The sequence below is a fragment of the Chiloscyllium plagiosum genome, unplaced genomic scaffold (genome assembly GCF_037043375.1).
Source record: "Chiloscyllium plagiosum isolate Xiang-an unplaced genomic scaffold, Cpla_swu_hap1 HiC_scaffold_44, whole genome shotgun sequence".
Lineage (NCBI taxonomy): Eukaryota > Metazoa > Chordata > Chondrichthyes > Orectolobiformes > Hemiscylliidae > Chiloscyllium > Chiloscyllium plagiosum.
Window position 1 is genome coordinate 5,980,963 of NW_028270182.1, and position 124,064 is coordinate 6,105,026.

The window sequence follows — 124,064 nt, forward strand, 5'->3', positions numbered from 1 at the left end:
TATCTGGAAAGACACTGCTTGATTAGGGACAGCCAGCATGGATTTGTGAGGGGTAGGTCTTGCCTTACAAGTCTTATTGAATTCTTTGAGGAGGTGACCAAGCATGTGGATGAGGGTAGAGGAGTGGATGTAGTATACATGGATTTTAGTAAGGCATTTGATAAGGTTCCCCATGGTAGGCTTATGCGGAAAGTCAGGAGGCATGGGATAGTGGGAAATTTGGCCAATTGGATAGAAAACTGGCTAACCGGTCGAAGTCAGAGAGTGGTGGTAGATGGTAAATATTCAGCCTGGAGCCCAGTTATAAGTGGAGTTCCACAGGGATCAGTTCTGTGTCCTCTGCTGTTTGTAATTTTTATTAATGACTTGGAAGAGGGAGTCGAAGGGTGGGTCAGTAAATTTGCAGACGATACAAAGATTGGTGGAGTTGTGGATAGTGAGGAGGGCTGTTGTTGGCTGCAAAGGGACTTAGATTTGATGCAGAGCTGGGCTGAGGAGTGGCAGCTGGAGTTCAACCCTGTCAAGTGTGAGGTTGTCCATTTTGGAAAGACAAATAAGAATGCGGAATACAGGGTTAATGGTAGGGTTCTTAGTAAGGTGGAGGAGCAGAGGGATCTTGGGGTCTATGTTCATAGCTCTTTGAAAGTTGCCACTCAGGTGGATAGACCTTGTAAGAAGGCCTATGGTGTATTAGCTTTCATTAGCAGAGGGATTGAATTCAAGAGTCGTGAGGTGATGTTGCAGCTGTACAGGACCTTGGTAAGGCCACATTTGGGGTACTGTGTGCAGTTCTGGTCGCCTCACTTTAGGTAAGATGTGGAAGCTTTGGAGAGGATGCAGAGGAGATTTACCAGGATGTTGCCTGGAATGGAATTCAGTTAATTTCTCTGATCTAAAAATATCCACTTTGTCCTCCGCCTGTTCCTGTTTTTCTAAACCATCTGAGCAAACACAGTCTCTGACAAATGAATTTCAACTTCCTTCCCTTTATTCTTTGATTCTCTTCCTGCTACTACCTTTGGCTTTGTGACCTTGCTAACACACAGTCAGGAAAAATCCCTTCCTGTAATATTCCTTCCTGTAATACCTCCAGTTGTTTGTTTTTCCATTGGCTTTTCAATCACTCCAACCTGTGATCCAACTATATCAAGGATAGGTCGTACGAGGATAGGTTGAGAGTGCTAGGCCTTTTCTCATTGGAACGGCGAAGGATGAGGGGTGACTTGATAGAGGTTTATAAGATGATCAGGGAAATAGATAGAGTAGACAGTCAGAGACTTTTTCCCTGGGTACAACAGAGTGTTACAAGGGGACATAAATCTAAGGTGAAGGGTGGAAGGTATAGGGGTGATGTCAGGGGTAGGTTCTTTACCCAGAGAGTGGTGGGGGCATGGAATGCGCTGCCTGTGGGAGTGGCAGAGTCAGAATCATTGGTGACCTTTAAGCGGCAATTGGATAGGTACATGGATGGGTGCTTAAGCTAGGACAAATGTTCGGCACAACATCGTGGGCCGAAGGGCCTGTTCTGTGCTGTATTGTTCTATGTTCTATGTTCTATGTTCTATGTTCTATGTTCTCTGCTGTTATTAAACTGATGAATACATTCTAACTTCAAATAAAGTTGATCTTGTTAATGTTGATCTCGCCTGGTGCACGCCCTGTGCAGTGTAACTTGTATATCTCTGTCCAAGGTTTTTGATCGCCCTATGATCTGTATGATCTTGCTTACTATGATCTGCTTGTGCTGCTCGTAAACAAAACTTTTTACTGTACTTAGGGACACATGACAATATATCAAATCAAATCAAACCAAATGACCTCCTACTGGTAATTCATGTGCTACCCACAACAACTCCTTTCTATAACCCACCAATAATACAACTTGATGAACTGCTGCCCATTTCTCATCCACCTGAATATGTAGTGGTCTCCATTTCCTCATCAAGACACCATTTTTAAGATAGTAACATTCTGGGATTCACTCAGATTCTACTTCTGTGTATGCTTTTTAACGCAACTTTTTTTTTATCTTTCTGTTGTAATTCAGTTAATTTCTGTGATCTAAAAATATCCACTTTGTCCTCTGCCTGTTCCTGTTTTTCTAAACCATCTGAGCAAACACAGTCTCTGACAAATGAATTTCAACTTCCTTCCCTTTATTCTTTGATTCTCTTCCTGCTACTACCTTTGGCTTTGTGACCTTGCTAACACACAGTCAGGAAAAATCCCTTCCTGTAATATTCCTTCCTGTAATACCTCAGTTGTTTGTTTTTCCATTGGCTTTTCAATCACTCCAACCTGTGATCCAACTATATCAAGGATCAATTATATCCCTGGAGCCAAGAATTTCTCTATTACTCCTACCAACCCTTTCCACTGGACTCTCCAACCTCACTTTATATGATCGAACACGACTCTTCTTAGCATGAATTCCTCATATTACCACCTTTTCTGAATTACACATCTTCTCATCTCTCACCATCAAAGATTAACTTGCTCCCATGTCTCTTAAAATTTTAATTTCTTTACCCTCCTCCTGACATACGTGGGTAAATCTTACCCTCACAAGTAAATTGTTGAAAGATATCTGGCGGTTTCTTGTCAACTAACGCCTGACCAAGTTGTACATTCTAGTGCAGCTTTTTAGCTTCTACTGAGCTTTTCTTTATAATTTCAATCAAACTCACTGGCCTATCCTGTTTTCCCACATCTTTCGTTTTTGACTTCCTCATTACTCCCCATACACCTCCTCTGATAATGATGCAAATACCTCACTAGCTCTACCTAGTAACTTTGGTTGGATCAACAGTACCCACATGGTCACTGACCATTTCATTTGTTTAGACCCTTTCTCAAATGAAATGAAAAAGGCTTCAACATCCTTCTCATCAACTTAGGCAACACTTGGACATATTTAAACAGATCCCCACCAGACCTTTGGTTGTGATGGGTTGGTTCATCCTCACTGTCCTCCTCACCAAGCCTACCTTTTCCCTTCACCTCCACCCTTTTAAGTTGACTTTCCTCTCTAATTGCAAACATCCGAAGTGCAAACTTGCTCTCTTTCTATTTTTCTTCTCTCTCTTTCTCCCTTTCTTCTGCTAAGGTTATTCTTCCCTCTTTGTTTTCCTCTGCTGGAGTTGTTCTCTCTTTCTGCTTTTCCTCCATTTTCAGGAACGAAATTCAAACTGTTTCAGTTCCTTCTTCTGTTCAAGCTGCTTTATTTTCAATTGAATTTTAGCCATTTTCCACAGATTCCAATGGCATTCCAGGCAACTGCAAATGCTGCATGACTGCCAGAGCACATCCCCTTTTTCTCACAGATCCAGGTAACTCCAACTTCAGTATGTTTAGCAATTTGTAAAGCTTAGTCTTGCTCACTTCCTCTAAAGCTTCCGAAGTGACTTCTTCCACCTCCATGAAATTTTTCGTGACTGAAAGAGCCATTGTTACACAAGGCACACTCTGTTTCAACCACCTCTGAATGCAACACCTAAAATAAAAGATACCAACATTTACCACTCGCTGCCTTTGAATCCAACAATCTTAAACCCAACTTGGAATTAGAGATTTTGATCTCAAGAGCCCTCAATTTGTTATGGACCAGATAAAAAAACCCTCAAACTATTCAGAAGAAAGTCTGGACCCTAACTTTTTCTTATTTTAAAGGTAAATGTAAAGTGTTGAGTCCAGCAGCAGTTTGACTGGTCAAACTACCGGATTTAAAGCAAAACGTACTTTATTCATCTACTTTAATTAAAATACAACAAAAGAAAGAAGGAATAACAATTCTATTGGAAAACTTAACGGAACAATAGATACAGTAACTATTACTAATTAACTGGTCCAACAAGGCAACATCCTATAAACACACCCTTGGCAAAAGACAAGTTCAGAAAACAGATTGTCTCACATGCAGTTTTCCAGTCGAGGAGGAAAGAATATCAAAAGCTAATTCTAAGAGAGAGTGCAGCAGCCAGGAGAGATTCACTCCTTCCAACCCGACTGAGACCCCAGCAACAACTTCTCAAAGCTAAACTAAAGATCCTGGTGCTGTGGGAGTTTGGTCACACCCATTCAGGCTGCTTCTATTGTTTCAACTTAAAAGAAACACCCAAGGCTTCACAAGTCCTTTATCTTCTTATACAGTGCTCGCCATTTGTCCTCCAATCCCTGTCAAAAAGAAACCAAGACAAAACACACCTCTTAAAGCCACAGTATCATCACACAATGGATCAAATTCCAATTGACTATAAGAGACTGGAGGTAAAGACTGCTGTGTTTACACCACTGCTTTTTTTCTTCAAATGAATCATCTAAGCCCATAACTATAGTAAGGAATACAGGGGCTACTCAAAGTCTTTTGCTGGAGAAGGAAACAGTTCTTCCTCCAAAGGATCCAATGAAAGCCAATGTAAATGGGATAGTTGGAGATTATATTGCGTTTCCATTGTACAATGTCCATTTAGAGTGTGACTTATTGTCCAGGCTAGTAGTAGGGACTGTACAGAAGAAATTACCATGGACTGAGTTGATTTACTCCTGAGGAATAACTTAGTGGAACTGAAAGACACAGCTTTCTCCGATAATTATGGAAAATCGAGTTGAGGCTAAAGAGATGGAACAATTAAAACATCAGGTTCCAGATAATTTTTCATTGTGTAGTGACCAGCACAACAGCTAAACAAAGTTAATCACCAAAGGTCACATTAATATGTCAAACAAGTATTAGAGTAGCCCAAACTCTATTTAAGAATGAGGATAATTCAAAATAAATGTTTGGCTTCCTGAGGAGCATTGAGATACAGAGTAACTCCTGGAAAGTGGCAACACAAGTGGAGAACGTGATAAAGCAGGCGTACAGCATGCTTGCCTTAATCAGTCAGAGCATTGACTATAAAAGTTGGTAAGTCATGTTATAGCTGTATGTAACTTTAGTTGGTATTCCCAGCGCCCCTCCCCCAAACTCCCCTCCACCCACCTTTTATCTCAGCCCACTTGGTACACCAGCCTCATTCCTGAAGAAGGGCTTATGCCCGAAACGTCGATTCTCCTGCTCCTCGGATGCTGCCTGGCCTGCTGCGCTTTTCCAGCACCAGACCTTTCAACCTTGAGTCACAAGTGTCATGTATAGTTCTGGTCACTACACATCAGGAAGAACGTGGAGGCCTTGGACAGAATGCAAAAGAGGTTTACCAGGATGTTGCCTGGATTGAAGTGTATCAGCTACAAGGAGAGATTGGACAAACTTGGATTCTTTTCAACAGACCGTGGGATGGGTATTACTAGACTCTCAAAACAATGATTCAAACATATTTTCATAAATACCCACAGCATTGGAACAAAAGGATTAATTTTTTTATGATTTGATTCTCAGGATTCACCAAATGAATCTACTGGCTTTAATCTATTTGAAATGATTATTGGCTATGAAATTAGAGTTCCATTAAAATTGACTAGGAAGAAGTCCTTAAAACAAAAGATAAATCCTCATTGTTGGATTACATGTCCATTTTCCCAGAAAGAATTACAGGAGCATGTATGCTAGCACAAGAGCAGCGAGTGGTAATTGTCAATATACTCAATTCAAACTGGATTGGAGTTTGGTTTTTTGGGGTGGGGTATAATTAAACTGATTGGCCTAATTCAAATTTGTTTTTGTCTCCAGGCAACCAGCTACCCTAGCTGCTGGACCACATGTTACATTGTATCCTATTCAGAATACTTGGTGCTGTCGGATAGTTCTGCTCACCATTTCACTCTCTTAAAGGTACAGTACACCTACATCTTCATAACACCTCCCCCCTTAAGAAAAAAATGAACCAAGATAATGAAAAGATGGCTTCTTATTTCCTTCATTCTTTAAACACATTACCCTAACATTCTGATAACTTTAATCTAAATTCACCTTAACTTCTTCCCAAATACCCGTGTGTGTATATAAAATTTTAAATAAATACAAATCTCATCTAAATTCTATCAGTTAAATCTGCGATTACATTCTTCTGACCCGCAACATGCACAATTTTTCAGTTAAAAGTCTATGACATAAGACTCCAACGAAATAGTCTCATATTCTTGTCTTTAAAGCGTTCTAAGAATGTAAGCGGATCGTGATCCGTGTACACCACCGTCTCCGGCACATTGTTCATGACATACACATTAAAATGGTGTAAGGTCAGCACCAAACTCAACAGTTCCTTTTCAATTGTGCGATATTTCCTCTGGTAGATGTTGAACTTCTTTGAAAAGTAACCAACGGGCAGTTCAATCCTATCCTCATCCCCCTGTAGGCATACAGCTCCAACTCCAATGTCACTAGCATCGATGGCGACTTTAAAAGGTTTTGAAAAGTTTGGTGTAGCTAAAACTGGGTTGGTGGTTAATGTCGATTTCAAATGGTCGAATGCCTCCTGGCATAGTTCTGTCCACTGAAACTTTGTGTTCTTCCTCAGCATATCGGTCAACAGTGCCACTACACTGCTGAAGTTTGGAACAAACGTCCAATAGAATCCACTGAGTCCTAAAAATCAAAGCACCTCATTCTTTGAGGTTGGTCGTGGAAATTCCTCAATGGCCTTCGTCTTTTTCTTCCATCGGGTCAACCTTCCATTACCAATATTGTGTCCCAAGAACATCACCTCTGCTCTGACAAATTCCATTTTATTTTATTTACCAATTTTGCGTCTCGTAGTCTTTCAAAGAGCTCTGCCAACTGTACCATGTGATCTTTCCAGAACTTCCTAAAGATCACTACATCGTCCAAATAGACTGCAGTTTGTTAACCCAGCTACAACTCTGTTCGTGGGTATTTGGAATGCGGCTGGTCGTTCTTCATTCCAAAGGGCATCACTTTAAACTGATATATCCGGTTGGGGTTACAAATGCAGAAATTTCTTTCACCGACTCTGATAAAGGTACCTGCCAGTAACCACGCGTTAAGTCCAACTTGATGATGCAACTGGCTTGTTAGGCTTTCTCGATACTGTCCTCCAATCTCGGAATTGGATATGAGTCTGATTTTGTAACAACATTGACCTTCCGATAATCCATGCAGAATCGTTGAGTCCTGTCCAGTTTGGGAACTAAGACGATCGGTGAACTCCACTCACTCTGGCTTGGTTCCATGATGTTCTCGTCGAGCATGGCCTCCACCTCCATCTGGACCTGTCTGGCTTTGAAAGGATTAAGCTGACATGGGTGTTGTTTTATTGGGCAGAATTCCCTATGTCTATTTCACATACAATAGCATTAGTCCTCCCCATCTGATTCTTACATATGTCCTTATACTGCGGTAACAGATCTTTCAACTGCATTCTATGCTCCTGAGACAGATAGCTCACTAACCTATCCCACTCCTCAAGGACGTCTTCATTTTTTAATCTGTTTTGAAGCACATGAAAATCCACATAATCTGGATTTAATTCCTGACTCTGCAGGACAGTAACTAACACCTGTTTCTCCAGTTCATTCTCTCTCGTATAATACAGTTTCAACATGTTCACCTGACATACTCAATACTTTTTCTTTCTGTCTGGCACCTTTACGAGATAGTTCACCTGACTCAACTTTTTCTCAATTTGATAGGGACCACTAAACCTGGCTTTGAAGGGATCTCCTATCACTGGTAACAGTACTAACATGTCATCCCCTCAGGAAAATGGCTGAGTCTCAGAGCTTTTATCTGCCACCTGTTTCATTCTATACTGTGCCCTCTTGAGGTGCTGTTTAGCTAACTCACCTACTCAATTTAATCTCTCCACCTCCGATACATAATCTAAGTGTGAGATTTCAGACTTTGGTCGGTCAATTTTTCATTAGTTAATTTCAAAGGACATCTCACTTTGTGCTCGAATATTAACATGAAGAGAGTGAACTGAGTAGATTCATTTGGGGTATTTCTAATGGCAAACAATACGAATGGGATACCTTTATCCCAATCATTCAGGTAATCCGGATAGAATGCTCTCAACATGGTCTTCAAGGTCTGATGCCACCTTTCTAAAGTTCCTAGCATCAGTAGGGAGCCTTGCAGTAAAATATGACCTTTGGTCTGATTGAACCTCTCTAGCCAGCCCATACCGTGTGAAGAAAGCTACTAACTCCTCTATTACCCTTTTGCCTTGATGCTCCCTCATGGAATTGCATCCCAAAATCTGGTAGACACATCCATTATGGTTGCCAAGTACTGGTTCCCACTTTTAGTTCTCAGGAGGAAACCAAACAATCAATTATAACCTGCGTAAAAGGTCCTTCAAATGCAGGCATTGGTAACTACTCCCTGTGGCTTACCTACCATTTGACATGTATGACATGTATGACATGTAGACAGAGGTTAATCACATCCTTGTGCATTCCAGGTCAATAACAATGTTGTTGTACTTTTGCCTGAGTGTTTCGTACCCCTAGTGACCTCCTATCGGTAGTTCATGTGCTACCCGTAGCACCATGTGTCTGTATGTTACTGGCAACACAATCTGGTGCACTTCTCCTCTGCACAAACCTGCCATGGTCTCCATTTCATTTTAGGATTCTATCTTTCAGATAATAACCTTCTGGAATATTCTGCCTCCTTTTCAGAGTACGCATCCACTTATATATCTTTTATCATTTGGTCTTGCTGTTGCAAGTCTCTTTGACTTTCAAGATTTAACACTTCTGTCTGACCTTCTGCCTGTTCAGATTTTTCCTGCACCAAACAGGGGGTCCACTAAATGAACCTCAACTCCCTCATCTTTCTCTTTACTTTTCACTTTGTGCTGTGACTTATGATAGTGGAATCCGGTTACCACACAGTCTGGGAAAATACCAAAATATTTCGGTTTTAACTCCACAGTTTCTTGGGCTTCTCCACAACAAGGGTCCCACCTCGAGTCCTGCTAAATCATTCCCAAGAACAAACTGAACTCCTGGAACTGGTACTCTGTCAATCACTCCCACTGTAACATCCCCAGTATTGAGTTGGCCCTCCAACCTGATCTTACATAAGAGGATGCAAAGTTTTTTCCTTCTATCTCCCAAAGTACCGCACTCTCAGGTAACAGGTCAAAACCAGTGCATATTTGCTCATCCCTTACTATCAGTGACTGGTTAGATCCTGTATCTCTTAAAATTATAACTTCCTGTCCTTCTCCCCCTGTTTTTCCTGAGTAAACTTTACCCACAGAGGCAAATTCTTGGTAGAGATCAGGGAGTAACTCCATAACCAGCCCCTGCCTCGGTTGTGCACTCTCCTACAGCTCCTCGCCTCTTCTTGGGGTCTCCTTTACTACCTTCCCTAATGCCATTGGCTTAGCTTCTGTTACCACATTGGTGGCCATTAAAGAAAGGCACTGTGGGAAACAATGTGACTTTACATATCCCACTTTCTGGCCATGAAAACACCTTTTTCCAGTGCCCTTCTGAAACCACCAGCACTATAATTTTCTGGGTCCTGCTCCATTACAGTGAAAACACCAGAGGCCTTTCACCTCCTTTTCACCCAGCTGGGCTTCCTTCACATGTGGTAAATTCTTACCAGTGCTCTCTACTCTTTATTTCATAGTGTAGGATCGCCCCTTCTCCCAACTTCTATCCCTAACAGGACAAAATTCTGGTCAGAAGTTTGATGCACCAACATGTTTTCATCTGCCAGTTCTGCTGCCCTTCTCACTTCCTGAACTTTCTGTTCCTCCATATGAATTCTTGCCATCTCTGGGAGTGAGTTTTTAAACTCTTCCAGCAGAATAATCTCTCAAAACCTCATAGCTGTTATCTATTTTTAAAGCATGCACCCATCTATCAAAATGACGATGTATAATTCTTTCGAACTCAGCATAAGTCTGACCTGGTTCCTTCTTTGCGTTTCTGAACCGTTGTCTATATGCTTCTAGTACCAATTCATAAGCACTTAAAACAGCCTGTTTAATCTCTGCATAATCTCGTGACCCCTCATCTGACAGCACTGCAAATACCTCACTCGCTCTGCCTACCATTTTAGTATGAACTCATTACCCATAAATCCTCAGACCATTCCAGCTACCTAGCCAAGTTTCCAAATGAAGTAAAGAAGACTTCAACATCTTTCTTGTCAAAATATGGCAGAGTTTTGACATTTGTATAGATCAATACCTTCTCTTTTAATCTCCATCCTGTTAACAAGACTTGGCTGACTAAGTCACAACTTCAAGTTCAAATTCTCTCTCTTCTTACTCTGTTAAGAATCTTCTCTCTCTCGGTTTATCTTCTGACTCCATTTTCCTCCATTGTAATTTAGGTTTTTCTACCTCTATGCATTGGTCTGTTTCTCTGACACACCCAAGTGTTTGAGCAATTTCATTACAATTTCAGCTTTACTTTTGTCCTTGGTTAAACCCAAATCGAACTTCTTTGCTAATTCTAAAAGTATGGCCTTTCTCTTTCCTTCTAAACTTTCTTGGCAAATTGGAGAATCATCTTCAAATCCCTCTTTAGTAATTTTAAGAGCCATTTCTCTCACTTTTAATTTAATCAACCACAAGTCACCAAAAGTAAACAAATTGCCTCATCTACATTTTATTTAAAGATCTAGGACACTGACCTGCAAGTGTTCAAATCTGCTGGGATTTTTCATACCTCCAAATCTATTCAAGTTTGTCAAAACCAGTTCAAATCCAAGATACAAACTGTGGACAAAAGCACCCCTGACCCCTGACACCCCCCCCCCCCCTCCACACCACCAAATCATTCAAATCCCAGCGATGCGCCCCTAATCTCTTACAACAGAGGGTAAAACCCCCCTGCTAATTTAAACCTGTAACACGGGCAAGATTTATCCCATGCAGTAATCTGTGAAAAGTCAAGAGGCCAAGAACTATTTAAAGTGCAAATTAACAACTTTATTTCTTAAATTATAACAGAATTAACAATTATTTACAACTCCGTCTTCTAACCTCTCTTTTACTTTCCCTTCAATGATACTAATCTGAGAAAACCCCTAATTAAGATTCTGAAAAATTCAAATTTCAAAACCAGCCAGCTGTTGAATCTTCTATTTGCAGATTTGCTCTCCAGGTCGGTGTTGACGTTTTTTCTCTGTGCAAACTCCTTCTCTAGACAGAATTCTGATTAGCGGCCTACGTCTGTTGGTCTTTTGGCAGTTCTCCCCCAACTATTCAATTTTCCCCAATCTTCCTTTGCACTTATCCGTTCCACCCTCCTCTCCGACCCATCACCTTCATCTACCTATTGCCTTCCCAGCTGCCTTCCCCTCCCCCACTCCCATTTAGCTCTGTCTCCTTGAGCCACAAGCCTCATTCCTAATGAAGGGCTTATACTCAAAGCGTCAATTCTCTTGTCCCTTGGATGCTGCCTGACCTACTGTGCTTTCCCAGCGCCACACTCTTCAACTTTGGACAATTTGGTATGACAATAAATGCTGCCCTGGTCAGTAATGCCCACATCCCATAAATACTTTTCTTTTAAAAAACAAAGCAAATCAATTCCAGTGGTCAGTGTGTGCCTCAGGGGCATTTTGTAGTTTATTTGTTTTATAAGCCTCAGCCTTAAGTAATGCCTTTTAAAGCTTTCAGCAGCCACTGGGATTTCTAAGAGAGCGAGCTTTGGCCCCCAGCAGCAACCACCTCTACATTCCAAAAACATTTCCCATGGCTAGACTGTACCCAAAACTCCCAACACTGCACACCATACCCCAAGAAAGGGGCCATGATCCTATTTTTCAGCAGGGCATCGGCATTAAAGAAAAACTTTACTTCTAACTGTAGTGTAGGCAAATCCCAGGCTCAATCCCTCTGACCTGTGCTATACTCAGCCAAACCCTCTGCTCCAGACCACTAGGGTGAACAACCCTCCAGGCTAGGCCCGAAGTCTCCAATCATTAAAGGATAAATCCCCAGGATACAGCTGCCAGCAATCCAATGGAAAAACCAATCAATGAGTGTGAGAAAAACTTAACTTACAATTTGGTTATCTCTAAAACAAGTTAATTGGCACTCAATTCATCCAGGCAATTATTTATCAGACTCTAATGTCAATCCTTTAACAACATTGAGTGTCTTGTTCAAACTTTTTTTTGGACACTAAAGTAATGCTACTACTTTTCCATTTATTTCTCTTTTGTATCCAAGATTTGTACCTGGAATCTTGAACCTAAAATGGTGCCATTAAAGTCAGCCATTGTGAAAACATTTCTGTACTCCTCTACTTAAGTAGAGGTGACAAAAAAGGATATTCTATTCACCTATACAGTTTATAAAACACATTCTTTAACCTCCAATGGAGGTCTGCCAGCAAGTGTGCAAAATGTCTTCAAGCTGTTAAGAGGTCAACAGGTCTTTAGAAAAAAAAAAGCTGTTGCCTAATCCAATAACCTTGGGCAGCACATGGTTCACATTGAACTTCAAATGTGGAGTCAACTGTACTTTGCTTAACAAACAAAAAGTACAAAATTCCTGATTGGAAGTTTGTGATCAGAGTACAAACAGTAAAAGCGATAAACTGGTTGAGACAAATAGTGATCATTCAGGGATCAGTCTGGCTGGACAGCTAATTTGCTATGCTCAACGATGCCACCAGTATGGGTTGAATTCCTGTACCAGCTGAGATTACCATGAAGGTCCCTCCTTCCCAACTATGCCCGAGGTAAGGTGACCCTTAAGTCAAACCACCACCAGCCTTCCCTCTCAAGAGGGAGAGCAACCCTATAGTTGCCTGGGACTATAGCGGTTTTAACCTCCTTTACAGTAGACTAATCTCGAATGCTGGTAAAAACAATGACTGCAGATGCTGGAAACCAGATTCTGGATCAGTGGTGCTGGAAGAGCACAGCAGTTCAGGCAGCATCCGAGGACAGGCAAAATCGATGTTTCGGGCAAAAGCCCTTCATCAGGAATAAAGGCAGAGAGCCTGAAGTGTGGAGAGATAAGCTAGAGGAGGGTGGGAGTGGGGATAGAGTAGCATAGAGTACAATATGTCAGTGGGGGAGGAGATGAAGGTGATAGGTCAGGGAGGAGAGGGTGGAGTAGATAGGTGGAAAAGGAGCTGGGCAGGTCAGACAAGTCCGGACAAGTCAAGGGGACAGTGTTGAACTGGAGGTTAGAAACTAGGATGAGGTTGGGGAAGGGGAAATGAGAAAGCTGTCTTCCGCAAAGACCGTTCCCTCTGTGACTACCTGGTCAGGTCCATGCCCCCCTACGACCCACCCTCCCATCCTGGCACTTTCCCCTGCCACCGCAGGAACTGTAAAACCTGTGCCCACACCTCCTCCCTCACCTCTATCCAAGGCCCTAAAGGAGCCTTCCACATCCAAAGTTTTACCTGCAAATCCACTAACATCATTTATTGTATCCGTTGCTCCCAATGCGGTCTCCTATACATAGGGGAGACTGGGCGCCTCCTAGCAGAGCGCTTTAGGGAACATCCCAGAGACACCCGCACCAATCAACCAAACCGCCCCGTGGCCCAACATTTCAACTCCCCCTCCCACTCTGCCGAGGATATGGAGGTGCTGGGCCTCCTCCACCGCTGCTCCCTCACCACCAGACGCATGGAAGAAGAACGCCTCATCTTCCGCCTTGGAACACTTCAACCCCAGGGCATCAATGTGGACTTCAACAGCTTCCTCATTTCCCCTTCCCCACCTCATCCTAGTTTCTAACCTCCAGTTCAACACTGTCCCCTTGACTTGTCCGACCTGCCCAGCTCCTTTTCCACCTATCCACTCCACTCTCTCCTCCCTGCCCTATCACCTTCATCTCCTCCCCCACTGACCTATTGTACTCTATGCTACTCTATCCCCACTCCCACCCTCCCCTAGCTTATCTCTCCACGCTTCAGGCTCTCTGCCTTTATTCCTGATGAAGGGCTTTTGCCCGAAATGTCGATTTTGCCTGTCCTCGGATGCTGCCTGAATTGCTGTGCTCTTCCAGTACCACTGATCCAGAATCTCTAATGCTATCAGTTTCTCATAATCAAGACTCTTGAAACTGTCAAGTGTTCATAGATTTTTTAAAAAATAGAATGCATTTTATGTGCAATAGTAAGAACTTCAAACATTATTTTTGGAATTACTCTTTATTACAGTGAGATTCAACATTTGACAGTTATAGCATAATATTTGGTTGATCAAACTTTTGATAACTTTTAGTCAAGGCAAAGTATAGAAGTAGCATATTCAATCTAAAAAGGACTCTACTTTATTAGGCATTCTGTATAATCATGCCTCAAGTTCCATTTACAACCATATAGAATTTGCAGACAGATACATTGAGTGCTGAGGCCAAAGGCAACTCAACCTTATTTTACTTCCAACTTTCTCCTCAAGGTTAGCAGAGCAACTTTAAAATGATGTTTGTCAAACTTTGAGCTTAAGTGATCAAGCTTTTCATTTGTTGTTTCAAACAACATTCTTCCCAGGTGCTTTAAGGAGAGAACTTGCTTCATCCTTTGATTTGAATTGGCCAACCAGATTCAATGTAATGCTAATATTTCTTATCTAAATCTAAATCTCATTCCCATCCTATGTGAACCATGTCTGAAACTAATCACAATCTGTTTAAAAAAAAAACTTTCTGGGATTACAAGGATACATTTGGAAAAGTTACACTGAGACTTTATATGGGCAAGGTTCATGATGTCAATGGCACCAATTGGTTAGTTGACTTAAAAAGATAAACTTAGCAATTGTAGAGTGACAGATAAGGTTCACAATAACAGAAGGAATTATTAACTATTCTGATGTGTACATGGTGAACAACTACATGGCTTCTGCAAGGATAATATGAAAATTATGTAGGTTTTCATGGAGTAATGATAGCTTATTAGTCAATATAGAGAAGGATTCTGGTATAATTTGGGGATTAAAATTGTATAGGTTGTGCTTTGCAGAGCAAACAAACTACTAGCATAAAGTTATCAAAAGCTAGTGGACAGGTACAAAAGTAAATTTATAAAAGAATGTTGGCTTTTGTATTCCAGCCTTCCTAAGAATAGATGTTGTGTGACAGTCATACAAACCTTAGATTCCACTTAAAAAACTGTATTTGGTCTGGGACTTTGAATCTTAGGAAGGATAGATCAGTATTGATAGAGTACAGTCCAGAAAAAACACCTTTCTCCACAGATTTTTCTTCAAACATTCCCAGGTCAGGGGACAGCATGGATTAGAAAGTAAGCTTGTAAACTCTTCCTTTGGAGAAACTTCATAGTTTATGAATGAAGTGGCTCTCCTATCATTACTTTTCAGTATTAAGTGTGTGTTGAGGTTTTGTTTTTGAGCTGCTTTGAATCATTTTAAATACCCCAATTAAAAAAGGTGTTTTATTTGATGCATCAGATAGATCATTTAAACTAGGTATACTTCTGATTGTCTAAGTTATTAAAGCAAGATTACATTAGATGCCAGGAAATTGTTCAATGTAACAGGACACAGAACACTTTCACATGAGCTAACAAGCCAGTTGTAACATTTGATTTTGTAGTCCTTTTGGGTAAATCATGCACTGTTCTACCTTCAGGTAACCTTGCACAGACTGCAATTATTTCTAACTGCTCACTACACATGTATGTTTAGGAACTTATATTGAAATTGTAAGAATACACTCCAGCTTATCTGAAACAATTTATCTTATTTCATACTTTTAAACATTCCTCTGAAGTTCCAAAGAGTTGGTTGGATAATGTTAAAGATGGACTTGCACTAAACCATAAACACCATATGACAAGGGAACCACACAATGATACTGATATTTTTTTTTAAAAAAATTTGTACACTCCCTCTCCCCTAACACCCAAGTCCCTTCAAATCATACTGCAACTATGCAGTCTTTTGTTTCCACCTCCACTTCTCCACTAGCGGCTTTCTCCTTTCAGAAAGTTTCTTCATGTTATTTATGCTGAACTCTGTCAGTCGGAGCCATCTTGGAAACAGCCTTTCGAAGAAGAAATGCTACACAAACAAACAGTTTTAAAAAAAACTTAAAATCAGGATAAACAAACATCTGGTTCCAACACAATTATCACCCCTACTCCCTCCATTGACACAAACAATATACAGCACGCTCTACTTGTGAAAACAGCAGGTCGTCTTATGTTTCAAAGACTGGAGCATGTGCATGTGTGTGCGCGGGTGCAAGTGTCATTTTCCTTTCTTTTGACCCAGTAATCTGCTGGCCCAATTTTCTCACTGCCTCTCCAGATCACACATTTTTGCTTAGTGATTCCAGAGTACCTTGCATAAACTGGCCTTCCATGCTGAGGCACACTACTGCTATTAAAATAGCATTTACCTGTAGGGCATGGGACAAGCAGCCATTTGTCTTCTCTGTTAGTCCAACAGTATTCAGAGCTTCCTGGGCATAGTCATCAGCTCTTTTCACAAATAAATTGGTTTCTTGATCATGCGTCAAGTTGGTAGAGACCAAGAGAGGCAACACAGACTAAAAAAAAAGCAGTTGGTCTTAGCCATACATTTGAACATACAAATTAGGATTGTTGCATATTTTTTCCTTAATTCTGTTAAGATCACTTCAGATTTTTTTCCCCTCATTTATAATCTAAAAACTTGCTTCATCCTGATCTATCCTCCAGTTCTACAAAATTGGTTATCTCAGCATTCCTCCAATTTGGTCTCTTGTGCATCCTGAGATTTTCCTCACTCTTCAATCACTAGTCAAGTCTACCTCTTCTTCAAAAGAGGATAGCATAGTGGCTCAGTGGTCAGCACTGCTGCCTCACAGCAGCAGGGACCCAGGCTTTATTTCCCCTTCAGGCAACTGTCTGTGTGTAGTGTGCATATTCTCCCTGTGTCTGCATGGGTTTCTGCTGGTTTCATCCCACAGTCCAAAAATATGCAGGTTGGTGGATTAGTCTTGCTAGGTTGCCCATGGTGTCCAGGAACATACAGGCTAGGCAGGGTTATATAGGGTAGAGGGGTCTGTCTGGGTGTACCACTCTTCAGAGAATTGGTGTGGACTGGATAGGCTGACTGGCCTGCCTCCACACTGTAGGGATTCTACAAAGACATGCTTTAAGAATCTTCCTCTTTAAAGCAGCTTTTGGTCACCTGACAAAATAGTTCCTCCCAAATACTGCATTTGATAAAGTTCAAACAGAGTGCATTGGGATGTGTTATTATTAGGTGCTATATAAAAGATACATGGTGACATTTAATTCATGATCACATTAAAAATTTCAGCACCCAGTAACCTCATGAAGATATGATGTGCATTCGATCAAACATAAGTACCATTTGCAGTGTACATTACACACACATGGACTGGATGAAAAAGGGAAAATTTATATTCTTGGGACATTCCCAAACATTGACAAGTTATTTTGAAGAAAGAATCATTGCTAACCAAGCAAACATGTCACTGCCACAATATATATTCAATTCAATAGATGACCAGTTGATCTAATTTTGGTAGTATTACCCAAATGAAAACTCTTGGCCAGGCCAAGAAAAATTACCCACCTCCCTAAAGTGAGAAACTGAATAGACGATGAACCTCCAGTTTACCATGTCATCTGAAAGACAGAGCTCTGAGTGTTCGGAAATTGATTCACAGCAGCATTGTTACCTTTAGGGGCAGCTAAGAATTAGAATAAGTATTGGCCTAGGCAATGTGTTGCTGGAAAAGCGCAGCAGGTCAGGCAGCATCCAAGGAGCAGGAGAATCAACGTTTCGGACATGAGCACGGGCATGAGCCCTTCTTCAGGCATGAGGAAAGTGCTCATGCCCGAAACCTCGATTCTCCTGCTCCTTGGATGCTGCCTGACCTGCTGCGCTTTTCCAGCAACACATTTTCAGCTCTGATCTCCAGCATCTGCAGTCCTCACTTTCTCCTCCTAAAAAAAAAAAAGGTAATGGTGAGCTGCCCTTTGGAACTGCTGCAGCCCTGTGTAGATGCATTTTGAGGGATATTAGGAAGGAAGTTCCAAAATTTTGACCCCAGCAAAAAAAAAGGCAGAATGATGACGTTGTTCCAGATCATGATAGTGTGTGACTTGAAGATGTTGCAGGTGATGGTGTATTTGCTATCCTCATCCTTCTACTTTAGAGAGATCACAGGTTTGGAAGCTGCTGTTGAGGGAGGCTTGGTAGTTTATGTTTGGAAATTCAGAACAGAAATAGCTCAGAATCAACCCAACTGGTCTGTCAGTAGTCACGCTCTACAAAAGTTTCTTCCCAGCCAAATTCACCTAACCGTAACAGCACATCAACCTAATATGGACAGAGACTTTCCTCCTCTCAATTCAAGGTAGATACTAACTTAAGTCTAGTCAACCAGCTAGTTACACATCTCAAAGCCCATCATGGTCATTCCCTTGAACTCCTTTCCCCTTTCTGTCTGAAAGGGGCCAAAAACCCACAAGTATCAAGCTTGTGATACCAGACGCAAAGATGTTAACTGTCTCCACAGATGGTGCCAGACCTGCAGAATTTCTCTAACGGTTTGTTTCAGATTTCCATTTTACAGTATTTTGCTTTTATTCCCATAAATATCTAGCCCAATTTGTTATTTGCCATATGAGCCCTGGCAGATGCTATCACTAGGTTCTGGATTAGTGTGGTGCTGGAAAAGCACAGCAGTTCAGGTAGCTTCCGAGGACCAGGAAAATAGAGGTTTCGGGCAAAGGCCCTTCATCAGGAATAGAGCTAATTGTTTTTACCTAGATGCTATCACTAGACTATTGAGTGCCATAAATAAAGAACTTGCATTATAGGTTATAGCCTTGGTGAATTTAGGAAGTTTCAAAGTGCTTTATGGCCAACTGGAGTACTTTTGAAGGTGTAGCCCCTGATAATGAAAGGAAATATAGCCATCAATTTTCAGATAGCAAGTTCCCACAAACAGCAATAAGATAAATTACCAGATATCCTTGGTTACCAATAATGTTTGGGGGGTTAAGTATTGTCCAGAATACCAGGGAGAATTCCTCTGCTTTTTCCAAAGTAGTGATAAAAAAGTTGAGCAATGGAGGGCAGACTGTTCTAATTCTCACCTGGAAGAGACCATCTCAAGGACTACACTGGATTGTAGGCAAAATAAAGAATTCCAGTTCTTCAAAACTGAGCTCAAAACCACAACCTTCTAAATGTTCATGCAATGCCATCAGCTCAAAATAAATTAGGTAAAGCACCTCTGATATCATTGACTAACATCATTTGACCAAAGTGTCATCAACAACTTCTCATTAACTTTTCATAAATCAAGAGGATAAATGTGATTTCTACTATTCTCATCTTACCTTGTTGAAAAAAAAAAATCACATCACCAGTTTATAGTCCAAACAGGTGTATTTGAAAATACAAGCTACCTGATGAAGGAGCAGCACTTTGAAAGCTTGGAATCTCAAATAAACCTATTGGACTATAACCTGGTGTTGTGATTTTCAACTTAGTCCACCCCAGTACCTCCACATGATTTTTTTTTTTTTTAAACTCAATAATTTATTTTGTCATACCTGTACTATAATCCCGTTTGGCTTGTACTCTGCATTCAATGCTTGAGAAAAGAAGTCAACAAAGGCCTGTGAGAAAGAGAAATGAAATCACAGTCTGAAGCACCCATTTATCTAATTATCTATACTATGGTCCTGTGGCCCTCTTCGTCTGTTGTAAAGAACATTCAAGTCATACTAAGCTTTTAAAATCTTTGGTTTGTGTCCATCTTAAGAATGCCAGAGAGAGATTGTGCAAATTCACTGGAATCTGGAACAATGGACTTCAGTGAGAGAGACTGGAAGAGTCTGGATTATTCAGAGAACACAGAAGGATAAAGGCAGAATTTACTGAGGTATCAAGTTAAGACAGTAATCAAGGAAAAAAAAAATTGTTTACCCTGGCAGGCAGATTGATAACCAGGGGTAAAAGGACAGGTGTCAAGAAAGTCAGATGAGACAAAAATTAAATACAGGTTTGGAACCATGGGAGGGAGGTTGACTTCAAAAGAAAGTGAGTGACTTGGACAGGGAATTTTTTTTCAAAGCTATATATATAAAAAAACACAGGTGGACTAGGACAAATTGGAAAACTCTTTCAAGACCCAGCATTTGGATTGAATGGGCTTTATATATTCTTAAATTTTATGAGTCTAATTCAATGATATCTTTACTGAACAAAAACAATTGTAAATCACTGGCTTACAGCACACTTTCAAAGTGGGGAACATCCACTGAGCCACTAGAGTAGTCGGCCAGGCATCAGTTTCACATTTCATCCAAAGGACAGCACATTTTAATAATATACTCGTGTACCAGGACATCAGCCCACATTATTTTCTCCAGTCTCTGCAGCAAGAATCTATCAAGTAATTTTGTTACTCAGAAGGCAAAAGAACTTCCATCAGAGACAGTTAAAAGAATAAATATTACAAAATACCTTAGTAGCTGAATACATGGTGATAAGTGGATGTGGGTGAGCCCCAGCTTCTGAAGAAATGTTGATGATAATGCCTTTTTTCCTGTCAAGTTCAAAATACATAAAGATTAGACAGCTTAAGACTTAAGTTTTAAGACTCATGGTAGGACAGATTAGAGAGAAGAAAAGATTTGAGGTGAAATCAGTTAGGGTATAGACAGGAGATGGGGGTGGAGTTTAACCTTGCAGTCAAAGACGGTCTCCAAAAAGTGCAATACTCCTTTAATACTGCACTGGAAGTTTCAGCCAGCCCACTTTAGAGCTCACCACTGGGAAACATTGAATCCTGGGAAGAGATTTAAGGATGTTGCCAGGACTGGAAGAGTTTGAATTATAGGGAGAGTCTAAAAAGCCTGGGGAGATTTCCCCTGGAGCATTGGAGGCTATGGGATGACCTTGAGGTTTATAAAAGTCATGAGGGGCACAGGGTGAACAGCTAAAAAAGGTCTTTCCCCCCAGGGGTAGGGAGTCCAAAACTAGAGGGCAAAGGCTTACAATGAGAGAGGGAAAGATTTTAAAAAAGAACCTGAGGGGCTACTTTTTTGAAAAACTCAGGGGGTGGTGTGTATGGAATGAGTTGCCAGAGAAAGTGGTCGAAGCACGTATAATTACAAAATTTAAAAGGCATCTGGATGAATACATGAATAGGAAGAGTTTAGAGGAACATTGGTTTAGTTCCATTTGGCCAATTTAGGATGATGAGTTGGTCTGAAAAAGGTCTGTTTTGTGCTGTGTAACTATGACAAAGTGGTAGTGAGTGGAAACCATCCAAATGGTGTGCCAACATTTTCTGGCAATTAGAAATTCAAATCCTGGAATGCAAAAAATCAGAATTTTAACAAGTGGTTCAACTTGCTTTGATCTCATCACATGAAACTGATGTGATCAATTACAAGCATTAATACACATCAAATTGAACATCTCCACATCATCAAGCCCGTGATTACATTTTATAATGTAGCTTTGGAAGTAAAAAGCTGCTGCTATACCTTTTCAATAGTTGAGGCAAGACAATTTTCGTCATCTAGCAGAGGAGAATACAAATTGGAAATTACACACAGAAACGAGACATTACATTCTATGAACACCAACTTAACTTAACCAGTGCTACAATTGTTGAAAACCATGATTGCAAAATGGCCTCCTAGTGTTTATTTTATTATTTTGCTGTTCTAAGGTGACCTAAGAGAAAATAATTTAGGGAGGGAATTGCAGAACAGTGATGGGATGTAAGAAGAGCTAAAGATTACAGAGACAAGGAGGGACAAAGCCATAATGGGAATTATAGACAAGGAAAGAATAAAGTTAAGGCATTACTGGACTAGGCCAGGATGATCATAGAACAGCACAGACCCTTTGGCCCACGATGCTGTGCTAAGCATTTATCTTTATCCATAATCAACCTAACCTACATACCCCTCAAAGTTTGGGAGAAGATTTGTAGCTCGGGTGCTCGTTGTGGTTCTGTTCACCGAGCTGGGAATTTGTGTTGCAGACGTTTCGTCCCCTGTCTAGGTGACATCCTCAGTGCTTGGGAGCCTCCTGTGAAGCGCTTTTGTGATGCTTCCTCCAGCATTTAGTGATTTGTATCTGCCGCTTCAGGTTGTCAGTTCCAGCTGTCCGCTGCAGTGGCCGGTATATTGGGTCCAAGTCGATGTGATTATTGATTGATTGATTGATTGATTGATTGAATCGGTGGATGAGTGCCATGCCTCTCGGAATTCCCTGGCTGTGCTGTTTGGCTTGTCCTATAATAGTGTTGACCCAGTCGAACTCCTGTTGCTTGTCATCTGCGTGTGGCTACTAAGGATAGCTGGTCATGTTTCATGGCTAGTTGGTGTTCATGGATGCAGATAGTTAGCTGTCTTCCTGTTTGTCCTATGTAGTGTTTTGTGCAGTCCTTGCATGGGATTTTGTACACTACATTGGTTTTGCTCATGCTGGGTATCGGGTCGGTCGTTCTGGTGAGTTGTTGTCTGAGAGTGGCTGTTGGTTTGTGTGCTGTTAGGAGTCCTAGTGATAGCAGTAGTCTGGCTATCAGTTCAGAAATGCTCTTGATGTATGGTACTGTGGTTAGTCCTTTGGCTTGTGGCATTTCCTCATTCCATTGCCTTTCCCTTAGGCATCTGTTGATGAAATTGTGGAGGTATCTGCTTTTGGCGAATACATTGTAGAGGTGTTGTTCTTCCTCTTTTTGCAGTTCTGGTGTACTGCAGTGTGTTGTGGCCCTTTTGAACAGTGTCTTGATGCAACTTCTTTTGTGTGTTGGGGTGGTTGCTTTTATAGTTCAGGACTTGGTCTGTGTGTGTGGCTTTCCTGTATACCTTAGTGGTGAATTCTCCGTTTGGTGTTCTCTGTACCCTCACGTCTAGGAATGGGAGTTGGTTGTCCTTTTCTTCCTCTCTCGTGAATTGGATTCCTGAGAGAGTGTGGTGTTGATGATCCTGCGTGTGTTCTCTATTTCTGTGTTTTTAATGATTACAAAAAGGTGTCTACATATCTGACCTGGAATTTGGGTTGAATTTGTGGTAATTTACTGTTTATTCTAACCTTTGCATTACCGCTTCTGCTAAGAGTCCAAAGATGGGTGAGCCGTTGATTTGTTCATATATTTGGTTGTAGAGGCTGAAGTGTGTTGTGAGGCACAGGTCCAGTAGTTTGAGTATGCCGTCTTTGTTGATAGGTTCCCTGTCTTGTTGTCTGTTCTGTATGTCCAGCAGGTTGGCTATTGTTTCTCTGGCTAGGGTTTTGTCGATAGAGGTGAACAGTGCCGTTACCTCGAATGAGACCATAGTTTCTTCCTTGTCTTGTGTATATTTCTGATGATGTCCAAGAATTCCTGTGTTGATTGTATAGAGTGTCTGGATCCGCTGATCAGGTGTTTCAGTTTCTGCTGCAGTTCTTTAGCCAGTTTATGTGATGGTGTCCCTGGTAGTGATACTATGGGTCTGAGTGGGATGTCTGGTTTGTGCACTTTGGGTAGGCCATAGAATCGGAGGGTGCTGTTGCTTTCAGGTTTCATTCTCTGTAGGTCAAACTTGGTTATCTGTCAGTTTTTTTTTGTAGGTTCCTCAGTGTGTTATTTATCCTATTGGTGAGCTGTGGGGTGGGGTCAAACTCCCTCTTTTGGTAGGTGTTGGTATCTGCAAGTAGTTGTGCTTTTTGGATGTACGCTTTGTCCAGGATGACCGTCATTCTGCCTTTGTCTGCTGGTAGTATGATGTTCTTATTGTTTTAGCGCTTTTAGTGCTTCCCGCTCCTTGGTGTTGAGGTTAGGTGTTTGTCTTTTCCTTGTTATCAGGGGTACGATAATTTGTCTCACTTTGTTGTGTCTCTTCTGTCAGTCCATTGTTTGAGTGTGCATTCTAGTGCTGCTAGGAAGTCTGCTGTCTTGGTGTCCCTGTGGTTGTAGTGGAGTCCCTTGGCCAGTATTGTTCTTTCCGTGTCTGAGCTGTTTGTGGGAGAGGTTTCTAACCCAGGAGTATGTTATGGTGTCCTCTGTTATGTTAGTTTGGCCATTTTTTCTTAGTGCTGTTTTTTTTGAGCAAAACCAGTGTAGTGTACAAAATCCCATGCAAGGACTGCACAAAACACTACATAGGACAAACAGGAAAACAGCTAACAATCTGCATCCATGAACACCAACTAGCCACGAAACAACATGACCAGCTATCCTTAGTAGCCACACGCAGATGACAAGCAACAGGAGTTTGACTGGGACAACACTAATATTATAGGACAAGCCAAACAGCACAGCCAGGGAATTCCTAGAGGCATGGCACTCATCCACAGGTTCAATCAAATCAATCACATCGACTTGGACCCAATATACCGGCCATTGCAGCGGACAGCTGGAACTGACAACCGGAAGCGGCAGATTCAAACCACTACAAATGCCGGAGGAAACATCACAGAAGCGCTTCACAGGAGGCTCCCAAGCACTGAGGATGTCACCTAGACAGGGGACGAAACGTCTGCAACACAAACTCCCAGCTCGGTGAACAGAACCACAACTACATACCCCTCAATTTACTGCTGTCCATGTGCTTGTCCAGCAGTTACTTCAGTGTCCCTGACTCTACTATCACTGCTGGCAGTGTATTCCATGCACCCACTGCAGCGTAAAGAACTACCTCTGACATCTCCCCTATACCTTCCTCCAATCACCTTAAAATTAGGACCCCTTGTGACAGCCACTTCTGCCCTGGGGAAAGTCTCTAGCGATCTACTCTAAGCCTCTCATTACCTTGTACACCTTTATCAAGTCACCTCCCTTCCTTCTCTCCAGTGTGAAAAGCCCTAGCTCAACCTTTAAGAGAAGCCCTCCAATCCAGGCAGCATCCTGGTAAGTTTCCTCTGCACCCTCCCTAAAGCACCTACATCATTTGTATAATGAGGTGACCAGAACTGGACACTATTCCAAGTGTGGTCTAACCAGGGTTTTATAGATCTGCAGCAAAATCTCACTGCTCTTAAACTCAATCCCCCCTGTTAATGAAAGCCAAAAAACACTATACACTTTAACAGTATCAACTTGGGTGGCAACTTAAAAAGGGATCTAAGTGGACCCCAAGATCCCACTGTTCCTACACAGGATTCCTGCCAAGAATCCTGTCTTTAACACTGTATTCAGCATTCACATTTGATCTTCCAAAATGAATCACTTAACATTTATCCAGGTTGAACTCCACCTGCCACTTCTCAGCCCAGCTCTGCATCCTGTCAATGTCTTGTTGTAGCCCACAACAGCCCTCCACACGATCTACACCACCACCGACCTGTGTCATCAGCAAACTTACTAACCCACCCTTCCACTTCTTCATCCAAGTCGTTTATAAAAACTGCAAAGAGCAGAGACCCAAGAACAGATCCCTGTAGGACACCACTGGTCACTGATCTCCAGGCAGAATATTTTCCATCCACTACCACTCAGTCTTCTTTCAGCCAGCCAATTCTGTATCCAGACAGCCAAACTTCCCTGTATTTTCAATGGTTTATTCCTCCTAATAAGGTTTCTGTAGAGCAAGATTTGCACCGGGTATAACGTTACTAGGATTAGCCATTAGTTTAGGTGTACGTCTGTGTTTTTGGAGATGTAATTTGTTCCCTGTATCCCTTACCTACTAACTTTGAGTGAGCTTACCATGAAGAACCTTACCAAATGTCTCACTGAAACCCAGATACACCATATCCACTGCTTGACCTTTGTCAACTTGTCTCATCACATCCTCAAAGAACTCAATAAGGCTTGTGAGGCATGACCTACCTCAGAGCCATGCTGGCTATCAAACTGCTTTTCCAAATAGTCATAAATCCTATCCAATACCTTGCTTACCACAGACACAAGACTGGCTAGTCTAAAATTCCCAGGGATTTCCCTATTTACTTAGGTGAAGGGAGGGCCAACATTTGCCTCTTTCCAATCATCCAGTACTACTCCCATAGAGAGAGGTGCAAAGATCATCGCTAGAGGTGTGGCAATCTCATTCCTTGCTTTCCTTGGATATGTCTGGTCAGGCCCTGGAGGTTTATCTTTATGCTTCCAGAATTTACAGCACATCCACTTTCTTAATATCAATCTGTTCAAACCTATTAGCCTGATCCCTGGGAGTTCACTATTAAAAGGGTCCCTCTCTGGTGAATATAGGATGATAGCTGAATGAGGCTGGGATACAGACAGACAGTTTTAGATGAGTTCATGTTTACGAGACATAGAAGATGGTGTTGTTTATTGAAGTGGATACTGTCAACCTTGGCAAATGAAATATCCGGAGTGTGCAGCATATGCCTCTCCTGTCAATCATACGATCCTGGCAAGCACTGATGGCTGATAATTATCATCAGATCCCACAAATGTGAGTACATACAGATTCTTACTGAGGGAAAAAGGACATTAAGTCTGAAAAAAAAAGTCAAAAATGAAATTACAAGACTTTCAGCTTGGAATTGTCAGAGGGAACTAAATAAAGCCTGTGTGCCAGAGGAAGTATTGTGGTCACAATAGGAAATAGTCATCTTCCAAAGTAGCAGAGATATGATATTACCACTGCAGTGTGGGTCATGACTACTTACATCACTGCCACAGTTTCTAATTAGAAGCTCAATGCTGGAAGTTGCAACACATTAAGACTCGGCAGCATCAAGCTAAACTAAAATTGTGCCCTCCCACCTACACCCACTGAGAAGCAAATAGTAAGAAGAAAATTTGGAATACTACCTTCCCACAGTCACAGTCAGTCAGTTCAAAACTGTTTTGCCCTTATAAGTGATGCAAGTTGCTGGTTTTGAAAGTGCTGTTGGAGAAGCTATGTTGAGTTGCTCCAGTGCAACTATCTAGACAAAATAATTTTCAATTCTATTAGCACTGCTGAAATTACTGTATTTGATTCAATTTCACCTTCTAAAGGCAAAATAATGGAGGGGTTGAATAACTTCTTACATCCCTAAACCATGTTTAACAAAATACTCATCTATTTCCTTTTTTTGACAAGTGTACAATTTTACCATTAATTTGTGGGAGGCTATTTGAACAATCACTGGGTGCAATTATTCTAAAACTCTTGCATGTATTACTGGTAAATGGTGTTCTTCCAGTTTGTGCGAATTTGCATTTAGTTTCCTCTACTGTCTGAAGCTCAAATAAACCTAGATCATGTGCCCCTTCACTACACTGGAGTTGGGTAGTATTGGTTTTTTTCCAGAATTATTGGGGCAACTCGAGCTTGTGAAATACTCAGAACTAGTCCTCTGTCTCTTTCAGACAAATCTGACTCCAAAATAGGATTTGGAGAAGCTGGTGTTGAACTGGTGTGTACAAAGTTGAAAATCACAACACAAATTGCAAGCACAAATAAACCTGTTGGACTATAACCCGATGTTGTGATTTTTAACTTCAAAACAGGATACTACAACATTAATTGTATGACCATTTGCAGACAAACATAGGAATACTGCGTCTTTAATTAAACACAATGCATTTTAATATTTAAATACTTACCATCAGTACAGAGAGTACATTGCAGTTCATAATATCAAGAATTGCCTGAAAACCAAAAAAAAGTTAGAAATTTCTCCCCAGAAGCCACCTAATTGTACACAATTTGTTCTCCACTTTCACACAACTATATCTTTAAGCCACTTACTCTTGAAGTGCATTAAATGGGAACAAAGAGTGGTAGTTTCAAGGACAATCTGTATGCAGAAGTCAGGATGGTCGATCATTTAGTGGTGCAGCATTTTCCATAATGTTTACGAGACAGTGATTTGGAGCAGGGACCTTGGCTGAAATCCTAACCTTTGCTCTGACAAATTAGTGAAGGTCAAACTGATCTTAGCCTGAGTGAGCTGAAAATGTGTTGCTGGAAAAGTGCAGGTCAGGCAGCATCCAAGGAGCAAGAGAATCAACGTTTCAGGCAGGAGCCCTTCAGGAGAGCCCTTCTCCTGAAGGGCTCATGCCCGAAACGTCGATTCTCCTGCTCCTTGAATACTGCCTGACCTGCTGCACTTTTCCAGCAACACATTTTCAGCTCTGATCTCCAGCATCTGCAGTCCTCACTTTTTCCCCTTAGCCTGGGTGTTTCAAGCATCAGAATTGTAAATTAATTCCAATTCTTGATTCTCTCCTCCATATTTGGCAGGTTGCCCTCATTTAAAAATGGTACATCTCTTGTTTTTTTTTCAAAAAGCTCCAACTAGTCAATGCTGACTCTATATCCTAACCTAATCTAGTCCCATTTGCCAGCACTTGGCCAATATCCCTCCAAACCCATCCAGTTGCCTTTTAAAATGCTGTAATTGTACCAGCCTCCACCACTTCGTCTGGCAGCTCATTCCATTCACTCACCACTCTCTGCATGAGAAGGTTGCCCCTTCGGTCCCTTTTATATCTTTCCCCACTCACCTAAACTTGTAACCTCCAGTTCTGTTCTCCCCACCCAAAGGAAAAGACCTTGTCTATTTATCCTATCCATGCCCCCATGATTTTGTAAACCTCGATAAGGTCACCCCTCAGCCTCAGACCCTCCAAGGAAAACAGCCCAAGCCTATTCAACCTCTTCCTATAGCTCACATCTTCCCATTCTGGTAACATCCTTGTAAATCTTTTCTGAACCCTTTCAAATTTAACATCCTTCTGATAGGAAGGAGACTGGAATTGCACGCAATATTTCAAGAGTGGCCTAACAAGCATCCTGTACAGCTGCAACATGACCTCCCAACTCCTGTACTCAAATGTCCGGACCAATAAAAAGGAAAACATACCAAATGTCTTCACTATCCTATCTACTGCAGACTCACTTTCTAAGGAACTATGAACCTGTAATCCAAGGTCTCTGTTCAGCAACACTCCCCAGGACCTTATCATTAAGTGTCTAAGTCCTGCTAAGATTTGCTTTCCCAAAATGCAGCACCTCACATCTATCTAAATTAAACTCCACCTGCCACTCCTCAGCCCATTGGCCCATCTGGTCCAGATCCTGTTGTAATCGGAGGTAACCCTCTTCGCTGTCCACTACATCTCCAATTTTGGTGTCATCTGCAAACTTACTAATTGTACCTCTTATGCTTGCATCCAAATAATTTATGTAGATGACAAAGTAGAGGGTCCAGCACTGATCCTTATGGCACTCCAATGGTCACAGGCCTCCAGTCTGAAAAACAACCCTCCACCACCACCCTCTGTCTTCTACCTTTGAGCCAGTTCTGTATCCAAATGGCTAGTTCTCCCTGTATTCCATGAGATCTAACCTTGCTAATCAATCTCCCATGGGGAACCTTGTCAAACACCTTACTGAAGTCCATATAGATCACATATACCACTCTGCCATCAATCCTCTGTTACTTCTTCAAAAAATTCAATCAAGTTTGAGAGATGATTTCCCACGCACAAAGCCATGTTGACTATCCCTAATCAGTCCTTGCCTTTTCAAATACATGTACATCCTGTCCCTCAGGATTCCCAACAACTTGCCCACCACGGAGGTCAGGCTCACTGGTCTATAGTTCCCTAGCTGGCCTTTACCACCCTTCTTAAACAGTGACACCACGTTTGCCAACCTCCAGTCTTCTAGCACCTCACCTGTTACTATCGATGATACAAATATCTCAGCAAGAGGCTCAGCAATCACTTCGCTAGCTTCCCACAGAGTTCTCGGGTACACCTGATCAGGTCCTGGGGATTTATCCACCTTTATGCGTTTCAAGACATCCAGCACTTCCTCCTCTGTAATCTGGACATTTTGCAAGATGTCACCATCTATTTTCCTACAGTCTATCTTCCATATCCTTTTCCACAGTAAATACTGATGCAAAACACTCATTTAGTATCTCCCCCATTTTCTGAGGCTCCACACAAAGGCTGCCTTGCTGATCTTTGAGGGGCCCTATTCTCTCCCTAGTTACCCTTTTATCCTTAATATACTTGTAAAAACCCTTTGGATTCTCCTTAATTCTATTTGCCAAAGCTATCTCATGTCCCCTTTTTGCCCTCCTGATTTCCCTCTTAAGTATACTCCTACTTCCTTTATATTCTTCTAAGGATTCACTCGATCTATCCTGTCTATACCTGACATATGCTTCTTTCGTTTTCTTAACCAAACCCTCAATTTCTTTAGTCATCCAACATTCGATACCTACCAGCCTTCCCTTTCACCCTGACAGGAATATACTTTCTCTGGATTCTTGTTATCACATTTCTGAAGGCTTCCCAATTTCCAGCCATCCCTTTACCTGCGAACATCTGCCTCCAACCAGTATTCAAAAGTTCTTGCCCAATACCATCAAAATTGGCCTTTCTCCAATTTAGAACTTCAACTTTTAGATCTGCTCTATCCTTTTCCATCACTATTTTAAAACGAATAGAATTATGGTCACTGGCCCCAAAGTGCTCCCCCACTGACACCTCAGTCATCTGCCCTGCCTTATTTCCCAAGAGTAGGTCACGTTTTGCACCTTCTCTAGTAGGTACATCCACATACTGAATCAGAAAATTGTCTTGTACACACTTAAATTCCTCTCCATCTAAACCTTTAACACTATGGCAGTCCCAGTCTATGTTTGCAAAGTTAAAATCCCCTACCATAACTACCCTATTATTTCTTACAGACAGCCGAGATCTCCTTACAAGTTTGTTTCTCAATTTCCCTCCGACTACGGTGGGGTCTATAATACAATCCCAACAACATGATCATCCCTTTCTTATTTCTCAGTTCTACCCAAATAACATCCCTGGATGTATCCTCCCTCAGCACAGCTGTAATGCTATCCCTCATCAAAAATGCCACTCCCCCTCCTCTCTTGCCTCCCTTTCTATCCTTCCTGTAGGATTTGTATCCTGGAACATTAAGCTGCCAGTCCTGGCCATCCCCGAGCCATGTTTCCGTAATTGCTATGATATCCCAGTCCCATGTTCATCTGCCTTCCCTGTTAGGTCCCTTGTATTGAAATAAATGCAATTTAATTTATTATTCCTACCTTGTCCCTGCCTGCCCGACTCACTTCTGTTCTCAGCTGTACCTGTCTCAGATCGATCTCTTTCCTCACTATCTCCCTGGGTTCCACCACCTTACTAGTTTAAATCCTCCCAAGCGGTTCTAGCAAATTTCCCTGCCAGTTTTAGTCTCCTTCCAATTTAAGTGCAATCCGTCCTTCTTGTACAGGTCACTTCTACCCCAAAAGAGATTCCAATGCTCAAAAAATGTGAATCCTTCTCCCATACACCAGCTCCTCAGCCATGCATTCATCTGCTCTATCCTCCTATTCCTGCCCTCACTAGCTCGTAGCACTGGGAGCAATCCAGATATTACTACCCTCGAGGACCTCCTTTTTAAATTTCTGCCTAACTCTAATCTCCCTTCAGGATTTCAACCTTTTCCCTTCCAATGTGGACAATGACATCCTGCTGGCCCCTCTTCCCCGAGAGAGATTCTGCACCCTCAGATATCCTTGATCCTGGCACCAGGGAAACAACACACCATTCTGCTTTTTCTCTGCTGGCCACAGGAACGTCTGTCTGTACCTCAGACTACGGAATCCCCTAACACAATTGATCTCTTGGAAGCCGACATACCCCTCGTTGCATTAGAGCCAATCTCCTTACCAGAAACTTGGCTGTTCGTACTACGTTCCCCTGAGAATCCATCACCCCCTACATTTTCCAAAGCAGCATACCTGTTTGAAATGGGTATATCCACAAAAGACTCCTGCACTAGCTGCCTACCTCTCTTACCCTTCCTGGAGTTAACCCATCTGTGTGACTGTATCTGAGACTTTCCCCCCTTCCTATAACTGCCATCCACCACACACTGTTGCTGTTGCAAATTCCTCATCGCTTCTACCCGTCTCTCCAACCGACTCACTCGATCTGATAAGACTTGCATCCAACAGCATTTATGGCAGATATAATCTGCAGTAACCCTTAAACTCTCTTTAAACTCCCACAACTGACAAGTAATACACATCACTGCAAAGGCCGTTTTTGCTCCTTCACAATCTCCAGACCCAGAAAATAACACCGTCTTATTCCTCTACAAACACTGCCCCAGGTTAAAATATAAGCCATAGCTATTTAATTTAAGTTTAAATCGAGACTTACCTCCAAAAACAATCAAGAAAGAATCCACTATACCCATTACCGCAGCCTCTCTTGGACAGACTTAAAACAATGAACTTATCGGATTCTGGGCTGTGAACTTTGCCCAACAGTTCCTCCAAGATTAGTTCTGAATTTCACTGTTTGTTAATTTTCCCAGATGTTCTCTGATGTCCAGCGATACACAAATTCAAACAGCAAAGGCAGTAACTGTGCAGGTTCTCTCTCCCCCTCCTGCACTGTCCTCACCATGTGCTTCATTTGTCTGCTCTTCTCCCTTTTAAACTTCTGTTGTTTTGACTTTTTTTTGCCAAAGTTCCAAAACAATGCAACAGCATATAAAACAGGAATTGCTGTTCCTGGAATGCGAGGAAATCACCTCAAAAAAAAAAAAAGCAGCCCTTACAGCCAGAAATTTATCCTGTCCTCCATCTTGGATTACCCAGAACTTGCAAGTTGCTCTCCAAACCACTCACCATCCTGACTTGGTAATATAATCACTGTTCCTTCGGTGTCACTGAGTCAAAATCTGGAAATTCTCTAAGGTCAGCATGATCTTGTGGGAAATCATGTCTCATGAACTTGATTGAATTTTTTTGAAGTAGCAGCAAAGAGGATTGATGAGGGCAGAGCGGTAGACATGATCTACATGGACTTCAGCATAGTGCTCGACAAGGTTCCTCATGGTAGACTAGTGAGCAAGGTTAGATCTCACTGAATACAGGGAGAACTAGCCATTTGGATACAGAACTGGCTTGAAAGTAGAAGATAAGAGAGTGGTGATGGGGGAGCTGCCTTTCACACCCGGAATGGTGTGACCAGTGGTGTGCCACAAGGATCAGTGCTGGGTCCACTGCTTTTTGTCATTTATATAAATGATTTAGATGTGAGTTTAAGAGGTATAGTTAGTAAGTTTGCAGATGACGCCAAAATTGGAAGTGTAGTGGACAGTGAAGGAGGTCATTCCAGAACAACAGGATCTAGATCAGATGGGTCAATGGGCTGAGGAGTGGCAAGTGGAGTTTAATTTAGATAAACGCGAGGTGCTGCAGGACTTGTACACTTAATGGCAAGGTCCTGGGGGGTGTTGCTGAGCAAAGAAACCTTGGAGTGCAGGTTCATAGTTCCTTGAAAGCAGAGTCTCGGAGTTGATAGGATAGTGAAGGTGTTTAGTATGCTTTTCTTCATTGGTCAGAGCATTGGGTACAGGAGTTGGGAGATCGTGTTACAGCTGTACAGGACATTGGTTTGGCCACTTTTGGAATATTGTACAATTCTGGTCTTCCCTCCAAATCGGAAGGAGGTTGTAAACTCGCAGCTGCTTTTTATAACCATGCAGATAAGAGTCTCATTCCACTAACTGATTCCTGACAGTGAACTTTCCAACTGGATGACAGAAACCAGACCGCAAAAGGAGGATTAATGAGAAAAGGAGTGGGGGCTCTGAGGAAATGTACTATACCTTTTCGACATCTGGGACATCTAGAAAGTAACATGGAAGCACCTGGTAGGTTTTGCCAACATTGTTCACTAAAATAAAGAGATTTTAAAATATTACAATTTGAACTGAACTATATCAAAATATCAAGCTATGACCCCACTCTGCCAATTACTTGTATTATTTATTGTACCTAAACTAATATGATCACCTCCCTCTCAAATGTGGTGATGTAACACTAGCCACAAATCCTTTGCGCTATGATTAAATCTAACAGGCTTTGTGTTTTCTGATGAAGTTCTCCCATATTTTAAATAACACACACTAGAGCATTTACTTTAATGACCAGTTCCTTCAGTCTTGATATCTGTTACATTTCCTAATGAATCTGAACTAGAGGGAAGAAAGTACTAGTCACCCAGGATTCCAATGTTCAGATCCTTCAGCGCTGCTTCAATTGGTCCGTAGATCTCAGCGCCCTGATTAAAATCTGCCTGAACAATCTTTGTTTTCTTGCCATGCTGCTGTTCTGCAATTATCCAGAAAAAAGGAACATGTCATTTCACAGCTTCTAGAGTCACTCATACATCCAAACATAGATGACACAATCATGATTGCCAGAAGACACTCGCTCTGTGACCCAGCACCTGTCTCTACAGGCCCATACAGTGGGATTACTTTTACCGTGCTCTAGCAATTAAAATGTAACACATTATGTTACATTGCAACCTGTGGGAAACAATGATGCTTCTTACCTATTTCATCTGCCGTGGCTCTCAGCTTCTCCAACGACCGACTGATCAGCACCACATTGAGTCCTCTTCTTGCCAACTGGTAATCAGGGAAATAACTAGTTAATCCTGTGCCCAGATGATAGTTAGAAATGTCACAAATGCCAAGCTGAGCATCAATTGCACCAGAAGTATAATGACTGAGAACAGATTCTGCCATGATCAATGAAAACAAATAAGTCTCCAATAGCTCAACAGCTATTCCACTACCCCAGTGTGAAGAGCTCAGATACAGTTTCTGAAACATAGCATTTAGGGTATCACAGCGGTTCGGAGTATTTTTGGGAGATTTAAAGAACTCAGCCAGGCTTTCCAACTCTGAACAATCCTGATATCTCTCCAGAGTGATGACAGGAAAATTAAATTACCTGCTTAGACCCTCAAGCTGGGCCATCATGAATGACAGCCATTTGATAATTACTGAAGGATGACCAATATCACAACACCAGGTTATAGTCCAACAGGTATTTGTAAGCACTAGCTTTCAAAGCACTGCTCCTTCATCAGGATTTGCATTTCAAAGAACAAAACTTCTTTTAAATTACATTCTCAAGCTGGCTCAGAATTCTGTCTATGTCCCAATGATATGTCAAACTGACAAACCCTCTGCATAGTTTTACATGGATTCGTGTAGTTTGAGCAAAATAAAGTATAATTCTGCAAAAACAAATTCACCCCATAAGCTTCTACGTGCACACATGTAGGAGCAACAGATTGCCTGTGCATGAGAGTGTGTGCGTGTGATAGAGCGTGTAAACTTGGTTAGGCAGGTGTGTGCTGGGATATGTCTGTCAGTGAGAGTGCAGGGGGTGTATGTGTGCACATATGAGAGAGAGCTTGTATAGAAGGGATGGTTTGCATGGGTGAGTGTGTGTAGTTGTGTGAATTGTGCAATGGGGGTCACCTGTAGTGTGACATGAACCCAAGGTCCTCGCTGAGGCCATTCCTATGGGTACTTACCCCACACTCCAGATTCCTCAACCGTTCCAGAATCTTCCATCGGCCTCCGGAACCGCTCGGGTGCCATTAACCACGCGGCCGCTGCAGCAACCGCCGCAAACCATGACGTCACTTCTGCCCCCACCGACCATGCAGCCTCCGTGATCATCGTCCAGACAACCACCTCCACAATTGCCAGGAAGACCATCGCCGACAGATTCGCGCCCTCCGCAGGGTCCACAGCCACCGGGAACAACAGTTTCTGTCATCGCCGCATCCACTTCTGCCCCCAGTGAAGTCATTCACCTGCACAACCACGCCGCATGCATCTCCGCCCCCCCACTGCCAATCTCTGCCCCCCCCCCCGCCTAACCCCACTCCCACTCCCAGCTCCAGCCCCACACCAAGTCCTAGCTCCCAGCCCTCCGAATTTTCACCATTCCTCCAGACCTCCCCCTCGGAGGATGAAAGATCAGTCCTCAACAGAGGCCTCACCTTCATCCCCCTATGCTCCCAGATTAATGAGTTCAACACGGGGCGAGACATCGAACAATTCTTCCGCCGCCTTCGCCTCCGCGCCTACTTCTTCAACCAGGATTCTCGCCCACCCTCTGACGACCCCTTCTCCCACCTCCAACACACCCCGTGCTGGCCTCTTACCCACCCTCAATCTCTTCATAGCTAACTGCCGCCGCGACATTAACCGCCTCAACCTGTCCACCCCTCTTACCCACTCCAACCTCTCACCCTCGCAACAGACAGCCCTCCACTCCAACCTCACTATCAAACCAGCAGAGGCGCCGTGGTAATTTGGCAAACTGATCTTTACATTGCGGAGGCTAAAGACCAGCTCGTGGACACCTCCTCCTACTGCCCCCTTGACCATGACCACACCTCCAAACCATCATCTCCCAGACCATCCATAACCTCATCACCTCAGGGGATCTCCCATCCACCACCTCCAACCTCATCGTCCCACAATCCCACACCGCCCGTTTCTACCTCCTGCCCAAAATCCACAAACCTGACTGCCCCGGCCGACCCATTGTCTCAACTTGCTCCTGCTCCAGCGAACTCATCTCTGCATTCCTCGACACGGTCTTGTCCCCCTTAGTCCAAGAACTCCCTACCTACGTTCAGGATACCACCCACGCCCTCCGCGATTTTCACTTCCCCCGGCCCCCAATGCCTTATCTTCACCATGGACATCCAGTCCCTATACACCTCCATCCCGAAGGCCTCAAAGCCCTCCGCTTCTTCCTTTCCTGCCGTACCAACCAGTAACCTTCCACTGACACCCTCCTTCGACTGACTGAACTGGTCCTCACTCTGAACAACCCCTTTCCAATCCTCCCACTTCCGTCAAACCAAAGGAGTGTCCATGGGCACCCACCTGGGCCCCAGCTATGCCTGCCTCTTCGTCAGCTATGTGGAACAGTCCATCTTCCACAGCTACACTGGCACCACCCCCCACCTTTTCCTCCGCTACATCGATGACTGTATTGGTGCTACCTCATGCTCCCATGAGGAGGTTGAACAGTTCATCCACTTTACTAATACCTTCCACCCCGACCTCAAATTTACCTGGACCATCTCAGACTCCTCCCTCCCCTTCCTAGACCCCTCCATTTCTATCTCGGGCGACCGACTCAACACGGACATTTACTATAAACGGACTGACTCCCACAGCTACCTAGATTACACCTCCTCCCACCCTGCCTCATGTAAAAACGCCATCCCATATTCCCAATTCCTTTGCCTCTGCCGCATCTTTTCCCAGGAGGAAAAATTCCAATACTGAACAACCCAGATGGCCCCCTTCAAAGACCACAATTTCCCCTCAGACATGGTTGAAAATGCTCTCCATCGCATCTCCTCCACTTCCCACTCCTCCGCCCTTGAACCCCGCCCCTCCAATCACCACCAGGACAGAACCCCTCTGGTCCTCACCTACCACCCCACCAACCTCCAGATACATCGTATCATCCTTTGTCATTTCCGCCACCTCCAAACAGACCCCACCACCAAGGATACATTTCCCTCCCCCATCAGCGTTCCGGAAAGACCACTCCCTCGTCAGGTCCACACCCCCCCACCCCGCCAACCCAACCTCCACTCCCAGCACCTTCCCCTGCAACCGCAGGAAATGCAAAATTGGTGCCCACTCCTTCCCCCACCTCACTTCCATCCAAGACCCCAAGGGATCCTTCCATATCCATCACAATTCCACCTGCACCATCACACACATCATTTACTGCATCCGCTGCACCCAATGTGGCCTCCTCTACATTGGGGAGACAGGCCACCTACTTGCGGAATGTTTCAGAGAACACCCCTGGGATACCCGCACCAGCCAACCCAACTGCCCTGTGGCTCAACACTTCAACTCCCCTTCCCACTCCACCAAGGGCATGCAGGTCCTTGGCCTCCATCGCCAGACCATGCCAACACGACACCTGGAGGAAGAGCGCCTCATCTTCCACCTAGGAACCCTCCAACCACAAGGGATGAATGCAGATTTCTCCAGCTTCCTCATTTCCCCTCTCCCCACCTTCAGTCCCAACCCTCTGACTCAGCATCGCCTTCTTGACCTGCAATCTTCTTCCCGACCCCTCTCCGCCCCCCACCCCCTCTCCGGCCTATCACCCTCACCTTAACCTCCTTCCACCTATCGTATTCCTAACACCACTCCCCCAAGTCCCTCCTCCCTACCTTTTATCTTAGCCTGCTTGGCACACCCTCCTCATTCCTGAAGGGCTTATGCCCGAAACGTTGATTCTCCTCCTCCCTCGGATGCTGCCTGACCTGCTGCGCTTTTCCAGCAACACATTTTTCATTTCTATGGGTACCAAGCTTTACTATCAGCTTCTGGCTAGCCACTCTGCGTTGTTGCTTGACCCGAAGTCCGCCTTGGAGGATGGTCATCTGAAGGTCAGAGGCCGAATATCCCGGACCACTGAAGTGTTCCGTGGGAGGGAACACTCCTGCCTGGTGATTGTTGTGTGGTGTCCATTCATCCATTGTCATAGCATCTGCTCCAATTGATAAGTGGAGGTACAGAGAAGGTCCTGGCAAGGTGCACATCCTCACTTTCCCTGCACCTCCACTTCTCGCCTTTAAAACAACCACCAAATCTTAAACAGATCATGGTTCATAGCAAACTACCCAGCCTTCAGGACAACACCGTACACCATCACAGCTGCAAGATATGTCAGAGTATTGACATGGTTAACATCATTACATGTGGGGACACTTCCCATCATGTATATCGCAAGTACACATGTGACACAGCCAACGTGGTCTCTCTCATATGCTGCAAGTGAGGATGCCCTGAGGCATGGGACAGTGGCAGGACCAAGCAGATGCTACAACAGATGTATGGACGACAGTCACCAGGCAAGAGCGTTCCCTCCCAGTCAGGGAACACTTCAGTGGTCCGGGATATTCGGCCTCTGACCTTCAGATGACCATCCTCCAAGGCGGACTTCGGGACAAGTAACAACGCAGAGTGGCTGACCAGAAGCTGATAGTAAAGTTCGGTACCCATGAGAATGGCCTCAACCAGGAGATTGAGGTCATGTCACACTACAGGTGACCCCATTGTATGATTCACACACACCTATGCAGGCCCTCCCTCAATGTGCACTCAGCAACACATGCACCCTCTCACATACCCTACCACACTCACTTATCCAAGTTTACACACAATCACATGAACACTCAGTCACTCCTACATGCACATAAGCTTATGGGGTGGATTTGCTTTGCAGAATTACATTTTATTTTGCTCAAACTGCATGAATCAGTGTCGAACTCTTTAAAACTACAGAGGATTTTTCAGTCTGACATAGTATTGGGACACAGACAGACTACACACCTATTGTTTAAAAAGCTGAACTATCTTGAGAATGTAATTTTAAAGAAGTTCTGGGATTTACATATCAAAACAACAAACCAGCATACCCCATTATAAAAGATTGGAAGTTTTAATCTAAGAACGCTTACTGTATCACATCTATGACACTGGAGTCCTTTGGCTATAAAATTCTATAAGCTGATCCGAACTTCCATAACCACCTGATGGAGCAGCACTCCAAAAAAACTAGTGCTTCCAAATAAACCTGTTAGAGGATTACCTGGTGTTGAGAGATTTTTAACAAGGTCCACCCCAGTCCAACACTGCACCTCCAAGTAACGAACTACAAGGCATCCTTCTGTGCTACCCCATTCTTTAATATAGAAAGGCTTTCAGTAAGGCAGAGATCTGTATTACCTCATGAGCGTAAGCTTTTCCAATCCCAGCAGTTGCACCTGTCACAACTGGAAAAATTAAAGGATTAAAGATATTGATGTATAATAAGAGACATTGCAATACAAAAAGCTTTGACATTAAACAGGACCATTGTTTGAGGTATAGCTTTGTTGTAATATAAATTATTACAGGAGTAAAAAAAAAAGTGTGCTGTTTGCTTGGTCAAGGTACTGTCAAGAACAAACAACTATAAGCTTGAGCAATCTGATACATGGATTCCAGTGCTATCAGTGATATCAGGTATGCATTGCAATTAGTTTATTCAATCAAATAATAGGTTCCTTTGGTTGTTTTTAATAGACAGTACAGACCATGGGAGAAAAGGGAGGACTGCAGATGCTGGGGATCAGAGTCAAAGAGTGTGGCGCTGGAAAAGCACAGCCAATCAGGAAGCAGAGGAGCAGAAGAGTTAATATTTCAGGCATTAGCTCTTCATTACAGACCACACTGAACCAACCAGCCCAACACTGACTTTTTGAAATCTCGGCTATTTATCTTCGTTACTCTATACTATGTTAAAAATCCCACATTAAAAGACACTACTGGAGACCCCAAGACGAAGTATAGGTGCTGTTTAAGAATCAAAGAATTCCTATGGTGTGGAAGTAGGTCATTCAACCCATCCAGTCCACACTAACCCTCGAAAGAACAGCCCATCCACACTCACCTTCCCCCACCCTCCAACCTCCCCCTGTAACCCTGCATATCCCATGGCTAATCCATCTTGTGTGCACATCTCTAAACACCATGGCCATACTAAATTGCCTAATCCACCTAACCTGCAAATCTTTGGACTGTTGAAGGAAACTGGAGAACCCAGAGGAAACCCATGCAGACAGTGAGAATGTGTAAACTCCACACACAGTCAGTAGAATTGAATCTGGATCCCTGGAGCTGTGAGGCAGCAGTACTAACTACTGAGCCACCACGTCACCCTTTTTATATAAAAGGAGATGTCAGCAAAACAGTAATCAACATGACAAGCTGCCACAACAAGATAGATAATATGGTGGAGGGTTAATACCTGACCAGAACACTGATATGCATTCCTGTTTTTACTGGTAAAATGCAATGAAAGCTTTTAGCAGGTGAGGGGGGGGGGAAAGAGTGTGGGGCAGGGGAGGGGTGGTATAATTTTCATTTAGATTATAATTTAGATGTTGACTAATATTTACCAATATTTTCAAGAATAGTTTGGTGTTATAACAAACAAAATTTTGACTTCATTAAAAGCCAGGTGAAAGTCTCTTTACATGGAGACTGATACCAAAGAAGCAATTGGCCAGTCTGGTGACTTGAATCATAAACTCCATAATGATGATTGGTGACTGATGGTGTACTGGATCTGATTACCAGCATGTTCCTCCTGTCAGTCATAGCAAGATGCATAAAGTATGTTTTAAGCAATATTTCCTTGGTCTCCGACTTCAAAGAATGAAAAAATACCAAGTTTGGAGTTGATTTTGAAAACCCCTATGAAGCAACAGCAATTTGGACGTTTGCACAACTGACCACGTGACTGAGCTAAAGTTATGCAACATTGACAACAGCAACAACCTCCAGTGACCTGCAGAACTCTTTCATTCCCAGAGGCGTGTTTTTCATACTTATGCCATGTAGCACAGCACAGCTTTGCAATCAGGAATTAGAGAAAGCTCAAATACTCTAAGGATTATGTTCAGCACGACAGTTAGGAAAATTCCCTTGCTTTTCTTCAACCCTCAAGGTTCACACAAAAGGGGAGATAGTCTCAGTTTAACAGTCTCATCGGAGTGACAGCCTTTCAGTGATGTGCTACACTTAGATCAAGTCTTTGTTTCGAATCTCACTTAATACATCTTCAATGCAGAAGTAGTACGTTATGGCTTACTGCACTGGAAGATTCAAATACCTGCATTGAGAGCAATTTACCGATTTCAAGGGATGCCAGAGTAATGAATATAGCTCCTGCTTATAAAATTGTTATTTTTATTCTACAGCAGCCTCCCAAATAAGTTTAGGAATCAAATGAATCTTAAATAATGAATGGCTGGGAGTGGTGTAGTTGAGTCAGAGTGTTTATTAAATTCATACCACACATTCCAGCCCCATCTCAAAAGTCAGCTCAATTTCCATTGAGAAGCTCTTCCTTGGTACAGGTACACAATCTTTTATCCAAAACACTCAGGACCAGCTGGTTTTCAGAATTTTTCAAGTTTCAGAAGCAGCAACAGTTTGACAGTGAATCTTTTTAAAAACATTACCGAAAACCCAAACTCACCAAGGCCCCGATCACATCTGAGTGACATGCATTAAGTGAGATGGGTTAACTGCATACCAAACAACCTTGTTAATGAGAGATAACTTCACAAAAAAACAACTTTGGACTTCAGCTTTTCAGATAAAAGGTTGTAGTAGGTATGTGCATGGGTAGGTCATGAGGGTGGGCATCAACTACATATTAGCTCGGTGATGAACACACACACACACACACACTTCACATTGCTGGGTCCTGTGTAACAGTCACCACAAGTCCACAGTCACCACAAGTCCACAGCCAAGAAAGTATCAAGCAGCAGCAAAAAGGCATACAAGAAAATTTGATCAGAATACAAACCACAACCTTACCAGCCCATTCCCCATAGAGTGTTAGGTTTGTCCTCCAAAGTTTTGCCAAAATATAAACCCTGATACCAATTAGGAGCTCCCAGCTGTACTTAGTAAAATAATACAGACAAGTTACTGTGCCAATTAATGCCAGAATACTAGTCATCAGTTCATCTGTGAAAAACATGGTCAAAATAAGCTCTACGAAACTCAAAGCCTAAAGTCTTTTCTGGTATCTTTGGGTTTTTATACGAGGTGGACTGAGCTCCGCCTCCCCCCCCCCTCTTTGATCTAGTTGGGCATCTCAAAAGTGATTGACAGGCCAGTCCTACATTCAATTACTTGTTGAGTTACATTAATAGATTTCAGCTGTGAGCCAACTGCAGTTCAATTTGATATGCAGTCTTTGTACTTTACACACAAATATCTCATTTAACACGTGCTGTCCTTCCCCATTATGGAACTTACATTTCTTTGAACCAAAAACGTTTGAACGGACTTCAAAACAGTCTGTGTTTTGTGAGCCTTATCACTGATGCTTTTGTAATTAGTGAATTGAATCAAATTGATTGTCATGTGTACAGCGGCACAGTGAGAGGCTTTGTCTTGTAAGCAATACAGGCAGATCACCCTCTGTACTCACGGGTTCGAGTGGCTGTTGGAGGGAAGGGCGGTGGCTGCGAGGGTGACCAGGGTCGGGGACGTGCTGGGTGGCAGGGGTCTGGGCTGGATGCTGTTGTAGGACATAGCAAGCAGGGCAGCAGTAGATGCCTGGTTTGTGGCCATTCAATGCCTTAAAACAGCAGTGCTAGGATCCGACATGGTGCACCAGTTGGAGGATACTCAGGTGTGCGGTGGAATCCCGTCTGTGCTTACCCCTGCCCGGAAGGAATATTATATTGTCCCCAAGGTCCCATACTTCCCGCAGGGGCCTGTGCCCCACAACCTGAGCCGCTCCAGAGATTTAGTTTTGCCCCATTTCGGGACATAAAACGGCGGGCCCTGTATCGACTGCTGCTGCACACCGTCCACCTCATTTCCCTTATCCACTGTGCCGACATGCCTTGGCGTGCCCATTTGCCACCGAACAGTGGGGATCCCCAGTGGAGGGCTCTCTATGCAGGAGTCCTCCCCCTTTCTCTCGGGGATCTAGGGTGGAGGGTGCTGCATGCAGCAGTCCCTGCAACCGCAGATTGTGGTGGTTCATGGACTCCCAGCCCAACTGCTCGTTCTGCGGTGCTGTGGAGTCCGAGGACCACGTGTTTATGTAGGGTTTAGGTGCTTGTACTTTCTTTTTGATTTTCTCAAAAGCCTTCTCCCCTGCTTTTGGCTGCACGCTCCTGATCTTTGAAGATCCTGTGCGGAGGGGGGGAGGGTAGGTCAGAGGATCTCCTCCTGGGCCTGGCCAAACTGGCCATAAACAGGTCCAAGCAGCAAGCCATGGAGGGGGTCGTTAGGGCCGATTGCCTGTCCCTCTTCCGTAGCTACGTTCGAGCCTGGGTGTCCCTGAAGAAGGAGCATGCTGCGTCTACCAATTCCCTCGAGCTATTCAGGGAGAGGTGGGCACCACAGGGAGTGGAGTGCAGTATTTGCCATTCCAAGTCTATTTTGATTTAATCCCTGCCCTCCCCTTCACTGTTTGATGATGCAGCATTGCCCTTTGATGAGAAGGGCATTGCTTGTCACTGGCCATCTTGGTGTTCCTTTCTTCCTGCGGGGTGGTGGAAATTGAATAAAGATTTGTACACTTGTTGTCTTTCACTGTGCCCTATACCTGCACACACATCACATGAAATAAAAATAACCAGAGGAATCTCCTCAGTAAAAAAAAAGATAGATCACAGAGTCAAGTAGCATAGATAAGTAAATAATAGGTAAACAGAAAACACAGGTACAGGTGAATGTTAAGAGTTTGTGAGTCCATTCAGTATTCTAACAACAGTAGGGTAGAAACTGTTTTGAAACTGGCTGGTGCGTGTGTTCAGGCTAAAGATCTGGATCCCAAACGGGACCCCTCAGCTTCCGAGATCGGTCAAAAGAATTAATGGAATGTGGTATGTATAAAGCAAGGTTAGCAGTTTAATACAGTAAGGCAGCCTGACACAATGCTGTCCAGCAACACAGAATTTAAAGCTTTTGTGCTCCCTGGCGAAATTGCGGAATTACAATTGAACATTAAGCATATTTTATGTTTTTGAGAGACAGTACAGCTTTAATTACAAGAAAAGACCAATCAAATGTAGTATGGTGACATGATTGACAGCAGGCTAATCCAATGATATTCCCTGGGAGAGTTCTTAATTACAAGAAAAGTCCAATCAACTGTAATATGGTGACATGATTGACAGCAGGCTAATCCAATGATATTTTCTGGGAAAGGATTCTTGTTTTACATAAATCATCATCTTATGCTAGGAGCTCAAGGTTAGTTTGAATGGTCAATTAATGTGTCAGTATTCATTTCATGAAAACTCCATTGTTTGCCTGATCTTCTATTTCAGCTAATTCAGCAAAGCAGCAGTACAGGTTCACGAAGTCAAATCACAACTTGCAGCCGTTTTGTAGTGTTATTTTAAATTGAAAAGCTATTTTGTTGTTAATAAAAACCCGACATATATTTGTTGCTTCTGACAACAGCCAGGATTCAAAATTTGTACCTTCTCCCCGATAATGGAGGTTGTAGAAAAACATTGCCAGTGTGGGAATGATCTTTGAGAATGCTGGCGGCCTTCCCTTGGCAGCGGGCCTGGTAGATAGATTCTCTCGATGGGAGGTTGGCCTTTGTGATTGTCCGAGCCGAGTTCACCGCTCTCTGTACCGTCTCCGATCTTGAATGGTACAGTTGTCATACCAGGTAGTGATACATCCAGACAGAATGCTCTCGATGGCACACCTAAAAAAGTTGACAAGAGTATTCGCAGTCATGCCAAATTTTCTCAGCTGCCTGAGGAAAAAGAGATGTTGTTGGGCCTTTGTAACCAGTGCATCACATGAAGAGTCCAAGAAAGCTTGTTGTGGATGACACGCCCAAGAGCTTGACACTCTCCACTCGTTCCACCTCTCTGCTGTTAATGTGTAGGGAGGCATGAGTAACATCCCACCGAAACTCAATAATGAGTTCCTTGGATTGTCGGCATTGAGAGCTAGATTGTTCTCAGAGCACAATTTTTCCAGGTTGTCCACCTCCCGTCTGTAGTCTGTTTCATCAGCATCTAAGATTCAACTGACTATGGTGGTGTCATCAGCGAACTTGTAAATGCCATTAGTCTGTTATTTGGCGATGCAGTCAGGGTATACAGTGAGTACAGTAGGGGGCTAAGTACACACCCCTGGGGGGCTCCAGTGTTGAATGTTAGTGAGGATGAAATATTGTCCCCAATCTTCACTGACTGTGGCCTGTGGGTCAGGAACCTGAGGATCCAGTTGCAGAGAGTGGGGCTTAGTCCAAGATCACTAAGTTTAGTAATCGGTCTCGAGGGGACAATAGTGTTGAAGGCTGAACTATAGTCAATGAGTAGGATTCTTACATAGCTGTTCTTGGTGTCAAGATGTTCTAGGGAGGAGTACAGGGTAAATGATTTGGCATCTGATGTGGATCTGTTGGTCTGATGGGCAAATTGGAGTAGGTCAAGAGTAATGGGGAGGTTGTAGTTGATTTAGGGCGGCACGGTGGCCCAGTGGTTAGCACTGCTGCCTCACAGCGCCTGTAGACCCGGGTTCAATTCCCGACTCAGCCGACTGACTGTGTGGAGTTTGCACATTCTCCCCGTGTCTGCGTGGGTTTCCTCCGGGTGCTCCGGTTTCCTCCCACAGTCCAAAGATGTGCGGGTCAGGTGAATTGGCCATGCTAAATTGCCCGTAGTGTTAGGTTAAAGGGGTAGATGTAGGGGTATGGGTGGGTTGCACTTCGGCGGGTCGGTGTGGACTTGTTGGGCCGAAGGGCCTGTTTCCACACTGTAAGTAATCTAATCTAATCTAATCTAATGCCATGACCAGTCTTTCAAAGCACTTACATTTACAAATGACTATAATAAACTGAACAGCTACATCGAGGTGGGAGTGGTCTTTGATTATGTTGGCCGCTTTCCCCAGGGAGGAGGAAGGGTAGACAGAGTCAATGGAAGGAAAGCTGATTTTCATGATGGACTGAGCTGCGTTCATGGCTCTGTAATTTCTTATGGGCTTGGGAAGAGAAGTTGCCATATTAAGCTGTGATGCATCCTGATAGGGTGTTTCTATGCTGCATCAATAAAAATCGGAAAGAGTTATTGTGGACATGCTAAATTTCCTTAGCCTTCTGAGGAAGCAGAGGTATTGGTGTGCTTTCTTGACTGTAGCACAACATGGATGGATGAGGATAGATTATTGGTGATATTTACTCCTTAGAACTTGAAGCTCTCGACCACCTCCACCTCAGGACCGTTCATATAGTCAGGGGCATGTCCCCCACTCCGCTTCCTGAAATTGATGACCAGCTCCTTCATTTTGCTGATATTGAGAGAGATTGTTGTCATGCCATTAAGCTGACTATCTCTTTCCTGTATTCTGTCTCATCATTGTTTGAGATCCGACCCACCACGGCGGTGTCATCAGCAAATTTGTAATGGAGTCAGAGCTGAATTTGGCCACATAGTCGTGAGTGTGTAATCAGTATAGTAAAGAGCTGCGTACACAGCCTTGTGGGCATCGGTTTTGTGGAGGAGGTGTTGTTGTATATTTTTACTGATTGTGGTCTGATGGGGCAACAGAGTCCTAGGTCTCTGAGTTTGGCACTTAGTGAAGTAATAGCGGCAAGTCACTGTGATAATCAGTACCCGTGCACCACTCTGCAAAGTCTGCAAAAAAAAAGCATTATTACAATAATTTCTACAAGATTCAATGACTCAAGTCTTTATGGGTTTTTGCACTGGGTGAAGTCAACTCAGCCCCTGTTACTTGAGCTAATTGGACATCTCAAAGTGATTGACACTCACTTCTTCACTATGTGAGAATCTTGTAATGAAGGGTTCTTGGGTTGCAGTGGTGATATCCATGAGACAGAAGTTGGTTTCAAGATCCAGCTGTTTCAGAGGTTGTTTGGAAAATATAAAGAATCTTGTAATTAGATTGAGTAATCTTTGAGCTGAAAGCAGTTAAATTTGAATTGTGGTTTATCTACATTTTTCATTCAGCCTCCAGAATTAAATTTAATTTAGAACGCGCATAGAGAACACACTTCAATCAAGCTTAATATTTGTTGTAGCCATGATGTGGAAGTGCTGGTGTTGGGTTTGTTAAATACATCGCATCAGTTGAATGACACTTTGATCTTTTACTATAAATTCTGTGTCCTATGATCCTGCCCCACTTAGCAGTGCTCCAAAAGCTTGTACTTTCAAATAAACCTGTTGGACTATAACCTGGTGCTGTGTATTTTATTGTAGACAACTCTCCCTACCTCACTGATGATTTTTTAACCACTACATCTCTGAAAATGCTTTTAGCCTGGTGTACTCAATCTATGCTATTGAAGACACTGTAAAGTGTGATGGCCTCAGTTTTATTAAACAAGGGATTTGCTCTGCTACACATTGTAAATTGCATTATTTTGCATCCAAGATGATGCCACTTTTAAGTGAACATTTAAATGAATACGGGGTTACCTTAATATCATCAACCCAAATATTTTAGAATGGCACAATTAAAAATATCCAAATCATACAAAAGACATAAAGCAATTTAACAATGTTTTATCAGGACTCCTCTGTACATGAGCAGAAAATGGGCCATTCAGCTCCTGGAGCCATTCAACAAGATTATTGTTGATTTGGCCCAGGGTCCTCATCATCAACTCCCCAACATTTCAAAAATCTAGCTCCTCTTTGAATATTTTCAGCGATCTAGCCTCCACAACTCTCTGAGACAGAGAATTCCAGACAATCACTATCCCCTGGGGAAAAGAAAATCCTTTGCATCTCAGTTTTAAAAGTATTCCTTTACCCCATAACTTTGTCTCATAGTTCAAGAGTCCCTCACTTGTGGAAACATCTCAACATCCACCCTGTCGAGCCCTTAGAATCTTCTATGTTTCATAGCGTCATAGAGGTCTACAGTACAAAAACAGTCCCTTCATCCCAACTTGCCCATGCCGCCCAGTTTTCACAATTTAAATGAGTCCTGTTTGCCTGTGTTTGGTCCATATCTCTTCATTCCTATCCCGCCAATGTACCTATCCTAATGTTTCTTAAATGACAAAGTTGCACTCACTTCCACCACTACCTCTGGCAGCCTGTTCCAGACATTCACACCCCCCACCAACTCACCCACCCTCCCCCAACCCACCCACCCGTCCCCTCCCACCCACCACCCTGAGTGAAAAAATTGCCCATCTAGACCCTTTTGTATCTTTCTCCTGTCTCACCTTAAACCTACACCCCCTAGTTTGACAGTCTCCTACCATGGGGGGGGGGGGGGAAAGCTGTCCATTATCTACCTCTCATGATTTTGTATATCTCTAGAAGGTCACCCCTCAGTTTTTTTATGTTCCAGGACAAAAAGTCCCAGCCTATCCAACTTCTCCTTATAACTCCAATCTTCCAGCCCAGATAGCATCCTAGTAAATCTTTTCTGCACTCTTTCTAGTTTAATATTATCCTTTCTGTAGTATGGAAACCAGAACAGCATTCCAAATGTGGCTTCAACAACACATAGTACAGCTGCAACAAGACATCCCATTTCCTTTACTCAGTGCTCTGACCAATGAAAGCTAGCATGCCAAAAGCTTTCTTCACCGCCCTGTCTACCTCTGACTCCATTTTCAAAGAGCTAAGAACCCGTACCCCTAGATCTCTTTGATCTATAACACTTCCCAGGGCCCTGCCATTGACTATCTAACTCCTGTCCTAAGTCCAAGACCTGGCATTTATCTAAATTAAACTCCATTTGACATTCCTTAGCTCAGTTGATCAAGATCTTGCTGCATTTCCAGATAACTTTCTTCACTGTCCACTATCCAACTAATCTTGGTATCATCCGCATATTTACTAACAATAACTCTGTTATGGACCAGGCCAGACCACTCAAAACATTCTTAAGCAGGCAAGACCATAACTTTGCAATTTGTTTTGGTAAGTGTACAGTGAAAATTACCCGGAGATAGTTAGCAAGGTTGACTACCAGGTATTAAACAGACAAAGATTTATTCACAAACTTACACAATGAAGCACAAAGAACAGAATAAAGGACCATGACAGAATTCAGTCTATCCAAACTAGACTTAATTATGCTGTTCTGAATATACACAACAGTCCCAATAAGGAAACCTCCTTAAAAAACAGTAAAAAATGGAACAAATGCTTACAGGTTGCCATTCGAAGGGCAGAAGGAGAGAGAGAGTTTGTTTCCACACAGCTCACTGTTGAACTCCTAACTAGTTCTGAACTGCTTAGCTATAGAGCTGACCACTCCCCTTTCATTATACAGGTCACTTCTAAAACATGACCACTTTGGCCTGAAGTCTCATTTGTTTACATATAAACAAAAAGGCCTCTCAGTACTCTTTAATCTCTGCACCAAACCAGTCTAATTCGGAACAGGGAGATGTTTATGACCCCTCTGAAAAAATAGCCAAGGACACAGTCTCCTTGAGCCAAGGAACTGATTTTATAAAAAAAGGACCGGCTTTGTGACACCTCCCCCCTCAAAAAAATCAATACCAAAAGATGGCTTCATTTTTAAAACCCTTCAAAAACTCAGTTAGTAGTCTAAACACACATATACACTACACAAACTATAAACATGACCAACCACATGCAAAATCAGGCTGCGGTGCACCCATCACCGAATGCCTCTGTATCTCATTCAAGTCTTGATAATGCATTGGTAATCATTTTCGCGACCTGGCATATGCACAATTGTCAAATTGAATGGCTGCAACAAGCTCCATCTAAACAATCTGGCATTTTTGTCATTAAATTTTTCCACAAATGTCAATTGGTTATGATCAGTGCATATGATTGTCTCAGACGCATTGCTGGTGATATAGACACTGAAATATAATGCCAACACCAAATTCAAAGTCTCTTTCTCCACCGTTGAGAATTTTTGTTGATGAACATTCAATTTCCTGGAAAAATACCTGATGAGTCTTTCTATCAGGAGGAGCACTGCACCAACACCCACATCACTGGCATCGATAGCGACCTTGAAAGGCTTCATGTAATCCAGTGTGGCTAATACTGGGGCAGTGGTTAACACAGTTTTTAGGCTGTCAAATACCTTTTGACAGTCTGCTGTCCACTGAAACTTCTTGCCCTTTTTTAACAATTCGGTGAGTGGAGCAGCCACACTACTAAAGTTCAGCACATATTTTCGGTAAATTCTACTCAATCCCAGGAACGGTGTGGGAAATTTCCCAATTATTTTTGTTTTTGCATCCCATGGGGCCATTTGTCCATGTCCAATAACATGGCCCATGAAGGCAGCTTGGGCTTTGGCAAATTCATTTTTAGCTAGGTTTACCACCAAGCTTGCCTTCCAAAGACGATCAAACACATCTGATAAACGCTGTAAATGTTCCTTCCACAAGTGACTAAAAATCACCAGGTCACCACACAGTGTTCAAAGTTTGTGCAAAGATTTGTAGCTCGGGTGCTCGTTGTTGTGGTTCTGTTCGCCGAGCTGGAAGTTTTTGTTGCAAACGTTTCGTCCCCTGGCTAGGCGACATCATCAGTGCTTGGGAGCCTCCTGCGAAGCGCTTCTTTGATGTTTCCTCCGGTGTTTATAGTGGTCTGTCCCTGCCGCTTCCGGTTGTCAATTTCAGCTGTCCGCTGTAGTGGTTGGTATATTGGGTCCAGGTCGATGTGTTTGTTGATGGAGTTTGTGGATGAATGCCATGCCTCTAGGAATTCCCTGGCTGTTCTCTGTCTGGCTTGCCCTATGATAGTAGTGTTGTCCCAAATAGTGGGATGATGATGTCGCCTAGCCAGGGGACGAAACGTTTGCAACAAAAACTTCCAGCTCGGCGAACAGAACCACAACATTCACCACACAGTTGAGTAATCCAGCAATTACCTTATTAGTCAGTCTCTGAAATGTGGCTGGAATGTTTTTCATACCAAATGGAATGTCTTTGAACTGATATAGTCCATTTGGTGTTACAAGAGCTGAAATTGCCTTTGCTGTCTCTGACAGACGTACTTGCCAGTAGCCTCTAAGCAAGTCCAACTTAGAAATGTAAGTTGCTTGTCCCACTTTTTCGACACAGTCCTCCAACCATGGAATTGGATATGCATCAGTCTTTGTAATGGTGTTGACTTTGTGATAGTCCACGCATAAGCGTTGGGTACCATCTGTCTTTGGCACCATGACTCCTTTGTTCACCATGGTGAGTTCCAGTCACTGTAACTCAGTTCGATTATACCATCTTGGAGCATGCGCTCTATCTCCTTCTGAAACTGTGCCAACTTTAGAGAGTTATGCTTATAAGGATGTTGCTTAATTGGAACAATATCTCCTATATCTACATCATGCACAATTAGGTTAGTACTTTCCAGTTTATTTCCGCATATCTCCCCATGTGATAGTAATAACTGTTTCAGGTCATTTTGATTTTCTTGTGGAAGGTAACTCAATAATTTATCCCAATTTTTGGTAACTTCCTCATTGTTTAATTTGATTTGAGGAATGTCCAATTCATAATCCTCTGAACTTGGTTCTTCCTTCTGTGCTGTATTCATTAACACCTTCTCCTCTTGCTTTCCTTCCCTATTGTTAGCACGGATGTTGGTGTGTATTGGTCTGTCCGTTCCTGTTTGGTGGATGCCTGTCCTTTGTGTCAGGGTGGTTCCGTATCGATGGGTATGGGTGTGTTTCAGTCAGTCCCTTGATGTGATTAGGAGATGGGTTTCAATATTAATTAATTCCAGAGTTTTGGTCTATGAGTCATGGGTAGTGTTGGTCTAGTGTGGATTTGATCTGTCCTCTGTCTCCTATCTCCCGGTCACGTGGGCGGACCGGCAGCTGCTGAGTTCTGTGGGTTTAAAGCTGCGACTGCTGTTTAAAACACAAAATGAATTCTTATAGTTTCCTGATGTAGGCATAGTCCCATGGCCAAAAGCAGGGCGGCTCTGATGCCCACTTGCAGTCCCCCCTTTCGGCAAGGGGTTGGACACGTCCACACCCCCGGCTCCTCGCCTGGTACATTCCGCCGGCCGTCCTGCTGCAGTCATGGGGCCTTTGGATAGTCCCGGGAGAAGGTCACATTACCTCGAGCCCTGTGAGCTCATGGTGCCTGATCGCCCGCCAGGAGTCGATGGTGTGGAGCATGGTCTTCCTGGCCTTTCGTTTTTTGTGCTGGCGGCATGAATGACACGCCAGCAGGAGCCAGGCCAGAGCCAGCAGTAACTGTATGCCTACAATGGTGTGCGAGATGACTCGGATCCAGGGAAGGATGTTTACGTTCAGGCCCCAATCCCACACCCTCTGTGCCCACCCCTGGGACTGCAGAGCTGTGTCTGTTTCCTCCTCTAGGTCCTTTACATGAGACTGCAACTGGTGATACAATTTCACTGAGTGTCCTACCCGGTCCTAAGCTCCCGTAAGACCTCAGCCAAATGTGGGATGGGGGCTTGTTCAGGCTCCTGATAGTCCCTAAGGGTGTCCCTGAATTTATCAGTAGTTTGTATGGACTCGGCGTTCCGTCGTCGGACCTCTGAGATGTGAGCTTGCCCAACCGTGACTGCGCGCCTGAGGGTGAAGCAGAACTCGTGCTGGGGAATCGGGCACTGCAGTCCGTTATACCAAAATGAGGTTTCAAGAGTGGAGACACAATATTGTCCCCCCCCCACCATACCCCGCCCTAGTGAAGTGGGGACCCGTGGGTTCGATTTCAAGGGTGCAGCCCTGTGTCCGGTTGAACCCGCAGTCCTCTGTTTCACTCCTTCGTAAGGGGTGAGGGCAGATGGTAATTGCCCCCCGCTGCTTGCAGCCTGTAAGCGGCACCCCGTACACAGCGCCGTTTCGAGATATGGCTATGTGGTGAGCTAATCGATATTTGAGGGAAGCGTTTTCCCGTATGACTCCGATGTTCTCAATGTGAAACAGGGGAAATGGCCCCGACTCTGGGGTGACCACAGGGATCAGGAGGACAATCCCGACTCCTGTCGCCTCACTGACCTCAAAGTCGGGCATCACTGGGTATATTCTGGTCATACCCTTCGGAGTCCGGCTGTCGAGCGGCCCGGAGCGCCCCGCGAGTGAGGCCAGTTTGGCACTGTCGATCCAGTTGGGCACCTCCCCCCTTTGGACCTGGTCAAGATTATGCCGGATCTGGGCTACCATCCACAGGCCATACGCATGGCACAGCTGTCCCTCGTTGATATGGGCCGTGTTTTCTCTTTCCCGGTCTGTAAGGCGGTTAATGGTGTGGGCGTGTGTCTCCAGGACTGCAATGCCGTCGAGCTGGGTGTATGCTCCCTCTTCCCCCAGGCGTGCCTGGTCTGCCTGATTTGTGAGAGACCTCTGTAGCAGGTCCCTCATTACCCCTTTTAGTTGCTCAACCTTTTCGTTAAGGCCCTGGATGTCTAGGGAGTTTACTACGGATGTCCCCGTGTTGAGTCCTGTGAGAGCATCATTGACTATGTCCCGTCTGTATCGTTGTGTGTGCGTGTTATGTATATCATTTCGGTAGTGGGTTGCCCCCATGGCGTCTATGGCCCTCTCTATAATCTCCTTCCTCATCATGGCGTATAAGTTGCGTACCTGTGATGTGCAATAGTCCGGTACCCAGATGCCCGATATATTGACCAGCACAGGCACGCCCTCGTGTCGGACGTTGTCATAAAGGGTCTCTCCCTCATCCCACAATACCAGTCCCTCCGCGGGCCCCGGTCCCAGAGAGGGGCATGGCAATATCTCGGGAATTGTGGTCGGGGGCGGTGTGGTCGGGGCGGGTGGAAAGCACAAATACAAAGAGACTACCGCGGCATTAGTAGGCTCGTAATATCCGCATACAGACAAATCCCGTACAGTAAAGGCATCAAAGGCCGGGGCAGAGGAGAGATCCTCTGGCATGGCACACATTGTCCCGAACATGCAACCCCCAAGTCCATCGCCTCAGCATGTCGGAGGCAGGTCGGCCGCGGGTCGCGCTCCGATGTGCAGAATAAACAGAGTGTCTGTACGCCCGGGAGAACTTCCAGCCAGGCATTGTAGAACACGTCGATCACATCGGGCTTGTCCCTTGCAGGAATACAGATGGCGTCGGACGCGTTGAAGGCAACACCGTGGCGGTAGAAGTTGTCGTATATTTTGGGGAAGGAAGGCACTAGTCATAGGCAAAGAGGAGAGCAGGGAGGAGAGCGGTACACCGGTGAAGCATGATCTGTGGGAAGAGAGGGAGAGAGGCACCCTTACCAAGGGTGTAGGGTTAGTGTGTGTAGGAGCAGGTCTCCCTGGAACCGGTCCACCCGTTGCACTGTAAGGAGAAAGAGGGGCGGTTAGAGTCAGTATTCAGGAGTTCAACTATCGTGTGTCTAGTGTGTAAAATTATCTGGCCGGACATAGTGACCGGCTCACACACCTGGACCGCCCATGCGGCGCAATCCAGCGCCGCCACGCAGTGGTGCATGCCCTTCACGACCGGGGACTCCTTTGTGGAGTAGTAACCCACTGGTCTCATGAGGTCGCCTGAGGTTTGGGTGACAACAGCGCTGTAAAACCCCCCCTCGAGTCCGTAAAAGATGTGGAAGGGCTTCGGGGAGGCGCAGGGCCGGGGCGCTGAGGAGATGGGATTTTAACTTAGAGTAAGCGTCGTCCTGTTCGGGTCCCAATACCACCCTCTCCGCTCCCGGCCTGCCCCCCTTCACCAGCCCCTGAATGGGTTCGGCAATAGTGGTGAAATGTGCAATGAAGGGTCGGCAGTAGTTAAAAAACCCCAAGACACGGCGGATTCCCCTGACTGTGTCCGGCCGCGGCATGTCGGCGATGGCCGACTTGCGGTCGGCGGGTAAGGTCTTGCTCCCCTGGCTGATGTCGTGTCCCAGGTAGCGGACTTTAGCCAGTCCGACCTGGGTCTTTGTGGGGTTTATTTGGAATCCTGCCCGGCCGAGGGTCCACAGGACAGCGGCCAGGGCCCCCAGGTGTTGGCGCGCATCCGCGGACGCGATCAAAAGGTCATCTACATATTGTAGGAGGGTGCTCGAGAAGGGGGAGAGGTCGCACCCTCCAGGGTCCGGCTCATGACCCTGTGGAAAATGTTAGGGCTATTGTGGAAGCCCTGTGGCAGGCGGGTCCATGTGTACTGCCTGTCCTGCAGCATGAAGGCAAACTTGTCCTGTGAGTCACGGTGCAGGGGAATGGACTAAAAGCCATTTGCCACGTCCAGGACCATAAATATCCGATGTGAGGGTTCGAGGCCATTGAAGATGGTGGTCGGGCTGGCTACGATAGGGTGTTCTTTGGGGGTGACCCTATTGAGTGCCGTGTAGTCGATGGTGAGCCTGTAGCTGCCATCCGGCTTCCGGACTGGCCATATAGGGGAGTTGGTGGTGGACACCATGGGGCGCAGGACACCGTGCCAGGTGAGCTCGGCAACGATTGCCTCAGTGGCGCGCAGCGCCTCAGGTTTAGTCGGGTATTGTCGGTGTGGGGCGTGTACAGGCCTAGGTATCCGATCAGGAGGGGAGCGGACGAGGCCGCAGTCCTGCTTGCTCGTGGCCCACACCTCCGGGACTAGTTGGCAGACGGCACCGAAGGCACCATCCTTGCCCCAGTCCCGGGCGATGGGCACACTGGGTGCAACTGTAGCGACAGATTTGGTGGGCACCCATCTCCACCTCCTGGGAGGTCTTGTGAAGATCGCGGGATGTCCACAGGAGGCGACGGTGGAACGCGTCCACCACCGCCCCCAGCTCGCCCAGGAGGTCGATACCCATGATCGTCCCCTCCGAGTTTGGGCAAACCCAGAAATGTACGGGGAGTAAAATGTTGTCTACCTCTAAGAGGACAGCCTCGCTTCGGCGTGCAATAACCAAGCTCCCCCCAACTCCTTTAATGGAAATGGAGTGGTGGGTTGAGGGAAGGTCGAGGTTGGTGAGGGAGACCGACGCCCCCGTATCAATCAAAATCTTGCATCGGCAGCCCCCTAGCGATGCGGAAACCCAGATACGGGGGTTGGCTCCCGGGATGGGGGCCGACGCAACTCAGTCTTTGCCTCGAGCGAGCATCTGTAAAAGCTCGAGCAGCTGGCCCCGACTGACTTGATCCCAGTCGGGGGTGGTGGGTTTCGGCCCTGGGCTGCGGGTTTTGTGGGGTCCGGGGTCGCTGAAGACCCCTTGTCTGGGGCGTTCCTGGTCGTGGTGGCGTGAAGAGTGCGGCTGTGAGGGTGGCCGGCCCTCCTTCTGGCCCCAGGGACGTCGGAAAGAGAGCGGGCAGTGGGCTTTTCGGTGTCCCGGCTGTTTGCAGCGGAAGCAAACATCCCATTCGTCCGTCGAAGCTGCCGCAACGGCAGGCGCCGCTCGGCTGTCCATGGTCATGGCCCAGTTCTCAAGCTCCGCAAAGGTGACATAGGGCAGCAGGCCCGTCCGTAGGACTGCCTGGTGTGCGGGGCTCAGACCGTCTTTGTATAATTGAATGAATGCGGGGTTTTGCCTATCAGCGTCGGGAACCCCGCTGTGTGCTCGGAATGCCTCAAACTTGCGGACCCCATATTCCTGGGCGCACTCCCCAGGCTTCTCAGTGATACCCACAATCGCGTTCCAGTCGACCGGTGTATGGCCGAGCACCTCGCTGACATCAGCCTTGAAGTCGGCGAGGGCAACCTCCTGTTCGCGACGGCTGTCGCTGAGGTCAGCGCACCAGGACCCGGTCTGGTGCGCGGGCCGGAGCCTGGACCACAGGTTCTCCGGGAGTTTGGTCCGAACCAGGCCGGCCACGTCCCTATTGTGAAGGTTGTGGCAGATCTGCATTTCCCTAAGCCTCTGCCAGAATTCTGCGTTATTGTTCCTGGGGCGTCAGGGCGGGGAGCCTGTCCAGAAGTTTCATGGTGTCGCCCGGGGTCAGGGAGACGTAGGTCATCTTAAGGCGGGGGTTATGGGCAAGGGTCGTGGCCCGTCCTCTCTCCCCTCCCCTGGGGGTATATTCAACTTTTACCGGAGCTGCACAGGCATAGCCCGAGCACGATTCCCGGGGGCCCTGATTGTCCGTGAGCCCCTCCCAGTCCCAGGTGGGGGACGGCGGGGCGCTGGGTGCATTGGTTAAGGTCGGTAAAACCGTACGGGCAGCAAGCGCCTGGGCTTCTAGATGCTCCGTGGCCTGCTGCTTCTTGTCTTGGACATAAAGCTGAACCTTGCCGGCAAGCCTGACGTGTGCCTGTAGCACCAGGACGCAAGCTTTCTCGTACCTATCTTTCTTCAGGCGGGCCCACCACTCGCGCTGTACATCCAGCGGGTCAGCGGCTTCCCAGCCTGAGCGAAGCATAGCCTTAATAAGTGTCTTATTCTTGTCGGCTATAAAACGGGTAAGGGAACCCTCAGGCCCCCAATCTAGGTCTTCGGCCGCGCTCCCACCCATGGTAGGGGCGCAGTGGGTGTAACTTAACAGAAGCTAATTTAAAGTAAAGCTAGCAGGCGTGCTAAGGGATGTTGCTGGCACTGGCTTATTAATCTCCCAGTCGGGGAGCCCACTCCCTGTAAGTCAAACCCTAGCCCCGTGGGTCAACCTGGGAGGGGGGGGGGAATAGTTACAGATGGGGCGCGTGTCGATTCCTGAGCGCGCAACCCCGGGTTTCCGTGAGTCTCTCTCTCACCGCCTGACGTTCAGCGGTCATGTGTACCCCACAAGCACTGGGCGTGAACCAGGGGCCCGAGTGCAAGGGGGGGGGGCGTGAAGTCAGACCTAACCGCGCCTGATCCTACAGAGGCCAATACCTCGGGACCGCGAGGTCAATGGGCAGAGCGTATAACTGCCGGTTGGCCCAAAGGCCCCGCGTCTTGGGCTGGTTTGGAGGACTTCCCTTCTTGTAGCGCGCGTAGACCTCCCAGCCTCTACCGCGTACGCAAGGAAGGCGCTAAAACCAGGCTCAACGTACAATGGGGCCCCCTAACTCTCACTGCAGAGGTCAACCAGGAAGGCTTGTTTGGTCGGTTTTTAAACAGGGGGGGTCAATCTGTCAGGGTCTCGTACCTAAAGTCGTCGGTCCAAGGATAGTCCTTCAGTCACAGTAGCACATTGACAATAAATGACAATAATAATAATCACGCACACATTTACTAGTGTTCCGCGACCCCAATCGCCCACCCGCGAAGGATCACTCACACACACACACTTTTAAAGAGTACTCTACCGTTACACGACTGCCGGACTCGCTCTGTCCACAGGTTCAGATAACGGCCGGCAGTGAAGTCCCTTGCGGAGCACTGGGAGACTTTTACACGAGAAGTAAAAGAGTAAAGATACTCACCCAGTGCCGTCGCAGGGATCCAACAGCCGTCGTTAACCAGGACGAAGCCCCCAATTGTTAGCGCGGATTAAATGATATCAGTCCGAGCCCAGAGTGCGGTTCAACAATCGGTTTATTGCTACAGTAACACCGGCAGAGATCAACCGAGGTCCGAATCTCGTCTGCTCTCCTGTTCCCGCGCGCTGTTACATATTATATACTTTTAGTTGTCAGGATGTATGGAATTTGAGGATGAATGGAATGATCGTTCCCCATCATCACTGGAGTAGGTGCAAATAGTATGTTTCCTGCCATCCCAGGAGAGTTGCAGGGCACGCACAATAGGGTGCTAATTGGTTTATGTAAAACGGGTCCGGGTATTATCTGCTAGCACCCCCCTTTGTTCCCTTGGGGTATTGGTGTGTATTGGTCTGTCCGTTTCTGTCTGGTGGATGCCTGTCCTTTGTGTCAGGGTGGCTCCGTATCGATGGGTATGGGTGTGTTTCAGTCAGTCTCTTGATGTGATTAGGAGATGGGTTTCCATATTAATTAATTCCAGAGTTTTGGTCTATGAGTCATGGGTAGTGTTGGTCTAGTGTTGATTTGATCTGTCCTCTGTCTCCTATCTCCCGGTCACGTGGGCGGACCGGCAGCTGCTGAGTTCTGTGGGTTTAAAGCTGCGACTGCTGTTTAAAACACAAAATGAATTCTTATAGTTTCCTGATGTAGGCATAGTCCCGTGGCCAAAAGCAGGGCGGCTTTGATGCCCGCTTGCACTATCAAAATATCTTTTGAGCATATTCACATGACACACACAGTGAGATTTCTTCCTGCCTGGAGTCCTTGTCAAGTCATTCACCTCACTCACTATGATCAGGTCCACTAAACCTGGCTTTTAAAGGTTCACCTATTACTGGAAGTAACACCAATACCTTATTCCCAACTGCTTCCTGTTTCATTATATGCTGTGATATTTTAAATGTTGTCTAGCCATCTCCAGCTCTATTTAATAGTTCTCTAAAATTTGACACATATTTTAAATGGGTGGTCTCTGAATTCTGACTTATTAATTTTGCCTTAATCAAATTTAACAGTCCTCTTACTTCATGCCCAAACATTAATTCAAATGGACTGAATTTGGTTGATTTATTTGGTGTATCTCTGATCACAAAAAGTACAAACGGACCTCCCTTGTCCCAATCACCTGGATAATCCTGACCATGAGCCCTTAACTAAAGTAATCTCTCTAGTGCTCCCTGCAATTCTGGATTGTACGCAGTAGATTTGAATTGCTTCATTCCCACATTATCCATAACCTCCTTGAATAGTTTGGATGTGAAATTTGATCCTTGATCTGACTGGATCTCTATTGGTAGTCCATATCTAGTGAAAGATTTAAACAATTCTTCTATAATCCTTTTAGCTGTAATTTTGCGTAATGGGATTACCTCTGGATATCTAGTCGATACATCCATTATTGTTAATAAATACTTATTCCCACTTTTTGTTTGAAGTAGGGGACCTACACAATCAATCAAGATATTTGTGAAAGATTCCTCAAATGCTGGAATAAGTATTAAAGGTGCAGGTTTTATTACAGACTGGGGTTTTCCGATTAGTTAACATATACGATATGTCTGGCAAAATTCTACATCCTTGTGCAGTACAGGCCAGTAAAAATGTCTTTGTATCTTAGCCTGTGTTTTCCTCACCCCTAAATGACCTCCAAGTGGTAGCTCATGCACCACTCTCAGCACCTCCTTTCTATACCCTACTGGCAAAACAATTTGATGAATCTCTGCCCATTTCTTATCTGGTTGAATATATGATGGTCTCCATTTCCTCATTAAGGCATCATTCATTAAGTAATAGCACAAGGATGCATTCACTCTCCTTGTTGTAAATGCTTTTTGATGCAATTGTTTTAACTCATCTTTCTGGTGCACGATGTCAGGTCTGAGCACTGCCGTTTTAAGGCATCGAATGGCAGTGGCCTCAAAGCGGAAGCCTACCGCTGCCCTGCTCACTATATCCTGTGGCAGCGACCAGCCAAGACCATTGCTAACCACCACATCCCTGACCCTGGCCACCCTTACCGGGATGGCCCTCCCCTCCAATAGCCACTCAAACACGTGAGCATGGAGGTGTGGATTCCTGACCAATGGCTTCATGATGACAGCCGCTACTCCTGCTGGAGGGTAGGCATGATGCAACTCGATGATGTTCCAAACAGTGATCAGGTCCTGGTAAAAGACAGGCAGTGTCCTGAGAGCGACCTCCAGACCATCACGGTTGATCAACAGGAGCTGCGTGTCATGGTTGAGGTATCGCTGCAAGGCCTGAAGGCAGAAAATCACCACCTGGGTGTGAACACACACTAGCAACTGACTGCTCTCCTCAATAGGAAGACTCAGAACCTGTGCTGCGACCCAGCACGTTTTTTTGTCCCAGAAGAAGTGAACCAACATTCTCTGGATGTCAGCAACAAAACCAGGAGGAGGGACCAAAGGGACCAGCCGGTACCAAAATATGGCAGCAACCAGCTGGTTTATGACCGAACTCAGAGCAGTCCTGTCCAGCTGCCTAGGCGAGCCAAGACCTTGGCCTCCGGCTCCTGCCAGTTCATGGGACAGGATTCCTCAGCTGGGCTGAGGTAGACACCCAGATAGAGGAGATGGGTGGTACTCCAGCTGAACCCTCGTAACTCGTCCACTGGTGTGGGTAAATCATGTGGGCCATCACGGAAGCCAGACGAGAAGCCAACAGCCTGGCAAAAACTTTGCAGAAAGTGACCACTCCACGCCAAGAAAGGGACAACTCTTCGGTAGTAAGAAACTCCCCCAGGACCTGTGCATAGGCGCTTCCCAGAATGCCCTGAAAAACTCCACAGTCAGCGCATCCAGCCCAAGGGACTTGTGGTAAGAGCTGTGTGGTAAGAGTGAATTTGGGCCCTGATACCCTCTGGATCAGAGACAAGGGACCCATTGTTGGCCAGCAGCACAAGGAGCTGCTGACATTGTGCTGTGCCTTTTTTCTAGCAAGTAGAAGAAGGGGGAGCCGCAGTCCAGGTCCTGGAGGAGCCAGATCAGAGACCCAATGAGCTGCAGGTCTTGGAGTGCGGTGTTCTCTTCGTACACCCCCTTCAGGGCTGGTCCACATCGGGCTGACTGAGATGTGACTCCAGATCGAACACCACCTCCTCCAACTCCTCAATCCTTGATTTCCGTCTTTTTGTTCACCTCCTCGCATACGCCTGTCAGAAAGCGCGGACATGAGCCTTGCCCATGTCCCACCATAGCCTCAGGGAGGGGAAACTTCCCCGTTTCCTTCTCCAGTTGGCCCAGAACCAACAAAACAAGTCCCAGAACCGCTCATCCTCCAGCAGCAGGTTGTTAAAGTGGCAGTACGCGGACACGAGCCTCGGGGCTCGGTGTTGTCCTGGGGGAGGGGGTGTGGGTGCGGCGGCATCACCCGCGGCTGCTGGTGTGGGCTGGGGGGCAGTTCCTTATGTGCCCCACCTTACGGCACAGGTGACACGCACGCCGTCCAGAAGATGTGGTAGGCTGCGCCCTTGTGAAGGAGCTTAAAGGAGCCCTCTGCGACATCCTCCCGGGCCAGGGAAATAACACCTGGCGCTGGAAGGAGTAGATGTGTTTGAGGGTGGGGTCCTTCAGACCAAGCAGGAGCGGTTGGACATCCGAATGGATCTTCCCCAGTGTTTGAAGGTGGGGGAGAAAGAGCTCGTTGGCAATAAAGGGCGGGACATTAGAGATCACAACCCCCTGGGCCGTGATCTCCAATGGGTCAACAGGTAGGTATGTCCTGCCCACAATGAGCCCCTTCTCCACGGACAGATGGACCGCCTGCTCGGTCTTTACGAGAAACATGGCCTTCCCGTACATGCGGGCTGCAGCAACCATGGCCAGTGAGCTGACCAGACTAGCTACAGCCTTACTGCAGGCCTCGATAGTCATATTGGGATGGGGATAGGCCTTCACCCCCAGGCGTTTAGTCAGGTGCCTGAAGGAGGATATATTTGCAGCTAGGGTTTGAGCAGCCAAGCCTAAGGCAGTGGCTACCCCGGCATAGGTGCGGCTGGGGCCTGCTGTCTTGGGGCTCATCATGTTTTGGGTTTTAGATTGCCTGACAAAGGCTCAACTAGCATGACTTTGATCACCATGGGCAGCACAGCGGCACAGTGGTTAGCCTCACAGCGTCAGAGTCCCAGGTTCAATTCCCGCCTCAGGCGACTCTCTGTGTGGAGTTTGCACATTCCCCCCATGTCTGCATGGGTTTCCTCTGGGTGCTCCGGTTTCCTCCCACAGTCCAAAAATGTGCAGGTTAGGTGAATTGGCCATGCTAAAGTGTTAGGTGAAGGGGTAAATGTAGGGGAATGGGTCTGGGTGGGTTGCGCATCGGCGGGTCGGTGTGGACTTGCAGTAAACAATGAGGCAAGGATAGTAAAAAGGCATCCCTTGTGCAATGCCAGTTAACAAGGTTAAGAACATCCTTTGTATAATGCCAAATGGCTTATGTTTACTGTTGATGCTTGCTGATTGTAATGGTCACCCAATCAATATAGATGTTGCCTTATTTGGATGATGCTCGTGGTAAGTGGCTATGGTATTCCTTAAAAATCTGCTGTTTGAGAGAAAGACCGAGAACTCATGTCTCTGTGCTGATGGGAGATCGTTCTCTCTCTCTCTCTCTCTCTGTCTTTCTCCAGGGCCTAGAACAAAGGGGAAGAAGGTAGACCCATACTGTGCCTCTGAGCATTTGCTTCGACTAAAGTAGGGAAGTGATCGCAGTGCCCGTTGATGAGATATTTGTATCATTGGTAGTCACAGGTGAGGTGCTGGAAGACTGGAAGTTGGCTAACATAGTGCCACTATTTAAGAAAGGTGGTAAGGTAAAGCCAGGCAACTATAGACCGGTGAGCCTGACATCACAGTGGTGGGCAGGACCAGATGGACCAATGAGCTGAGAAGTGGCATATTGGGTTTAATTCAGATAAATGTGAGGTGCTGCATTTTTGGGAAAGCAAATCTTAGCAGGACTTATACACTTAATGGTAAGGTCCTAGGGAGTGTTGCTGAACAAAGAGACCTTGGAGTGCAGGTTCATAGCACCTTGAAAATGGAGTCGCATGTAGAAAGGATAGTGAAGAAGGCTTTTGGTATGCTTTCCTTTATTGGTCAGAGTATTGAGTACAGGAGTTGGGAGATCATGTTGCGGCTGTACAGGACATTGGTTAGGCCACTGTTGGAATATTGCGTGCAATTCTGGTCTCCTTCCTATCAGAAAGATGTGAAACTTGAAAAGGTTCAGAAAAGACTTACAAGGATGTTGCCAGGGTTAGAGGATTTGAGCTACGGGGAGAAGCTGAACAGGCTGGGCTGTTTTGCCCAGAGCGTTGGAGGCTGAGGAGTGACCTTATAGAGGTTTACAAAATTATGAGGGGCATGGATAGGATAAATAGACAATGTATTTTCCCTAGGGTCAGGGAGTCCAGAACTAGAGGGCATAGATTTAGGGTGAGAGGGAAAAGATATAAAAGAGACTTAAGGGGCAACGTTTTCACGCAGAGGGTGGTACGTGTATGGAATGAGCTGCCAGAGGATATGGTGGAGGCTGGTACAATTGCAACATTTAAGAGGCATTTGGATGGGTATAGGAAGGGTTTGGAGGGACATGGGCCGGGTGCTGGCAGGTGGGACTAGATTGGGTTGAGATATCTGGTCGGCATGGACAGGTTGGACCGAAAGGTCTGTTTCCATGCTGTACATCTCTATGACTCTAAGTTGTTGGAGGGAATCCTGAGGGAGAAGGACTGACTAGTGATAGTCAGCATGGCTTTGTACGTGGGAAATCATGTCGTACTCACTTGATTGAGTTTTTTGAAGTAACAAAGAGGATTGATGAGGGCAGAGCAGTGGACATGATCTATTTAGATTTCAGTTGAGGATCCAAAACTGAATACAGGCTGAGGTAGTTGTTGTCATGAACAACCGCGTAACAGATGTTCTTAATAACTTAGGTGGCAATAAAATGGCTTCTCAATGCAAATAACATGACAAAATGGCTTCATGGCTGCAAATTGACAATTCTGCTAAAAGCTGCATAAAATGGTTTTTAATTCTGCTATAGCTTCATAAGTGACTAACCACAGTCTGCTTCAATAGAGATTAGCAGACAATGCTCCCTTTACAGCATAGAAATAACTAGACTAGATAAGACATCACTGGCCATCCTAACTGACCTTCAGGTACAGGTGCAATGGCTCAGTTAGTGAGATAAGGGTGGCCTGAGTGTTGGAAAACAAAGTTGGTTTCCAGGAAATATCACTGGACCAAGTAACTGTCAAATAAAGCAATATTGTATATATTGATTGGTAATAGTCTGAATGTACTCTGCGATCATGGCCTGTATCCTTCTTTGTATCAAGCCATGTGTGCAGCTCCTCCGAGGAATATAGATGTGCACAACCTCTGTGTTTCTGGATACTCTGTACCCAACTGTATGAAGAAATAAATAATGAAGTGTTAAAGAACCAGACCGATTGTGAGTGCTTATTGGCCGATCATGGAACAGAGACCCCTCCCCCCCCCCCTCCAATTTGGTCAAGTTGGTATTGTCTAAATTGATTTCCAAATTATTCTGTGTAAGATGAAACACAGAAATATTGTGATATGTAACAAGACTATCAGGGTTTGAGAATGTCGAGAAGGTTGTGCAGAAATCATTAGTCTTGCTCATTGTCGGGTTGTTGATTAGTGACAGTTTTAAATTGAGATTATCTTCTCTGTTGTGTCTGTTTGGCTTGGCTTGTCTTGCTTTGTTGCTTTGTCTTGTTTGCTATGGTTTTGTTCTGTTTGTCTTGGTGTTTGTTCTTGGTTTATGAAGTATAGAAGGTGGTTGCTACTTTTGTCACGTTAAAGAAAGAAAAAAGCTGACCAGTGATACAATTCTCACACATTTGGTTAGGCTGCTATGTGCTACAGCCAGGGTTAATGAGGCTAAACTCCCTAACTTTGACTGTTCTGGAATTTGAGTGCCTCATTACCCTTAAATGTGAGACAGAGAGAGAGAGAGAGACAGAGACTCAGTGCTGATTCCCTGCAGCTGGCAGAACGTTTAACCCTTTAAGATTCGGTTTGAATGCACATTTGCTTGTTGGCGATTGAATGTTTGTGTTCTGTTCCCTGGAGCATGAGATCTGGGACTGTTTTGAATTTGATTTCCATTTGTCGCAGTATATCTGGGCCTCAGGTGCAGAATCATTCTATTCCACGATGAGAACAGGTCTCTTGTTCAATTTTAGTTATAATCTAAACCTAACATTGAGGAAAATCACTTCAGACTTTAACATTTGCTCATTGAGTGGAGGAATTGCATGAACCTTATTTAATTTAGTTAAATTTTGTAAATCTGGAAGTATAAAGATAGATTCAAAATATCCCATAGCAAGAGCATTGTTTCAGAAAATGATACGAGCAGATTTTTTTTCAGATTTGTTTGTTTCAACTTAATTTTAAGACAGCTGTGTTTCATTCGTGATTATGGTGTGCCAGTCATAGCTTTATTTTATAGGTAAAAACAATGAGTGCAGATGCTGGAAACCAGATTCTGGATCAGTGGTGCTGGAAGAGCACAGCAGTTCAGGCAGCATCCGAGGAGCAGTAAAATCGACGTTTCGGGCAAAAGCCCTTATCAATTCTCCTCCCTCAATGACAATTGAAGTTTCAATTCAACATAAGACCATAAGAAATAGGAGTGGAATTAAGGCCATTCAGTCCATCGAGTCCACTCCGCCATTCAATCATGGCTGATCGGTATTTCAACGCCACTTACCCACACTCTCCCCGTATCCCTTAATTCCTTGCGAGATTAAGAATTTATCAAGCTCTGCCTTGAAGACATTTAACATTCCAGTCTCCAATGTGCTCCGTGGCAATGAATTCCACAGGCCCACCACCCTCTGGCTGAAGAAATGTCTCTTAATTTCCATTCTAAATTGACCCCCTCTAATTCTAAGGCTGTGCCCACTGTCTCCCTGCCCAATGGAAACAATTTCCCAGTGTCCACCCTTTCTAAGCCATGCATTATCTTGTAAGTTTCTATTAGATCTCCCCTCGACCTTCTAAACTCTAACGAATACAATCCCAGGATCATCAGCCGTTCCTCGTATGTTAGGCCTACCATCTGTGCGAATCTCCCATGGACACGCTCCAGTGCTAGCATGTCCTTCTTGAGATGTGGGGCCCAAAACTGGACACAGTATTCTAAATGAGGCCTAACCAGAGCTTTATAAAGTCTCAGTAGCACATCTCCGCTTTTACATTCCAACCATCTTGAAATAAATGACAACATTATATTTGCTTTCTTAACCATGGATTCAACCTGCAAGTCAACCTTTAGAGAATCCTGGACTAGCACTCCCAGATGTCTGTGTACTTTGGCTTTATGAATTTTCTCACCCTTTATAAAATAGTCCATGCCTGTGTTCTTTTTTCCAAAGTGTAAGACCTCGCATTTGCTCACACTGAATTTCATAAGCCATTTCTTGAACCATTCTCCTAAACTGTCTAAATTTTTCTGTAGCCTCGCCACCTCCTCAGAATCACCTGCCTGTCTACCTAACTTCGTATCATCAGCGAACTTCGCCAGAATGCCCCCAGTCTCTCCATCAGATAATTTATATATAAAGTGAATAGCTGCGGCGCCAACACTAAACCCTGCGGGACACCAGTTGTCACCAGCTGCAAGTCCGAAAAAGAATGTTTCATACCAACTCTCTGCCTTCTGTTAGACAGCCAATCCTCAATCCATGCCAATAACTCATCTCGAACACCATGGGCCCTCACCTTACTCAGCTGCCTCCTGTGAGGCACCTTGTCAAAGGCCTTTTGGAAGTTTAGGTAGATGACATCCACCGAGTTTCCCTGGTCTAACTCTACCATATTATGTTGTTACCTCTTCAAAGAATTCTAACAGGTTTGTCAGGTCCATCCTCCCCTTACTAAATCCATGATGACTTGTTCTAATCCGCCCCTGCACTTCCAAGAATTTAGAAATCTCATCCTTAACAATGGATTCTAGAATTTTACCTATAACTGAGGTTAGGCTAATCGGCCTATAATTTTCCACGTATTATCTTGATCCTTTCTTGAACAAGGGGGTTACAACAGTGATTTTCCGATCATCTGGGACTTTCCCTGACTCCAGTGACTTTTGAAAGATTACAACCAATGCCTCTGCTATTTCTTCAGCCATCTCCCTCAGAACTCTAGAATATAGCCCATCCAGGCCAGGAGATTTATCAATTTTTAGACCTTTTAGCTTATCAAGTACTTTCTCCTTTGTAATGGCGACCATACTCAACTCTGCCCCTTGACTCTCCTTAATTGCTGGGATAATACTCATGTCTTCCACTGTGAAGACTGACACAAAAGTATTTATTAACTTCTTCAGCTATTTCCTTATCTCCCATCACCAGCCTTCCTGCATCAGTTTGGAGCGGCTCAATCTCTACTTGTGCCTCTCATTTGTTTATGTATTGAAAGAAACTTTTACTATCATTTCTAATATTACTGACTAGCTTACCTTCATATTTGATCCTCTCCTTCCTTATTTCTCTCTGTTATCCTCTGTTTGTTTTTGTAGTCTTCCCAATATTCTGATTTCTCAGTACTCTTGGCCACATTATTGGCTCTCTTTTTTTTCTGTGAAACTTTGTCAGCCATGGTTGTCTAATCCCATGCCCCTGGTCCTGACCACTGCTTGGAGGTCTGTACATAACTCCCATTATGGTTTTTTTTGCCTTTGTGGTTCCTCAACTCCACCCACATCATCTGATCCTATGTCATTTAATGCGATAGATTTAATTTCATTCTTAACTAGCAGGGCAACCTCGCCCCCTCTCCCTACCCCCGTCTTTTCGATAAATTGTAAAACCTTGGATGTTTAACTGCCAGTCCTGAACCCCCTGCAACCATGTCTCTGTGATGCCTACCACATCATAATCATTTACGATGATTTGTGCTGTTAATTCATCTACTTTGTTTTCAGGTAATGCTAATTTTCTTATCTTCATGATTTCCATCACCTCTACCTAAGTTATCCATCCTTTTTGCTTCATTCCTAGTGTGCCTTGAACTTAAACCCCGCACGTGCTAACCTGCTGCTTATTTTTCTACTTGACTCCACACTCCCTGTTGCTTTCCCTTTCCCCTGACTCACAAGTTTAAACATTTTCACGCAGAGGTGGTACATGTATGGAATGAGTTACCAGAGGAAGTAGTGGAGGCTAGTACAATTACAACATTTAAAAGACATCTGGATGGGTATATGAATAGGAAGGGTTTAAGAGAGATACGGGCCAGGTGCTGGCAGGTGGGACTAGATTAAGTTGGGATATCTGGTCAGCATGGACAAGTTGGACCAAAGGGTCTGTTTCTGTGCTATATAAAGTCCTAGTGACCATTCTATTTATCCTTTATATTGTGATAAATCATGCAACAAAATTAATATCCTATTGTTAATATCTGCGTTTTTGGATTCGGCTATTATTTGTGCATTAGAAGTTTTTTGTTACCATGTGAGTAGACAAGACATTTTAAAGCCCTGCAGTCACTTCATGGCCTGTAGCATTGTAAATGAGCAATGACTGGTCAGGACCGCTTAAGGAACCTAATCTAGGATTTACATTAAGGGACTAGGACAATGGATTTCAGAGTTGGAAACTGTATATATTTTACATTTTAAATATTGAATACTGAATAAATGAATTTCCAGTTTATATTGATGACTTTTGAAATGTCTTAGCCACTTGTTCAGTTCCTCCTCTGAAATACAGGTAATGATTATTTTATTTATTCTCTTTTTAATAATCAATTGTATTAGCACTGAATCACAAAATCAGAATTAATTGGCAGGATCGCTTGGCTTTATTCCTTTACACATTGTCTCATTGCCTCACAGTTAATTTGAAGTATGGTTGCATTAATTCGTTGCTAACTAAAGAAAGGAAAGATACCTTACTGGCCAGATGACGGTATTCTGCATGTGATTGGGGGATAGAGGTATGTATAGTAGATGGAACTCCCAAAAGCTGGGAGGTGTTCATAGCTGACTGTGAATGGATAGATGAAAGAATAAAAGGGACATGAGAAACAGTGTCAGGCCACTAAGGCTAAGGAAAATACAAACAGGGTTAAAGCAACAACGCTGTAAAATAAAGAACTTAGATTCTACTCGGAATCCCGAGCCTATGTCTGGCATACCGACCTTCTTTGAGGATGGGGATTTTATTCCTGGATATCAGTTGAGCCCCTGACATCTCCTGATTGTCCCCAGCACACACACACACACACACACACACCCTCCCCTTTCCTTCTTTTGAAAATGAAGCATCCAGTCTTCGAAGCCGATATCATGGGGATGAGTGGCCTGCGCCATCCTAAACCAGGGCCCATCCTGGGAACCAGAGTAATGTTGATGAAGCATGCCCCTGACCGCAAGAACAAACCAGCCCAGTTTGCTCAATACGTCCAAAGGACGATACAGATGTAAATGCAGTAAAATTCTGGGAGTAGCCCGAATACAAATGGCTTGTGTTGTAAGACTGAAATACGTGGCCATCTGTCTGACGGAAATGGTTTACAATTGAAAAAATAATCGAGAAGCTGAGTCACGTTTGTTTAACCCTGTGCTTTTGCAATGTTTTCCTTCTGGTGTCACTGACATGATCCAGACAAACAACATGAACTAGTCCAGGAATTTCCAGTTGCAAATGAGGTGAGCAGTGGTTTTCTATTGGGATGACCAGAACTAGACTGAACTACTATGCAAGTTACAGATAAAACTGATTATACCCAGCACCCTCATGATCCCCAATGTCATGTGCCAGCCCCGACAGGGTTGATTGGGACCAGGATACCCACTGGGGGTCGAAACTACCTCAGATGCCCACCCAGCGACCACTGCTGAGCAACGTTTTCCCGAGAGGACCCTTGAAATGGGGACAGGCAGGCCTCAGTATTACACCTTTGTGACTGGGAACAAGACAGCAAAATCCCCCAAGGACGAATGGCTGGCCCTTGCTTTAACTGTGGAAATATGGCCATTTGGGAGTGATGTGTCTTTAATGTTACCTTGGAGCTAATGCGGACAATCAACATGCTTGCGTCCTTGCAAAAGGAAAATCTGCTAATGTACACTGACTCACTGTTATACTTTTGGTGTGACCCACGATTATGGAGTCTTGTGGGAACATAGAGAATTTTTAACCCCCACAGGGTGGCATTATAGTAATGCTGTTTTGCCCAATCAATCTGGCAGTTATCAAGATGTTTGGGTCACGCTGAGGCAACTGATACGGTTTCCAAAGTAATGGGTAGGTGGAGTCTGCTGCCATGCAGGCAGCCTTACACCCCAAACTTCTGGTCACATTGGGCCTCCAGCAAAACCCAAGTAGAGACAATATGGGGACAGATTTGCCAGACCTGGGTAAGGTACAGAAATCACAGGAAAAGTCCCCTGCTGAAGAGCATAAACTATGGCCTCAAATAGGGTACTCCCTCGATACTCAAACCAAAATGTGGGTAACTTCTGCTGGACATGTTTGTGCTCCTTCTTTGCTGCTGCCTATTTTAGTTGATTATGTGTATTATTGTACACACTTGAGTAAGGAGGGAATGGTTAATACTCTATTACAATGGACATGCTGTTGGCTCCAACCTCGATGGGAGGGACCCTTCCAGGTTCTCCTCAACATCCCTACTGCTGATAAGTTCACCGGGCACCTCCCCCACCATTGCAAGGTCATCGGATGAGCCCCTCGCAAGGGGTGAGATGATGAAGATTGAACTAACCCTGATATGTGGATTCGTCATCATCGGCATTAATACTCAAGAAGGGACTATTTATCAGTGTGCTCCTGAACAACCAGAGGCTGCGTAACATTTATGCCGAAAAGTTGTCCTTGTGGGCCAAGAGACTGATTCCTTCGATGCATGAAACATTACCAAGAATGATTGTCGCAATGGTCAACTGCATCAAGAAGATTGGACAGTTCGTTTACAGGACAAGTCTCAATGGCTTTTACCTTGTCAAGGTGTTTTATGCCAGTTTGATTACAGTTGTGCTATGGGTGGCCCTGTAAGCCTTGCCTCTATTCAAAGAGGTCTAAATTGGCGTGCCGCAAAAGAGAAAAGGGGGAAATGTTATCTTTCACCAACAATCTGTTTCTTCAAAGTCACAATAAAATATTTGACTGGGATGAAGTGGTCTCTTAAGGCCTCACATCAGCGTTGGACTTCTTGACCCCCTTTCCCCCTCCCGAATCCCAATGACAGAGTATAACACTTCTAACGTGTTTACCAGACATAATGTTTCTTTTGACTATTACTTATCCCCACCTGCTTGGTGCTTATGGACTTCCTCTAATAAGTCTGGGGTAGCCTATCCAAATTGTTACAACAGTACAGGATAGGGGTGTGCTTACATAAATGTGACTAAGACCTTGGTCAAATGTATTAACCGCTACTACTCCCCTGTGGGGCCTTGCATCTCATGTGTATGCCTACGAGAGGAGTGTGTCCCGGTTATTACCAGTGTTTAGGCTCTTCGTGGTATGGGTAACAGCACCACCCACCTTCATCTTCCCAATTGTGGGATGGAATGAACTAGTCTGGGACAATAACAGCATCTCTTTGTCTTTTTATTGAACAGCTTTCACCCTAAGCACCCAGGGCGACCATACTTTGTAGCCATGGACTACCCATACATTCGGGGTAGTCACAAAGACAAGCCTGCTTCTTATTGGGAAGCCCCCTCCATCATCTATACTAAACCTGGTTACTATTTTTTCAGCCAAGGCAGAGTGACCAACTTCCTCGTTCTTGATGAAATAGGTACTCCCCGTGCTGTCGCTGTAGGGACAATTTTCCAGACTGCTGTTCCCTGTCCAACTACCTGGGAACGGGGTTGGGGTTTCCCTACCAAAACGTTCAGTTTCACCTGAATTCTGCACACATTGGAGAGATGCCAAGGCTTTGGGCAACAGTAAAGCCCAGTCTGTGGACTTGGCATTTCTTAGTGCTTTTTCCTGCAGGAATTATTAGCCACCCAAACTGAAATTATCTTACTTGCGGCCTCACCCTCTTGGACAACAAGAAGGCTGCAGCATTAGCAGGTGTTAAGGGTATGCTCTCAGAATTACGTCTATTTTCCCAGCAAAACCGGTACGTCCTCGACTACCAACTCGGCAAAGAGGGTGGGGTTCACGCCATAGTAAAGGGCAAGTGTATGATGGGGGTTACCGACCTCATCGAGAATATTACCAAGCATTTGGATAACATCCACACCTTCCTCAATCAAATGACAGAAGGCACTGGATTGAGAGATTGGGGTTTTGGCTCATTGTACAACGGTTGATAAATCTGGCAATGTATATTGGTATTATTTTAATTTGTCTCTTTGCTGGCATTGCTATTGTTAAATGTATCATTGCCAAGCTAATAACTTCTGTTGACAACAGTGGTTCCCCCCAGAAGATGCTTCTTCTCCATCCAAATGAAGGTGAGGAGGAGCGGTTGCCCACCCTTGCTTCCTCCTCTTTGGAGGAGGAAGTATGGCAGGCTCTAGTGTCCATTGGATTGGACTGATCTAATCTATGCCCTCCCATCCTATGGTGTGGTCATGGAATGACCGAACGGGGGAGTTGAGGATCTGAAATCTGAATACAGGCTGAGGTAACTAGTTGTTGTCAGGAACAACCACTTAACAAATGCTCTTAATAACTTAGGTGACAATAAAATGGCTTTTCAATACAAATAACGTGACAAAATGGCTTTATGGCTGCAAATTGACAATTCTGCTAAAAGCTGCATAAAATGGCTTTTAATTCTGCTCTAGCTTCATAATTGACTAACCACAGTCTGCTTCAATAGAGATTAGCAAACAATGCTCCCTTTACAGCAATGAAATAACTAGACTAGATAAGACATTACTGGCCATCCTAATTGACCTTCAAATGCAGATGTAATGGCTTGGTTAGTGAGATAAGGATGGCCTGAGTGTTGGAAAACAAAGTTGGTTTCCAGGAAATATCATTGGACCAAGTAGCTATCAAATAAAACAATATTGTATATATTGATTGGTAACTGAATGTACTTCGCGATCATGGCCTGTACCTTTCTTTAAAAGTATGAAAATGTCTTTGTTTTAAACCATGTGTGCAGCCCTTCCGAGGAATACAGATGTATACAAGCTCTGTGTTTCTGGATGCTCTGTAACCAGCCGTACGAACAAATAAAGAATGAAGTCTTAAAAAACCAGACCGATTGTGAGCTTTTATTGACCGAGCATGGAACAGAGAGAACCAACCCCCCTCCCCACTTCCCAGGGGTCCAGATCTTCACAGTAAGATATTCAGCAAGGTTGGATCTCATGAAATACGAGGAGAACTAGCCATATGGATACAGAGCTAGCTTGAAAGTAGAAGACAGAGGGTGGTGATGGAGGGTTGCTTTTCAGACTGGAGGCCTGTGACCAGTAGTGTACCACAAGAATCAGTGCTGGGTGCACTACGTTTTGTCATTTATATAAATCATTTGGATGTGAACATAGAAGGTATAGTTAGTAAGTTTGCAGATGACACCAAAATTGGAGATGTAGTGGACAGCAAAGAAGGTTACCTCAGAATACAATAGGATGTTGATTAGTTGGACCAATGGGCTGAGAAGTGGTAAATGGAATTTAATTTAGATAAATGCGAGGTGCTGCATTTTGGGAAAGCAAATCAGAGGAGGACTCAATGGTGACGTCCTGGGCAGTGTTGCTGAACAAAGAGACCTTGGAGTGCAGGTTCATAGTTCCTTGAAAGTAGAGTCGCAGGTTGATAGAAGAGTGAAGACGTTTGATATGCTTACCTTTACTGGTCAAAGCATTGAGTAAAGGAGTTGGGAGGTCATGTTGTGGCTATACAAAATATTGGTTGGGCCACTTTTGGAATATTGTGTGCAATTCTGGTCTCCTTCCTATTGGAAGGAGGTTGTGAAACATGAAAGGCTTCAGAAAAGAGTTACAAGGATGTTGTCTGGGTTGGAAGATTTGAGCTATAGGGAGAGGCTGAGTCGGCTGGGGCTATTTTCCCTGGAGCATCGGAGGCTGAGGGGTGACCTCATAGTGATTTATAAAATCATGAGAGGCATGGATAGGTGAATAGACAAGATCTTTTCCCTGGACAGCGAGAGTCCAGAACTAGAAGGCATGGTTTTTTGGTGAGAGGGGAAAGATATAAAAGGGACCTAAGGGGAACTTTTCCACAGAGAAGGTGGTGCGTGTTTGGAATGAGCTATCAGAGGAAGCGGTGGAGGCTGGTACAGTTACAGCATTTAAAAGGCAACCGAATAGGAAGGGTTTGGAGGGACATGGGCCAAGTGCTAGCAAATGGGACTAGATTAGGTTAGGATAGCTGGTCAGCATGGACGATTTGGACCAAAAGTCTGTTTCTGTGCTGTGCATCTCTATGACTGTAAGTCCACATCAACTCTCTGAAGAGTAAATCACCCCAGACCCATTCCCCAAACATATTACTCTACATTTACCCCTGATTAATGCACCTAACCGACACATCTCTAAACATTACAGACAATTTAACATGGCCATTTCACCCAACCTGCACATCCTTGGAATGTGGGACGAAACACACGCAGACATGGAGAGCATGTGCAAACTCCACACAGTCAGTTGCTCGAGTTTGGAACTGCATCTGTGAGGCAGCAGTGCTAACCATCGAACCACTGTGCCTCCTGTTAGCTGTGGTAACAGAGCGGCGACGATGATAAGCAAAGGGGCTGGGACTGGGTGGGATGTTCTTCAGAAGATTGCTGTGGGTTGATGAAGGGCTTTTGCCCGAAACATCAATTTTCCTGCTCCTCGGATGCTGCCTGACCTGCTGTGCTTTTCCAGCGCCACTCTTGATCTAGACTTCTTTCTGCACTGGAAGGACTGTATAATTCTACAAAAACAAATCACTGGAGAAACTCAGCAGATCTGGCAGCATCTGTGCAGCAAAAGCAGAGATAATGTGTCGAATCCAATTAGCCTTTTTCGGAATTGACTCCAAACATTAATTGTATTTTATCTCCACGAATGTTAGCAGACCTGCAGAATTTCTCCAACAGTTTTCCTTTTTGCCCCCAATGGCAAGACTTAACATTGAGTCCTGTAGACTGCACCCCCCCTCCCCTCCCCTCCCCTCCCCTCCCTCCCCAAACAGCAAGCGAAGCAACGATTTACTTGCATTTTTCTCGGTGTGGTCTTACTTTACCGGCGGCTCACTTTGCGATCTCTACCATGAGTACACAAAACGCAACACGCTCTTTGTGTAAATGTAACCCCGAGCCTCATGACGATTCATGACGATTTCGAAATCGCAATCTTTGTCCGACCGCCGTTTGTCTTGAGGAGCCTGCCGTAGTTCTGGCGCACGCGCACCCGACGGTACCGCCAGGGACACGGCCTCCTCGACACGAGTCGGATACATATTTTATTTCTCTTTTTTAAAAACTGGCCGATTTATTTCTTTGGAACACCCGACACTTCGAAGGATTACTCGCTTTCGCCATCTTGCTCTCTGTGGGGAACTCCTTGGCGAAATGAACAATAAATTCCAAGCGTAAGTTTACCGTCAGTTAACCGAGAAAAACAGAAAAACTTTCCTGTGGGCGGTTGGTGGCTCGAGCTGAGGGGGCGGGGGCAAATAACAGGATGTCCCGCCCATTATCCTTCCGCTGATTGGCGAAGTGGCACAAAGGAGGGTGGGCTGACGCTGGCCCCTCTGATTGGTTATCAACACGTCACTCGTGTATTGAAAACACAAGTAGCGTGTTTGATGCTGGGGATGGATGGAATGAGGAGGGATTGATTTCTTATTGTCACATATGTATTTAGATACCGTGAAATGTTTGGTTTTGCATGGAGTACAGGCAGATCATACCATTACAAAGTGCATAGAGTAGTCGAACAAATTAAAGAATACAACTTTACAGCTGCAGAGAAGGGACACAAAGAGTGAGTTAAAAAGTCACAAAACACCAGGTTGTAGTCCAACTGGTTTAATTGGAAGCACTAGCTTTCTGAGCGCTGCTCCTTCATCAGGTAGTTGTGGAGTACACAATTGTAAGACACAGAATTTATAGCAAAAGTTTATAGTGTTATGTAACTGAAATTATACATTGAAAAATATCTTGTTTGTTAAGTCTCTCATTTGTTAGAATGACCATGTTAGTTTCACTTCTTTCATATGTAAATCGCAAAACTTTTTTTTAAACGTTACATTCTCAAGTGAACTTTAATAATTGGTGTCAGCCCAGATAATGTATTGGGTATTAGTACCTCTCTGTGCTGCTGTCTGTGCCATAAAGTTTAGATTGATACTAATCTAAAAAATGAATTAACAGAATCTTACATGGATTCATGCAGTTTTTGAGCAAAGTACAATGTAACTCTGCAAGTACAAATTCACCCCACAAACTAATATTGTATGTGTGCATGTGGGTGTGCGTTTGGGGGGGGGTGCAGTTGGTGTGGTTCTGAGTGTCTGTGAGAGAGAGTGTATGTGTGTGTGTGAGAGTGTAAAGGGGTCTAGGCCTGTGAGAAGGTGCATGTGGGAGTGTGTGTGTTTGTCTGTGAGAGTGCCAGCCTGTGTGTGTCTGTGGGAGTACCTGTGTGTGTGTGTGTGTTCTGCACAGCATGCAACACATTATCAGTGAGGATGAGCACCTCGCCAAGACCTTCCCCACACCTCCACTGCTCGCCTTTAAACAAACCTCAAACAGATCATTGTTGGTAGCAAACTGCCTGGCTTTCAGGACAACTCCATACAGCCCTGTCCATAAGACGTAGGAGTGGAAGTAAGGCCATTCGGCCCATCGAGTTCACTCCGCCATTTAATCATGACCGATGGGCATTTCAACTCCACTTACCAGTATTCTTCCCGTAGCCCTTAATTCCTTGTGACATCAAGAATTTATCAATCTCTGCCTCCACTGCACTCCGCGGCAATGAATTGCACAGGCCCACCACTCTCTGGCTGAAGAAATGTCACCGCATTTCTGTTCTGAATTTACCCCCTCTAATTCTAAGGCTGTGCCCACGGGTCCTAGTCTCCTCGCCTAACGGAAACAATTTCTTAGCGTCCACCCTTTCCAAGCCATGTATTACCTTATAAGTTTCTATTAGATCTCCCCTTAACCTTCTAAACTCCAATGAATACAATCCCAGGATCCTCAGCTGTTCCTCGTATGTTAGACCTGCCATTCCAGGGATCATCTATGTGAATCTCAGCTGGACACGCTCCAGTGCCAGTATGTCCCTCCTGAGGTGTGGGGCCCAAAACTGGACACAGTACTCCAAATGGGGCCTAACCAGAGCTTTATAAAAAAGGCTCAGTAGCACATCGCTGCTTTTATATTCCAACCCTCTTGAGATAAATGACAACATTGCATTCGCTTTCTTAATCACGGATTCAACCTGCATGTTTACCTTTAGAGAATCCTCGACTAGCACTCCCAGATCCCTTTGTACTTTGGCTTTATGAACTTTCTCACCATTTAGAAAGTAGTCCATGCTTGTATTCTTTTTTCCAAAGTGCAAGACCTCACATTTGCTCACGTTGAATTTCATCAGTCATTTCCTGGACCACTTTTCCAAACTGTCTAGATCCTTCTGCAGCCTCCCCACTTCCTCAGTACTACCTACCTAACTTCGTATCATCGGCAAACTTCGCTCATTCTCTGCAGACAAGGATGCCCTGAGGCATGGTACATTGGGGAAACCGAGCAGAGGCTACGGCAATGGATGAATGGGCACTGCACAACAATCAACAGACAGGAGTGCTCCCTCCCAGTTGAAGAACACTTTAGCGGTCCGGGACATTTGACCTCGGACTTTCAGGTGACCATCCTCCAAGACTTCGGGATAGGCAGCAGTGGAAAGTGGCCAAGCAGAGGCAGATAGCTAAATTCGGTACCCATAGGGATGGCCTCAACCAGGATCTTGGGTTCATGTCACACTACAGGTGACCCCATTGTACTATACGCACACACACACACACAGGGACTACAGGCACTCCTATACACACACTCCCGCAGGCACTCCTTTCTGCACACTCCCACACAGACACGCACCCTCTCACAGACCTAGACCCCTTTACACTCACACACACATACACTCTCTCACAGACACTCACAGCCCCACCACCACCACCCCCCACACACACCCACATGCACACATACACATATAAGCTTGTGGGGTGAATTTGTACTTGCAGTGTTACATTGTACTTTGCTCAAAAATTGCATGAATCCATATATGATTCTGTTAATTCATTTTTTAGATTAGAATCAGCCTAAACATTATGGCACAGACAGCAGCACAGAGAGGTACTAATACCCAATACATTATCTGGGCTGACACCAATAGTTAAAGTTCTCTTGAGAATGTAACTTTTTAAAAAAAGTTTTGCAATTTACATATGAAAGAAGCGAAACTAACATGGTCATTCTAACAGATGAGAGACTTAACAAACAAGGTATTTTTCAATGTATAATTTCAGTTACATCACACTGTAATCTTTTGCAATAAATTCTGTGTCTTACAATTGTGTACTCCACAACCACCTGATGAAGGAGCAGCGCTCCGAAAGTTAGTGCTTCCAATTAAACCTGTTGGACTATAACCTGGTGTTGTGTGATTTTTAACTTTGTACACCCCAGTCCTACACTGACATCTCCAAATCACAAATAGATAGATCAACATAAGTTTTACAATTTGAGGGGTCCATTCAGAAGTCTAATAACAGCAAGGACAAAACTGTTATTGAATCTGTTGGTCCATATATTTAAGCTTTTGTATCTTCTGCCTGACAGTAGTTGTTGGAAGAGATTATAATCAGGGTGGGAGAGGTTTTTGAATATGTTGACTGTCTTCCTGACGCAGCGAGAAGTATAGATGGAGTCACTGGATGGAAGGTTAGCTTGTGCGATGAACCGGCCTGTGTTCACGACTCTCTGTAGTTTTTCTATGGTCCTGGGCAGAGCAGTGGCCATACCAAGCCGTGATGCAGTGGGAGGGAGAAGAGACAAGGGGCCAAGGGAGAGGCAGCAGAGGGAGGAGCGAGGGAGGGGGTGTCGAACGAAAGGGGAGAAGATGAGCAGGTGAGGGATGAGAAAGAACGGGTGAGGAGGAGGGAAGGTGAAGGAGAGGGGGTGAGTGATCATATTGAAATACGCAAGAATCTGAGGAGACTTGACAGGGCAGATGAAAAGATGTCTCCCTGGTATGAGACAAGAAGTAGGGGATACATTTTACAAGTAAGCAGTCATGTATTTAGGATAGAGATGAGGACTTTTTTTTTCTGTCTGGGAGTCACAAATCTTCCCCAGAAAGTGGTGGTGGCAACCAGCCTTTCAGAATCACAGAAGTCTTCTGGCACAGAAAAGAGATCATTCAGCTTGTCATGTCTGCAACAGCTCTTCAAATGAGCTTCATTATCTAGTGCTAATCTCTGTTATTTTCTTCCATATCCTTGTACCTTATTTCTGGTTAAATAATCATTCAGTGTCCTGCTGAATGTCTCAATTCAATTTGACTCCACTGCAGTGATTGAAATCAGGTCATCTGGGTGGAACTCACAGAATTTAAGTTTCCTGATTGAGGCTGTTGATCTGTTCCAATCAGGGACCCTTGGCTGGCAAACATAAACTAGTGCATCAGAAGTTATGTTTTCTCTGAGATACCTGGATCAGTGTCAAGGACTCTCCAAATGGAAATAAAGGGTGACTTGATGGGATACTCTGTGGAGTTATTTCATCCACCACATTTCCAGCCAGTACATTCTACACCCTATAGATTCAGAGTGAAAATGTTTTTGTCATATTACCGTTGCTTTTACAAATCACTTTAAATCTTTCCTCTCTTGATTGTGTTCCTTTTACTAATGGAAACAGATTTTTCATTTCACTTAGTACATTTAAGCCAAAAGTAAGACCATAAGACACAGAAACAGAAATTAGGCCATTCAGCCCATCATGGCTGATAAGTAGAAGATTCTTGACCAACAAGATAGTCAGGGGGTGTTGTGTAGGGGATTATGTGTGGAAATATAGGTTTGACACTACAAGCAGATTAGCCTTGATCTGTTTGAATGACAGAGCAGACTGGAGGGGCCAAATGGCCGCTTGGTCTTCTTAAGTTTTATGTTCAAATGCAAGTTAATGAGTGATGTGCAGGTTCTGACCCAGGCAGAAGAGATGGTGCTTGAAAGTTGAATAGATGGGTATTTTGGAGGTTTGTGATTTGTGCATGCCCTCCAACATCTGGAATCTGGTCCTACGCATGTGATTGGTGGAAGAGGTTCATCTTGCATCAGTCGCCATTGTGTCTCCATCAGCTGCTGAACATGCTTGACTTCTTCCTGAATATTTTGAGGACATAGCATTTAGGAGCAGGAGTAGGCCATTCAGATCTTTGAGTCAGTCATCTGGTTGGGGCCCCCTACAAAGACTAGTTTCGGAGTAGAGCAGTTGCTTTAGCAGTCTACAAGTATGTCACCAAACAAGGCACCTGGGAATGGAAATAAGCCAGTATTAATAGGCTGCTCAACTTTAGCTTGCAACTTTGGGCAGCACTGTAGATGAATTTGTTTCCCCTCCTAAGCTTTGCAGTGTTAGGTAGTGGTAAAGGAATTTATGAGAATGATAAACATATTTTAGAAACCTTTAGCTAAAATCTCAACCTATTAATCTGAATAGGTATAAGTTTACATTTGAGCAGACCTTAATGAGTGATATATTGATGCCAGTATGTGTGCAGTTGTTGTTGTGTAGGGTGTAAACTTCAGTTCTTTTCCATTAACTTATCGTGTTGATCAAGCAAGTAAGTGATTGCATTATATCCTGCTTGAGTGTGGTTCGTTGTTAAATAGTTTCTGGAGGGAAGATGTCATTTGGTCCAGGTCAAAAAATAAGGTGTATGATTTTATTGTCATTTGGCTCAGGCTAATGTAATCTTAGGCCAACAAATAAGAAAGGACAAATGTGACAGCCACTTCCTCTCAATCATATTATAATTGTACACTTCAACTCTGACCAACTGCATTCCACATCAGCAAAGTAGACATTTTTCCAGTTAGTATTTAAAGTTGGCAGTTTTTAAAAATTAGATATTGAACGTTTCTTTTCTCAAATGAGTTTAATGTTCATTATCTGTTTTCAGATTACATACTTCTTTTCTCCAACATTGTGGTAGAGTTTATTTTAGTTATCATTCATCATTTTGGGGCTAAGCTCACAGACACCTCTCCACACTAACCTTCTTTGGCTTGATGTGCCTCAGGCTATTAGGAAGCACCTGCAGTGAAGAAGTCACATAAATGTCAGAAACAGGTGTTTTGTTTTGGCAGTACAACCAGACACTTGTCACACGCCACCATGATTCTGCATCTTCTTCAGCTTCAACAATTTATCCTGTTTACCCCACACAAAACATAACATGATATTTGTCTCGGTCATTCCTTGTGGGAAAACATTCTATTATCCAGCAAGATTTGGTCACAGTCTTAGTCTAAATTTGTCATTATCCCTAGTTAGTGATTGTCCAACTTGATCACCCTCTCAAAACTCATTGTTGTGAAAGCCTATATTAAATGTCCCAGCAAATGCTACATAGTGGATATACAGGTCTCTGCTAACTATAGTTTTGTTTCCCTGATATTATCCTGGTGAACCTAAACTGTGTGTTGTCTATGGCTTTTAATCTACCTTCTGTAGTGGTGCATCAGAACTACAGATGGTACTGTAACTTTGGCCGAACAAAATATTTTGTAGATTTAGCATTAATTCTTTACTTTTGTACTCTATGCCCCTATTTATAAAGATCAAAATGTCTTTAGATGTTTTATGACCTAATTAAACCTCACTCATGCTTTGAAGGAATGAAATATTTGAATCCCTACTGATTCTAGTGATCCAAGTATTTTGCTAGCTTCATCTGCATGTGAGATCTCATCTTTGCTGAGATATAGATTCACAGATGTCTGCAACTATTTCATATCTTACTCAATGTATTTCTTCCTTATGCAATTTGTGCCTGAAGCCTTAAAACCAAGCCTGCTGCTAACTTAGTGATAACTGTCACTTTCAGCAGTGGTTCATGAGTAAGGGATAGGAATGTGAAGCCTTGTGATTTGAATGATTGTAAAACCAATGTAGGCGAAAAGGGTGGAGACACTCAATATTTCCATCCAGGGACCCTACGAGAAAACATGCACGTACACACATTGGGTGAAGATAGGATCAAGCACTGTTATGAAACTCCACATTGTCAAATACCTGTTTACCATACAAACCCATGTTAGTTGAAAGATGCTTGATGAAAGAAAGTAGCCATGCGACATAATTGCACAAGGGAATGAATGCTTTATGGAAGAAAGCTAGCAGATCAGTCAGATTCAACACTAAGTCTGGGATATTAGTCTAGCATTGATTCTCATTATTGAGGTCGTAGAAGCAAATACGAGATTGTATCTTCAGATAAAAACACAATACTGTATGTGCTGGCAACCTAAAGTTTTTTGATTTGGTGAAGTGCTGCACAAAAGATTAATACACAAGAGAAGACCTCATGGGGTTAGGGATAACTTATCTGCTTGGATAAAGGATTGGCTAATCAACACAAAGCAGAAAGTCAGGATAAAGATGTCGTTTTCTGGTTGGCACAACATAACAAGTGGGGTTTGGCCCTGGCGCCACAATTATTTATAATCTATGTTAATGACTTAGATACAGCAGTGAAAGGTACTTTGTAATTATGCTAAAGTAGGTGGGCAAATAAGTTGAATTAAAGAAATAAGAAACTTACAAGTGGAAATGGATAGGTTAGGTGAATGGGCCAAAATTTGGCAGATGGAGTTTAACGTGGATAGGTATAAGGATATCCATTTTGGTCAGAAGAATAAAAAGTCAACTTATCTGAATTGAGATCTTTAGACTGCTTTTGTGCAGAGGAATCTGGTTTTCTCATCCATGAATTACTGAAAACCAGTATTCAGTTACCGCAGTTATTAGAATTTTGGTATATATCATAAAAGGAATAGAGTATAAAATCTCTGCAACTGTACAAACCATTAGATGGCATGGTGGCTCAGTGGTTAGCACTTCTGTCTCTCAGCACCAGGGTCCCAGGTTTGATTCCAGCCCCAGGCGACTGTCTGTGTGGAGTTTGCACATTCTCCCCGTGTCTGCATGGGTTTCCTCCGGGTGCTCCGGTTTCCTCCCACATTCCAAAGATGTGCCGGTCAGGTGAATTGGCCATGCTAAATTGCCCATAGTATTAGGTGCATTAGTCAGAGGGAAATGGGTCTGGATGGGTTACTCTTTGGAGGGTCGGTGTGTACTGGTTGGGCAGAAGGGCCTGTTTCCACACTGTAGGGAATCTAATCTAATCATTAGTGAGACTACATCCAGAGTATTGTGTACAGTTTTGGTCCTCTTACTTGAGGAAGGATGTAGTTGCATTCGAGGTAGTTCAGAGAAGATTCACTAGGTTGATTCCAGAGGTGAGGGGTTTCTCTTATGAAGAGAAATTGAGCAGTTTTGGCATGTACTGTCTGAAGGTTAGAGGAATGAGAGGAGAACTAATTGAGTAAGGATAGGAATGTGAAGCCTTGTGATTTGAATGCTTGTAAAGCCAGTGTAGGTGAAAAGTAGATACTTCCTCTTGTGGGGACAAGATAGAACAAGAGGTCATAATTTTAGGGTTTAGGGTAGTGGATTTGAAATGACAAATGTAGGGACATGAATATGTGTAATTCAGTACCTTAGAGTGTGATGGATGCTGGCACCTTTGGCTAAATTTAAGGAGGAGATAGACAAATTTTGAATTAGTAACAAGTTAAAGGATCATGGGGAGCTGGCAGGAAGGTGGAGTTGTGGTCAAGATAAGATCAGCCGTGATCATATTGAATGGCAGAGTGGGTCAGTGGCTGAATTGCGTACTCCTGCTCCTTTTCCTTATCTTCAAACACAGAAAATGCAGGAGAATCTCAGCAGATTCAGCATTATTTGTAGAGGTTAAAATAGAATTAGTGTTTTGAGTCTAGTATGACTTCTTCAGAATTGAAAGGTATTGGAATTTTTTAATATACTTTTGACAGATGCAGAGGAGGAGCAAGGGAGCAGTTGATATAGAGGCCCAGTGCAAAAGACAAAAAGGTTGTTAATGGTGGTGAAAGACAAAAAGACATATAAAATAGGTGTAAATTATGATGTGAAGGGAAGGGAATGAGCAAAGTAAACAAGACACAAGCAAGACACAAAGAAGGTTCTGAAGAAGGGACACTGAACCTGATACGTTAACTCAACTTTCTGTCCACAGATGCTACCAGACCTGTTGAGTTTTTCCAGCAATTTCTGTTTTTGTTTCAAGCAAGACAAGCCTGTGTGGAGTTGGGGGAATATAAGAAAAATAGAGAAGAAACACAATAAGGTCATCTTCTGAAGTTAGGGAAATCAAAGTTGAGACCTTGAGACTGTAAAGTGCCTAAGTGGAAAATGACATGTTGTTCCCTACGTTTGTGTTCTGCTTCATTGGAACAGTGCATTTTTGCCAGAATGCATTCTTGCTGTCTTGCTAACACAGCAATGACACAGCATGTACTCTGAGTGGAGGACTTCAACGTCCATTACCAAAAGTAGCTTGGTAGTGCCATCACTAACTGAGTGGGTCAAATCCTAAAGGTCTGTGGCAGGTAGTGAGGGAACTAATACAGGGGAGAAATGTACTTGACCTCACCAATCTACTTGTAAGAGATGTCTGGTGATGACAGTATCAGTAAGAGTGATTATGGCACAGTTGTTGTGGGAAAATAAGTAACATTGAGTTGTGGTGCTGCCACCTCACTGCATCGGACAGACATCAAACAGACTTAGTAACTCAAAACTCAAACCATGAGGCACTGGGCTGCCAGCAACAGAAATGTATTCAGCCACATTTGTGAAGCCATGTGCTGGCATATTCGCAACACTTCCATTTCTATCACGTTGGAAGATGAATCCTGATTCAATTATGAGTGCAGGAGGCCATATCAGAAGCAGCTTCAGACTTAGCTAAAAATGAGTGATCAACGTGATGAATTTGCAACACTGGACTACCTGTATGCCAAACAATGCGGGCAGCAAATATTAGACATGGCTAAACAATTTGAAAACAGCAGATTAGATTGAAGCTCCGCACTTCTTCCATAGTTGTGAAGGGTGTTGGATAATTAACTGACTAACAGGAGGAGGCTGCACAAAAATTCCCATCCTTAACAATGGGGGAGCCAGTGCATCAATACAAAAGGCCAGGCTGAAACATTGCGTTCAGCTTCAGCCAGAACGGCGAAGTGGATGACATATCTTGGGTCCTCCACATCATAGATCCCCTGTGCAGTTAAATTGATTCACTCCCCTGTGTCATCAAGAAATGGCTGAAGGCATTGGATACTGCAAAAACTATTGTTAATGTTTTGTTACTATTACTGAAGATGGGTGCTCCAGAACTAACTGACCTCTAAACAAGCAGTCCTAATACACCTACAAAACTGGCATCTATCCAATAATGTGGAACTTGCCCAGGTACGCCCTGCATACAAACGGCAGGACAAATCTAACTTGGCCATTTGCCTCCCTATCAGTCTGGTCTGGAACATCAACTAAGTGAGAAAGATGTCATTGACAGAGCTATCAAGCATCACTTAAAAAGAAATAAACTGCTTGCTGGCTTTTAGTTTGGATTCTACCAATGTCATTCAGCTCTTCACTTCATAACAGCCTTGGTCCAAGCATGGACAAAAGAACTGAACTCTGGAAGTGAGGTGAGAGTCACTGCCCTTGACATCAAGGTAACGTTTGAGCATGTGAGACATCAAGCAGCTCCATTGGAGTCAATGGGAATCATTAGAATAGGAAACCTCTTTACTGGGGTTTTGGTCATAGCCATTCCAAAGAAAGATGTTTTTGGTTGTCATTATCTCAGCCCCAGGACATCATTGCAGGAGTTCCTAAGGATACTCAGCAGTCTTAATATGCTTTGTTAGTTACCTTTCCTCCACCTCAGAAATAGTGGTGCAACCTGAACATAATTATGCAATACTCAGCACCATTTACGATTCTTCAGATACTTAAGTATCTGAAATATTGTATGCAGTTGTGGTTACACCTGGATTATTGTATGCAGTTTTGACCTCCTTAACTGAGGGACTGCAGCGCAGGTTTATCAAGTTGATTCCTGAGATGGCAAGATTAACCAATGAGAAAATGGTTGAGGCCTAAACATTGTGTTTTCAAAAAGGAGGTAAATATAGCTCTTGTGATGAAAGTGATCAAAGTATTTGAGGGGCGGGCAGGATTTGGAGTATTGAGTTCAATGATCAGGCATGATCATCTTGAATGGCGGGTCGAAGACTGCAGATGCTGGAGGGTCAGAGTTGAAAAGCATAATGCTGGAGAAAGCACAACAGCTCAGGCAGCATCTGAGGAGCGGGAGAGTTAACATTTCAGGCATAAGCCCTTCATCAGAAATGTGGAGGGGGAACGGGACTGAGAGATAAATAGGTGGGTGGGGCAGGGCGTATGGAAAGGTAGGTGGGATGGTGATAGGTGGATCCAGGTAGCAGGTGATTGTGATAGGTCGATGGGGAGGATGGAGCAGAAAGGTAGAAAGGGAGATGGACAGGTAGGTCAGGCCAAGAGAGCGGTGCTGACTTGGAGGACTGGATCTGGGATGAGGTGGGGGGAGATGGGGAAATTTGGAAACTTGTGAAGTGCTGACATCATCAACAATCACAAGACTGCCCCCACTCCAGAGACAGTCTCCATCTCCACTCCCAACTCCAGCTTAACACCAGGCCCCAGTCCCAAGCCCTACCAGTTATCATAACCCCCTAGACCTCCCCCTCACTGAGGACAAATGGTCAGACCTCAGGAAAGGTCTTAACTTCATTCCACTACACTACTACGTGTCAATGAATTCCGTACGTGCTGCAATATTGAATTTTGCTTTCTCTGCCTTCGGGCTTACTTTTTTGATTGTGATTCTCACTCATCCTCCATAAAACCCTTCTACCACCTCCAATATTCTCCATCCTCCTGGACACCATCCTGGCCTCTTACCCTCCCTCAACTTCTTTATCTCCAGCTGCCGACACAATATTGACTGCCTCAATCTGTCCACTCCTCTCACCCATCCAAACTTTCACCCTCGCAACACATAGCCCTTCACTCTCGCTGCTCCAATCTCAACCTCACCATTAAACCAGCTGACAAGGGAGGCGCAGTGATAGCATAGAGCACCGACCTACTCATCACTGAAGCCAGATGTCAACTCACTGATACCTCCTTGTACCGCCCCCTCGACCACGACCCTACCTCTCATCACCAAGCCATCATCTCACAGACTGTCCACAACCTCATCACCTCAGGGGATCTCCCATCTGCAGCCTCCAGCTTCATAGTTCCCCAACCCACATTATCTGGGTCTATTTCTATTTCTAAATCCACAAACCTGACTGCTCCAGCCAACCGATTGTCACCCCCTGCTCCTGCCCCACCAAACCCATCTCCTCATATCTCAACTCTGTCCTGTCCCCTTTGGTCCATGACCTCTCCACGTACGTTCAGGACACCACCCAGGCACTGCACCTCCTCCATGACTTTCGATTCCCCAGTACCCAACACCTCATCTTTGCAATGGACATCCAATCTCTATACACCTCCATTCCTTGTGACGAAGGCCTGAATGCTCTCTGTTTCTTCCACTCCCACTGACCCAACCAGTCCCCTCTCCACCAACATTCTCATTCAATTGCCGGAACTCTCAACAGCTTCTCCTTGGAATCCTCTCACTTCCTGCAGACAAGTGGGGAAGCCATGGGCACCCATATGGGCCTGAACTAATCCTGCCTTTTCGCAGGATACGTGAAACAGTCCCTCTTCTGTAGCTACACCGGCACCATCCCCCACCTTTTCCTTCGTTACATTGATGATTGTATTAGAACCACCTCAGGTTCCCACAAGAAGTTTGAAAAGTACATCAACTTCACCAATATCTTCCACCCTGATTTCAAGCTCACACGGATCTTCTGTCCCTCCCTCCCCTTCCTGGACTTCTCTGTCTCTGTCTCCAGCGACCGACTCAACACAGACATTGATTTCAAACCCACTGACTCCCATAGCTACCTTGAGTACACCTCCTCCCAACCCCCTTCTCCCAATTCCTCCACCTCCACCATATCTGCTCCCAAGAGGAGCAAATCCACTCCAGGACATCTCAGGTGTCCTCCTATTTCAAGGCCACAATTTCCCCTCCCATGTGATCAACAATGCCCTGCATCACATCTCCTCCAGTTCCCACACCTCCACCCTCAAACCCCACCCCCTCACCTTCACCCCACCAATCTCCAGGTTCAGCTCATTATCCTCCACCATTTCCGTCACCTACAGTCACACACCCCCACCAAAAATGTATTTCCCTCTCTACCCCATCTGCATCCCACAGAGACTATTCCCTTCACAACTCCCTTGTTAGGTCCACACTCGCCACCAACCCACCCTCCACTCCCAGCACTTTCCCCTGCCACTGCACGAAGTGCAAATCCTGCGCCCACAACTCCCCCTTCATCTCTGTCCAAGGCCTAAAGGATCATTTTAAATCCAACGAAGATTTTCATGTACATTCTCCCACCTCATTTACTGCATCAGTTGCTCTCGATGTGGTCTCCTCTACATTTGGAAGACCAAGCACCAACTCGTGGAATGGTTCAGGGACCATCTCTGGTCCGCACACACCATCCAACTCTACCATCCTGTGGCCAACCACTTCAACTCTCCCTCCTACTCCCCCAAGGACATGCAAATCCTGGGTCTCCTCTACCTCCAAATCAAAGCCACCTGCCAACTGGAGGAAGAGCACCTCATCTTTCTGTTATGACATGGTGGTAAATCCTTCTGCTAATTTAACCAAACACACAGAAAAGCTCACCTTATCTCATAACCTGTTAAAGTATAAGTGACAGAGAACTACTCAAATTCCACCATTTAAAGAAAAAATACCAAGTTTATTCTTTAATTCTAAAGTGAACTGTAAACACTAATTATTTACAACTCTAAGCCTCTTTTCTCTTAAAGGTTTGTTATCTACCTCCCACTCTATAACAATATACCGATCCTATAAAGCCCCAATTAGATTTACAGCAACTCAATTTTCAAAATCAGACAGTGGCTGTCGTCTCCGGTGTCAATCTTCCTCTGTTTGTAGATCTCCCTGGGTCATCTTTAGTCTTCTGCTACAAAGATGTTTCATAACAAAAAGGTACCTTTGACACAGAGTGTGGTGAATAGCAGTCTTTCAAATGGCAGATGGTGCTCTTCCTGGCTAACTGTCCAAAAAGCCTGCTTTTTATACCCCAAATATCAGATCGTTTCATTGCTTCAATGTTGTTAAAACAGTAAAATTCAAATTCGATTGGGTTTTAATATCTTGGGGTATAATTTAAATTGGTTGGTTAAATTCGAACTGCTGTGAAAACAACTGGTATCTAGGTTACAGCAAATGTTACATCTTCCAATTTTCCAGCACACTCTGTAACATAACAGGTGCTTGCCAGCTTTCACTCTCTCTTAAAGATACAGTACACGCCTTCAACTTCATAACATTTCGCCTCAGGACCCTCCAACTACAATCTCCCCACCCCCCCACCTCATCCCAGATCTAACCCTCCAACTCAGCACTGCCCTCTTGACCTGACCAATCTGTTCATCTTCCTTCCCACCTATCTGCTTCACTCTCCCCACCGACCTACCTCAATCACCTGCTACCTGGATCCACCTATCACAAACCCACCCAGCTTAGCCCCAGCACCCCTCCTCACCCCACTAGTTATCTGTCAGCCCCCTTCCCCCTCCACATTCCTGATGAAGGGCTTATGTCCAAAACGTCGACTCTTCTGCTCCTCCGATGCTGTCTGACCTCTTGTGTTTTTTCCAGTGCCACTCTTTTCAACCCGTATTGAATGATGGAGCATGCTTGAATGGCCTAATCCTGTTTCCATCTTCTATGTGTTAATGTGAAGCAGTTTGTATCGATATACAGCAGGACCTGGACTATAAGCAGGCTTGGGCTGATAAGTGGCAAGTAACATTCATGCTGTACAAGTGCTAGGCAAAGATCATCTCCAACAAAAGGCAGTTTAATCACTGGCCCATGGATGAATGGCATTACCATGGCATTAACATGGATAAATCTCCCACACTTAAGATCCTGGGGGTTACCATTGACCAGAAACTGAACTGCACCAGCTGTACAAAGTCTGTGAGTACAGCGCAAGTCAGAGCTTTTGTGGCAAGTAACTCACTACCTATTCACTAGCCACATCTACAAGTTTTACATCAGAAGTGTGGTAGAACACTCTCTAATTACCTGGGTGGGGCAATTCAACAGCAATCAGGAAATGTGACACTATCCAGGAGAAAGCATCCAACTTGATTTCCATCCCATTCGGTACACAGTGTGGCAAAAATGTGTACTGGAGACAAGATGCATTTTGACAACTCAACATGCTTTCCTCCATAGGACCTTTTCAAACCCCAACCCCTACACCTGGAAGGATATGGGCAGCAGATGGTTGGGAACACCACCACCTGCAAGTTCCCTACTGACAAGCTTAATATCCTGACTTGGAAATGAATCACCATTCCTTTTCTGTTGCTGGGTAAAAATCGTGGAACTCCCTTCCTGTGAGCACTGTGGGTGTCCTTGAGCCCCAAAGACCGTAGCGATCAAAAAGTCAGTTCACCACCTTTCACCACTTTCTCCAGGCCCCAGCCAGCAATGCTGATATCCCATGAACAAACAAACAACACAAATGTTATCGAATAAGATGTGATAATGAACCTTGTGTATGTTCTATCTTTGCAGCCTGAAAGATGATGATAGTGGAGACCATGAACATAGTGAAGACAGTGAATTATTGAAAGAGAAGGAAACGGAAGTGTGTGATCAAGAAAAGATTCAAAGCACAGCCAAACGAAAGGTGAGCATTGACATTTTCTCACGCACCTTAAAACTAGAATTATTACTTTAATATTTGTAGAAAGCAGTGAAATTATTATTTACCAACTGGCAAAGGGTACAGAGCAGGTGGTGCCAAATTCCGGATGTAGCTTTGAAATATGTAAAACAAGATTGATATCACATTGATTTATATCTGTAATTCTACAGCTATCATGTCATCTAGGAGATTATAATGTATCTAGTGTTAACTCCTGACATTGCAGACCTACCTCCCAAATGAGCAACTTATAGAGTAATGAAATCATATAGCCCAGAAACAGACTCTTCGGTGCAACTCATCCATGCTGACCAGCTTTCCCAAACTAATCTAGTTCCATTTGCCTGCATTTGGTCCATATCGCTCTAAACCTTTCCTGTTTATGTACTGTCCAAATGTCTTTTAAATGTTGTAACTGTACCTGCATCAACCACTTCCTCCAGCAGTTCATTCCATATACGCAGCACTCTCTGCGTGAAGAGGTTGCCCCTCAGATCCCTTTTAAATCTTTCCCCTCTCACTTTCCCCTCTCACTATACTCTCTAGCTTTGAACTCCCCTACCCTCGGGAAAAGACCTTTGCTATTCACTTTATCTATGCCCCTCATGATTTTATAAACCCAGCAACAGGTCACCCCTAAACCTCCTAGGTTCCAGGGATAAAAAAAGTACCAGCCTACCCAGCCTTTCTTTATAACTCAAACCTTCCATCAGGTAATATTCTTGTAAATCTTTTCTGCACTCTTTCCAATATCCTTCATATTAGCAGGGTGATAAAGAACTGTATGTGCTTGTATCATCCATGCAAATCTTGTTTGCACCTTTCTAGTACTTCTAAATTATTGTTGTAATATAGAGAGTAAAACATTCTTGCAAGAACAATAAGACTAACTAAGTTTAATGTGATCTTTGCATCTTTATATTCCAGTAGAAATTAACCCAAGTGTCTTTTTGTTTTTATTAATGACTTGATTTAATGTACTTACTACTATTGGTGATTTCAGTATTGTATCATAGGATCCTTTTGCTCCCTGTTCCAGTTTGTTTCTTATTATCCTCACAATGTGCGATCCCTTCATCTTTTACTTGCCTATATTAAAGTTTGTGACAAAAGTTTTGAATCAGAAAAATATGTTTTGTGAGTTCGCTTATGTTATTTCAGGTAGTGTTGCTGCTGTTGAGTTGGTCACTCTCTCGCTGTCTGTGGTCAATGCAATGCTGGTTCTTGAAGTGACCGAACATAGATCAGAGCACTGAACACCCAAAATTAGCTTGAGATACTGATCAGAGGCCAACTGCTGCCCCAAAGGAAAGTATGCAAGGCAAACGAATTTGTCCTGCTCTTGGATCTCTTATCCACAATGTAGGTGGTAGTATAGGATCCCTGAAATACAACAAAAAGTAGAGGTCAGGGGCATTCAAACAGGCACCTGCGAAGACCCAGTATCCAGCTCCCCAAGCCCAAGCAACTTACAGTTAATTTTATAGATTCAAAGTAATTGCAAGGGAACAAGAAGCAACTTAGTCTCTTATCTGCGGAAGCTGCTATGGCTATTGAGGGAGTGCAAAGAAGGTCAACCAGACTGATCCATGATATGATGGCACTGACGTAGGGGGAGAGACTAGATTGGCTGCAGTTTAGAAGAATGCTGGGAGGGGAGTGTGTGGAATCTCCTAGAAATCTATAAAATTCTAACAGGATTGGACAGGGTAGATGCAGGAAAGATGTTTTCAATGACCGGGGACTCCAGATTCTAGGGGTCACAGAGAGTACAGAGATGAGGAGAAATTTCTTCACCCTGGAAATTGAAGCCAAACATTGAAGACTTTCAAGGAATATGTCGATATAGTTCTTAGTTTTAAAGGGACCAAAGGATATGGGGAGAAAACAGGAACAGGACAATGAGTTGGTTTTCAGCCATAATCATGCTGAAAGGCAGAACAGTTTCAAAGGGCTGAATGACCTACTCCTGCTCCTGTATTCAGTGCTTCTATGTAACATAAAGGGAAAAACTGGCACTGCCTGAAAGTGTGCTGAAAGCAGTGGTATTATCGCTGGACTGTTAATCTACAGACACAAGTGATGCTCTGGGGACTCAGGTTCAAATCTTGCCATGGCAAATGACGGAATTTGAATTAAATAAAATCTGGAATTAAGAGTACGTTGATGACCATGAATCCATTCTCAATTGCTGGAAAATTGCTCAAAATTCCAATTGTTGGAAAAAGCCATTTTTCTTTTAAAAGAATGTCATCCTTACCTGGTGACTCCAGACTGACCGGTCACTTAACTGCTCTTTGGGCAATAAGTGCTGGCCTGGCCAGAGACACCTTCATCACATGAATGAATAAAAAAGAAGCCTCACTGATAACTTTCAAAAGAGAATTAAATCCTTAGTATAGTGCAGCACTGAAGCAGCAATGTGGACTACTGAGTCTATTTATCTTTCTTGAGAGTAACTTCAAACATAAGGATGTTGTTAAACTTGGGAGGGTGCAGAAAAAATACACAAAGATGTTTCCAGGACTGGAGTGTTTGAGCTAGAGGGAGGGGCTGAATAGGCTGGAGGTATTTTCCCTGGAGTGTTGCAGGATGAAGGGTGACCTTGTGGAGGTTTATAAAATTGTGAGGACCATGAATAGGGTTGAATAGCCAAAGTCTTTTTTTTTCTATGGTGGGTGAGTCCAAAACTAAAGGGCAGAGGTTTAGAGTGAGGGGAAAGATTTGAAAAGAACCTGAGGGATAACTTTTTCACACAGAGGATAATGAGTATATGGACTGAATTTCCAGAGGAAATGATGGAGGCAGGTACAATTACAACATTTAAAAGATGATTGCATGAAAAGGAAGGATTTAGAGGGATATGTGCCAAATGCTGGCAAATGGGACTGGATTAGATTGGGATGTCTGGTCGGTGCAGATGAGTTAGACCGACGAGTCTGTTTCTGTGCTGTATGAATCTATGACTCAGTCTGATCCATCTCTGTGTTCTGCAATAACTTTGAAAAGGGAATTAGTGGAAAACACTGAAGGAGACTGTCAGCTTTTTTTAAAGAACAATCCACTAATAGTCCCACTCCTCTGGTCTTTTCTCATATTCATGCAGTTGTTTTTGGCTTCTACATATTTATCCAATTTTCTTTTGTTTAGAAGCTACAATTGAGTCATTTTCCATCACTCTATTACGCAGCACTTTCTAAATCCTACCTATTGTATAGAAGTGTCATTCTCTCATCGTCACTTCTTGCTCTGCTAAGCATGTTAAATTTTTCTCTTTTGTTTATCCACCTTTCAGCCATTGGAAATAGTAAATAAAGAAAACCCGTCTAAACTCTTCATGATTTCAAACACCTCTATATTATCCTGTTTAATCCCTCCTGCTTTAAGGAGAACTCTAAATCATCCAGTCTATCCATATAACTGTAATGTCTCATTCCCAGAACCATCTGCCAAGTTTCCTGTATACTGTCTCTGACACTTTCATGTACTTTCTAAAGTGTGGTGACCAGAACTAAACATAATACTCAATCTGGAACTGAGCTAGTATTTTACATAGGACTTGTAAAACGTCCTCACTTTTGGTTCTCTCTGTGTAGTAATTGGAACCAGGTTGACCTCAGTGACTACAAGATTGTTGATTGGGATATTCACCTGGGCCAATCAGGAAAGCCCTGGCTAACCAATATTAGTAGGAGATTTTGAATCTCCTCAGTTCTGGTGACTGATTCCAAGCTGGCTAGCCCCAGCCAGTGTACTGTGCACAAGTGAATAAAGGGTGACTTGATGACGTGATACTGACCTCTGTGCAGTTATTTCACAATGCCATACTTATAAACAGTATGATCATACAAGCTTTATTAACTCCATTGTTAACCTTACCTGCTACTTCAAAGATTAGGCACAAAGAATCCAGGATCCATATGTTCTCATATTCCCTTTAAAACAGAGAAGACAGAAGACAACTTAAGTGGTACAATGTTCCGACCAAAATGCATCGAACCCAATGGAAAAAAACATTTAGGATTATAGGGAAAGAGCTGGGGAAATTGACTGATTGGTAGCTCTTTAAAAGAGCCAACATGAGCACTATGGGCAAATGGCCGTCATTTGTTCTCTGTCTTTCTGTGTTTCTTAGTCATTGTTTTATCTTGTTTCATGTTTTTGGAACATGGCCAAGATGCTTGCTTCATTGGCAGTTGAAACAATCAAAGATACAATCATCTGCTAATACCTGGGGAGGTGATCGTCTACTAGTATTATCACTAGACTATTAATCCAGTGACCTCGGTAATGTCTTGGGAACCAGGATTCGAAACCTGCTACGGCAATGATGAAATTTGAATTAATTTTTTTTACTAAATCTAGAATTAAGAGGCTGACGATGACCATGAATCCATTGTCAACTGCTGGAAAAACCGATTTCTTCACTAATGTCCTTTAGGAAAGGAAACTGCCATCCTGTGCTTTTCCGGCACCACACTCTCGACTCTAATTTCCAGCATCTGCAGTCCTCACTTTCGCCTAACTGCCATCCTTACCTGGTCTGGCCTCCTGTGACTCCAGACTCTCAGCAATGTGGTTGACTCTTAAACTAGGAAAGGACAATAAATGCCGGTCATGAATGAGCTTTTTTTTAAATCTGCAGTTTGAGATGTATACATACTAATGTGAATGTGGATTTAAATTGTATACAGGGCCAGAGAGTTCAGTGATTCACAATTAAAGTCTAAAATTATGAGAACTGAGAGGAAAGGAAGTTAAGTTTAAAGCACTGTTGATTAATTTTATTGATTGTGGTTTATACAGGCAGTGACACCTGGAGCTGGTGAACACCCTTTACAGTATAACTACACCTTCTGGTACTCCAGGCGCACACCAAGCAGGCCAGCCAACACTCAGAGCTACGAACAGAACATTAAACAGATTGGAACAGTTGCGTCAGTAAGTAAGCTATTAAATCATGGCAAAGTAGAATTGTATTCATTATAAAAACAATATAACAATGACATCCATCATGTGAAAAATATTAAAAGCTTTATTATTAAGGATGTTATAGCAGGGCATTTTGATAAATTTAAGTAATCAAGCAGAGCCAACATGGTTTTGTCAAAGGGAAATCATATTTAACTAATTTATTGAAGTTCATTGAAGAAGTAACTTGTGCTATGGATAAAGGGGGACCAGTGAAATGTACTGTACTTAGATTTTCAGAAGAATTTAATAAGCTGCCACATCAAAGGTTATTGCGGAAAATAACAGGTCATTGTGTTGGAGGTAATGTATTGGCATGGATAGATGGATAGATATTGGCTTGCAAACAGGTAGCAATGCGTCAGAATAAATGGGTCTTTTTTAGGCTGGTTGGATATCACAAGTGGTGTGCCACAGGGATAGTGCTGGATTCTCAACTCTTTACAATTCATAGAAATGAATTCATAGAAGGACTGAAAGAATGGGAGCTAAATTTGTTGATGACACAAAGGTAGGTAGAAAATTGTGTTGTGAAGAGGACATAAGGAACATTCAAAGTGATAGAGATGGGTTAAGAGAGTGTCCAATAATCTGATAAATGGAATACAATGTGGGAAAGTGTGAATTTGTCCATTTTGGCAGGAGAAAAAAAGCGTATCTGAATGGTGAGAGGTTGCAGAACTCTGAGATGCAGAGAGATCTGGGTGTCCTAATACACAAATCACTGAAGGTTAGTATGCAGGTACAGCAAGTAATCAGGAATGTTATGTTTTTGTTACAAGGGGGTTTAAATGCAAGAATAAGGAAATTATGCTTAAATCATACAGGGCATTGATGAGACGAGATGTGGACTACTGTGTGCAGTACTGGTCACCGTTCCTAAGGAAGTATGTTAATGTATTGGAAGCAGTTCTAAGAAGTTTACTAGACTAATAGCTGGAGTAAGCAGATTGTCTTATGAGGAAAGGGCAGACAGACAATGGAGTTTATAGAGTCAGTGATGACTAGACCCCAATTAAGACAGATGAAACATATTTTCTTGCAGAATGTTGAGAGTCTTTGGGATTCCCTTCCTCAAAAGGCATTGGGTGCAGAATCTATAAATATTTTTATCAGTGAAATGAAAAATTATCAGCAATGTGCAGGAATGTAGAGCTGAAGTTAAAAATTGGATCAGCCATGATCTTATTAATGGTGGAGCAGGCTTGAAGGGCCAAGTACCTACTCTTGTTCCCTACTCATTTTATTAGTAACAGGAAGAGAGTGTCAACATACTCATCTGTAGTAAATTGTGTGACAAATTGTGACAAATCTGATGACATATGGTTAAATTCTGGATTTGATTTTGAGACACTTAATCAGTAACATGTCTTTGAACTTAAGCAAATAACTCGTATTGACTGAAGGAAGCAGAGTTCTCTTGTCAGTCAAAAAATTTAACTCTTATTGAGACTAACATGTCATAATCTATACTTTAACAAAACTCTAATATGCCACAGCTCCTAGTCTGGTATACTTGGGTAGCGGTGAGCTAATGGTTGAATTGCCTCCTTGCAACCATGTATTGAGCCATAATAGCCTCCTCCGAAAGTCCCCAGCATCACAGAAGCCAGTCTTCAGCCAATTTGCTCCACGTAATATCAAGAAACCACAGGAGGCTCTGGATACTGCTAAGGTTGTAACAACATTTCAGTAATGGTACTATAGATGTGCTTCAGAGCTCACTGCACCCCTAGCCAAGCTATTCCAGCTACAATATTTGTATTTACCAAACTATGTGGAAAATTGCCCAGGTATACTCTGTACACACAATGTTGAAGAAAATCTCTAGAGGCAGACTTTGAGCATTAACCAGTTTATTACATGATGCAGCATGGGGAGACCATCATCCTAAGTATAGCTCATCAGAACTCCGAAGTGCAGCAGAAAGTTACAAGATTACTTGTATAGAAAAACAAGACGGGGCTGAAACACGGGCTGACCATTAATTACAAAGTGTCAGGATAGTCCGAGGAGGTACTGAATCAGGGGTCAGCTCTCAGGGTCAGCCCTAAAAGATTCTATACATTCTATATATGTAAATAGGACGGAAAGTTTTCACCTAACATGCTGTTTACAGAGATCTGTGACAAGTGCAGGACAGATGTCCTTAATTAGAGGAACAACCCACATTGGCAATATATTGTAGAGAGAAAGAGAAGCTAATTAACAAGAGAAGGCATGGTTGAACAATTAAGTGACACACACCAACAATGCATCACAGTGAGAAAGGATCTAAGCTATGTGTGAGACAGCCTCTTACAGCGACATGCCAAGTACTATTCTTCAGCAGGGTGAGGTGACCTCCAGCAAAATAGTTCCTTAACCAAGACAGAAGACATGACCAAGAAAATGGCGTCCACAGTCCCTCCTTTTTCTTTTCTTAGTGAAAGAAGCAGGTCAGGATTTTCAACAAAAGAGGGAATGTATCCAGAGCCAGGGGGATTGTCCAGAGGGGGAGGCTCAGAATCGGGACGGCTAGTCCTCAGAATCTGAGGTGTCAGCACTGTTAGGGCTGGGAATCCAGACTCAGTGCCAGTGCAGGGGTTCGCTGCGAGGGGGATTTTGACCAGCCAGGCTGACGATGTGATGGAGGGTAGCAGCAGTGAGCCATAGAGCACACAATCCTGCTTAATGAAACTAACAAGGACCACGAAAAGTACAAAAAGACAACAGCAAAGTCAATAAGCCCTTGTAAGAGGGCGCTGCCCCAAGACTCGAGCGATGAGCCCACCTATCTTCACAAGAGCCATCAGGAGCAAGGTTCCCTCTAAGACGGTGCTCTCTTTCGTCAAGTTCCATTCATCCACTCAAGTCTTCTGCTGATTTTGACCGCTGTGCGGGTGGAAACTCACAAGACACGGGCCTTCCCACCTAGGCTTCAATTTTACCCGGCGCCAATTCTTAGGCTTGGCATACCTGAGACTGTAAACTTTGAAGAGTTTTGGTTAAGTTATGCAGGTATTTCCCACTTGTCCACCACTGTTATGACAATATTCTCAGTCGTTGGGGTGGTTCTGATTCATTTACTATATACATTTACTATTATTAGACAATCTTCGTAACAATGTACTTGAGATAATTCTATAAAATCAAGTTATAGGCAAGTGAAAGGGCCCACCAAGCAAGGGTCCTGCCAGGAATGCTCAGTACATCACTAATATTTACAGGTTTTTGTAAGGCTCGTTCTAATTACTGGATTAAGTGATCTGCAGTCATAACTGCGTATAGGCCCAAGGAGTGGCATTATACACCTGAATTGTCCTTCGAACATATTGATCTAATTGGACGGATTTCTCCTTGCGGTCAGGGGTTTGGTTCATTAACATTACTCTGCTTTCCAAGACAGCCCCTGTTTACAGATGGATCTGGCCACTCATCCCCATGATGTCGACAATGATACCAATTACCAATACTGGACCCTTCATCTTTAGAGTAAGGGGAGGTTTATAATAAGGGGGTGTGCTGGGGACTTTCAGGAGATGTTAGAGTCTCAGTGAGTATCCTGGAATAAAATCCCCATTCCTCATCCATATCAATGTCATCCCAAACCTTAAATAATATTGGTATGCCAGACATAAGCTCAGGATGCTACCTACCCCCCCTTCTTTTTTACACTTACCATTGTATTGCCTACTTCCATTGCTAATTGGATGTACAATACTCAATTGTTTTAATGATTTGGAGATGTCGGAGTTGTTTTAAGGGATGGTCCAGGTGAACATTAATCAATGCAGCCATGTTTTCAACTAATCATGAGACAAAGACACAGATCACTGACAATGTGTGAAGGTATAAAAACTAAGTGATCTTGCCAATTAATCCAAATTATGTAACTCTGGACTAATACAAATGGTTTTAAAATATTGACTAATATAACCATATTGTTAATGAGAGATTGAAACTGAATAAGTGACTAATGCATTTCACAGTTAATTAATAAGAACAAACAGATTCTAAAATCACAGAAATGACTCAAAGCTGCTTAGTTTTGCAGATATGAAATTGTATCATTTATGTTCTATTACGTGCATATCGCACTCAACTTATTAAATCACAAATTTCCTCTTTTTGAGTATGAGTTCTGTCTGGAGGCTTCAATATAAATGGAAATCAATTATTTAAAACCCAAATTTACAATATAAAATGTGAACAGTTTCCAACCCTGTAATCCAATATAATTACCTGGTTCTAGTCTCTCAATTTAAATCCCAGGTTTGGTTCCTTAAGTGGTTCTGATCAGTCATTGCTCATTTATAGTGTTATAGGGTGTGAAATGACTGTAGCTGCATTAATCAGGTCTTCTCTACTCACATGATAACAAAATGCTTCTTATGCACAATTGATGACTTAATCCAAAGACACAGATATGAACAACAGCACCTTAACTTTTGTTACATAATTTTTTTTCCTCACAAAATAGTGTTGAACTGGAACTTCAACTCTCAGTGAGGAAGGGAGACTGATAAAGAATAAAGCTACGACTTGCACTCCGTACATACAAATGAGGTGCAGCAGTCTCAAAGTTATGTGGAAACAAACGAGACTGAAAGTTCACTGTAACTCCTCCACTTAATGAGCAAATGTTAAAGTCTGAGGCAATTGCCCTCAATGTTAGGTTTTGATTATTTTTAAGAAATGAGCAGACACCTATTTTCATCCTGGAACAGAATCATTCCGCACTCAAGGCCAGGGTACAGTGCTACTGCTTTTACTGCCTTTAGTCAATCCTTTAATTAGTCCGACACCTAAGGATGATAGGGGTGAAACTGATCTTTGGCAGTAACATGAAATTATGGAGGGGTTGAGAGCAGGTTTATATTGGTGTCAAATAGTGCAAAAAAATCTGAGGGAAAGGTATTTTTTTAGATTGTAATGTTGTCTTATGCCATAGTAAACTGATTTGAATTTCATGAAAACATAAAAATATGACTAGTTAGCAATTGACCGTACTGACCTCATGGTCTATAAGAAGAACATTACCAGATCTCGAGCTCCAGGGAACAAAGCATAAACATTCAGTCACCAACAAACAAGTGTGCATTCAAACCAGACCACAAAGAGTTAACCACTCTACAAGCTTCAGTGACTCAGAGCTGAGAGGATCTCTCTCTCTCTCTCTCTCTCTCTCTCTGGCAATGTTTCCCTATTCCAGTTTTTAGTTTCTGTTGATTTCTTGTTTGTAAGGGTAATGAAACATTCACATTCCAGAACAGTCAAAATTAAGGAGTTTCAATTCGAACAATATTTTCAAGCCAAGTTGTCCGTGCCTCTGCATTAGTCTATGACCCGGGGGAAATAGTAGGCTAAATTCATTAAAGTCTGGACATCCTGAGACAAGCAACTATAAATACTGCAGTTTTGTACAAGCCAATTAAAAATGTTGGGCACTAGAGTGGATCAGGGGTGTTAGATTAGATTAGTTTACTTGCAGCGTGGAAACAGGCCCTTTGGCCCAACAAGTCCACACCGACCCGCCGAAGCGCAACCCACCCAGACCCATTCCCCTACATTTACCCCTTCACCTAATGCTATGGGCAATTTAGCATGGCCAATCCACCTAACCTGCAAATTTTTGGATTGTGGGAGGAAACCGGAGCACCCGGAGGAAACCCACGCAGTCACGGGGAGAATGTGCAAACAGATAAGAGTTGCCTGAGGCGGGAATTGAACCCAGGTCTCTGTCACTGTGAGGCAGCAGTGCTAACCACTGTGCCACCGTGCCGCCCATGAAACATCCACCGGATCTCGGAGTGGGTCCAGGGTTTGTCAGGTGGAGTTTCACCATCATAAGCCTGGGGCAAACAAGTTCTTTATTACCAATCTCTGTAAATTGTGAGATGCTTTCACCAACATGTGCTGTCCGGAGATTAGGACCCTGTTGAGTACTTGCACTAGTAACTTGTGGTCAAGAAGCGCAAACTGTAGCAGTGTTTCTAACAGCATTCTGTCCCTGGTCAGCTTTCCTCCTCATTTGGGAAACGACAACAGCAGCAATCCCATTTGGGATGGTAATTTTGGGGGACTTAGGGGAATAGGGCGCCAGTATGGTAGGAGGGTTTCGAAAGAGTTCCCAGGATGCTGACCGCGTTGCAACTGGAGGGGCTGATAGCTCTTAGCCACTTTCTTAAAATCAATAAGGGAATCTCCTACCATAAGTATTGCATTTCGCAAGTTTACCGTGGTGTTTCAGCGTCCCCTCTGAGGGCACAAAAGGTGGGGGGGTCCAACCTGCACAGCAGGACAAGATTGCCTTGTCCCCAGGGCTGGCACTTCGGTCTTACTTGTAAAGTGATTCGATCCCATCCTCACCTCCCAAGTCCCATATGCACAACAGTCACCTACAGGCAAATGAATAAGACACAAACAAAGACAAACAGCAAAACAAACCAACAAGACAAAACACTGGCACCAGGGTCAGTTCCTCAAGGCCTCCCTAAGCCTGGCAATCAACCGAGTTTGCAATTCTAAACATTTAGATCTGTCCATCTTCCGTCTTGCCTCAGGAGATTAGTCTGCAGGCTCAGGTCAGGAGTTTGCAAGTTAAGAAGTTTAGAGAGGCTATCTGTCGATCTTCCATTTTACCTCGGGGGATCAGCTTGCACGCTCAGGTCATGATTAAACACTTACCTGAATGTGCTAATTTAAAGCGATCTTTCCAGTCTTCTGCCTCGCCTCAGGGGATCAGTCTGCAGGCTCAGGTCAGGATCACGCACTTAACCAGTTGTAGCAATCTTGATTAGCCCCACACAATACTCACATTTACTCATACACCAAATTAAGTATTGAAGGCACTAATTCAGGTCCACGCAAGACCCCATAATGAAGGGGATCCAGCTGGCTAATGCCAGTTGTTGAAATAAATCTCTAGAGGCAGACCTTGAGCATTAACCATCATAGGGAGACTACTGTCCTAAGCCTGGCTCGGCAGAACTCTGAAGTACCGAAAGTTACAAGATTATATAAAAAGCAAGACTGGGCTGAAACACAGGCTGATCATTAATTAAAAAGTATCAGGATAGTCCGAGGAGGTACCGAATCAGGGGTCAGCCGTAAAAGATGCTACACAGTCTACAAGTAAACAGGACTGACAGTTATCACCTAACATGCTGTTTACAGAGATCTGTAACAATTCCAGGACAGATATCCTTAATTAGGGGAACAACACACATTTGCAATATATCGTAGCGAAAGAGATGCTAAGCAACAGTACACCACAGTGAGAAAGCATCTAAGCTATGTGTGAGACAGCCTCTTACAGCGACATGCCAAGTACAATTTTTCAGCAAGGTGAGGGGACCTCCAGCAAAATGTTCCTTAACCGGAACGTAAGGCATGACCAAGAAAATGGCTTCCACACACAAGGCAGGATGAATCTAACCCAGGCAGTTTCCAAACCATCATTTACTCTTGATCATCAGTAAAGTGATGGGAGGTGTCATCAACAGTGCTAAGAAGCAGCATTTGTTTAGCAATAACCTGCTCACTGACAATCAGTTTATGATCAGCCAGGGCCACTCAGCTCCTGACCCATTACAGCATTAGTTTGAATATAGAAAAGAGAACTGAATTTCAGAGGTGAGTAAGAGTGACTGCCCTTGAGATCAAGCTGTACTTGACCAGATGTGGCATTAAGGAACCCAAACAAAATTTGAATCAATGGGAATTGAAGGGGAGTGTTGCTCTGCTGGTTGGAGTTATACCTAGCACATCTGATCTGCTTATACTGCTCATAAACAAAACTTTTCACTGTACCTCAGTACACGTGACAATAAATCAATCAATCAGTCAATCAATCAAAGGAAGATGGTTTGAGGTCAGTCATCTCGGCTCCAGGATATCACTGCAGAGTATTCTGAGGGTAGTGTCCTAGGCCCAGCCATCTTCAGCTGCTTCATTAATGACTTTCCCTCCGTCATAAGGTAAGAAGTGGGAATATTTGCTGATTAAATGTTCAACACCACTCATCTCTTCTGATACTGAAGCAGTCCACGTCCAAATGTGACAAGACCTGGACAATATCCAGATTAGGGCTCACAAATGCTAAGTAACAGTCAGGCTACACAAGTGCCATGCAGTGACGGTCTGCAACAAGAGAGAATCAAATCATCATCTTTTGGCTTTCAATGGCAGTTACCATCACTGAAACTCCCACTATCAACAACAGTGGTCAGGTGGGGGTTACCATTGACTCGTAAATAAATTGGACCAGCCATATAAATACTGTGGCTAAAAGAGCAGGTCAGAGACATGGAATCCTGCAGTGACTAACTCACCTCCTGACTCCCAAAACCTATCCACCATCAAAAGGCACAAGTCAGGAAAGTGATGGAATTCTCCCACTTGCCTAGATGAGTGCAGGTCCAGCAGCACTCAAGAAACTTTACATCATCTAGAACAAAGCAGCCCATCTGATTAGCACCACATCCACAAACATTCACTCCTTCCACCATTGACACTCATCCGTAGCTCCAAGATGGACTGAAGAGATGCAAAATGGTTCTTTCCAAATCCATGACTACCTCTATCAAGAAGGATAAGAGCAGTAGATACATATTAACACCACCATCTTAAGTTACCCTCCAAGCCACTCGTTTGTCACCATTGCTTCTGGGTCAAAACTCTGAAACTCCTTTCCGAATGGCACTGTACAAAATGGACAGCAGCAGTTTAAGAAAGCCAGCTCATCATCACATTCTAAAAGGCAACTAGAGAAGAGTAGTAATCCTGACTCAGCCAGTGATGTCCCCATCCCATAAATAAATATATTAAGACCTTCACAGTGGATTCATGAATAGGTGTCTAAAGCAGAAAGGATGGGTGACCAATTATTGACCATTTTCTAAAAAGAAACCAAAGTTTGAGGATATTCAACAGATAAGAGAAGCGAACAATGTGTTCCCATTACTTCCATTTGAAGAAAAAGTTTGATTCTTTATTGCTGCCAGAAATTATTTAGATTTAGTGTCGCATGACAAAAATTATATTCGCATATTTTTAAGTTTGTTCTTCTGCCTGCTTGAGACAAATGAAATTGATTATGGTTAAAGAGATGAAAGTTTGTGACCCTAAGAATTAAAGTTCTTATACTTGGAAGGGATGCAAGTGTTTGTGCAGCCTACCAATTTGATCTGGGTAAGGGGTGTGGTAGATGCCCTGGTTTTATGCAAATAAATCTGAATGGCAGAGCTTTTTGAGAGAGCCTGAGAAATGTAGTGCTTTTGTGAGAAAGCAGTAGATGGAGAAATTGGAAATGTGAAGGATCTCTAAGACCTTCCATATGTTGGCCTGTATGGATTTCCAGCCTTTCTTTGCTTCACTATTGACAGATATGTTTAATTGTTTGGCACCTGAGCTCTGAAACATTCCTCTCTCTCTTCATCTTCCTTTTAAGGCGCCTGTTATGAAGATGTGAGTGTACTGTACCTTTAAGAGAGTTAAAAGAGAGGAAAAACTACCTTATAGCAGCAAGTGTTCTGAAAAAGATACATTTTAACATGTGCTCCACCTAATGGTGCAGCTATGATAGCTGGTTGCCTGGAAATGACAAAACAGATTTGCATTAGGTCAATCAGTTTAAATTATACCCTGAAAAATAACAAACTTCAATCCAGTTCGAATTTAGTATCTTAAAAGCCAGTGACATAGTCCTATGCTTTGTGGGTATAAGATCAGGGAAAATTGAACAGTTGTGAGGAGAACTGCCAAGCTACCAGCATGTAAAGACTGTCTGAAAAATAGCTCTCTTAAAGGTACCTTTACCGATCAGTAACCTGTGAAGCAGAATCTCAAAGAAGGAAAAAAGACGACCGTAATACAGAGAAAACTGAAAGCTGCCTAGTTTTGAGATAAGTTTTGTTTTGTGAGTCGTAATTGGGAGTTTTATCAGACTAGTATTACAGAAGGGAAGGTAAAAGATAGGTTAGAGAGGAGTTGTAAATAGTTGTTCGTTAATTATTCTCTGTCATACTTCCAGAAATAAAGTTTTTCAATTTTTACTTTAAATAATCCTTGGCCTCTTGAATTTTCACAGATTACTCCACAGGATAAATCTTTTCTGGTTTGCTGGTTTACAGTAAGCAGGAGAGTTTACCCCATGTCATCGCAATGCCCCATCAGCTTGTGGTCAGCTAATATCTGTTTAATATTTCCTTCTATGCCTCACTGTTCGGTTTTATTTGATAATGCTTCTCTCATGCACCTTGGGACTTCTTTACTACTTTATTTGGGACATTATTTGCCTTCAGAAAAGAGGGCACAAATAACATCCTAAAAATGTTGGAGAGTATTCAGTCCAGTGAGAGGGAGGAACTAATGGAAATTAAGGAAATCAGTATAAGTAGGGAAATTGTGTTGAGGAAATTGATGCGATTAAAGATCAATAAATCCCTGGAACTCAGGCTAACTCATATTCCTGCTTCTCTTTTCTGTATTTGTATGTTTAACATTACAGCAGCTTGTGCTTACAAGGAATTGATTGGGATTAGCTAACTATTCCTTTTTATGCTGTTAATACCTCACATATCTGACTCAGTAGACTACATAAATGTCATTTAGTGTTGATCATTTAGCGGTAACTTTGTCATCCAGGTAGAACAGTTCTGGAGGTTCTACAGCCATTTGGTGCGGCCGGGTGACTTGACCGGACATAGTGATTTCCACCTCTTCAAAGAAGGCATCAAACCCATGTGGGAGGTGAGTAGGATGCATCAGAGAATTTAACCATTGCCTTTGTTTCATTGGCATCTAAGAAAAAAGTCTCACATAATATCTGATTTGTCTCAATACAGGATGAGGCCAACAAAAATGGTGGTAAATGGATAATACGCTTACGCAAAGGCCTGGCATCCCGGTTTTGGGAGAATATTATTTTGGCAATGTTGGGGGAGCAGTTTATGGTTGGAGAAGAGATCTGTGGTGTTGTGGTGTCGATCCGGTTTCAGGTGCGTGCTTGGTGACAATGGGTTGGTTGTTGATAAATCACCACAAGTTACCTTTAATTCAGCTGCTTATTTAGAAATCTCAGACATATCAAGTACTGAAATAATGATTTAAACTTAATTGCATCTAGCAACCAAAATAAGACTAAGTAAGCAAATTAAACCTCACAACCCAACTTGGCTATTACCTAATTAATTATGGAATTTGGCCAGGATTTCCCCACAGGGTTCAATCCTTATCTAAAGTTGTCCTCCAGAGTTTTGCTAAAGGTGGAGTTCGGGTGTTTGATTCTTATACAATTTTCTCTCTTTCAAGTTTATGCTGTGACATTATCATTGATTCGATAGATTCTTTCATCCCCAATATTGATTGCTTTCCTTGAGATCTCAAGTCTGTAGTTTACCTTCCTATCAGAAGTAGTTCCCCTGTTCTTTGTTCCTTTGCCTTAACTGTCTGATCAAAGACATAGTTTTTTCTGTGATTAACTCCTTAAATTCTTCTGCAGGGCAGTCCTTGTCCTTTATGGCAGTAAAGCATCCAGTTTATCAAGCAGGTGTCAAAGCAGATTTGTTTTTGGAATCTCACCAAAACGTGGCTAATTGCTTTCAGTCTCTGTGTAACAGCTTGTATTTGTCGCATTCATCTTGAGAAAGTTTATTGCAGAAAGAGTTATTGCTTATTCTTTCAGTGCATGAACAGTTATTCAAGTTCTGAAGTGTACAATATCATAGAGTATTTAAGCATCCGATGGGTGCTGGGAGCTGTAAGACAATTTGAACTGCTTTGCAGGCAGAAGCAGCTTTTATTAACAAGCTTCTCTCAAACTCCTTGATTTTCTGATTAAACGGCTTAGTGCAGCATTTCACAGTTTAAAACGCAAATGGGAGTGATGTTTGCGTATAAACTTTGCCAATTTCAAAAATATACTTGACATTAAGTTGTTTTTAAAAATCAGATTAAAAACAGAAACTTGCCTTCATATTATAGGATTGTGTCGCACAGAAAGGAGCCAATTGCCCCATCTTACTGTGGCTTGTATGAACCACTTAGCTACTCACTGTCTGTATTTATAAAAATGTCCTATATGTCGTTTTTTAAATTTGCCCTGTCGCCTTCAAAACTGACGTACTGGATATCTCGGATCCCTCTGTCCGTGCGTAATTTAAAATTTGTTACATAGTACAAAGTTCCAAGGTGCTTTCGCGAAAGCAAAGAAACAGATGCCAAGACCATTACAAGGAGAGGCTTAATGGGGTGAATTGGAAGGCTTTCAAGAAGGACTTATAGTGTGCTGTTAAAAGTGGATGAGTGCTTCGAGGAAATACAAGACTGCAATGATTTTGTTAGATTCATGATCACAGTTTTCTGTTAAAGGCAATTGACAATTTGCAGCAGTTTTCTGTTGATTTACTGAGAAGCAGCAGTTTAGATATGGTCCATTAGTTAATTAGTCAAAGAAAGGAAATATACGACCTATGACAGATGAGAATGTATCACAGATCCCGAATCCATTATGTAAAATGGAGGAGGAGAGGCAGCACACTCCCATGTGTCAGATATCTTAATAGTCTTTGGCAACAGCTTCTTTATTCTCCCCTTGAGCTAACAAAAAGGAATTTCTGATCTTCCCTCAAAAGAATGGAGGCTCGTCCCCCAGTTTGTACCTCTCTGTCCCCACCTATGCCTATTGGTATGCATTATTTTGGGGCCTGGCTATCTCTGCTGTGTCAGTCATCTGTCTAGATCCTCTCAGCCAGTGACCGTTGGCAGCTACCCATCAACAACTACGCTGTGGTCTCATTGCCCACCTCCATTTGAATATTAGCTTCCATTCCTTCTCAGTAATAGGGTAGTGTGGCACCGGCTAAATCTTTTATTAATGCTTGTGGAAAGCCAGCTACTAATGTGGCACAGTTTACTGATGTTTCATGCTGCACAAGTATAGAATACCAATTCAACGCAGTTTCAAAGGGATTCCAGATTCCAACAGTTGTAAGGTCAGTGGTGGGATGAACTGGAAGAAATGCACATGTGGCCACGACTGAAAAACCTTTGGAGTGCTGACAAAGATAGAAATGTAGAGGAGATTGCAAAACCAGACTGCAATAACGTGGGAAAGGATTTAAGGCCATGAATTAAATTATTTTTAAATTCAAAGTGTTGAGAAATGAGGAATCATTGTAGATTATCAGGCATGAGTGATTTGATCACGGACAATGGTGTTTTGGACAAGTTGCTACTTGTGATTCAGAAAAATAATTTATTTCTAACTGCTTGGGGGCTTCAATTTTGACTTTTAATTATCCTCTGGATAATTAAGAATGGACAATAAATGCTGGCTTAGCAAGTAATGCCCTCACCCCAGAATGAATTTTAAAAACTCTCTGCAAATCTTTCGATTTTGCTAGTCAGAAAATATTAATGTTTGTGAGAAGATTTGTAGCTCGGGTGCTCGTTGCTGTGGTTCTGTTCGCCGAGCTGGAAGTTTTTGTTGCAAACGTTTCATCCACAAACTCCATCAACAAACACATAGACCTGGACCCAATATACCGGCCACTACAGCGGACAGTTGAAACTGACAACCGGAAGCGGCAGGGACAGGCCACTATAAATGCCGGAGGAAACACCACAGAAGCGCTTCACAGGAGGCTCCCAAGCACTGAGGATGTCACCTAGACAGGGGACGAAACGTTTGCAACAAAAACTTCCAGCTCGGCGAACAGAACCACAGCAGAAAACATTAATGCAAAATGTACTTAGCACAACACTCAGTAGAACTTTCTCCCATTAATTTCACCCAAAGCTGATTTTGTGGCAAACAACAGTTTCCATGGAACATTCATTTCCTCTCTTGTGCAGAATGGAAGCAATAAGAGGTTAGGTTTGCATTTCATATGTAATAATTAGGCAAACTTAAACTTCATACAGGCTGATTTTACACTGGCAAAATCTAGCGAACTGCAGTGATAGAGTCCTGCTAAATATAAATAACCAGATTTGCAGAGAGTTTTTTTAATTCATTCTGGGGTGAGGGCATTACTTGCTAAGCCAGCATTTATTGCCCATTCTTAATTGCCCAGAGGATAATTAAAAGTCACCCACATTACTGTGAGTCAGGAGTCATATATAGGCTGGACCAGGTAAACGCCATGTTATAATTTGTGTAAAGGTCAGACGTGAGTTCAAGCACAACTATAAGATATGAAGACATGTCGCATCGACTGATGTTTCATTGCAGGACTGAGATGGTGTTTCTTTCTACAAGTTGCCATCTTTCATGTGAGAAGTCAAAGTAAGGCCTTTTTTTAAAATTCATTAAATGTAAACAGTGCTGTGATAGTATATGACGATGACCAAAAGTTTTTCCAATTTGCTGGGCAATGATTATTCTCGAGCAATACCACTAAAACAAATTAAGTGGCCAATGCCCCACTGCTACCTTTGAGATCTTTCTTTGTCCAAATTGTCTGCCTTGTATAGTGATTACACTTCAGAAAATACTTCATCGACTGTAAAGCATTTTGGGATTTGAGATCATGAAGAAAAGCTTTTGTTTACGTCTGTTCAGAAATTTAACTGTTGTGTGAAAAATGTTCCTATTTAACTTATTCATTGGCAGGAAGATATAATTTCGGTGTGGAACAAGACAGCCAGTGATCAAGCAACTACTGCTCGGATACGTGACACTTTGCGCCGTGTGTTGAACCTACCACCCAGCACTATTATGGAGTACAAGACGCATACAGACAGTATCAAGTAAGATTGGCTCAATGTGGATTTTTACTGAGAATTGAATGGTAGTTAACTTATTAACAGCTTCCCTGCAGCCCTGAGTAACCTCAAAGCCCAGATGCTGGATGTTGTTAATTAGAGAGGCCTCTGATATCATTCCTAGTTTGCACTAAGTTAAGTTGATACCATCCAGAATGCTTCAGTGCTGTTGAGGTATGCAAAATGGAATGTACTTGAAGGTTTCTACCCCTTAATATACTCTGTATAATTTCTGACTGACCTCTAAGATTTTCAGGTTTGAAACCACTGTTGCCTAATAACGACAATTGACCAATTGGAATGAATTTCAGAACGTTTTATTTTCTAAGATGCAACAGTTTAGATATGGTGTACTAAATAGAAAAGCCATAACAGATTGAAGTTGAGGAGGCAACATTCTGATCTTCAGCTGAAGGGCTCCTTGGGACTTCTTCTTCCTCACCTAGTCCATCTTCCATCTGAAAGTGGCAGCTGACTGACAACGAGTGCCCCCAGCTCTGTGCACTTATTGATGTTTCTAGGGTCTTGCAATCTATGCCATGTCAATCACCCATTTTGAATCCTTCTAGCCAAAATAGATGGGACAGCTATGCACAACATCAGAATGATCATTGCCCCCTTGCCCACCCCCTCACCTTAAGATTAGTTTTCATTCGTCTTGGAAACAAAACTGTCATTTTCATAAAGATTGCATTAACAGTTGGGTATATACGGTGCCAGATGGTTCATTGACTTCGGGTCCATGGAACATCGTAGCTATGGTGATCCTGGTGGCTTTCTGTTACCTTCTCATCGTCCTCGATTTTTGGAGTTTGTTTATATTTGGACAAAGGACATAATTCAGTGTCAGTATTTTTATAAAATCTAATGTTATTCAGTTTGTGGTGGTTGCATTGGTGGTTCATTGGTAGAAGTCTCACCTGCCACACGGGAGGCCTGGGTTTGATTTCCAGCCAATGCGTGACACTCCTTTCCTTCCTTTCTTAGCCACAATAGTGCAGTGGTGGTGTTCCTACCTCTGAGCCGGGGAATCCTGGGTTCAAGTCCCACTTGCAATGACATCTCTAAACAGGCTGATTAGGAAATAGTTCAGATATGAAAATAGCTGGGTTGTTGTAGTGGGTGATTTTAACTTCCCCTATATTGACTGTGCCTTCCTTAGTGCTAGAGGTTTGGATAGGGAGCAATTTGTTAGGTCTGTCCAGGAACGTTTTTTTGAAACAGTATGTGGGTAGTCCAATGAGGAAGGGTGCCAGACTGAACCAGTTGGGTTCTTTTGGTAACTATTGGGAAATGAGCCCAGCCCAAGCGATCAAAGTTTCAGTAGGGAGGCACTTTGGGGCATAATTCCATACGTTTTCGTATACTTATGGATAAGGACAAAAATGAACCTCGGATGAAGGTGTTAAGTTGAGGGAAGGCCAATTATAACTGAATTAGGCAAGAATTGGAGATTGTGGATTGGGAGTGGCTGTTTGACAGTAAATCCACATCTGAAATGTTGGAGTCTTTTGAAGACCTGTTGATTTAGAGTGCAGGACAGGTATGTTCCTTTGAAAATGAAGGTCAGGAATGGCAGGCTTCGGAAACCTTGGATGACTGGGGAAATTATCAGCTTAGTCAAAACTAAAGGAAGCATACTTACGGTTTACGAAATGAAGAACAGACAAAGATCTTACAAAATATAGAGAAAGTGGGAAGGAGCTCAAATGGAGAGTTAGGAGGGCTAAAAGGGGCTATGAAATGCCCCTGGTCAATACGGTTAAGGAGAATCCCAAGGCATTATATACATATATTAGGAGCAAGAGGATAGTTAGGAAAAGAGTAGACCCACTCAAGAATAAAGGAGGGAGGTTATGTGTGGAGCCAAAGGAAATGGGTGAAATCTTTAATGAACACTTTACATTGGTATTCACCACAGAGAGGAACGTGACGGATGTTCAGGTTAGGGAAAAGTGTATGAATACTCTTGTGCAGGTCAACACAATGAAGGAGGACATGTTGGGTGTTTTGAAATATATTAAAGAGATCCATCCCAGAATATTGTGGGAGGCAAGAGAGGAAATAGCTGGGATTTTAACAGATATCTTTGTATCAGCTTGGCCTCAGGCGAGGTTCCATCGGACTGGAGAATGGCCAATGTTGTTCCTGTATTTAAGGGGGAACATATTGTCCAGAAAACTACAGGCTGGTGAGTCTGACGTCAGTGGTCGGGAAAATATAGGAGAAGATACTGAGAGACAGGATTTATTCACATTTGGAAACAAATGGATTTGTTAGTCATGGGCAGGATAGGTTTGTGCAGGGAAGGTCATGTCTCACCAATTTGTTTGAGATTTTTAAGGAGGTGACAAGAATGATTGATGAGGGAAGTGGATGTTGTCGATGTGGACTTTAGTAAACATTTGGTAAGGTACTTCTTGATAGCCTGGTAGAAAATGTAGAGTCTCATAAAATCTGGGGTGAGCTGGCTAGATGGATGTAAAACTGGTTTTGCCAAAGAAGACAAAGAGTGGTGGTGGAAGGGTGCTTTGTGGAATGGAGATCAGTAACTAGTGGTGTTCCCCAGGGATCAGTGCTGGGACCTTTATTATTTGTAATATATAAATGATCTGGAGGAATATGTAGGTGGTCTGACGAGTAAGTTTGCAGCTGACACCAAAATTGGTGCCGTTGCAGATAGTGTGGAGGATTGTCAAAGGTTACAGTCTGATATGGATAGGTTGCAGATTTGGGCAGAGAAATGGCAGATGGAGTTTAATCCTGACAAATGCAAGGTGATGCATTTTGGAAGATCAAATTCAGGTGCAAATTTTACAATAAATGTTAGTACCCTTATGAGCATTGCCATTTAGAGGAATCTGTTCATACAGGTCCACATATCCCTGAAAGTGGCAACACAAGTGGATAAGATGGTCAAGAAGGCATACGGCATGCTTGCCTTCATTGGCCAGGGATCAAGTATAAAAGTTGGCAAGTTATGTTACAGCTGTATAAAACTTTCATTAGGCCACATTTGGAATATTGCATGTAATTCTGGTTACCATAGTACAGAGGGATGTGGATGCTTTGGAGAGGGTGCAGAGGTTTACCAAAATGTTGCTGGTCTGAAGGGTTTTAGTTATGAGAAGAGGCTGGGTAAACTTAGATTGTTTTCACTGGAAGGACGGAGGCTGAGGGAGCGACCTGATAAATGTCTACAAAATTATGAGGGGCTTAGATAGGATGGACAGTCAGAAGCTTTTTCCCAGAATAGAAAGGTCAGCTATGAAAGGGCACAGGTTCCAGGTGAAAGGGGAAAATTTTAGGGAAGATGTGTAGGAAAACCTTTTCACACAGAGGTTGTTGGATGCCTGGAGTGCACTGCTGGTGGAGGCACATTCATAATGTTTAATATGTATCTTGATAGACACATGAATGGGAAGTGAATAGAGGGATAGAAATCATGAAAAGGCGTAAATATCAGGTCTAAAGGGATTAGGAATCATTGCAGACTTGGTGAGCCGAAGGCCTGTTCCTGTTCTGTATTGTATTGTATATTGTATTGTAGAACATACTTGAAAAATTATCAAACTTTTGGTTTTAAATGGGATATTAATTTCTGTCAGATCTTCCCTCAAATCAGAAGCTCGATGGACTGAATTTTATCTTGAAACAATGTTTTGTAATATACAACTTTGAACATAGTTAAGTAATTAACAAGGGAATATAACAAGTTCACATTGCACTTCTAAAACAGAAATCAAATGGATTAAGGATCTAGACTATTTTAGATTATTGCTAACCTGATTCTGAATCTATTATTTAAGTTACTGCTTGTCACCAGCATCAGCTCTTTGTAATCTGCTAATGGCTCCCAGTTCTCCTTTAATGAACTCTAATTGCTTATGAGTGCCTAGTGCTGTGTGATCAGTGTTCTGTACTCACCTGCTGCTCAGCAGATATTCTTTCCTGGTGCTTGATGGAAATATGAATGAATCTTAGTAAATAATAGCTATTGCTGTTAATGCTTTCTAAACAATCATTTACAGTTCACCTGGTATTACCTGAGTGATTTTTCCAATCACAACCAATGTAATTAGTCACATGATAGGTCACTGAATCCTTTCATTGTCTTCCTCGACTCTGCCTTAAACTACTGTTCCCTCTGTCATTTCAGGGACAACTCCAGCTTTCGGAACACGAAGATTGCAGTGTAATACAGAATTCCACAGTGCACGACTCCTCAGTTTGGCATAACATTTGAACTACAGCAGTGGAGTGTCAAAAGGCATTGAAAAACAGACTGGTGTTAGACACCTTGTCACTATGAATTTATATTGTTGCCTGTTGGGCAATTGCAAGTACAAATGATAAACATTTTACTTCTGTGCAGATCCTTTCCCTCTGTGGAGGGCAACGGTTTATTGTGAAATCTTTAGTGGGTTTCTTGTCAGCTGTATAAGAGTGGGAGGACACGTCCTGAGACTGGCTGTTGTTGCAGGACTTTGACTGTCATTACCCATTCTCTACCTCCATTGGTAGATCCTGACTAAACTTATCACCTTGAGATCTGATTAGCTTTTTCAGCTTAATCCTTCAATTGCTGGGCCTTTAAATTTTCAGTTTCAGTGAAGAAACAGAGATTGGAATGCATATCATCTTTTAGAAATATATTTTGTAAAGTGAATATTGAAATTATGCAATGTTGGTATTTTTGTGAAGGGACTTAACATGTTAGTATTAAATTTCTTAACCTTGGAAATCTGCTTACCCATTTAAGATAAATAGTTTACCACTTAATTTAAATACTGAACAAAAGTTAGGTATTACAGAGTTAAGCCTGTGTTTCCATAAAATAATTTCAGTGCTGCTGTTCCCCCCACCCAAAAATTGCATAATTATTGTATTGCTACAATAAAAGAAAGTGACGTTTTCCCCAGGTTAACTTATTTTCTGTGTCATTATACTTCAGTGACTTTTACTGAAGATTCAATCTCAATCTACTTCACAGCCGATCTCACGAGCATTCCAACTTATACCACAGAGTCAAGGGCCTAAACTCTAGATTTTTAATTTTCCATCTTGTCTAAATGCCAATTGGAGACCAGCTAGCTCCATAACATCCCCTTGCTACCTTTACCTGGGAGATGAGGTCAAGATAAGGACTGTTATTAGGAGCAATCAGTAATGGAAAAAAGACCATTCTGGATCATAGCTCCAGTGACATGGATAAAATCCAAAGGCACAGGACACTGAGAACCATGTGAAAGTGATTTGGGCCAGAAGTGATGCCTAGGCCATTCTATTAGAGTTTGGTGCACATTGACCTCCATCCTTAACTTCCTCCAATCCATTGTTTGCTCCTTTGCATCAATTATTTTGTTTGATGGTGGTAGAACTGGCATTTATTCCTAATCCATTAATGCCCTGAAAAGCTTTTTGTGGACTCATTGAACTGCTGTCAGACGTGTTCCGCTGTTGCTCCAAGTCAAAATATTGTGTGACTTGAAAGGAAATTTGAAGCCGATAATGTTCCCTTTTCGTTGCTAATTTTATCCTTCTACGGAAAGGAAGTGCTGTCAATGTAACATTGTTCTGAGGAAGGGTCACTCAACCTGAAACGTTAACTCTGATTCTCTCCACAGATGTGGCCAGTTTTGCTGAGCTTTCCAATAACTTCTGTTTTTTTTGGTAGATTAGAACAGTGGAGACATGACAACACAAAAGGAGGCAATTTGGAATGTGACATCCATGCCAACTCTTTATCAAGTAATCCGGGCAGTCTCATTCCCCTGCCTTTAACCTTATAGCCTTGCAAGTTTTCTCCACCTTAACTGCCTTTTAACATGACTCACTGTGGTAATGCACTGGAAGTTAAGCCACACTATTCCTGAAATCATTGTAAATATAAAAATTTGACCATCGAATTACCCAATTCTATCTAACTGTCTTATCTCAGGTTAAAAATATATGCACAGCAGGATTTTTTTTTCCGAGAGTAAGTAAATAACAATTTATTGCAAATAAATTGCCTTTAACCAATGGCAAAAAGAAATCTGAACTGCTGACTTATGATTCTATAACTTGAACTGTACCCCATACACAGAAACATGATGTGAATATAATGGGTAGATAAAAACAAAAAATTGTAAACAGAGTCCTTGCACTGGTTTGGACCACAGGCGTCTAAATTGTTTTCTTTCTGTTCCTTTTGATTTCTTCTGACTCTTTTTGTTAATGCCGAAAGGTTATGGTTATACCTGCTCTTAGTCTTCATTCAGTGGTTGTGGATTTGCCTTTTCAGTGAGTCTGAAGGTGATTTCTTTCCCCCTTTCTCTTTTACTAGGATTTGCAAAGCGAGTGGTTAACAAAGGAAATATGAGGGAGATACCTAACTTTAAGGGATTTTTCTTCTGTTTTTCCAATCAGAGGAGGGGGATAAAGAAAGAGGGATGCTTTCTGTTCGCTAGCTAAATGTTTCTGCTGTATTGTCTATACATAAGGCTGTAGCCACCTGCCCAAGAACCAATCAAGAAGTTGTTACAATGCTGAGCTCTCCTGATAACTGGTACCAATTGAAAAGCAAATCAAAAGACTGTCTCTGAGCTGAATTGCCTTGAACACACAGTTGGTGCAATTTGTTTAAACTTCTCCCTCACTGATTCATTACGGCAGCATTGCATAGACAACTCATAACATGGTCCTTGTTATTTGTTTCTTAAGCTGCATGCATCTTCTTACACAATTTCCTCATTTTAAAGGCAGCATTCTTTTTCCCTATTCAGTCCAGAGTCTAAACAAAAAAGTGTTTGTTACCCAATTTCCTTTTGAAAGCATTGATCACTTCCATCAGCCTCATAGGCAGTGATTCTGCATTTAAAGGAAGTTCTTCCTTGCATTCTTCCTTCCTGCATTCTTTGCCCAAAACCTTAAATCTCTCTCCGTAAATCCTTGTGCAACCAATAAATAAGAGTAGCATTTCTTTGTCTTCCTTGCTTAGATCTGTCATAACTTTGTGCACTTCGATCAGATTTGCCCTCAGCCTCCTTTAAAGCAAGGAGGATTACCCTGTTTCTCCAAGCTAACCTAACAGTTAAATTCCCCTTTTCCTTGGATCAGTTCTGGTAAATTTTCTCTGCAACCTCTCATGGATCGTCACATTATTTCTAAAGTGTTATTGATCAGAACCGGATGCAACACAGGTCGTCATCCAATGAGATCTTCATAAATGTACAGATTATGAGACAAAGGCCAGCCTTGCTCCGTACTCAATAAGTTCATGACTGATCTCTTTATGATCCAATAACCTTTGATTATCTTCATAATCAGAATCTATCTACCTTTTTATCTACTTTTTAATAGCATTATAAAGGATTTAGATTGTATATGTTCTTGTACGTACAACAGACTGCACCAATAATAGAAGAGATGCTCTTGTATTGTGTGTACCAATCTAGCAAAATGCTAAATCCCACATGGTATTGATCTTTTATGTTACTGTAGCTGCACCATCCATGTAAATAGTGAGTTACGCACCTGATTCAGGGGAATAAGCTTATTATCCAGAAAGCCCTGTATAACTGTGTTGAGAGTACTGATATGGCTCAACAGAAACCTCTGATTATGTTGACCACTAAAATGACAACACTGAGGATTTTGTCAGTTAAGTAGCGCATTTTGAGATTGAGAGCATTTAATGAGGCCTATGTAACCCAGTGTCACCTACCATTTATTAGCTCAAACCTGGGCATGAAGTAGCTCTTGCTGGCATGGGCTGCTTCATTATGGAAGGGTTTATGATTGGATCTGAACATTGAAGTTATCAGTAAACATGCCCCAGTTCTGGCCTTACTTGTTTTATGGCCAAGGGAAGGTAATTGATGATGCACTTCAAGATGGTTGAGCTGGAGACCTCTTGCAGTGATGTTTTAAGATTTTGATGATGTCCCCCAACAGCCACACTATTTTCTTTTGTGCCAGATATGTCTCCAGGAACGTTTTTCATTTGACCTCTTATCAGCTATTACAAGGGGGCATAGCTTTAAATTAAGGGGGGGTAGGTATAGGACAGATGTTAGGGGTAGGTTCTTTACTCAGCGAGTCGTGAGTTCATGGAATGCCCTGCCAGTAGCAGTGGTGGACTCTCCCTCATTATGGGCATTTAAGCGGGCATTGGATAGGCATATGGAGGATAGTGGGCTAGTGTAGGTTAGGTGGGCTTGGATCGGCGCAACATCGAGGGCCGAAGGGCCTGTACTGCGCTGTATTCTTCTATGTTCTATGTTCTATGTATCGGACAGCAGTTCTATCCTGCCTCCCTCCAGTTGCTTGTTTTGATTGTCTATTAGAAATTTAGTTTTGTTTTAGTGCATAGACAATGGAACGTGTTTGTATTAATAATATATTTGAAATACAACAAAAGAAAAATTTCACAGCTTACCAAAGGTCAAATGAACCAAAGTACTCACATAAGATGTAACCGTAGAAAAATAGCTTGTGGTAGCCAATAAAGTTCTATCTTCCATTTTCTTCAGATTTGTAATTATGACCTTCCTAAATTTATACTCTTTCTGGCTTAAACTAATCTATAGGCTTTCATGTCGATAATTTTCTCTTTCTATTTGTCTGTATTCTGGCATCTTATGATTTAAAACTTTCGCAGAAAAGCATCAATGTTAAGAGCTAACAAGGCATACAAGGAACCGTCTTACCTAGTGTCTTTTATTAAGTTATTGGAATCTCTAGTTAATGCCAGAGAAATGAGCCTTTGGAGAAATTTGAACTAGTTAGCAGAACTGAAAATGTGTTGCTGGAAAAGCGCAGCAGGTCAGGCAGCATCCAAGGAACAGGAGAATCGACGTTTCGGCCCTTCTTCAGGAATGAGGAAAGTGTGTCCAGCAGGCTAAGATAAAAGGTAGGGAGGAGGGACTTGGGGGAGGGGCGTTGGAAATGCGATGGGTGGAAGGAGGTCAAGGTGAGGGTGATAGGCCGGAGTGGGGTGGGGTCAGGAAGATGATTGCAGGATAGGAGGGCGGTGCTGAGTTCAAGGGATTTGACTGAGACAAGGTGGGGGGAGGGGAAATGAGGAAACTGGAGAAATCTGAGTTCATCCCTTGTGGTTGGAGGATTCCACAAGGGATGAACTCAGATTTCTCCAGTTTCCTCATTTCCCCTCCCCCAACCTTGTCTCAGTCAAATCCCTCGAACTCAGCACCGCCTTCCTAACCTGCAATCTTCTTCCTGACCTCTCCACCCCCACCCCACTCCGGCCTATCACCGTCACCTTGACCTCCTTCCACCTATCGCATTTCCAACGCCCCTTCCCCCAAGTCCCTCCTCCCTACCTTTTATCTTAGCCTGCTGGACACACTTTCCTCATTCCTGAAGAAGGGCTTATGCCCAAAACATCGATTCTCCTGTTCCTTGGATGCTGCCTGACCTGCTGCGCTTTTCCAGCAACACACTTTCAGCTCTGATCTCCAGCATCTGCAGTCCTCGCTTTCTCCCCGACTAGTTAGCAGAAGCCAGCATAGACATTCACAGCAGTTCTAAATGATACTGTTAACTAAAATTGAAGTTCATGGAAGTCACAGCAAATTATTGACTTAGTTAGGAGACTTGTGAGACAATTAAAGGTAGTCAAGTATTAAGCATGTACTCAAATTTAGTGAAACTGTACAGCACCCATGGACCTGGACCAGGGCCTCAACTGTTCAGTATATTTATTAATGACCCATGTGCAGTTCTAGGCACCCAAATCATGGATTGAACCAGGGCTCTTCCCTAGGTCTCTTAGTGTTTACTTGCTTTGCAGCTGCTTCAATGCTCACAGCATATCAGCTTTGTTTTGCTTTGCCTTTATACACTTTGCCACCACAGCCAGACTTAAATACTCATAATACTTCTGTCTTGCCTTTTAATGCAGGCACTATGCCAGTTGGTGCATTTTGATTGTCAGCAATAATCAGTTAAGGGAGTGAACATGTTCCTGTATGGCACCGTGCTATGTCAGTATCACACCTGCATCGTATTTGCCAAATGTACTGAATGCGCTTCAGCCAAAAGCTATGCCTGAAAGTGAAACGCTAGTGGTCTTCAGTTAGGTAAAGGGAGAAAGCCTTCAATCAGAGGGTCCCGACATAATGAGGGCTCCATCCGATATCTCTTGCAAGGGATATGGATCACGGCCAATTCTGCAGATCCAGTGCAGTCAGTCTGGAGAATAATGGTAAGTCAATCTGGGAGCTTCACAGAGGTCAGTTAGGGGTCCTGTAACACGCCAGGTGTAGATGTCTATCCAAGTCAGTCAGGTGGCACTGCTTTGGTTGGGAAGTTAATGAAGTCAGATCTAGGGATTGAGATGCAGAGGGAGCAGTAATTGTGAAGGGAATAACTCAATACCGGGAAGGGAAGAGAGATGATAGTTCATTGGAGGAGATGGTTTATCAATGGTCAAAACCATCCTAGCTTCAATGGGAGGTAGTGCGGCTCGATGTTTGGAATGTCTAACCTGTAGGGTGATGACTCAGGTGTAATGTTAGGAGATGAAGTTATAATTCAGGAAAGGTGAGTGGGAGCACTTTTTCTAAGCTCAGTATTAATGGGTTCAACTGATACTGCAAAGAAAGGAACATGGAGGATCATAGAATTCTTGACCACCAGGCTGAACCTGTGAGTCACTGTTGACACAATCTGCATTGTTTTCATGCAAGACATAAATAAGAACTGGAAATGGAAAATGGCCGTCACTAGAGTAGGCAGAGTAATTTTTTTCTGTCTGAATATTGGGCTCTACATGTGAATGATGTGAAGTCATTGAAGGTGCAATTGGGATAATTGGGCCCTTTATTAGTATAGATTTAAGTTATTTGTAATCATAGTACCATGCTCAACTTCCAATTATGTGGGTTACAATTTCCTCATTATAAGCATGTTATTAATCATTATGCATTGATGTAGTCATTTCTGTGAAACAGATATACCCATAGGCAACGTTAAAAATCATAGCTGTGGTCCACAATTCACAAAGGCAATCTAAGATCTCCTGGGCCACACAAGGGCACAGAGCTTATTCCTCTCACCTTGAACTAAATATTTCCCACATGCTCTAATATGCACTGCTGCTTTTCTTGGATATTCTGGGGTTGGGGGACAAAGTTTCACCAATTGTTCCAAACCCTCAGCCTGACAGCGAAGTTCTGTAGCTTGGCGGAGGGTGGGGCCTTGCATTCAACCCCACATGCAGTGTGCCACATAATTGTAACATGCTGTGCTTTGCACAACTGGAGCAGGCAAAGTGGAGATATGATGGATGCTGAAGAGCTGCGAGAACAGCAGCAGTCTTCCAAGGAGGAAGATGAAGATATTTGGCATGAGCTGCATCATCAAACACAACAAGGCAGAGAAGACTTAATTGACAAAAAGATTTCAGAAACTAAAACAGGAATTGCAGGAAAATCTCAGCAGGTCTGGCAACATTTGTGGACAGAAGGTAGAGTTGCCCTTGAAGAGCCATTGGACCCAAAACGTTAAGACTTAATTGATCCCTGGTTACAGTGCCATGATCACTCATTGACTAAATTTATTGTTGCTGGAAACTCGAGCAATCCTTTTCCATTCCCAAAGGCAAATGCAGTTTCTGTTTTCTTTTTTTTTCTTTGCTTTTGCTGCTATTGAACATAAATGGGCATTTTCAACCATTTGGAAGGCTTTCGGGTATGTAATGCTCCACACTGAACGATGAAAAAATGCTAGGCTACACCAGTAAATGGGGAGAGAATAGTTCTCTTTTAGACAAGCTAAAATGGGATTATGCTAAGGACGGGTAACCTGTGTAGCTTGTTTCTTAAATCGCAATACTTTTACTCATGTGAACTTCTATTTGCAATGAAATGTCAGCCTTGCTACCTGTGTACCTTGAGAATCACTTGTTTTTGGATCCCCTCTCATCATGTGCATGGTGAAGGACAACTTGTAACTACCAGCGCCTGTTCTGATGGCCAATTGGACATTAAAAATGCCATGAGTGTCAGGATCTCAGGAGTTTCCAGCAATGGCAAGTACTTGTACTTCTGGCAAGAGGGAAGAGAGGATATAGTGGTGTGGTGCAAAGTCATGAGGCAAATTTTAGAGAATAGCATTTTGAAATCTCACTAGGGTTCACAGTGAGAAACCCTCCACAGAACTCGCTAAAATTGTTACTTTACCGAGTTTTGGTAAAATTTAGTCCTTCTTCTGTGGTAAAGTGTGACTTGTTGAAATATAAACAAAGATAATTCCATTTTACCAAACTTTGTTAGACTGCAGTTAATGTTAAAATTTCCTGTCTACGTGTTTATTCATTTTGTTTCGCTTCTGTTGAAAGTAGGAAAAGTATTTTGCCTTTTTATTTACAGTTAGAAATCCATCCTCAATACTGTGTGTTGAGTTATCAACCAGAGAAGCAAAACAAGCACATTAATGTCTTGTGCTAAAGACGAAAAACAGGTAAGGAATACCCAAGGTTTTGGGTGTAGGTTTGCTCGCTAAGCTGGAAGATTCGTTTTCAGACATTTCGTCACCATACTAGGTAACATCTTCAGTGAGCCTCCGAATGAAGCACTGGTGGTGTAGTCCACTTTCTATTTATATGTTTGAGTTCCCTTGGGTTGGTGATGCCATTTCCTGTGGTGACATCATTTCCTATGGTGATGTCATTTCCTGTTCTTTTTCTCAGTTGATAAATGGGATCCAAGTCAA

At 43.4% G+C, this 124,064-nt stretch overlaps 3 protein-coding genes across 5 annotated transcripts; 1 reads left to right on the forward strand and 2 right to left on the reverse strand.

Annotated features, from left to right (window-relative positions):
- Positions 1-13,969: 13,969 nt before the first annotated feature.
- Positions 13,970-42,283, reverse strand: hsd20b2 (hydroxysteroid (20-beta) dehydrogenase 2). 2 transcript variants are annotated; one of them, XM_087982957.1, is made up of 11 exons: positions 42,073-42,282; positions 39,427-39,473; positions 34,179-34,254; positions 33,842-33,952; positions 33,448-33,515; positions 27,396-27,440; positions 21,388-21,422; positions 20,360-20,441; positions 19,444-19,509; positions 16,263-16,412; positions 13,970-15,922 (listed from the first exon to the last, which is right to left on the reverse strand). In XM_087982957.1, exons 1-11 carry the CDS (start codon positions 42,236-42,238, stop codon positions 15,791-15,793), a joined length of 978 nt encoding a protein of 325 aa, XP_087839083.1. In that variant the 5' UTR covers positions 42,239-42,282; the 3' UTR covers positions 13,970-15,790. The 2 variants fall into 2 exon arrangements, with proteins under 2 accessions (XP_087839083.1, XP_087839084.1); XM_087982958.1 differs by lacking the exon at positions 19,444-19,509 and having other exon boundaries at positions 42,073-42,283.
- A 9,282-nt stretch (positions 42,284-51,565) lies between these two features.
- Positions 51,566-75,990, reverse strand: LOC148136870 (uncharacterized). 2 transcript variants are annotated; one of them, XM_087982951.1, is made up of 2 exons: positions 75,777-75,990; positions 51,566-54,412 (listed from the first exon to the last, which is right to left on the reverse strand). In XM_087982951.1, exon 2 carries the CDS (start codon positions 54,121-54,123, stop codon positions 52,843-52,845), a length of 1,281 nt encoding a protein of 426 aa, XP_087839077.1. In that variant the 5' UTR covers positions 54,124-54,412; positions 75,777-75,990; the 3' UTR covers positions 51,566-52,842. The 2 variants fall into 2 exon arrangements, with proteins under 2 accessions (XP_087839077.1, XP_087839076.1); XM_087982950.1 differs by having other exon boundaries at positions 51,566-54,505.
- A 28-nt stretch (positions 75,991-76,018) lies between these two features.
- On the forward strand, positions 76,019-116,275 carry LOC122544300 (eukaryotic translation initiation factor 4E type 2-like). The gene is made up of 7 exons (XM_043683433.2): positions 76,019-76,151; positions 91,490-91,604; positions 96,429-96,563; positions 107,223-107,327; positions 107,423-107,575; positions 111,193-111,329; positions 115,504-116,275. The coding sequence occupies exons 1-7, from the start codon at positions 76,132-76,134 to the stop codon at positions 115,541-115,543; spliced, it is 705 nt and encodes a 234-aa protein (XP_043539368.1). The 5' UTR covers positions 76,019-76,131; the 3' UTR covers positions 115,544-116,275.
- The last annotated feature ends 7,789 nt before the right edge of the window (positions 116,276-124,064 follow it).

What these genes read in the sequence shown, in the direction of transcription:
- LOC122544300 (XM_043683433.2), top strand. Translation starts at nt 76,132, where the DNA reads ATGAACAATAAATTCCAAGC. An exon ending in AGATTGGAACAGTTGCGTCA is followed by an intron (nt 96,564 to 107,222) that starts GTAAGTAAGCTA and finishes TTTGTCATCCAG; the next exon opens with GTAGAACAGTTCTGGAGGTT. An exon ending in GCATCAAACCCATGTGGGAG is followed by an intron (nt 107,328 to 107,422) that starts GTGAGTAGGATG and finishes GTCTCAATACAG; the next exon opens with GATGAGGCCAACAAAAATGG.
- LOC148136870 (XM_087982951.1), bottom strand. Translation starts at nt 54,123, where the DNA reads ATGTTCGGGACAATGTGTGCCATGCCAGAGGATCTCTCCTCTGCCCCG.
- hsd20b2 (XM_087982957.1), bottom strand. Translation starts at nt 42,238, where the DNA reads ATGTTTTTCACAGATGAACTGATGACTAGTATTCTGGCATTAATTGGC. An exon ending in ACTCTATGGGGAATGGGCTG is followed by an intron (nt 39,474 to 42,072) that starts GTAAGGTTGTGG and finishes TAATTTTTCCAG; the next exon opens with TTGTGACAGGTGCAACTGCT. An exon ending in TTGCCTCAACTATTGAAAAG is followed by an intron (nt 20,442 to 21,387) that starts GTATAGCAGCAG and finishes TGAACTTGACAG; the next exon opens with GAAAAAAGGCATTATCATCA.